Below are 143,790 nucleotides of genomic sequence, written 5' to 3' on the forward strand. Positions count from 1 at the left end.
TTCAGCCCATATGACATGCTGCAATTGTACAAATTCAGCTGCTGCTGCACGAGGCTGACAATCAGCCGGGATGCACGTGGCTCCATTCCACAAGCCCTGAGGGATCTGTCACCTCTCAGGTGCCAGGACGGCTCTGTCCCTGCTCACAGCCACCACATCACATCCAAGAAGGCCAGGCAGGTCTCTGCATCCTCTGCTGTCCACCTTCCTAGGGTGGCTCTGTCCATTGGGAAGTGTCTGGTCCAGGCTCCCAGAGCACCAGCCCATTTCCAGGCTCAGCCCAAGATGCCCTTAAAGGCAGGAACTGACCAAAGGGGCCCTGCCAGGGGTGCCCAGTGAGGGTTTGGCTGCACAGGGTCCATGCAAGAGCTGGCACAGGTGGAGCTGCCCCAGCGCCAGAGCCAGGGTGGCTGAACCACCTCCCAAACTCCCACCTCCTCATGCCACCCACGGGTCCCACATCCCCCCAAGGTCTGGCATCCCTGTGGCAGGGCTGGGTGCTGCTGCTGGTGCAGAGCTGTGTCTGTGCCAGGTGTGTGACACTCTGAGCCTGCAGGGCACCCTCAGACAGAGCAAACTGCAGCATAACTGATTAAAAATAATAACAAGATTCACACCCTTTGTTCTTGTCTCACTCAAAGAGGTTCCATTAGCCTCAGTTACACCAGCTCCAGGCAGGGAAGTCTGGGAAACCTCTCTGACCATTACTTGAAGTGTCACTGTGCACTCCTAGCACAGCCCTTGTCTCACCCCCACTTCTGCTCGGCTGCAAAGGGGCAGCGGAAGAAACTGGTGCTGCAAATAGCACCGCGGGAAGGAAGAGCCAATTCGCATCTCCTGCCAGCCTGGGGACGTTGGGGACAAACTCTCATACCTGCTCCCAGCAGCTCTGTTGGCTGCGAGCAGCTGACGGTGGAACCCGCCAGGTCGCAGCTCTCGCTGCTGCGGGGTGGGGTTTGCACAGCGGGGGTGATGCCAACTGCTTCAGAGAGCACCGAGAGCGCCTTTTGATCTGCTCAGGCACACGGGGCTCTGATCTGAGCTTCCCGCAGCCAGCCCAGCCAAGGACAGGAGTGCAGCACTTGCTCCCGACCCCTTCCCACTCTCCCAGCTCCTGTGGGGCGTCGCTGCTCTCGGTTTGACAGGAACTAGCGTTCTCCCAGCACGTTCTCCTGACTTTCACAATAATGTATTCAGCAGAACTGGATACACTTCAAACCAGCTATTATACCACAGTATGTTCCAACACAAATATATGCGGTGTAGAGAAGCAACAATTCTTCCGCTGCAGAAACCCCACATTTCCTACCCCGGACAGAGCAGCCACACCTTCACCACGGGAATTGATTAGAGAATAAATCTCATAAAAACTTAAGTGGGAAACCTCCCCACTTTGGAATCAGCTGCCCAGCACCACAACACACAAGGCCCCACCTGCCTCCATCCCAAGCGCACAAACTGTGCCCACGCTGCAGGCAAGGCACAAACATAATGCCTCTCCCTTCCAGATGGAATGCCAAGTAGGAAGTGGGAATTTTCCCTCTTCCCTCTGCCCCACAACAAAGAAAATGTAGCACAAATTGCAGTGAGTTTGCGGGGGCAAATGCGGATAGCTGGTGTTTGCTTTTGCAGGAGATGCTGGAGCGTGGGTGGCAGCTTCACCTCATCCCGGCTGCTGGCACAGAGTTAAAGCCTCTCCTGGGAAGAGGCACCGAGCAGACCCAAACTCCTTGGGCAGAGCTTCTCCTGCAGCACTGCCATGCCCAGCCCAGCGCAGCCTCAGCGCTCCTCAATGCCATCACAGCTCCCGGATGATTACAGCCAAAGGAATCCTCCTTACAGCGTCTAAACTTGCCATTTAAACCGGGAAATCTGCTGTGGCACAGCTGCAGGAGTCAGAATTAAATAGAGTGCTGGAGTGCGGGATGAGTCCGGGGAGGAAGGAAAGGAGGGATCCTTCATAATGGATCTGTGAACCGCAGGCTTCAATTCAATTTAGCAACCCATCAATCAAGCTGCGGGTGTCACAGCGAAGGGCCGGAGCCGGGACGGTTTCAGTAGAGGGCACTCAAGTCCCAGAAATCTGCATTTCCCAGGTATATTCCCTCTGATGTTTTAGGAGCCGACTTCGGCACATGAATCTCAGTAATGCGAGCACTGAGCCTCATAACCCAGATTGATTGTGCTTCTATTAGACTTGATGCATATAAATCTAAACAAAACACATGTGGATGGAGCTAATTCCAACGAACCAGTTTAGATAGTATTACAGAAATAAAGAAAAGCCTCTTTTTCTTCATTAGTATTGAAAAATGCTATAGCTATAGAAATGCTTATGTCTCTTTCTGCCAGGTTCATAGCTCTGCTGCTGCTCTAAAGCATTAGTCTGATTTGAAAGTGTCTTTTGTCAATCAGCATTTTCCTCTAGATATTAATAATCTCAACACTATTTTCCACTTTTGCAAGTGGTTCCCTTTCATATTCAAAAATAAGAAGTCTTAAATCAGTGTCTTGAGAACACCCATAAACCTACAGCTTTATTTGTAGGTGAGAGGACTGAAATTTTTATGTATATAAAACCCCCATAAGATGTACACAATTTTGAATCTGACCTGTGTAATACCTGGAGCTCTAAATACCACACATAGCCATAGTAAAAACAGCAACATGAAAAAATAACATCCAAATATCTTCTCAACAATCTCAAAATAACGAATCGACTTCTTCTCACTGGTACGCTATGTTCACAAGTTATAAATACACCAGAGTTTGCATTAATTGATACACTCTTAAATGATGAATTACCACATTAAAGCTATTTTCACAGCACTTATGAACTGGGCAAATATCTTGTATTTTTAGCATCTCTGTAACAAGTCGTCCAAAGCCAAAGTCCTTCTGCTACCTTTGATCGTCCTCAAGGCACAGCCAAAGATCCATGAAGAAAGTCCTGACTCAGCTTGGTATAAATCCTGCTCCCCACGCCCAGCATCCCACTGGGCAGCACTCACCTGTGCAGCAGCACTGAGCCAGAGCTCTGGGCCCATGAGGAGCTCTATCAACCTTCCAGGTTCTTCCTTCTTTTGTCCAGCTGTTCTGGCTGTGCTGTAATTGTCCATCACGACCTGGCTCTGGCTCCAGTGGAAGTCTGGCCTGGCAGCTGAAGGTCATTGCTCACAGGTCTGGGCCCAGGCAGCCCCTCCATTGGCATCAGGTGAAATTGAGTCTTTGTATGGGGCAAAAAAAAACCCCAAGCAGCAATGGTGCAATGCCTGAGATAAGTTTCCAAAATGCCCTCTTTGTAATCCTGCCACAGAGCAGCCCTGGGATCCCCTGGGTGCTGCCCAGAGAGAGGAGCATTGCGAAGTCACAGAGAGGGATGGGCTGGGGACAGTGTGGGAATACAAAGGGAGGGAGACACAGCCATGGTGGGCTGCTCTGCTGAATGCCTCGTGTTGCTTTGGGAAGGACAAGCCATGAAAGCCCACGAGCAGCCCTGGAGTGCTCCTCTGCTTGTGCCCAAGCTCGACTGCTGTAGTAATTTCTGGCCCAGGGCTGTTCCTGTCCTGCCCTCTCTGACCTACGCGCAGGAGATGAGGACTGTCCGTGACCCCACACCCATCTGCCACTAATCAAATAATTTAATAAAAAATAAACTATTTGTGCTGGCTCTGCGGTAGGATCCAGAGGCTGAAGCTGAGGCTGGAGCCTTATCAGTGCCTGGTACTGACAGAAAGGCAGGAAGCAGCATCCAAACTAACAGAATATTTCCTCACAGCTACAGTTTAATTTAAACACTCCACAAAATCAAACCTCTTCTCCATGTGCTGGAGTCTGCAAAGAGCAAAGAACAGCCACAGCTGAAACAGCCCTTTTTACCTGCTCCCTCCCAATAGCTTTGTGGGGCTTTTTTATCTGCAGGTGCAAAAAGTCACCAGGTTGTGACATTTAATTTTATAACAGGTTCACAGAAACAGCTGTCCTTCACTTAAGCAGCATTTAAAGAAATTTTCTTCCATGCCCTTTTGCTAAATCTTATCCATGTTGGTGTCAGGAGGGATAAAAATATCCTTAACACGATCCACTCTTTTCTGTAACCATCTTTGGTACAGGCAGGAAGGTTCTGGCTGGGAGCTGGAGCCTTGGCCCTGCCCACAGTCAACACCAACAACCCCCTCCTCCGAGACCGAGCTTGTGCGCAGCGCCTGGAAGAGGCTGAGCAGCCCCTCTGCCTCTGACTCCGTGCTGAGGTACGAGTAAGATGTCCCCCCTCCACCACGACACGGTGCTGAGACCCCAGGCCACGCTCAGCTGCACCTTCCCATCGCCCCAGCGAGGCACCAGACACACCACGGCCCAGGGAGGCACCGCAACATCGCTGGGAGGGGCTGGTCCTGCCCTGGGCGTGTAGCCAGAGACTCTTCCAGCTTTTCCTTACGATTCCGTGTTGATGACGGCTGTCACATTCCCTGGCCAATCCCCCACTGCTGCTGCTGTACCATCAGCCAGAGCCCAGACACCGCTGCAGTGGGCGCGCAGGGAATCCCCCGCGCGTCCACCTCCCTGCAGCGGTCCCGCACTCGCTGCCTGCTGGCAGAGGCGACACCCAGCAACTTCTCTTTGAGTTGTAGATCAATAATGACTTGCAGTGTTCCTCCTCCAGTCCACACAGCCCGGCTCCCGGAGGCTGTTCCGGGATGGGGCTCTGGAGCAGAGTGCAGGACGGCGGTCAGCGTTTCAGCATGCCGAGCTTGCTGCTGGGGAAAGCGACGGGCAAGGAAAATTAAACAGATGAGCCGATACAGAGTAATAGTATGTTTGTAAGAAAATTAAAGATTTGCTCTTCAGCTGTTCCAGGCTGGAGTTAGCAGACAGCTGGCAAATGGGAACGATTAGAAATGATAGAATAGATCAAATTATTTAAATGAGAAAAAAAGAAATTCACCCTAGCCTGGCCCAGCACGTTGACAAAGCAGCTCCCGGTCGGCGGCACGGGCAGCCCTTTGTCTCTGTCACCGAGGTCATTAAACTCCCGGCTGCGGAGCGCGGGCCGGGCGCCCGCCGCCGTAGCGCCGCCGCAGCGGCCCCGGCCCCGGCCCCGGCCCCGCCCGCCCCCGGGATGCCGGCCCCAGCCCCAAACCCCCCTGCCCGGCCTCTCCCGGTGCCCGCTGGCGGGGACACCGGCGCCCCCGGGGTCATAGGGAACCCCCGAGAGCTTGGGGGACACCGGGCACCCCGCGATCTGCGGGACAGGGGTCCGACGGGGGCAGAGGAAACAGGAGCACCCGGCGCTGCCGAGACCCCCGGGACCCCTGCGCCATCGCCCCCCGCTCCGCGGTGCCCGCCGAGGGTCCCCTTGGCATCCCGCCCCGCGCCCGCCGCCGGCGCTGCCCTCTTCCCGGGGGAGCGGGCGGGTGCCGGTGCGTGCCGGGGTGTCAGCGGTGTGTCAGTGTGTCGGGGTGTGTGTCGGGGTGTGTGTCAGGGGGTGTGAGCGTGTCAGTGTGTGCACGCTCCACTCCGGGGCTTTGCGCGAGCCGCGCATCAGCGGTAGGAGGGGACAGAGCCGCTCCTGGGGCGCACCGGCAGCCCCGGCTCCGCAGGTGCCGCCCGACCGGCACCGGCACCGCACGGCTCGGTCCGGAGCGGAAGGGCTCGGCTCGGCACGGCGCGGAAGGGAGCGGCCGGAGCTGTGGCTGCCGCGGGACGGGCCGGCGCGGCCGCTCTAAGATGTGCCATGAGCCGCCCGGCCCCGGCGCCGAGCGGCCGCTCCGCCTGAGCCCCGGGCAGCAGCCGCCCGCGTCCTCGCTGCCCCTGGGGCCGTAGGGCCGCGCCGGCCCGCGCCCTCCCTAACGATGCCCCATCTCTGGCCGGCGCTTCGCCGCGTCCTCTGGGAATACTGGGCAGCGCTCCTGGTCGGCGGCTTCTGGGGACAGAGCTCGCACGGGATGCCGCATGTCATCCGGATCGGTAAGGGCCGGCGGCGGCGGCGGGAGAACTTCGGGGCCGGGACGGAGAACGCGCTGCCCGGGGCCGGGGCGGGGGATGCGGTACCCGGGGCTGCGGGATGCGCTGTCCGATGCCGGGGCGGAGGCTTCTCCGGCGAAGGATGCCCTGGCCGGGGCTGGGGACGTTGTGCCTGGTGCCGGGGCGGAAGGTGCCGGCGGCGTGGCGAGGCGGGATCTGTGTCCCGGAACGGAGCGGGCAGCGCTCTCGGTGCGAGCAGCCGCCCCGGACGAGGAGGGTGCTGGGCACCTTGCGAAGAGCAGAGGAGAGTGCTGTCCCTCTGGAGAGCGGGGTGCTGATTCCCCGGGGAAGGGGAACGCTTTGCTCCCGGAGAGGACGAATGCTTTGCCTCTGGAGAGGGAGGATGCTGAGCCCCCAAAGACGGGGGATGCCGAGCACCCAGAGAGGGGGGATGATGATTCCCTGGAGAAGGAAGATTTTTGCTCACAGAGATGGGGGATGCCGAGTCCCTGGAGAGGGGGGATGCGGAGCTTGTGACGAGGAGGGCTGCGGTACCCGGTGCGAGGAGGGCTGTTGAGCCTGCGGCAATGGGGTGCTGTGCAGAGGTGCTTTGACCCAGGGCTGGATGTGCCCAGCACAAGGGACAGACAGCCCCGGGGGCCCCGCGGCACCGAGTCCCGCTGCCTGGAGGATGCCAGTGGGCTGGCTCCGTTGCAGCTGCTGCTGAGGACCAGGCGTGTTTCATTAAATTGCTGAGGTTCTGGGGAAAATTAATTTTTAATAATGTTACATAAAGTAATTGCACAGATAACATCCTGGGAATGAGTCTGCGATCTTTCTTTTTCTAATTAAACGAGATACTTGTTTTAATCGTGTCATGTAAAGAACGGTGCTGATTTCTGTTACATCCCATGCACTTTGCCATTGGTACACATTCCCAGGGATTTGCTGTCTGCCCACTAAAAATTACAAGGACAGGTTTACCTGCCTTTTGAGGGTTCAAATTTTAACTTAGAGAAACCAGTGAAAACTGAATAGATTTGTGAATAATTTTAACTGGGAATAAAAAAAGGGTCTTACTTATGCCAGTGCCACTGCACAGTAGCGATGTGAAAGCCAGAAAGAAAAATGCTGGTCCTGAGGGACAGGTGCTTTTTGAAGTGGAACACTGTCATCTCCAGCATGGTTTGAAGTGGCTGCATGGCCCAGATCATCTCATGGACAAGGGCTTGATTCCTGCAGGGTGAGCATCTGGTCTCCCCCAGACTTCTGTGAATGGGGCGCTCCAGGCAGATGTTATCCCGTGCACATTGTAGTGCCAGAAATATTGGTGGAAAAGGTTAATGGATCTGCCTCCGGGCCCGGGGCCCTGGCGGCTGGTGAACTTTCACCAGGGCCAAGCTGTTTAGTATGCTCAGCCTCCGCCTGGAACAGCTGGAAATGTTTTGTGCCACACAAACCCACTCCCAGGAAGGCTCCGTCGCTGCTGACGGGGCGCGCTGGGCTTCGCCAGTCCCACTGCAGGAGCGGGGAGGAGGCGTCCTGCTGTGAGACCCCCCCCTCCATTTGTCACCAGCCTGTCCCCACCGAGAGCACCGCAATGCTGTGGCGGAGTTTCCCTCCCCGGCAGGTCCCAGGGTTCAGATCGCCTTTGGGACCGTGAACCGTGTGCAGGAGGGGCTGTGGCAGCTGGGCTGCCGGGCTGGCAGCTCCTCCTGCTTTCGGCTTGGCAGCAGCGGGGCTGATTCTTGGTGGCCAGAGCTGGCTGCTGCCAGGCTGGCGCTCCGAGGAGGCAGCGAGGGGCAGCTGCAGCTGGGGCAGATGCTCGCGGGGAACGGGCTGAGGCCGCTGGGGCTGGCGGTGCTGAGACTCCAGGGAACACTCGCCTGGCTCATGGGGATATTCAGGCTCAGGAGTATCCCTGGGGGCTCTGGGGAGATGTTTAGTCTCGACTCTCAGTGCATCCGTTGTCCTGGATGGACATCTAGAAAATGGATTTTCTAGGCTCAAAGCAATTGCACAAAAGGACAGAGGAGATTTCAATGCAGAGGCTGCTGCCAGCCCTTCACGAAAGCACTTGGGTCTGCTGCAGCTCTGCTCCCCTTCACCGGGCAGAGAGGGAGAGATGGAGGCAAGGAGGGAGAGATGGAGGCAGGCAGGGAGGGATGGAGGCAAAGGAGGGAGAGATGGAGGCAGGCAGGGAGGGATGGAGGCAGGCAAGGAGGGATGGAGGCAGGCGGGCAGGAAGGGAGGAAGGGTTGCCCACTGCAGGAGCACAGCTGTGCCACTGCCAGCACTGCCGTGCCTTCCACAGGAACGGTCTCGCTTTACCTGCTGAGAAATCCCACAACAGTCAGCCCCTTATCGAGCCACCTTCTTGATCAGTAAAGTAAGAAACTTAAAAGATCAGAAAAAGGCTTTAATTGGGGCTGCAGGGAGATGTGTGTTTACCTTCTCTCTCAGCTAAAACTGGCATCATTTTGTGACCTCTTTTTCAGCCCACTGGAAAACTGCAGCTTCTTACCCTGCATTAATTTGTGCAAAGCTGCCCTGGCTTTCAAGTAATTATTTTAATTATTAGGTTATGCCAAGAAGTGCAGAACACTTAAGTAACTATTGGTTTAGCACTGAAAATCAAACCAGAGAGAAAGCAGGTAACTTCTCAAAGCTCTCTTTTTTTCCCTGTGAAACTGACTATTAAAATAAATACAGGGAGAGATATCTAAGAAAGGGAAGAAAAAGCCAAAAGCACTCTTTCTTTCACCAGCAAAATATAAATATTTAATCTGCACATCTAAACATAATCTATACATGCACCCGTACAAAGAAAATCTGTGCCTTGTTACAGGATGGGGTTTTTTTAAGCACGAGTTTGTATCTGAAGCTTATTCAACAGCTGCTCGGTTATTACGCAATCTGTTAAATATTTGAAAACGCCGTATCAGAAAACACCATCCGAGTGCTCAATTCAGCTCCGAGTTGCTCTAGAACAGAGGCAGAAAAGGGTGGTGGTGTGAGGAGCTGCCCGTGGTGGTGTGAGGAGCTGCCCGTATTTACCTCGGTGAGGGATCCTGCGCTGCTGCCCGCCCTCACTGCGGCTCAGCTCCGGCACATCACACCTGGCACCAAGAGCTGCACGGAGCAGCTGAGCATTTGCAATATCGTGCCCCTCACAGCTCAGAGGAGTGACAGCGAGGTGGTTATGGTACCGTGGAGAGCCCATTTTTCTAACCTTGCACTCAGATTAAAAAGCAGCAGTAGCACCCTTCAAGGCACAGACAGAGCCTGATGCCATTTTGTAGAGCTGATGGCACCGTCCCCAACAAAGCAGGGCGGCTTGACTGGCATGGGTGGTGCAGGTGGAGCAGGACTGGCGGCTCCAGTAGACCCGTTTTCTTGCTGAAGCATGATCAGGAATTCCTCCGAGTGTTTCTTTTGAGGGATGATGTGTTAGTGAGATGCACGTGCGGATCAGATGCCAATGGGTTGAGATCAGTAAATTGTGAAGAACAGCCCCCCCCCCGGCACTGGGCAGGCAGCATGAGCTGGATTTGGGGGTTCCTGGTTGGGTTTGCACTCAGGTGCTGCTGAGAAGGTGACACCACGCTGCCCTGCTGCCATCATTGCCCTCGGCCACCCCACTCCTGCCAGGAGTGCCCCTGATGTGCCCCCCGGTGTGGGCAAGGCGCCAGGCAGGGTCCCAGCCCGCCGTGCCCCTGGGTCACCCCAAGCCCAGCTGTGTGCCCCTCTGCAGGAAGAGTGTGCCAGGCCAGGGAATGGGTTCATTTTCTTTGCTGCGTTTTAAAAGGCATCACCCCCACATCTGGGTCCTCACTTTGGTGCCAGGTTTTTTACTAAGGTTCTTTTCCTGCTGATATTTGTGGCAATAATCCCACCTCAAGCATGTCTGACAGTCCCACTCCTGTATCTCTGAAGTCTCTGTGAGCAGGATCAGTCTCCAGCAAAGCTTTTAAACAAACAACCCTGCATGAGGAATTTATCGGATTTTATTTCTTGTAGTGTCTTTCTAAGCTGTGTTTGCATAGAGAAGGGGTCAGAGCATTGATTGTTTGTATGATTTGCAAGTAACACAGAAAATACAATCAAATTGGAATCTGTGTGAGAAAAAATATCATTGATTATTGTACACAAATACATAGAAAACAAATTCTGTGGATAATTATCCTGCTCTGTGTGATTGGCTTTTCTGAGGCTTATTATGCCTGTCAGGAATTTTATTTTGAAACCACCTTCCCACACTCTGCAAATGAAGTTGTATTTTTAAAAATAAAGCAGAAACAGGCTTTTCCAGGCTGAAAAGGCAGCACCCAAGGGCTGGGAGCTGCACATCCATAGGGGACATGAACGCTGGAGTGGGAGCCCTCAGCAAGGCAGCTCCAGGGTTTTTCTGCTCAGCTCGTGCCTGGTGACCAGCGTGGCCAGTGTTCTTTGGGGAGGCTGGCAGGGGATGCACCAGGGTGGTTTTAAATCCCTTATTGCCTTTGTAGTTTCTCCTGCATTCCCTTGGGCATTTCTGTGGCCGTGCACCCACTGCTCAAGCATTTCATGGTTGATAAAGTTATTTCAGGTCATGAGACACTTTGTGTGTCAGATAACACATTCTGGTAATTTCAGCAGGATAGGAGGGCGGCAGTGTAAATTGTTTGGTGGTAAATGAATTCTGAATACATTTGAATAACAATGTTAACTCTTTATCGCAGAATAGTCTAATTATTTGATCTTGGCATTCTCTCGAGAACTTCATCCAGGAAATTAAGATCAAACCACATAGCAGAAAAGAATAGACTCTCATTTATCACGAGGCAGGAGAGACACCAAAGCAGACAGCTCCATGCTGGGCTGCTGCCTCGGGGCACTTGGGCACCCTCGAGCTCGAGGCAGCAGGGTGTGGGCACAGCTTGAGGGGTGAACGAGCCTTGGTGGGCTGGGTGTGCATGGAGAGAGGTGGCTGCACATCTCCTGACACCGGGACACCGTGAGACACACCGGGACACACAGACACACTCTGGGACACCGTGAGACACACCAGGACACCCTGGCACTCACCAGGACACCGTGACTTACACTGGGACACACTGACACACACTGGGACACAGCAAGACACTCCGGGACACCCTGACACACCGTGGGACACACAGACACACACTGGGACACAGTGACACACACTGGGACACACTGACACATACCAGGATACAGTGACACTCACCAGGACACACTGACACACCCCGGGACACAGTGACACTCACCAGGACAACCTGACACACCCTGGGACACAGTGACACTCACCAGGACACCCTGACACACACTGGGACACCCTGACACACGTGCCTGTGGCATGGCACCTCCTCTCGTGCTGGTTTTCTCACCAGCAGGTGCAAATCCGCCTCTATGACCCTGATCTCTGCATTTCGGGCGTTTTTATTCATGAAACCAAGCAGAGGCTGATGCCGTGAGGAGGTTCCTGTAAAGCCTGCCCGGTGCAGCTCCGCACGGAGCGACACCAATCTCATTCTGTCTCCGGCAGAGCTGGCTACCTTTTTCCCCGGGCAATGAAGCGCTCCTTGGGTACAGAGCAGCACTTCCAGGCAATTCGCGCTCCTGAAGGAAACCCAGCTCCCCCGCCTGTCGCGATATGCCGCGATATCCCCAGCCGGGCCCCGCATCGGCAGAGGGCACTGCCCCGCCGCGGCTCCCGCACCCTCCTCCGGAGCTGTGCCGGCAGAGCTGCGATGCTGGAGCCTCTCGTGGAGGAGACACCGTGTCAAATCCGCCCGGCGCGGTGTTTGTAGCCAGCATTAAGCCTCCTAATCCAGAGTAATGTGCGTCTCCACCAGTTTCGCCATCTCCTTCCCCTCCTCTGGGCTGCAGCTTTACCGTGATGCTGCCTGGGCGGCTTTTCCCTGGGCACAGCAGAGGACGGGCGTGGAAGCCTCTGTGAAAGGCAGACAGCGAGTTGGAAGCACCAGAGACGTGGGTGGGGGGGGGGGGGGGGGGGGTAGAGAGGAACCGAGGGCTGAACGAGAGATTGAGAACTGCTCCACGGCAGGAATAGCTGTGGAACAGGAGCGCTGTGCCCCTCAGAGAATCCAGCTCGGTTTGCCAGGCGGGGATTGTCGCAGTATGGGCCGGTGTAGAGGGGATTTAAATGGGATGGGGATTTGTGCACTGATACATCGATTCGTGTTACCAACAGTGAAAACAGGGATGATGTGCTGCTATTTACCACTCGTAATAAAGAATAAAATAGATGCAGGTCCTTAGCACAAGCAAGAGCTCTTAAAGCAGGTGGAGGGCTCAGCTCATTGCTTTGTCATTGCTCCTGCACCAGCTTTTCTTTGTGGTTGCATTTGTTAACCCCTTCTGCCTCCTCTCACCCCCCCCTTTGCTGTGCTGCCCCTGGGGAACCCACAGCTTCACTGCTCAGGTTTGCACTGTGAGACTTTCACCCCACCAGCATTACCTGGGTCCTTGTGCTTTAAATCTGCAGCGAGACACTGAGCATGAATACACAAATACGGATGTGACTGCTCTGTTATTTCTGGCAGGGAAGATCATCAGAAAAACGTGGTTCAGCTGCAAACGGCTGAGAGCGTGGGGTACCCCTGCGTCAGAGGCAACCCCAGAGCTGCTCTGAGCTTCCCCCACACTGCTCAGCTCTGCAGCACTGGCAGGAAGAGAGCGAAGCAGACACCAGCCTTGGGCACCACACAGTATCTGTATTATTTAATACTTTAGTCCAGGAACCTCATTAAACTTCAGCTTTTTTTGCTGTGCCCCAGCACTCCCCTGTGGGGGGTCAGATTCAGAGAATTAAAATCAGAAGTGGGAAGTAGTAAGGGAACAACTGGCACATTCTGTATCAGCTCGTTGCGCCTGGGACATTCAGCACAGCAGTGTGACCTGGAAAGCAGCAGGAAGGACTGGGCTTCCAAAGGCATGGACCATGTGGGTAGGCTTGGAGAAGTTTTTAAGCAGACAAATAAACCAAAGGCACAAAACAAAGACTTAAAATTACATAAGTGTTCAGATCAATTCTTGAATTTGGGCCTTGCACTTTGCTCATTGCTCTGGAAACTGAGCACTGGAGATCCCGTCTAAGGGGTACCCAGCTCCCTGGGGATTGGAGCGCTCAGTGTTACACAAACTTTTGGGACAGATCCCAATTTATCCTTGGCACCTGCAAGCAGCAGCTTCAGGAGCACCAGCTGGGTGGAAATGGTGGTTCCTACCTCCAGTAAGGACTGGGATGAGGCCACTGACTGCCCTGGCAGAGGCCACTCCTTAGCTGGCAATGACATCTGTTGGCTATGGCACATCCTTCATGCCCACTGGGGACTTGGAGGTGAACAGATCAGATCTCTGAACTCACCAGCTCCCAGGTGAGTAGGAACCTACGTCATTCCTAAAATAACAGAGCTGGTACTGCAGAACCCAAACTTGATTAGAGCCGTGGAAGTGTACGGGGAAAGAACCAGCGTCGCCGTGGGCGGCTTCCCCCCACTCTAATGAATAGACGGCTGTCAGCTCGCACTTTTCTCCAGGGTGAAACAGTAAATAAAATCTGGTAGAACCCACAAATTTAGCTGAGTTACAGCTGTCTATGGGGACTGAAGTGTTAGACTTGTTGGTTAGTTTTGCAGTGAATTCAAAGTGCTCTGAGGGAGGTCACCGCAGTGATTTTAAATTCCACCCCCTGTGAGACACCATGCCTGCCTGGGTGCATGGGCTGAGGGGGCTTGTTCCTGGCTGCAGCAGAAGTTTTGTGTTGGGAACAGGGTGGATTTTGTTCTGAATGGAACAAACAGCCACAGCACCTGCTCAGCAGAGGAGACAAGGCTGGATGTCACAGAATCTCAGAATGCTTTGGGTTGGAAGTGACGTCAAAGCTCAGCTCATTCCACCACCCCTGCCACGGGCAAGGACACCTTCCACTGTCCCACTTGGTTGCTCCAAGCCCTGTCCAACCTGGCCTTGGACACTTCCAGGGATGGACATGATGTACCCCTTGGGCTCTGTCAGACCACCCTGCCCGCTGCTGGCACAAAGAACAACCCCTCAGCCATGCCAGGGAGGTTCCCTCCCTACGGGGCCTTGGGGCAGACACCAGTCCTTTAGCACGGCAGAACTCCAAGATGATATTCTTTTGTCGGATGTGCAGCAAAAGGTGCATCATGATTAACCTTAAAAGCTTAAGCTTTTTCTTTGCCTGTGCGAGACAGATTTATAATATTTTCCCTTTCTTTTTTAACACTGGATTCTTAGTGCAGACAGTGATTTATTGAACAATCAATTTCCTTATCTACGTAACACATTCAGGTGATCCATCAATGCCAGATAATCAATCCAGCTCGGGATTTTAAGTGTATATATGTATACTTGTATATATATTTTCCTCCTGTACTCTTGTCAGGCCAAGTAATGTCTCCCTTTCTTTGCTCCTTTCCCAGTGACTTCTGTTTATGGTGTGTAAAAGAAACCCCCCGACATTATATTACACCTTGTAAGTTTTACGGTACTTGAGAGGTTTATGTGCTATGAATGTAAAGGGCAATGCAATAACGCAAAGGGCAGTGAGACATTTTTAAGCGCAGAAGGATATACACAGAGCTGAGGAGATAAATCTGGGTGGATAATCGTCCCACTGTGTCTCTCCTATTTATGAGAGGAAAAGACATTCACTGCAAATCATGCTTCAGGTCACTCGTGCCCTGGTCTCTGCTCTGTGCTGAATTATTGGCTGCTTTAACTGCTCTTAATCTGCTTTGGGATCTCTGCCCTGGTATGGAGCCGTGTCTGGGCTCAGCAGAGGGGGCTCAGCCCAGGTGAGATGTGATTCCCCGTGGCTGGGGCGGTACATTGGTGCGGTGCAGCTCAAGGACTGGGGTACGTGCAATTTGATGTGTCTGTCCTCTGTGAGTTGGGAAAGGGCTGAGCTCGGGAATGAACCGTAGGAGGAAGTAAGAGGAGTCACAGCTGCCAAGTCTGGAGCTTATGGGTGGTTTAGCTGGGAAAGAGGAGCCTGGGTTCAGCCTCCCACAGTCTGGGTGTTTGGGCTGGGGTTTGGGCTGGGCAGGAAACTCTTCTGAGACTAGGTCTGGGAACTTCAGCAAACACTCTTCCTACAGGAGAGTGACTTCTTGGGGGCATTCAGATTTCTGAAACAATCAAGCCATGAATCCCTCTCAAATGTGAATATTCAGAATTCAGCATTTGCAATTAGCAGCAGAATTGGAGACAAAATGCCATTACTTTCAGAGGTCAAGATAAGTTGTATACAGAGGTCACTGTTCCATGTGCTTAATTCAAAATCCAATTTGTTTTTTGGGCTTACGATGGAAGAAACGCTGATGATTTTGTTATTGCCACATGTTAGGTACTTTCTGTGCAGAAAAAGATTTTGCCTTAATTACTTTCTGTTTTAACTGTCTGGCACAGAGATGGGATTTTCCTGATTTGAACCATCTCATCAAAAGTTGAGAACTTAACTGAGACTGAAAACCTCGTGGTGTGGCAGAGCCCCATGCAGTTCCCAGGAGTAGGAGCTGGTGGTTGGTGTCCTGCTTCCCATGGTGACAGCAGCTCTTCAGAATGTCCGTGGAATGGGAGGAGGGGAGAAGAAGCTGCAGGAGAACCCTCTGAATCCATGTCCCTCCCATCCAAACAGTGCAGAGCCCAGCACCTCCTGCAGCTCCAGGTGCCATTTGTTTCAGCAGTAATGCCATTACCATTTTAAGCTGAACCAGGGACCTGTAAAAAGGGTGTTCTTGGTTTAAATCTCTGGTCTATAAAATCTTAAGGACCTGCTCTTTCTTTATAGGGAAAGAAAACCATTTTCTTCCTCATTTTATGCACTTTTCTTCTTGTGAATTTTTATTTCTGCAAAAGCAGTTTTTGTCATCCTTGCTCAGACAAAATTCAAAGCGAGACCCTGGATGTTTTGCTTCAGGGTGGCATCTCAGCTTGGCTCATAATATCTGAATGGAAATAGGATCTGCAGTTTTCTTTCCTATTCATCTACATCCCAGCAAAAGCGTTGTCCAGAACGGGTGTTGCAAAATCCTAGATGAAGCTGATAATATTTTTTAAAATGTAGGGTTTGTCCTTGCACAGTTTACCAAATTTCCTTTATGTTAAAGTTGCAAATGAAGTGTTGAATACAAGAAATGCTCAGTCCTTTGAGCAGCTACCTTCTACCCTGTGGTGTATTCCAATAGTCAGAACTGACTTTGGATGTGTGCACATCTATTTATAAAGGATCAGTAAATAAAACAGTTAGAACCACCTTAACTTAATTTTCTTAGACATTAATGCAGTGGTTTCTACTTGGAGTGGTTTTCTTTTCTGCAGTGTAACTTCATCTATGAAATGTGGCAATTTCCATTGCTAGATCCATTCTCCCTCCATTGCTGAAGGGAGAGCAGTGGCACACAGCACCCAAAATCCAGCCTGAGCTGCAGATCCCCCTCTTTACACTTTGGATTTGCATTTACTTTAGCATTTTTCGGAGGCAATTCTCACCTAATTGACTGTCACTCCCTTTCCTTCTCTTACTCCAAGGATCTCTCACACACACACTTGGTGCCCCTGACACAGCCTCTCCCTCTTGTGACTTTCATCTCAGATGCTGAACTCCCCTCCTCATCCCCGGGGCTCTAAAGTGGAGGGAAGAGATGAACACAGCTGAAATCCTGAACAAGCTGTACTTCCTGGTATTTTAAGAAAATGCTGAATTTTAAGAAAATTCAGAGTTTCCTCAGCAGCTGGATGGGATTTTCACTTACCCACAGTGCTTGGGAACAGAACCCCCAGAATGTTCCTGGCTTCCTAAAGATCCTGTGAGGTGCCAGCAGCCTGGGTGACAGCACTGGTGACACTCTGAGCACCCACACTGACCCCACCACCACATGGACATGAGCTAAAGGGAAGTTTCCCCCCAGCCTGGTGACCATGGATATTTAGTGCTGGCCAGGACCTGGTCTCTATATTCTGTGTTATTAAGGTCATTCTATGTGGTTACACGACTCTTTGTGCTTTGTGAATGTTTGTGGGGAAACCAATTTCCATATGAATTATGGAAGTTGATACCAACAGGGCTGTAATTCGTAAATTGTTCTGACAGCAACATTTTGTAACAGAACACAGAGAAACCAGGGTAATAAAGCTTGCCATTAAGGGAGTGGACTTGTGAGTCCTAGAAAGAAATCTTGTCCAAGGATTATTTATGATCATTGCACACCAAAATGTGTTTTTGCATTTTTATTGCTGGCAAATTACTTGTAAACCCACCAGGGAGCTAATGATTTTTCCTCTGAGGCCATGCAACTTCGTTTTGGTTTATATATATCCATTTCTGCCACCAGTTAAACTGTCACTTTTGATCTAGATTAACAAGAATTATTTCAAAATGGCCTGGGTGTTAAAGGGTTAACTGTTCTTTGACTCCAGCTGACAAAATCTACAGGACAGTGATTCCAAAGGAGAATGGTGGTGCCTGGGCAGGTTTTCCCTGGATCACTGTGATGGTGCTAACCACCTCTAATGGGGACAACGGATTATTTATGTTCTTCTGCAGCTTCTCATTAATTTTTCAGAGCACTTGCTTGAAGAGTTCCGACTTCCTGGTTCCTTCATTAGTGTTACCTGCTCAACAGCGTGCAGCAGTGGAGGTGACACTTCTGAAAGGAGCATTTCTGCTTTACAGGGGAGAACAGGAGCAGGAAGCTCTGGACGAGAAGCTGGGAGCAGGGGCAAGGTTTTAGTGAGGTTTTATCCTCCCTAGCGGGGCTGGCTGGTGCAGGGGCTCAGTGGCCCGAGCCTGCTCAATGGCTCCCATCACCCAGGGCTGGTTGCCCGTGCTGAGCCACCCTGGAGCCCTCCAGGGCAGTGCAGCTGTCCCAGTCCCAGCACACGGTGGCTTTTCCAGCATCACTGAGGGATCCCTGTGCCAGAGCCTGCGGTGCAGCCATCGCTGCTCCTGCTCCCCCCCTGTCAGCCAGGCTGAGTCCAGCTATGCCCCCATTGTGTCCTGTCCCCCAAACGCCCCTTGTTGTGTCCTGTCCCCCAAATGCCACCGGGGCCTCTGTGCCACTTTACAGGACAGCAGCTTTTACCCACTCGCTCCTAGGGATGCTCCAGTCACTGACAGTGGGAACACCCCAGCTGCAGGGAGCAGCAGGGAGCTCAAGATCAGCCTTACAAAGGTTAAGGGAGCACTAAATTACTCCTTGCCATGGCTCACAGGGAGATGACACCGCTTTTTTTTGTGATGTTCAACCTTGGACAGACTTTCCTGGTTCAACAGAGGCAAGAGCTGCCTCCAGGGATCACTCAGTGGTGCCCACCCACTGTTGTCAGTCCAGCTGGCATCCCCTGGGCACAAGTAGCAAATGGATGGAGATGCTTGGGGTCATGGGACATTTGTACATTCATTACCAAAATCAGTAATGACTAATTGCATTTTTGATCGTAACAGAGTGTTTTGTTAGAGCCACATTTCCTTTATGGATTTTCAAAGCCTTATTTTTAAAGAAATTGGTTTTGATCTGTTGTTGGCTTCTGTTCTCCTCTATTACAGACTCCCTGCCTGGCTTTGAACAAATGACTTTGCTCTTCTGCGCCTTAATTCTGTACTTGTAAAATAGGGCTGAGCACACTACCAGCTCCTCTGGGCTGTGGGAATGGGAAGGGTTTAAAGCCTGCAGATGTCAGTAGCCGAGCTTGCCACACCCAGCAGGATCTTTGAGGCAGAACAAACAGATATGAGCAGGCACAACCCTATTACCAGTGAAATACTGAGATTATAACCTGGGACTCTCTGACTGGAGCAATTCTGGAAAAAAAAAAAAAAAGAGACTATCCTAAATACACTTAACTGCTTATTTAATGTAGATTTAAAAAGTTATTTATCGAAATTTAGCAACTGTTTACTCAATGCGGTACTGGAAAGCCTTTAAAACATACTCTTAATAATCCCTTTGTATTTAACTAATGTACAATAGCGTGTGCTATTACATTGCAATTACATCCTATTTGAGACACTTAATTAAAAGGGAGGCTGTAATGAGCTCCCAATTGTTTGGCTCCTCAGCCAGACCCACACGATGGAGGATTCTGCTTGTCAGCCAAGCATATCCTGGAATGGCACAATGGCAGCATGGAGCTGGTCCGTGTGGGGCTGGGTCTGTGTGGGGCTGGTCCATGTGGGGCTGGGTCTGAATGGGGCTGGGTCCATTTGGGGCTGGGTCCATGTGGGGCTGGGTCCATGTGGGACTGATCCATTTGGGGCTGGGTCTGAATGGGGCTGGGTCCATGTGGGGCTGGGTCCGTTTGGGGCTGGGTGTGTGGGGCTGGATCAGCAGGGTCATGACCCCACAGGGCTCTCAGGCCCTGGGGATTGCTCCCACTCCATATGGGATGGCTTCAATCTTCTCCTCCTCTCTGGGAGAGAGGTTGGACCATGGGTACTTTCTGCTTCTGGATTCCAGAGCTCCCTAGGGCTGGAATGTCACAGGTGGCCTTCAGAAGCAGCTGCCCACCCCAGCAGCTCTGGCTTCATCACTGCCATGGGGATCAGCAGCAGGGCCTCCCCTGCAGGAGCCACCTCCAGTTTTGGCCACAAGTTCTGATGTGGAAGGGCAGCCTTGGAAGGTGCACCAAGGCCAGAATGCTGCGTGATGTTCGTGGGAAGCTTAGAACCCTGCTCTGCCGCCTCCCTACTGGGTGCCTGAGCAGCACGTGGTGTGCCCTGCTCTGCCCTGGCCTCTCCCACAGCTGGGACCCACAAACCTGGCACACAGTGCCCTGCTGGTATGGTTACCCTGCCCCATGCCAGGCTGCCACGGACAGGCTCCGTGCAAGAGCTCTCAGACATCTGTCTGCAGCCAGCTGCTTGCCAATCCCACCAAGTGGCTGCTCTGCTTCTCTCAAGTAAAAAATAATAATCCAAGCCCCCCTTTAATTCAAGCCAGTTTGAAATCAGAATTGACAACAGCTTTGTGATCGCTCCATGGCGGGATATGAAGTTAATTTGTATAAGTGATTCTTTTCCTTTCAATTTATCAGCCTGAGATTCAAAACTGAGGAACACAGGGACCCCATGAGGCATGCCTGAATCTTTCAGGAGTGGAGCTTGTTGATTCAAGTGCTTAAATATAGCTCTTAATTGTGTGGCTGATCCTACAGTGCAGTGCAAGGAAGGCAGGATAAGAGATCCTTCTGCTCCCTGGGTCACTGTCCAGGCCCTCACTGCAGCCCCCCAGAGTGAACCAAACCCTTCTCCTACAGAGAACTGACAGAGCAAGTACAGAGGGATCTGTGTGCAGCAGCTCTTTGGGTTTTGCAGGGGATTTCGAGGTCAGCCCAGGTTTATGAGCTGCCCGTGAACCCAGTGCACAGTGTCTCATAAAAATCCCGTTTCCCCTTCTTGTTGGATTAAGTTTGTGGTTTTTTTTTTTTATTTAGAGATCGGGTAATTGAGAGGTGTTTTTCACCTCTCTACATTCTCTACAAATCCATTTCCCACACCCTCTCAGCTCTGCAGTTGTATTTTGTTTGCAGTCTAAATCTAATAAGAGGATCAACGGAGGTTTTGGCAGGGAATGGTCCCAGTCCTGGGAGTGGTGACTGATGCAGCCACACGTCAGAAATCCAGGACAGCAGCCCTTCCCTCCCAGGCATGGGCCAGAGAAGGTTGTTCCCTGGCATTTTGGTTAGGAAAGGAAGGATGCTTCAAAGTGAAAGGGAAACAGAAACCTCCAGGTGTTTTTTGTTGTTCCAACTGCTTTAAAATGATGTTTAGATTTCACGTATCAGCAATTACATGCACTTGGGTGGTATTTAATGCCAGCCACTGATGGATGCTCTATAATCCTATAGCGAGAGAGCACGTTTGTTTTCTGAGGCTAACTGCATACAATCTGTTATTGTGTGATGTTGAATACTTTGAGGGTTGGTGCCTTTCAGTGTTGAGCATAAAAGCCAGGCCTCCCTGACAATAACCTCCATTAATCAGGCTTCCCCAGTCCACAAGCCTTGGAGACTGCCACGTCTGCTTTGTATGCCAAAGCTTGCCAGGATTCCAGAGTGAAAAACCTCCCACCGATCTCCCGCTCTTTCATTTCTTCTTTTTTTGGTTTAGACAGGAAAATAGCCTCCCAGTTCGGCTCCCACTGCTTTAGCTGCATCTCCACACGTTTCTTTAAACTAACCGACAGCTTATGGTGGGAAGGAGAAGCAGCTGCAACTTGCTGGGAGAGGGGGAACTTCACTTCCAGAGGATTCAGATCCTTTTGTTTTCCACAAGAGCTGTTGAGTGCTCAGAGCTTTAAAAAATATGGGCACTCATTCAGGCTCCTGAAACGTGAATTCAGGGGAGAGGTGTTCTGCAGGCTCTCCAGAGAGCTGGAAGCAGGAATGAAGATCCCCCAGAGCCCCACTGGCTGCTGTGCTTGGCTACACTTCCACAAACTCCCATGGGAAATGGAATTTTGGTGCTTCAGGTCAAGTTTTCATCACTGTTGGAGTCCTCAGCTGTGCTGTTTGAGATGTCCCAAACATATCCTCATAGTCCCCAACTCCTCTGAGTGGATGGGAATGACAGAAGGAGAGAACACAGCCTTAAGCTGCACCAAGGGAAGTTTAGGTTAGACATTGGGAAAAAATTCTTCACTGAAAAAGTGATTGGGAAATAGAATGGCCTGCCCAGGGAGGGGGGGAGTCACTCAGGAGGTGGCACTCAGTGCCGTGGTTTAGCTGATGAGGGGGTGTTAAGTCATGGGTTGGGCTAGGTGATATTAAAGGTCTTTTCCAACCGAGTTAATTCTGTGATTCTGTGTGCAGGACCACTCCAAAGTGAGCCTGCTTTTATTGAGGTGCTGAAGTTTGCCAGGGCTTTCAGGGTGGAACCACTTCAGGGCAGGGCCGGGCCAGGCTGGGCAGCAGCCGTGCACTGCAGGGAACAGGAACTCTGGGCAGGAGGAGCATGGCCACGGGGCTGGGGAAGGAGGTGTCAGTCACCGGCTGAGAAAGGGGGTTTGAGGAGAGCAGAGGGTGCTCCAAACACCGTCCTTTTCCTCTGGGGCAGCTCCAGTGGGGACGTGCAGGGTCCCTGCTTGGCCAGTGCAGCACAGTCAAAGCCACTGTGGTCACCCAGTGGCCAGATTCCCTCAGGGCAGGACAGGCCGTGGGTTTGTGGTGCTCCTTGGAGAGAAGGGCCCTCCACAATGGTTTAAAGCATGTTGGAAAAAGCCAGAACATGCAAGAAAAGCCAACCAAACCTGGACTGCAGCTGGACACGTTGGTGTCGAGCAGTGTGTAGCCTTGACCTCATCCAAGCTGTATTTTCCTCCTGAAGTCAGTCCCTGCCTGTCCTTGAGGGGCAGTTTCTCAATGCAGAAAAGACTCCTCTGAGCTGCCAGCCAAAATAAACCTAATTGTTGCATTGTGTCTGAGCAACTCTGAAAGTTGCCAGTAACAGCTATCTCAGACCATCACAATCAACATAATTTTGGTCTTAATTGCTAAGTATTGCTGTAGAAAGATTGGTTGTCTTTCTGCTCCAAGTCCTCGCAGTTGCTCTCCCAGGTTTCAAGATGCAGTGAAAGTTTTTGGGTTGGTTTTTCTTTTTTTTTCTTCACACTACGTTTCAAATGCTTCATTGTCAAACTGGTTAAAAGCCCTTATTTATAAAACGTGTGCGTCTCTTTCAGCTTAACTGAAAAGGCATTAAAATAACTGCAGCTGTGGAAAGAATAATTACAGCGAGATTTTGTCAAGGACTCTCTTGTCTGATGTTGCCATCTGTGACATGGTGAATGCAAAGATCATTTGAAACATAGGCGGTTAATGTAGAGAATAATTTCAGAGCTTTCGATATTTATGGTAAATTATTTAAGTTTATTGTTTGGTTTTATGGCCTCATTATTATGTGTCGTAAGGATCTCTGCTTTTTGTGTTGTTCTGCACTTCGATTTCCACTTTGTGAAGAAAAGAACCCTGCAGTAAAAGTAACACTTCACACATTTCAGAAATGTTTCAAGGAGACATCATACTAATCAGATTATTTTCATGCATCTCAATATCATCCTTGATGCCTTTTAAAAAAAATCTGCAGAGAAAGATCTTCTTCTTGACCAGGTGTTAATAGTCAGTCCTTCAGGCATGGGCAGTGACAGGGGCTGGTAAACATCACAGCGTTGCATTAATTTTCTCTTGTCTCTTAGAATATTATTTCTGAAACTCCCTCTGAGAGGACATTGCTGCATGATTTCCTTCAACAACCCCTGACCGGCCAAATTAGGAACAGACTGTCGCACTGGAAATGAGTAATTGGCTGCCAGAGACACAGAAAAGGGGACTTGGCTTCCCCCAGACTGGCTGCTCTGTACATGGGGCTCGTGCTGGAGCCAAGTTCGTGTGCTAATTAATCAAATGAGGGCATGGCCAGGCTGTGGGGCAGCTCCTGTGTGGGCACTGCCAGGCTCCCCACGCTCCTCCTGCTCCAGCTGGGTGTGTCCCATGTCACCTGCATGTCCTGCCCCACAGCAGGATGGGGAAAGCACCCCTGTGCGTGTTTCCCTCACGTGCCCAGGGTGCAGCTCCTCTGCTTGGCTCTGAGCAAGGTGTGAGCAGCTGGCTCCAGGGAGGGTCACCCCAGGAGGAGACTGATGGGCTGAGGGTTGAGGCCTTTCTGGGACTACTTAAAAACAGAAGCCAGACAAAACTAAGAGAATAAAAAGCAGTTCTATTTATTGAAGGGCCTTCAGGTACATTTTGGGCAGACAAAGCCCCCCAGGGGCTGCACAAAAAATGGATATCAGGTCACAGGTTTGCACACTTTTATAAGTTTGGGCCATTTGCATATTAGGGGTTCATCTTCCAACTACAGCTTCAGCTAATGAAGTCATTTACCCCAAGTTTGCTCCCCACAACTCACTTTTGTTTCCATCTCTCAGGGCCTGAGGCAGTGATTGCCAGGCCTGGAGAGGAATTGTGTCTGCCCAAAATGGGGAAGCAGCAGCTCACACTGCATATGGAGTTTGGAGTTGTACACTAAAGAACTGCAGGATTACAAATGGAAAATAGAAAAGCTAAAATCCTGAGGCATCAGGGTCACCCTGGGTACAGCACCCACTGAGCTGTTCCTCGCTGTGGCTGCTTGCTGCAAACCCCTCCAGCCTTACTGTGTAGTCCAGGGGATGGTGCTGCTTACAGAGGAGGAGGTTTGCTCCTGCTGGGCAATTTCATGTGGCTCCATCTGAAAACCATCTATCAGCACTTTCCTTGGAGGTGCTACACAGCACATCCTCAGTGGCACTGTGAAGCACAGTTAAGTGCCTCCACCAGCTTTCCCTGCTCCTGCAGCACTTCCACAAGCCCAAGGATAGCTGAGACAGCCCAGCAGAAGTATTTTGTCTGGTGTGAACTTTTCAGTGGAATTGGGATTGTGTTTCTGGCAGCTGAGGGCTGCAGCTCTGCTGTGTGGTGGCAGTCCTGGGCAGCTGTTTTGGAGGACGTGGAACAGACCTTGGGAGGGATCAGGAGCCACCTGTCTGCCCCTGCAGAAGAGTCTCTTCCCACCAGCCAGCCTTCTGCACCGGCTGTGCGTGCCCTCTGCAGCTGCTCAACATCTGCATCTCTGTCTGGCTCTGTCCATGCTGAGGAGGCAGTGGCAGCACAGCCTGAACAGCCAGAACTGCTCCACCTTCTCCGTGGGGCACAGCTGCTCCAGCCAGGAGCTCTGCCCTGCAGATACGTGTTTGTCTCCAGGAGATGGTTGTGGGCAGTTCTGGAAACCATCTGAGGGAGCTGAAATGCTGCAGGAGGTGGGAGGGGAAGGTCAGGAGCCCGCAGTGTGCAGATGTGCAGCAGCAAGTGTGCAGCAGGCTGGGCTTAGTGCAGCCAGCAGGGCAGAGGTGGCAAATCCAGTTTTGCCACAGCCCACATGCTGTGGGTTTACTACAAGGAGAACTAAATTGGGAACAAATGTGAAGGTCAGGGATTAGGAGAGAAGAAACCAGGTAACATTTCTTTTCCTATCTATAATACAGCCCTGGGGCAATTCCCTCCTTGCCCTCAGCCATCCAGGGGCACAGGAATCCCTCAGGAGGTCCTCCTGAACCTCACTTCCCACCTCAGGCTGTACAGGAGGCTTTGCCACATTTAGCTCAATCTTTCACATTTCTGTACCTAAAATTAGACATTGTGCTCCATCCCTGCACTCCCGGAGTTCCCAGCTCTAGGGAGGTCGATGTGCAAACGTCTGCAAGCACATGAAGAAATATTTAAAGAACAACATTTGCAGACCCCTGGAAGCCAGACACTGCCAGGTGTTCATTTAGAGGAAAAGTAAGTTTGTGTACGCAGGTGGTTTATGTTAGTTAGTAAATTTTGGTAATTTGTCTATCCCTGGTAACTTGCTTTGCAAAACAATACAGCTTATTTTGGAAACAAATGAAACAAATGGATTCAGAACTGTGCAGCTGATGAAACACAGGCAGGACAAAGCAGTTCCCCACTAGGGACTTTCCCTTCCCTCTGAGCAGTGATGGTGTCTAAGCAGTAGCATGTCAGAGAGAGAGAGTTCCCTGTCCAGCTCAGCCCCAGGTGGAGCAGGAACCTGGACCTGCAGGGCTCTCACCAGGCTGGGGGGTGCCAAAAAACACCAGTGGGGACAGGAAAACACTGGAGCTCCAAGGCAGCCTCACATACTGACTGCAGGAGCATCATCTTTGGGATTCCTGATTCCTCAAACACTGACTGTTTTAGTGGTGGGAATGTAAAGGCCCCAGAAATCTCTCCATGCAGTGACGTGCTCATCCAATTGGATTTCTCTTGCTCTGCATTGTTCAGGACATGTGAGGTGAAAGCCTTCTCCCTCTGCAAGTAGTTCTTTGGACAGATAGACACAGAAGCCAGGAGTCAGCTATGGTTCCTCACCCTGAAAGGCTCTTTCCTGCAGCCTCACAGTTTGTGTATGTAAGAAAACCCCTGTGCAGCGTTTGCTTTGGCCCTGAGGATGTGCAGCAGGAGGGACAAGGGCGAATGCAGGCATCAGGTGAAGCACATGGTCACAAGGAACAAGCCTCTGTCCAGCTCCTGCATGTGGGAAACAAGGTCAGAACCTTTCCTACACCCTCATTTTGCACCCTAAGCTGAGGTTTGTTCACTGCCCATGAGGTAGCACTGGCTGGTTTTGACACGATGCTGTTGACAGCTCTGAGAGGCAAAGCCTCTCTCCAGGATCCCAGAGCCTGGCCCCACGGGTCTCTGCCAGCAGCATCGACTCCCTTTGTCCATATGTTTCTTTCCCCTGTGCATAAAGGCACAGATGGCCAAGCCCTGGACACAGGCAGCCGAGGTTTGTGAGGGCACGTGTGTGCTGGGTGTGAATGCACACTTGTCTGAGCACAGCCCGAGCCTGTGCTCACTGCTACCACTGCAGCAGGAGCTACCCAAAGTGCCAGACCTGCTGCTGACCCACAGGGAATTTTTCAGCTCAGTCCAGCTGCAGTGGAAGGTGTTTGCAGAAATCTCTGTGCATGTAGCCAAGACTTATCTCACTCACCGAGGTCCTTGGACCTGAGGGACAGGTATGAGGAAAAAGCTTCTGCTCTGCCATTCCTGGCCGTGCCTACACCAGGTCTGCTGACAACAACACTGAAGGAAGTTAAAGATTTCAGGTACTTCTGTTCTCTCTGAGTGTGATGTTGTAGTTTGACACAATGGGAGCTGGTAGGGCAATGGGATCTGACAGCTCTGAAACAGCCCCTGAAATACCAACTGGCCAAAGTGAAGCTCTACACCACATCCATATTCAATGGCACAGTGGAACAGGGAGGTGCAGGAGGACATTTGTGCCCCTCGTGGGCTCCCACTCTGCCCAAGGACATTTACAGCAAGAGCACAGGGGATGAGCAGGGCAGTGCTGCCAAAACCAGGCATGGGCACGGGACTGTGCCACCTCTGCCTCCCTGCCCCAGCTGTGGACAGAATTCCTAATGCCACACCACAGTCAGGGAATCCATGCTAGAAGAAACCGGGGCTGCTGGCCCAGTTACCACCAAAAACAGGCAGGAGAAACCATGCACTTGCTTGTAAGCAAAGAGTCCTCGTGCTCTTTGGTTTCTTTTCCTCTGGCTCTCATACTTGTTAACTCAAATTAACATTCATAATGCAGAAGCCATTGGAATATGCCTTCCAGACTCACAGACATTCCTGTTATGGTCAGGATTAATCACAAGGGATAATTAGAGTATTAAATGAAATAATTATAACATTATGACTCTAATAACAAAATTCATGGATATTAGCTTCCGAGAAAAGACAAATAGAGGAACCAGAGAAGTTTTGATGGATGCCTCTAGCTGCATTTTTTTACTTTGCATTTTTGGTTTAAAACTCCCAAACATCTTCCACAGTGAGACAACTTCCCATAATCTGAAAGGCCAAGGTGGAGTTGGAGCCATGGGTCTGGTGGCAAGAGGGGCTCCTGCAGAATGTCCACAATGTTTGCAGCTGCAAAAAGCATCCCAGGACTGGGGAGTGGGGAGCACCCTGACTGCCCCTGCACCAAAAAGCCCCAGAGCTGAGCGTCCTGCAGGGGAGACAGAGCTGCTGGAATGGTGGAGCTGGTACCTACAGAGTGATTTGCTTTTGTGGCAGTGCCAGTGCTCCTGCTCTGCTCTCTGGGTCCACCACCTCCTGCCAGCTAGGAAATGCCTGGCAGGTCTGGCTGCAGCCAGGTCTGAGCCCAGCCAGCTCAGATCTGTGGGACACCAGGCTCTGGCAGCAGCTCCTGGCCCCAGGCATTAGTTCCTCTGAGAAAATGGAGATTTTTTCTGCCTCGAGGATGTGATTATTGTATCTGACAGAGCCCTGAGTGCAGCCAGGCTTAGCTTGTCCTACAGGACAGCTGCTGTTCCCCAGGGATCCAAACCCTGGTGGTCAGGGCTCCTCAGAGCCCAGGAGGTTTCTGGGGCACTAATGTATGCTCAGTCTCTCTCCTATATTCAGTGTCGTGCTACAGAGGAATAAATGAATTCATTAAAGAATTATGCAATTGCAAATGTTTAAAAATACCAAGTACGTACATTTCTGGGAGCCTACACAGCCCTGTGAGGGGCTGGATGGGGATTGGCACATGTTCTCAGGGAAGGGAATGGAATGGAAAGTGCTGCTGGGAATGCAAGCTCGGCTGCTCAGTGCTCTGCACACACTCAGCACAGGCAGGGTACTAAAAATGCAATGAAATCTAAAATACACAGACTAAACAATTTCGTCTTTCCAACCAGCAATATTAATTCTAGATAATAAATTGGGATTTTTATCATATTATCCCTGGATGATTTAGAGTACAGCCAGATTTATATTAATATTGAATATTTCCCCTCTCAGGCAACAAAAGAGAGAGTTCCTTTTGGTACCTGGAAGCAGTTCCCACGATCTGAGGAAAGAATCGTCTCAGTGTGAACTACTAATATGCCATATTCCATATATAACCCGGTATCTGCACTTGCAGTCTGCATATTCTAGTTGAAGTTTTAGTGTCACTCAGCTCCAAAAAGAGACAAGACCTGGGGAGCAGTTGCCCATCTGAGCATGCTGCACATGCCTGGGCTGCCATGGGCCACACACCCCATGTCCCTGCACACCCCTGCAAGAGCCTGAGCTTTGGACTGAGTCCCCTGCCTGAGGAATACATTACACCACTTTAATTCCAGAATTTCCTTGTGATATTAAAAGATAAGATTTTTTTTTTTTTTCGGAGTTCTGACAAAGCAGTCAAAATCCAGTTGCAAATGCTCTGCTGTTTATTGATAGCTCCATAATACAGGCGAGGTAGGATGCCAGACAGCTGCATTTCCTGGCATTTAAAAAGAATTCACTGTAATGTATTGTAATGCATTAGCATAATAATTGGTAAGCATTCGCAGATGAATAGTTTACTGACTGATAGATTTTGTACAGAAACTGTGAAGGTTACATGGAGGGTGAAAACATTTCACTGTGTCAATGAACATACTTAATTTTTCTGGAAGTGCTATTTAAATTGTGCGGCGCTGGGACATTAGCATAACAAAGACACAAGGCGCGAGTTTGTGCCGTAACAGGGAACACTGCCCTGCCGGGCTCCGGCAGGTGACCCGGGAGAGATGGGGCCCGGAGTCCTCCCAAGCCCGGCCACCGGAACGGGCAGGGGCGCGCCTGGAGCTGCGGCTCCTCCGCTCCTTGCTCTTCTCCCTCCCTTCCCTGTCCCTTGTCCCAGCCCCTTCTCCCTCCCTTCCCTGCCCTTCTTCCTCCTGTCCCTGCAGTTCTCCCTCCTGTCCTTGCCCTCCTCCCACGGGTCCCTGCTCTTCCTCCTGTCTCTGCCCTCCTCCCTCCTGTCCCAGCCCTTCTCTCTCTCTTCCCTGCCCTTCTCCTTCCTTCCCTGCCCTTTTCCCTCCTGTCCTTGCCCTTCTCCCTCCTGCCCCATCCCTTGTCGCTCCTGTCCCTGGCACGGGCCAGCTCCCCCTGCTTGCTCTGCTCTCCCGAGTGAGAGGGTTTGGATCCTCTGGTTCGCTCCAAGTCTGATGAGCAAACTGAGGGAGCGGGGGGAGCTCAGCCTGGAGAAGAAGAGTCTCAGGGGGAAACTTCTGGCTCTCTAAAAGCCCCTGGCAGGAGAGTGGGGCCAGGTGGGATCAGCCTCCTCTCCCAGGGGACAAGGACAGGATGAAAAAACAGCCTCAAGCTTCTCCAGGTCAGAGTCAGGCTGGGCATCAGGAAGAATTTCTTCATGGAAAGGGTGATCAAGTGTTGGAAGGGGCTGCCCAGAGAGATTTGAAGTCCCCATCCCTGGAGGTGTCCAAGGAATGACTGGAGGTGGCACTCAGTGCTCAGGGCTGGGTGACAAGGTGGGGATTGGGCACATCTTGGACTTGATGCTCTCGGAGAGCTTTTCCAACCTCAGTGATTCTGGGATTCTGTACTGGTATGTGTCAGTGGGCTGGGCAGTGTTCTGTGCTTGGAGACAACCCATGGTCCTGACCCTGGGGGTCACCACAGCTCCTGTCCTGTGTCCCCAGAGCCACCAACTCTTTGTTCTCCAGAGCTGAACTGTGGAGCCTTAGAGCAAGGCAGCTGCAGGACCAAACTGAGCAGGCAAAGTGGGCAGCACCAGGAGGGTTTGGGCTCAGGAGAAGAGGAAAGATGCAGAGAAGCAGCATTTAAATATGCATGAAGTGCCATGTGTGTGTGTGTGTGTGTGTCTGGGCTGCTCCTGTCAGGACACAGGTACAGGGACCTGCTAATGGACAGAACCTCATCTCACACTGGGACATCTTGAAAGACATGTACTAACTCCCAAGTTTTCTCTGGGTATTCTGAGGTCTTGGGCATGAACAGACATCACCTCGGTCCCCTGGAGAAATGCACATTTCTGAATAATTCACAGCCTTTGGCTGCTGCCTCAGTCTCCTCCCTGTTGTACCACAGACTATCACAATTACCTCAGAGAAAACCAAAAAGCCAATTGGAAGGTACAGAACTGATTTTTTTTGGACATAAAGTTCATGGAAAGCATTTAAAATTAGATTTTCACTAGCCATTATATATGTTAATCCCACTGTCATCTAGAATAAATTGGTGAGAACAGATGTGAGGAGGAATGAGATATTCCAGCATGGGAGAAGACAAAGATTTCATCTCCACTGGCACCAGGCGGTGGGAGATCAGACACAGACAGACCTTGCCTGCTGGGGGATCCCAAACTGTTTTACCACAAAGTTAATGTTCATCTCCAGAACAGGAATATGGGATTTTCTTAAAATTAAAGGAGCTTTTTGTCCAGGTGATAAACCCAAAAAATCTTCTTCATCATAACCATCTGACCTGTAGTTTCTACCAGAAACAAACAGATTTTAAGTGTTTTAGGATTTCATCTGAAAGCCTAGTGGACAGGTACAGTTGCACAGGTACCTTATGAACTGTGGTACAGTTCAGTTAATTTCTTCCAGAAATGATGGAAGGACGAATCAAACATTATTTATAGGGATCTTTTATCTTAACATTTGTGATTTTCATTTCTCCTCCCTGGGAAGTTCCTGTGGCATAAGGGAGGAAGCTGCAAACAGGATTTGTACTTAACTTCAATATTTGTCATCAACAAGACGCCCTTCTGTAGATTTTTAAAACCACCTTAAACATGAAACTCATGGGGTATAAATAATGGATTAAGAAAATCTTGCTAGAGGTAAGAATATGCAATTGCTGGAAGAGGTTCCTTATTTAAGAACAGGAGTATTTAGGATTTTGGGGAAAGAAAGCCCCTGATGAGGAGTCCACAGACAGACAGACAGCTTCATCCCAACCAGACCCTTCCATGTCTTCCCTTGAAAAAGGCACATTAAACAATTAAACAACTCTTCCTCCTGGAATTTTAACTGTGAATCTTCTTCTTGATGAGCTGTACACAAACATGACCCGTTCGACTCCCTAACTGGAAATAAGGAAATGGAAATGCAGTTTATAGTAACAGATTTCTTCTGACTTTACAGCTGCAATGTGTTTCATTAACACTTCTGCAGCAATTTGCACTATTAGGGACACATTTGCTTCCAGCAAGACGAGGGAAAATGTCCTACAGTGGAGTGTAAGGATGGTGTCACCAGCCACTGCCTCCCACGGGCTGCAGTGGGCCTGGGGAGCCGGGGTTGGGATCTCTTGGCAGACACTGGCTCCCTCTGATGCCTCAGGATTTCAGCTTTTCTATTTTCCATCTATTTGTAACCCTGCAGTTCTTTAGTGCACAACTCCAAACTCCATATGCAGTGTGAGCTGCTGCTTCCCCATTTTGGGCAGACACAACAATTCCTCTCCAGGCCTGGCAATCAAGGACACCTCACTGCCTCAGGCCCTGAGAGATGGAAACAAAAGTGAGTTGAGGGGGAGCAAACTTGGGGTAAATGACTTCATTAGCTGAAGCTGTAATTGGAAGATGAACCCCCAATATGCAAATGGACCAAACTTATAAAAGTGTTAAAATCTGTGACCTGACATCCATTTTGGGTGTAGCCCCTTGGGCTGCCTGAAATGTACCTGAAGGCCCTTCAATAAATATAACTGCTTTTTATTCCCTTGATTTTGTCTGGCCTCTGTTTTTAGGTAGTCCCAATAAAGCATCACCAAACAGGGCGAGAACCCAACAAAACAGGCTCGACACATCCAGGCCTGGTGTGGGATGGGGGTGACAGTGGCTCCCACAGGCACACGCCTCAGCACAGAGTTATTCTCAGGCAGCGTTTCTAGAGGCTTGTCAATAATTATTCTGAGGGGAAATAAAGTTTTTCTCATTCTTTCTTCCACATTTCCTGTATCTGTAGTGTAACAACACTGTCATTCCTTCGTGTTTCTTAATAATTTCACTATATTCTTGATGTGAGGGAAGAAGAGAAAACAACTTCCCCGGAACATCCCAGAGGAGCATTACTCTGAGTCACATCTCTCACAAGAAACACTGTTGTGCTCTACCAAGGCAGAACCAGAGGAACTTCAGGCTCCTTGTGCTCAGTAATGATTTCCCAAGAGTTCAAAAAGCAGTAGAAACAGGCCGAGGAGCTTTTGGGCTGTTTGGGCTTTTTGGGCTTTGGGCTTTTGGCCTTGCTGCCTCAGCCCTGGCCCTGGCTGCAGCATTAAGTGATGCAAGACAAATAATTATACTTAATGCTGCACATCACATTTTAAAAGAAAGGGCATAATACTGTGAGATGATCTGTAACAGAAACAATCCCTTATTCCTGGATATAGCTTCCAGTGAAGGCATGAAATTTGCTCACCAGGAAGGGAACTGATGGAGGCAACTGGAGCTCTTCTCCAGTCTGGGTTTGCTGAGGCTCTGGGGGGAACTGGGGCGGGAGGTCTTGCAATTTGCTTGAGAACAGCTATAAAATGGCATTTTTTAGCTGAGGACTGGCTTTGGAAAAGGGCTTGATGGCAAATGGAACAAAAGCACATGGCCAAAGGGAGTCTGGGTGTGCTGGGTGGGAGTTCAAGATGTGTTAAGGGACTGCAACTTCAGAGGGAAAAACACATCCTGACACCAAAACACTCATTAAATTTTACTTCTGGCTCTTTAAAGGAAATCTATTATTTATTTCTGTTCAGATATATTTAATAATTAGCTGAAGAGAAAGCTAGCAGCAGATGGAGACATTCCTGGGGACAATTTGAGTGCTGAATGTTTCATGATGTACAAATGTAACTCGCAGCCCTTTGCTTCAGACAGAAGGGGGTTTGCAGGAAATGTGGGAGGTGGCAATATTTTTTTTTTTAATGCTGTGTGTTTAGCAAATAAATTGTACTTTATTAAAAACACAAATTTTTAAGTCTTCCTGAGGAGTGTGTTAAAATCCGTGTTAACATCTTCATGTTTTACACCAGATGAAAGCAGATCATTCCCGTGAATGAAAATGCTGCTAATCCCTGGGTAATGCAGACAAAATCCAGAGTGCAGCTGTGAGTGGGTTTGCCTATGACAGCAGCACTTCCTCCTCTCAGGAAATCCCTGCAATTTCAGGAGAGTTGGCACTTCTGCTAATTTTAAACTCGAAGCTCTTAATATTTTGTATTCAAATGAAGACCCCTGGTGGGGTGGTCTTTGCTCCAGGCTGGACTCATCATTCCTGCACATAAAATATAATTCCAGTATTTTTTTAATTAGAAGAGGGTGGACCTTGCACAATTAAGTCTCAGTAAAGATGTATGAATGGCCCCCAAACCTAGAAAAAAACCCACTATTTTCAGTCTATTGCTTCAGAGTTACTGAGGAATGATGTGAAGAGGGAGCTCAGCCTCCTGCAAACTCCCCCTTGCACTTTTTCATGAAAATACATGCTTTCTCCCTCGAAATTTAACAGACTTTCCTCCCTCCCCTGCAGCATTAAAAATCCCCTCAAATCCGAATTTTTAAAGTTTGAATTCTGTCAATATTTTAGACATACTTTGCCAAACCCACCGATGGTCTGTAACTGCAGAGGGTACAAACGCGCCAGGACCTCTGAGCCCTCCCAGAAGCACCACAGCTGGGAGAGGAGAGGAGAGCAGGGCTGGGGATGCTGGGCATTCCAGCAGGAGCTGTCTGTGCTGGGAGCAGGGTCTCTGGTCCCTGGCTGCAGACAGACTCCCTGGGTGGCACCAAAGCCTTAAAAATTTAGCTTATTTTTCAAATCCTCTCCTGCATTAGTGCATGATTCTTAACTCCATATAGAGTTCGTTACTGTCTTCACTTTTTCATCAGACAGAACAATCCCTCTAGGCCTGAGATCCACGGACACCCTACAGCCTCAGGCCCCCAAAAGTATAAGCAAAAGTGAATTGGAGCAAACTGGGGGTATTTGACTGCATTACCTGAAGCTGTAATTGGAGGATTAACCCTTCATATGTAAATGGACCAAATTTATATCTGTATGAAAAACTCGTGACCATTGTTCAACTTGGGTGTAGCCCCTTGGGGAGGCTTTGTCTGCCCTAAATGTACCTGAAGGCCCTTCATTAAATATATAAATATATAACTATATAAATATATATAAAAATTACATAAATATAAATATATAATATATAAAAATATATATTATATAATATATAAATTATATAAATCTATAAAACTATATAAATATATAATTATAAAAATATCTTGATATATGTATATAACAATATATCAGTATATCAATATCTACAGATATAAAAATATTTTTATATGTGATATAAATAAATATATAAAATTTAATATTTATTTAATATAAAATTTTTATATTATATATAAAATATATTTTTATACATTTATATATTTTATATAATTTATATTTTTTAATTTATAAAAATATATAAATTAATATATAAAAATATCCTCTTTTACTCCTTTAACTTTGTCTGGCCTCTGTTTCCAGGTAAGCCCCAAAAAAGCATCAGCACCATCCTTTCCCCACCTCATGGCAGCATTGGCTGGCCTGCCCAGGGCACAGCACTGCCATGTGCCACGCTGGCTGGGGATGAGTTGGTGCCCTCAGCACTGAGAACATCCCAGAATGTGGACACCGGGAAGTTGTATCGATGCTGGATGCTCTGCACAGCACACTTGGCTGCCCCCATATATACTGGGTAATAAATGCCCCCTTGGTAGGAGGAGATGGTATTTCATTGCAAAAGTAAAAAATAATAACGAGGGAAAGTGCTATCTCAGCTTGCTGCATAAACAGCTCAAATAAGCAATATGCAGGCATATCATTTGGAACCCAGATTAATAATTTCTGTTCTGAGTGGTGGTAGCTGGCCTGATTTATTGTGGTGATGGTGTTACGGCCTCAGACTTTATTGTCCTTTAAATTATACTGCAGTCTATACAGGAGGCAGACAGGGATCTAAATCAAGTGTTATTGCCTGTAAATTTGGAAACAAATAGTAGTTTTCCCCCCTTTAAATCACTGAGTTTGTGTGTTTTATAAGGTGAATGTTACGACTTTTTATGGGACCGAAGTTTTCGTTTCCCCACTTCCCTCTCCCAGAGCATGGAGCCCATCCTGGCCCTGGGGGATTCACAGCCACTGCAGCTCTGCCTCCTCTCCATTTCTCTGCAGGGCTCTGAGAGGGGCTCAGATCTGCACCTTTGGGCTTTCTGCTCAGGGAGGGGATTTTCATCCAGCCCAAAGCCCCGTGCCTATGGTGGGGTGGCCAGTAGCGTGTTCACTGCGGCTCTCCTGCTGGCAGGCGGCAGGGAACCATCCTCAGCACCCACGTACACAAATATCAACACTGATTTTGCAGAAAGCACACCCACTGTGGGTGGGTGGGTGGCACGATGGGCTCCAGGTGCCTGGGGATGGGGCAGCCCAGTCAGGAGGTAACTGGGAAGCAGCTGGGCGAAGCTGAGCCCCCTTGAGCTGTCGGACCATGTCACCCTTGCGCCAAGAATGACACAAGAACAGACGTGTGGGAACCCAGGACACCCCTCGGGCTGCCCTGGCTGTCTCGAGACCCTGGCAGGGGGCTTGGAGACCTTGGCACAAAGGTCTCATCAAAAACACCTGTGGCTTTGATTTTAGCCCGTGGAAAAAACTGCCAGCTCTGTATGAGGAATTACAAGCCACAAGGGTTTGAGTAGTGTGGTAGGTGAATTGACAAAGGGTGAAAAGGTAGAATTTTGGGGCTTTTTAGAATAGAGTTCAAGGGGACAAGATAGAGAGATTTAAGTGTGTCCTAACCTTCTTCTCCTCTTCTTACCCTCCATGTCTTAGTATGATGGTGACACTTTTCTATTGGTTTAAGGGAGAGACACACAGTCTAACATAAATAATAAACATTAGCACATTATTGTAAACATAGTACACGTAGTTTTTAATAGAAAATATAAACAATGCCCTAAAAAGCAAACAAAATGCCATAGACAGCTTGCTAAACAAAGCTCAACAAGTCAAAGAAGGAATGTTATAAATAAGAAAAAATAAACAATCTTAAGAAGCCGGCCCTACACATTCAAACTTCTTCTTTAACTACACAAGCTAAAACCCAAAAACTTTTACATTCTCGAAGTCACCTCAACACCCAGACCCCAAAACAGACGAGAGCCCGAATTGCAAGAGGAGAAAAAGAAGCTTTAATACAAAGGATTCTCCAGCTTATATAGACCGATGTGATACATTCTGCTTCATTGGCTAGTTAATAAAAACATCTTTCTCACACACTGTCCTTGAGAGGAACAGAAAAACAAAGTGGAAAACACCACCTGCAGATTGTTCAGACTAACAGGTTATCACATTCCTACAGCTCCCTAAAAATTCTCCCAAGCCACTGTGAGGAATGATTGCCGTTTCTCTCTCCCTGACCAGGCTGGCATCCACAGGACCACAATTCACTCACAGGCACTGCTGGCTGCTCGTGGTTTTGTCACCTCACACCTGGATGATGGATCAGACTGTTTCTGTGGTCCTGCTCTGTGCATTCACAGTGTCCCTGTCTGTTTGCTCCCTGGGAGCACGGAGCAGAGGCACAGGGAAAGGCAGGGACCCCCGTGGCAGAGCCACCACAGAGATGTCCCTACCTCCAGCCACAGGGACAGGGACAGCGAGAGGCTCTGACAGCAAAGGACCCTGTCCCAGAGGGGCTCTACAAACCCAGGCAAAAGGCAGCCATGGCTGTGAAGAGCTGCTGGGGCTGTAAATAGCTGAGAGAGAGAAAGGAGAGACAGGGAACGAGAGGGAGGGGGGGGAGCCTTGTGATGCAGATGGAGGGAAGAGTGGCTGGAGTGTGGTTACCAAGGGACAGCATATGGCACATCACAAATCCCTCCTTCTTCAGGCTTCCCAAAGCACAGCACGGCAGCTCTCAGTTCGGCACAGAGGGAACTGGGCAGATCCCTCCTCACTCATGCAGGGACTGAGGGCCCTCTGCTCTGTCCTACGTGGCAGGAGCCTTGGACAGCTACAGGAACAGGCAGGGCAGGGACACTCAGAGTCCCCAGCCTGTGGCTGGAGCCATGGACAGAGGATTCAGAGCATTTTCACACATCCGTTCTGGCTCTGATGCTGCTTGCAGACCTGGTGATGATGTATTGGCCTGGCCTCCTCTCAGGCAAGAAGAAAAATGGGGTAGGCAAAATGTTTCTGTATCTGCAGGCTTGGAACAAATCACTTCTATGTCACCTGAGCAGCTGTAGCCATTAGGGAATCCTGGTGGCCTGAAAGAGCTGCTAAAGGAAACCTTCCCGAGCTCCTGTGACACCTTGGTGGAGATGCTGGGTGTGACCATGGGCTGGCCTGAGTGTTGAGGACCCTGTGGCCATCCTGGAAGGTCACTGCCAGGCACTGGCACTGCTGGGGCAGGAGACAAGAGGGGAATCCTCCCTTTCCCAGTGCTCTGGTTTCATTTACAGATTTGTAGTAATGCCTCTCCTGTTCAGCACAGCATAAGCCATGTAAATAAATATGAGACAAGACTTTACTTTCACATCTGCTTATTTTAGTTGAGCAAAGGTCTGAGTTACACAGGGAATGAAATGGCCTTAAGCTGCAAAATCCCGCTCAGTGACCCTTCCTGATCTCTTCAGCGCTCAGTGCCCTCATGGAGGAGAAACTGTACCGTAACAAGTTAAGTTCCTGAGATTTCTCCTGGTATTCATTGCTGCTGCCATGCTTTCAGGCCATTCAGCAGCTTGCACCCATGCTGTGCTTTAGCTGAGAGGCAGCTCTGGGGAGCTGAGCAGCCCCCGTGAGCTGAGCCACATGCAGAGGCAGCACAGGCAGTTGGCCTACAGTTCCCTGTGTTCTGAAGTGGAGATCAGTACTCAAGAGCTGCAAGAAAGGTGTAAGATGCCACCTTTCCAAGGTGTCAGTGTCCTAAAAACAATGCTGAGAGGCCCCAGCCTTGGATGTGGCAGCCTGTGCCTCACCTCCCCTCATCTGCCTCTTTGTTCAGGCTCTCAGAACGACGACACAGAGGCTGTCAAGGCTGAACTTGAGATGACAGCCAAGTTTGGAGCCCCTGCTTTTTGAGTGGGTTCATAAATTCAGCATCACATGGTTTACTTTTTCCTTTTGAGATCTATAAAAAGCAGAGTGCATCGTGCCCAAGCAGGGCTTTGGCACCAGAATGGTGCCATTGTGAGAGCAATCTCCCCTGGCTCCTGTTTTTAAACACCCTCCTGGAGTCCCTCTGCCCACGTTCTGGTGAAAGCACTCCACAGCTTAACAGGTTTGACATTTTCATTTCTGTTTTCCTTGAAATCCTTAACATCATCTGATTGAGCATTACAGCCTGTTTGCATCCTGTTGCCTGTGAATATCTATCACAAGCCCTCACACTGGAAGCACGAGGCGTGATGCTGTGACAGAGATGTCCTGATGAAGTGAAAGATGGCAGATGAGCTGCTGCAGCCCCTCTCCAAGCTGTGCTCTCCTCACAGACCATTCTCTAGATCATTTGCTCTCTGGCTAATGGCTCCTGGCAGGTAGCACAAGAGCCTGTTTTTATTTCATGAGCGCTCCAAGGCTGCTGCCAGGGCTCCTGGGCTCTGCTCTGCCAGGAACACAACTTTGCACTTTTCTTCCATCAGCTGCTGCTGCAAGGGCATTACAGACCCTGTGCTGCTCAGTGTTACCCCTCAGCATCTCATTCGTGGGTACAAGCAGTCGTGGAGGGAAATGCAGGCTCATCTGGAGTTGTCAGGAGATGGAGCCCATGCCAGGCAGCCTCTCTGCTGGGAGCTCCTGACTAAAGAGCTGCTGTTCTGTTATTAATACCCCGCACATCTACATATTCAGGCATTAGCAACCTGCTCCTCAGAGCTCTTCCCTGGTCTTGTCCCACAGCTCTGGAACATGCTGTTCCACAAGAGCCTGTGGATGTAACAGACCCAGCTGTGGGGTGAGGGGAGCTCAGTGCCTCGTGCCACTGGAGGTGGCAGCCACAGCACTGCTCCTGCACCTCCCCAAACCAAAATCTGCCCACAGGGACTGCCAGGGTGGGGGCCAAAGCAGCACCCAGGTGCCTTCAGAGCTGCACCTTGTACCCCAGCCCTCACCTCCCCCACAAATCCTGTTCTGCTCCCCCTCTGCCCTCGGCTTCAGCAAATCCATCCCAGACAAAGCCAAGGCTACAGAGCTCCTGGCAAGCAAGAAGCTTTTCCAAGCCCCATTATGTGTTCAAAGGTGCTGGACATCAGAAGGACTGCATGTCCCTGTCATTGCATAGCAACGAATCCTGCCAAAATTATGATGATGATTGCCACAATTTCAGAGCTCTGGGTGTTCCCCCTGGAACAGCAGCACAGCAGAGGAGCAAACAGACCACACTGTGCCACCAAGGACAGGTCAGTGCTCCCTTCATGGGATGTCTGGTCTGTGTGCCAACACAACTGAGGGATCCATTCACCTTTGATCCCTGTTTGAACTTCTCATCTTGTGAGCAGAGATTCAGATCTGGCTGTTCTGCCAGCCTTTGCCCTGGTGGCACGCTGTGCCCTCAGCACAGGGGTTTGTACATGGGCAGCCCCAGCAGGGATGGCACCTCAACAGCTGCACTCCCTTTTTCTTCCATTTACTTGGGGGTCCAAAGCATGGCAGGGTTCAAAGGACCCCCAGTGTCACAGCAGCACGCTATCATCTCTGGGAGCATGATTATAGCCAGGACTGAAAATTGCACAAAATACCTCCCCAATGATGAAGATTGCAGGGAGACTGGAAAATTACCTTTTTCATTATGTCTTAAAAACACTGCAATCTCAGCCTGTGTCTGAGATTCCAGGAACTGGTGTGTTGTTCAGAACAGCACTGCTGGAGTGGGCTTGCAGAGAGCAAAGCAAATGGAGCCTTCTCTCAGCCAGGTACATCAGGACCCCTGTGACCGCTGTTTTTAAATCCCAATACTCTGAATTTTCCGTGGTTGTTGAAAGCTTTCTGCAGCTCCCACTAAATGGCAAGAAATGCTGGAGGGGGTTTAAAAGAGGAGAAATTGGAGCCCAATGCTTTTGCAGGCTCTCAGAGGTGTTCCACTGCCCTGGGCTAACCCAGGACTGGGGCTGGAGAGGACCCAGGAGAAAGGACTCCTCTGGAGACAGCACAGGGAAGAGTCTCACAGCAGGGTCTGTGTCCCCTTCAGGCTGCAGAGACCTGGGAATCCTGCAGAGTGGTGGGATCGTGCAGCAGTTCCTGCAGCAGTGCAGGTGAAAGGAATTCCCATTTGCAAAAACCATCTTGTGCCAAGTGGCAGGAGGACACACACTGAGGCGGGAGCACTGTGCTGCCAGCCCATGGGTGCTCCGTGCACTGTCCCTGTTCCCCTGAGTCAGGATCTGGCAGCAGCTCTGCCAGCTGTCTCTCCCCATCCACAGGTTGATGCCTCAGGATTTCAGCTTTTCTATTTTCCATCTATTTGTAACCCTGCAGTTCTTTAGTGTATAACTCCAAACTCCATATGCAGTGTGAGCTGCTGCTTCCCCATTTTGGGCAGACACAACAATTCCTCTCCAGGCCTGGCAATCAAGGACACCTCACTGCCTCAGGTCCTGAGAGATGGAAACAAAAGTGAGTTGTGGGCAGCAAACTTGGGGTAAATGACTTCATTAGCTGAAGCCGTAATTGGAAGATGAAACCCCAATATGCAAATGAACCAAACTTATAAAAGCATGAAAATCTGTGACCTGTGGTCCGAGTGTAGCCCCTGGGGGGCTTTGTCTGCCCTAAATGTACCTGAAGGCCCTTCAATAAATAGAACTGCTTTTTATTGCCTTAATTTTGTCTGGCCTCTGTTTTTAGGTAGCCCCAAAAAAGGCACCAAGGGCTGCCTGCTCCATGGGCACAGGGCAAATGTGGTCTGTGGGCTCTGTCCAGGCACAGGCAGAGCACGGAGGTGGGTTGATCAGACACCCTGAGCATGGACAGGGCTCAATCCCTGTCTGCCTAAAGGAAGAACCTGCTCAAAACTGTGTGGATAAGGTGCTTCAGAGCCACAGAGACAACGACTTCTTTGTGGCAGCCAAGGAGCATCTCTCTACCACCCTGAGCTGCATTTGGGCTCTGGGGTGAGGGATGGGGCACACCAGGAAAAGACTTTGCCTTCAGGGAATTGGAAACCTTCTTCCTTGCAGTGCAGCACCCAGATTCTCTCGTTTAAACATCACAGGGTCTCCAGGGGCTGAGGTGCAGCTCATCAAGCTGGGGAATCTTTCTAAGTAACTTCCTGGTCCTGCACAGCTGCTCACACAGCACTGGCAGCACAGCCCTGGCCAGCATCTCCCAGACACTGCAGCCCCCAGCCCCAGGAATGTACCAGAATATGGGGATAAATTTTATTCAGCAAATCAGAGAGGAAGAGAGCTTTGGCTGGGAGCCCACCCTGGCTCATGGCTGAATGGGAGCCAGCAATGAAATTAAAAGGCTGAAACAAACCACAAAAAGCATTGTCGAGGAAAAGGAAAAGTAGCAAATTGGTAACAATAATGATAAATGAGAAGTAAAAAACTGATAGGAAAATCTAAAGGCATCCTGATAGAATATCCATGGTCAACAAGGCACAGGAGAATAGGTGAAACCCTGTGAAACTCTATTGAACTGACAGGACATTATTAGGGGAATATGATGTAATTGTTGTTACCAGTGCAGTGGCAACCAGAAGAATATTCAAACAGATTTCTTGATCTTTACATGGAAAGAAAAGTGGCATCTAGTGCCACTGAGGGAAGCTGAAGTGCATTTCTCCCTGTGGGTATTGGAGAGAGAGCCCAGACTGTGGTTTTAAGGAGAAACTAAAAACCCAGCAGCTGCCCCGAGGCCTGGGAGATGGCCTGGAGCAGCTCTGGGTGCAAGGGCTGATTCCAACAAAATGCATAAGATCCAGGGAGCTCAAGGAGTTGAGAGAGAGTGGTGTGAGGGAGGGGAGAGCAGGAGGAACCCGTTAATGTAGGTTTGGCAGAGCTGACAGGAAAGTCAATTACCGCAGCATTTAGCAGTAGTGTAATGCTGCTGCACACATTTCCATGGAAAACAGTTGTCAAATAAATCTGACTTTGCTCTCTGATGAGGTTTGGGATTTGGGTGATACAGCCTCTCTTATCCAGTGCTGGAGTTCAGAGTTAGAATGAGCCTGGCGCAGGCGAGTGGCATAAATTAGTGTGAGGAGCTGTTTGGGAGGATGGGGAAAGGCACAGAAACTGGTGAGGTGCCTCTGGAGGGGCCTGCATGGCCGAGCCAGGGGTCTGAAGGGGCACATTGGCATTTCTTGTTTTCCTGTCTAATTTTAGGGGAAAAAAAAAAAAAAAAAATCACTGTACCACTATCTCCGAACCCTCCTTAGAAATGACATCACCTCAGAGCAGTCCAGGTGGAGGGCTCACACAATTCTGGGAGTAAGGGGTGATGTCTCTGGTTTCTAGAGTGGGAAGAAAGTGCCAGCATCACCCATGGCTTTGATCACCAGAACAATAAATTGTATTCTGGCAGAAAAGGCACCAAGGGCTATTTCTTCTCCACTTTATGTGGTTTAATCATTCTTCCCCCCACCCCAACCATTCCCATTGCTGGGAAGTAACACATCCTGTGTGTCCCTGCACCAAGAACTCCAAACAATGAGCCGTCTTTGGAGGACTGTGAACAAAACACAGCACATTTGTGAGGCACTTACTAGTGCTGCTATAGAAAGCACTTCCCATGAAGTGTGCTAGTGTGGCACAGCTGCTTGGGTCACCACTGGTGCTCCAGACACACTTCCTCTGCCTGAATCAATTTTTGGTGTCATTTTTAGCATGCAGTGAATCTTATTTCTTGCAACAGTATAACAGTAGGGCACTAAATAATCACATTAGGGGAGGTGAGAACAGACGCATCTTGTTTTTGAAAACATTATTTCCAATTGAATCAGCCCGGCGAATTCATGCTCAGATATTCTGTGCTGTAGGGACACTTAATAATAAAAGTTCCTTTCACTTGCTTTTCCGAGGCACAAATCTAATACATGACTGTCAAACTCTGGTCACTATTGAATTTATGCTGGCTTTTTTCCTGGCTATCAAAAGCAACAAAGTGGCCCAACTTGAGTAAATCATGGCTGTTCAGAGGAGCTGGAGTTTCCCTCTCAGCCAGCACAGCCATGCACATCTGCACATCATTTAGAAGGCTTCAGTTTGGTTTATAGAAATCAAACTCTGTCAGGCCAAGGACAAGAACCCAGGAGATGGTTGCTGCCCGATCTCCCAAGGGATGATGTCCTGGCTGGAGGCAGAATGACCAGGGGTGGCTCTGGGCTGGGCAGCACCGAGCGGGACCTGGCTCTGCTCACCACTGGGTTGCTGCTGGCTGGGACCAGTCTCAGGCCCTGCAGAGAGGGCAAAGTGGTTTTTCCTTCTGTCAGAATGAAGTAAACACCACCCCCCTGGCTGAAGGCACAAGTCTCAGACTAACAGGCATAAAAAGCCTCTTTTAGAAGAGTTTCTGAAGACGTGGCATTTGAATTTGGCATCTCCGATTAGTCCCGTGGCAGCTGAGCACCTGTGATTACGTGCTTTCATTAGATTTTTGTGTTAATTGAAAATGCTTTTGAAAGCCATGGAGTGCTGTTGTGCCGCAGCCCCAGTGACCTCAGCGAGGTCTGAAAAAAGGAGCTCTTTCCTTTGAAGCACCCAGGGAAGAGAAGTCTGGCGCCAAGATGCTCAGAAAATTTGTTCTATTATTATTTTAGAAGCAGAACAAACAGATTTGGCACCAGCAGCAGAGAGCCTGGCCTAGGTTAGTGTTTCTTGCCTGGGCTTTTTCCATTCCCACAGGATCCTGCACAGGCGTCTCCCAGCATTGCCAAATGCTGAGGGGCTCCAGGTACCCAGAGAGGCACTCAGTTCAGGACAAGTTCTCACTGGAGCTGAAAGGACTTTAGAAAGGAGATTTCCTCCCTCGTTTTCCCTGGCTGGAGAACTGCAGTGAGTCTAGCTTGCTGAGAGTGATTCAAGCCTGGGTTTTACCCTTTCAGACACCTGCATTTCCTTCTTATTTAGCTTGATCCATCCGAAAAGAACTCAACAAAGACATGGGGTTTCATGCAGAAATCATACAATTTTGCTCTGATGGGAGGCAAATACAGAGTAATTTGGGCTGAGTTTTCCTTTAAGTTTCTTTGGAAATGAATCCTGAAATGGCAAGGAGCATGAGGGAAATTGCTCCTCTGTATCCCTGGGAGCTGTAATTGCTGAGTACTGCAGAGCTCCACCAAATCCCCTTATTCAGGACACACTCTTGCAACACTGGCAGATGGGACAGGGCTGAGATTTGAGAATGTCACAAGCAGCACCGTGAGCAGGCAGGGGCTCTTTTCTATCCACCATGTGCATAACAACCCTAGTAGGCACAACATTTTCAAATATTCTCAATGTAAAACTCTTTTTTTTTTTTTTTAATGAATCTGCTTGCCGTGTATATGCTGTGCAGATAGATAAGGGATAATGTGTTCAACACAAGGTAATAATTCTTCATCATGTGAGCTCCTATATTCACAGACAAAGTGCAGCTGAGCAAATTAAGTCTAGGCAGGCCCCAGAAATACCTATTTGGTCATCCAGTAGAGCAGAGAACATGCACTGGGCAACTTCTGAAGAGTTCAGCCTTCTGTATGTCATGAGATGACAGGATCAGGGGTTGGTGACCAGTCCTTCAGCACATTTCCACGCTGTCCAGCACAAAACTGACTCTGAGTCAGCACAATAAAGTTTCTCCTTCCTTAAGATGAGCCTGTGGTAGATACCCACACGACTTCTCCAGGTCAAGGCTGTGGTGGGATCTACGTCTCTGATAGGGTTGGGAAGCAAAGCTCCTCTGGCCTTTGGTCTCTGCTGACTGCACTGTCCTGGGGCACAAGGTCACTCAAACACACCACACACAGCATACATCTGCAGGGCATTTTAAAGAATGCACTTTAAAAATGAAGACACAAAAGTGCCTGTAAATCTAAGACACCCCGCACCACAAACGTGTCGGTGGAGTTTGAGAACAGGCTCGACAAATAATGGAGCATCTGTTTGCAAAAAGCAGACAAAGGGAATAATCAGGCCTGCGCTTATTTTTATATCATAATTCACTGCTGGAGTGTGAGTGTCTGTGGCTGGACTCCTGATAAGCAGCAGCGAGGCAGGACGTGGTGACCAGCTGGTGCTGCTGGCACGGCTGCCTGCACTGCAGCAGGGCTGGAGCCTGGCAGGACGGAGGAGGACAGGAGGGGAAACCACAGCAATTCCATGGGAGAGGAGGGAAGGGGCAGGCACTGAGCCACAGCCCCAGAGCACAAATGGTGTCACTGTGGCACTCCATGGGTGGTGGTGGACCCCACACTGCTGCACCCCACACTGCTGTACACATGATGCCATGGTGATTTTTTGCCTTTTCTATTATACACCTTTGATTAATTTTAGTTACATGCCCTTAACATGCATATTTGTAATTCCTTAAGTCTAATAACATAGTCCTAATATTCTCTTAGGCCAGGAGACCATACATCATAAAGGCCTTGCAGCTGGAGGCTAGAAAGCCCTGTGCTGTCTTGAAAAACCAAGGTCCCCTCTAAAATACATCCCATAAACCAGGATTAGGCCCATCCAGGGAGGAATATTTGGAAATAGGAGGATGTCACACTATTCATTCAAGCCTCTCATTGAGGCATCTTCGTTAGATATGCTAATTTGCAAGGTCTATACAATTACATATGCAATCTATCATGTGCGTGCATTTCAGCACACTCCACCTTGGCAAAGTGGTGCACCATAAAGATCCTTATTAAATACTAAGATAAAAACCCTGTATCCCTTAACTGTGTCTGGCTCCTAATTTTAGGACCAAGGAAAAGGTACCACCCACACTGCTGTACCCCACACTGGGGCTGCTGTGCCAAGGCTCACAGCCCCTCCACACTGAGGGCACACAGGAAACCAAAGAGCCAGAAAAGCAAAGTACTGCCAGAGAGAAGAAAATCAACCCAAATGTAAGTGACGAGTGTTGTTTGAACAGGAAACAGTGTCTTGCTGAACTCTGCACATAAAATGAGTGGAGAGAGTGGAAAATGTCTGAAGCAATTTGCAGGAGTTTATTGAATCCCCACAGGGAGCTCCAGATGGTTTGTGTGGCCAGTGTGGCTTTTGTTGCTCATGCAAAAGCTGCCCTGAGTTTTTGGGAGCATTTGTGATGGCAACAGTGTTTGCTTTCCTCTCTCCCTCCCCGCACTGACAGGGGGATTCTCTCCCCACTGAAGGCCCAGAGGGGCCCCTCTGTCCTCCCCACTGTCACCACCAGCACTGGACAAGAGGGACATGTTGTCCCTGTGCAGCACATTGGTGTTCCTCCCCCTTTTCATGTTATTTGGGAGTTAGAGGCTATTCCTCAGACCTGCACTTCTGTTTTTTATGATGCTTAAAGATGGTTTTGTGGGCTCTGTAATGAGACAATCTGTTGTCATCAGGCTGTTCCAATGGGTTTGTAGGCACGATAATGCTCTGGCACAGCATTTCCCTGGGGGATGAGATCCGCAGGGCTGCTCCTGATTCCTGTTACAGCTTCCTGTGACAACACCAGGTACAAGCCTCCACCCTGTCCCCCACGAGTTTAAAGGCATCAGGTTTCAACCTACAAGATTCCCACACAGTCCTGTCAGGTACAGTACAGCTATCCTCTTCTGGTTTGGAGGCAAAACCAGTGACAGACTCCAAGTCAGAAATACTAATTATTAGAAAATGGGAAAAGAAACAAAATCCATGCAATAATACAAAAGGAAAACCACTGACAGAGTCAGAATGCAACCTGCCCAGCATGTTGGTAGCAGTCCAAATTCGATTGGCTGCAGCCCTCCTGGAGTGGCAGATGTGGTTCTGTTGGAGTAGTGATCCCGTAGAAGGGTGCAGTCTTCCTCTGAAGGTCCAGGGGAAAACCCCAGCTGTTACTCTGGGAATCCTGTGGAAAGGCTGAGTCTGGTCCCAAAAACCCAGATTATATCCAGGTAGGAATGCTTGGCTCCTCCCTCTGGGCGGAGCATCTCACGATGGGGTGTTACAGTTCTTATCAGCCATGCAGTGACATTCAATAGCCCGTTATCAGCAGATGTCTCCCCGGAGGGAAGATTGGTTGTAGAAGAGACAAGGAAAAACTGCCCACTGAACAGAAGACAACTGCCTTATGGATTGCAAATGGAGTACATCTTACCTTTCAATCTGGGACACATCCCCTGCAAACCCTTCCCTGGGCTCCACTTCTCTCCGCCTCAGGCTGGAGCACCAGAGCCAGGCTTTCAGCTGGAGGAGAGCAAACGGCTTCCAGGACCAGGGGAGGCAGCAGCTCTGGGGCAGCCTGTGACTTTGCAAACCACATCCAAGGCAGGGAGAAGCTCTGAATCAATTATACGTCCAAGCTATTCTTTCCTTCCAGTTTCTGATCAGCCCCCGCCATATGCTGTGCTCTCACTGCATTCTACCTAAAGTAGGAAGAAAAGTATTTGAGGTTTGGGTTTTTTTCAGTCATGCATTTTTAATTGGACTATAAATTCCACTTTGTTGTGTTCTAGAATGTTATTTTTATTTTCCAATAGAACTGTCTCTTCTTTGATGAGGGCAGAGATTTATTACCCCATTTCCAGCTTTATGTCTCCCCTTTGGTCTGTTTTTTAGCTGTTTCCTGGTTGTACAGACAATCCCTTTTTCCCATGTTTTTATAGTTGAATTTCCTCAAGCCCTTGTTTCTGCACTACTCATTAATACCCACTTCTTTTACTCAGTCTCTTCAGGATTCATCCTGGATCCATCCACAGACTTACATTTCCATTTTATATCTTCTTGAGGATGTCTCTGAGCTTTCCATAATTAGACAAGATATTGTCATTGAGAAGTATGATGTTACAGTGATTTTATGGCCATGTTTATGCTCTGTCCCCCTGCCCAAACCCTGCACAGAATTACTGAAAGGCCATTGCATGTGTTTATTTTTATACACCCATGGAGAACACCACATCACAACCTTCAGTCCAGCCTCTGGTTGTTGGTAGGTGAAGCCACAGCCTTTTGCCCAGAGCCCTGTCAGGAGGCTGAACGAGTAACTGCTGTCTTAACTGAGTTTGTGCAATGGAATGAAAATGGAGCCAAAGTTAATTTAAGCACAAATACCCTGTAACCTGCTAATTAAACCAACTCCCCGATGCCCTGCCCTAAAATACCTCCTCATTAATAGGCACGGGCAGCAGGGCAGCAGGGACACAAGTAGGACACAGCAGTGTCCTGGCAGAGGGCTCTCCTGGCTTGGACACTGCCAGCCCAGCATGGGGCAAGCGTGGAGACCTTGAGCACCTGTCCTGCACACCTGGAGAGCTGAACTGCCCTGGGCACAGCCCTGCCTGGCCCCCAAGAGCCACAGCAAACCCCAGCCAGGCTGTTCCAATGGGTTTGTAGGCACGATAATGCTCTGGTACAGCATTTCCCTGGGGGATGAGATCCACAGGGCTGCTCCTGACTCCTGTTACAGCTTCCTGTGACAACACCAGGTACAAGCCTCCACCCTGTCCCCCACGAGTTTAAAGGCATCAGGTTTAAACCTACAGGATGTTGGGTGTTGGCCACGCTACAGAAAAAATACAGCCCAGGGCTGCTCTGGTGTGGTGAGGTGACTCCAAGGGACAATTCAGGTTTTAATTCCAAGCCCTGCACTGCCCACGGGGCTCAGTTTCTGACCTTTCTGCACACAATTGCCGTGTTTATCTAAGCAAAGCCTTTTTTGCTTCTAAACTAAAGAACCAACCCATATCTTTCACTATTATTTCAGTCTATTTATACAAAGTGTAGCTCTGTGCAGACTTGAAAGGTCACAGGAAAACCCAGGGAGTGAATTGGCCCCATCAGTTCTAATACTGCTTTGACATTGGGAAGATTCCTTGTGTTAATCCAGGAAAAGGCACAGTTATTACTATCTGATTCCACTTCAAAAATGAAAATTTGCAGAAAGATTCAGAAGAGAGAAAAATCTCCCCCCTTCCTCTGGAAAAATGTTTCCATTGGGGGCGGGTGAGCAGCAGGAGGAGGAGAAAAGTTCAGAAAGGCATTTGTTTTTATCCCTTTAGCTCCACAGACAACCCCCATGTTCCTCTGTGACCTTTCACTTGCACTCGTCCTGCAGAGCCAGACCTTTGTGTATCTTTGTTTCAGCATTTCAAAGCAGGGATTATTTGAAGAACACCCAAGGAAAAAATAAGTTTCTAATATTCCTGCAATATACCCTGTAAGAATATGTTTCAAAATACACTTGAGCAAGATGAACAATCCCTGTTTTGATGAGTTCTGGGAGGGAAAGCTAAAAATAACATTATTAACAGTAAAATCTGTGAAGGACAGAGTAACACCTCAGCACACACGTGGCTGCACTGATGACCATGGCCCTTCCTCAGCTCACGGCCCATCACTGTGACTGCCCAAGCCCCTGAGCAGAGCCACCAGCCCATGGGGACATCTCTTGGCATCCCCAGCAGAGCCATGAGTGGGACAGGAGAGCCACAACATCCTCAGCAGCCAGAGCCATGTGTGTGACACAGGAGCTTTGGCAGCCTTGGCAGCCAAAGCCACCTGTCCCCAAACCCCCATGCTGCCAGGATGAGCTGTGAGTGCTGCCAGCCATCCCTCACTGAGGGACAAGGGAATGAGGGTGGATTCCCTCTGACCAACTCCAATATTCACATTTCCAGAGGATTCTATTGACCAGCTGCAGCTGCTAAAGAGATTAACCTGGCTGCCCCTGGGATTTGTGTCTGGATTACTCTGCTGGAGGAAATGAGGAACTGGGGGTTTCCTTAGGTGAGGGGAGAAGGGAAAGATGAAACTCAGGTCTGAAACCCATTCAGTTGTTTTAGCAGCCCATTAATGAATGAAGTTCAGAGCAGCTCTTGTGAGCAAAGGAAGCCCAGTTGGAATAAACACTTCCACATGCTAATCCAGTCAGGGTTTCTGTCTCCATCTCCAAGGGGACTGCAGGATCATTACTGCATTAAGGCTCAGCTAAACAAAGCACGAGGAACAGAAGTTGAAACTGTAGGATTTTTGATTTCATCAAGCCTGACATCTCTGAGATAACACATAATTTTCATCTCCATTTGAAAGCATTAATAAAAATTTGTTAGTTCAGCATGAATGCTTTGGGAAGAACCTCCCAACTCCACAAAACTGAGCAAAGAGCTCGAATGCACTGAAATGAACTCCTGTTTATTGGGATAGAAGCATTTTATTACTGAAGATAGGAAGGGATCACACCTGGAGCTCCAGCCAGCACTGGCTCCCTCATACCTGCCAGGAGAGAGAGGATCCACATCGAGCCAGGGTCACTGCTGATCTTGAGCAGAGCATCATCTTCCTGGTCCTTAATCCTACCATCTGCAAGCTCCAAAAGTCATATCCCTCCTCCCCTTGCCTTCTAGCTGGTGTCTGTTTCTTCTCTTTGCACTATAAAGCTGGAGGATTCTCTTTCTACTACAAACCCGAGCGAAGCACTAAGCTGGGTTATCCCCACTCATTGTCTGGTGAGACGTGACTGAGGTCAGGCCTTGAAGCATTTCCATAAACAGTACTTAAGAAGTGGAATAATTCACACCACGTTTCTTGCGAGTATTTGCCCAAGAGGGACCTGAGCAAAGCCTGGAGATCCACAGAGCTCCCTGCTCCGGGGAAGGCAAGGTCACCTCCATGGCTGGGGCACCCCTGTAGCTGCTGCTCACCCGCCCCAAAGACAAGGGCAGCAGTGAGGGGTGCAAGGACAGACCCCATCTCACTTCATGGTTAATTTCAGATCTTTTCTGCAGTGTTGCTACATTTCAGCAGCAAGGCCCACCACAGGAGCTGGAGCACCACCACTGATTCCCAGTGCTGCCTCATATATCCTCATTATTACTGATGCCTTTTTCGGGCTTACCTAAAAACAGAGGCCAGACAAAGTTAGAAAAATAAAAGCAGATATATTTAATGAAGGGCCTTCAGGTACACTAAGGGCAGACAAAGCCCCCTCCAGGGGCTGCACCCAAGATGGACAATGGTCACGAGTTTTTCAGACAAATACAAGTTTGGTCCATTTGCATATCAGAGGTTAATCCTCCAATTACAGCTTCAGGTAATGAAGTCAGATACTCCCAGTTTCCTCCCCCCACAATTCACTTTTGTTTATACTTCTCAGGGCCTGAGGCAGAGGGCATCCCTGGATCTCAGGCCCAGGAGGAATTGTTTTGTCTGACCAACATGTGAAGACAGTAGCTAACACTCTATATGAAGTTTACAGTTACACACTAATGCAGTACAGGATTTGAAAAATATAAAAGCTAAAATCCTAAGGTATCATAACAGCCCCAAGATGTTACCAGTGGATTTTAGCTAAGGGAATCCCACAAAGCAGGGGAACTGCACACACTCACCCTAAAAGAGTAGCTGAGGTCAATAGCAGCTGTAGGAGAGCACAGATCAGGGCAAGAGGATGCAACTTGAAAGCCCTGTGCCCCCTGTCCAGCCTCCTTGCTGGGATTTTACTGGGACTCACATGTTTGCAGCAGCTTAATTCTGAATATTGCAGAGGACAAGTGGCAGTGACCCGACACTTCATCTAATCAGATTCACGTGCTGCTGCCCAGCACAGTCCCACTTACTGCTGGGCCAGAAGATGCTAGAAGCATCTTTTCCAAATAGCCTTTAAATATATTACACGCCTCAAGAAGAAAGTGCTGCAGCAGGGGGTGTCTGCAGCATCCTCTCTGCATTTGCTTTCACATGGACAGCTCTACTTATTAATCTTGGTTTTTGTCATTTAACTCTGAAACTAAAGATATCACTCAAGTTCTGCAGCGGTTACCTGCAAAGGAGAGGAAATTCAGGGACGCTGTCCCCTACTCCAATCCATGGTCCAGGCACAGAGCAGTGACCCCCTCAGGGCTGTTCCCGGCTGCTCATCCCACACACAGAAGGAAGAGGAGGAGGATTGTTTTGCCCAACTTCGTGTGGTTTCCCCCCAGACAATCTGCTTACTGTACAGCCCTTGTGAGAAGAGGATGCCAGCTCGTCTTCACTGATTTATAAATAGGGTGGGAAATAGGAACCCTTCACTCCTCAGTTTTCCTGTCAGAAATCTCTTCCTTCAATATGCTTTTTAATTAAAGTCAAATTCAGCTCAACTGCATGCTCAGCTCCTTTTGCAGCTCCCACTCTCCAGTATCCCTTTTTCTCAAGCTTCTTCAAACCACTTTTCCATTGAATTCATGCTACTCCCAGTTTACAGCTCCCAGTTTACACCATTACAAAGGAGATACTGACACATCTAAAATGTAAGAAATGGCAGAAAAAAAATCTATTCCAGAAAAAAAAAATGAAGTTTCACTTCAATCAGTAGATCCATTAACCCTTCTAGAGACCTGCCTGCTCCCTGGAGCAGTTTGCTCATTGGTGCTAACGAGGCATGAGTTATTGCTCATGTTTATGATAGGTTGATGTATCCCATTAATTAGCTCTGCATGAATCAATGGAAGCAACTGAACACATAATCCTTGGTAATTCATAACACTGGAGCAGAGGAAACAGTGTCTTCAGCATTAAATAAACAGCGGTCATGATGATGAATCTCAGGATTCCACAAAACATCAGAGCTCTGGGGTTGGTGTGAGCAGTTCCAGGGTCAGGTCAGTGCTGAACTGCCCGTGGCACAGTGACATCCTCTGTCACGAGTGACAAAGGGCTGTGTGAAGCACTGCACAGTGACTAACACTCAGTTTTAACCAGATTTGGATCTCTTAATAAAGCCTTCGTCTTCCACCTCCTCTAGAATTGGAATGTTTTTCTAATTCCCCTTTTCTGATCTACCAACTAATAATTTACCCATTTTGATTTGTGGTTCATTGTGTTTAGTCATAATAATGAATATTCATCTTCATTAGCAGATACTTGGTTCAGTTCCTACTGAGACACTCAGCTCTGCCAGCGTGGCAGCTGGATCATTGGCAGTGGATCCCTCTGGCAGTGGGGTCACCAATAGTGGATTCCTCTGGCAGTGGGGTCACTGGCAGGGGATCCTTTTGGCAGTGGATTCCTCTGAGAGTGGGGTCACTGATAGTGGATTCCTCTGGCAGTGGGGTCATTGGCAGTGGATCCTTTTGGCAGTGGATGCCTCTGGGAGTGGATTCCTCTGGCAGTGGATCCCCGTGTCAGCGGGATCTCCCTTTGGAGCAATGGCCCCCAGTTCTGTAGGGACACGGTGCCCATGGCACTGACGCGGTGCACTTGGTGCTGATCCTGATGGCACTTGGTGCCCGTCACCTCCCTGGGGCAGGGTGCCCACAGCAGGTCCTGCCCTCCCCAGAGCTCAGCAGGGGCAGCTGGAGCCCCAGGTGGTGTTTGGGTGCAGTTCCCTCCCATGGCACGATCCCAAGCCCTTTTCCCAGGGGCAAAGCTCAGCACAGACAGGACCAGGACCCCGTTCTGCTGTGAGCACCCAGCTCTGCAAGGGCATGTGCCAAGCCCTGACCCCGGGCAAAGAGGCAGGAGCAGGATAAACCTGTGGCAGCAGCACTCTGCCCACAGAGAAGGATGAGTTGATGGAGCAGGCACAGATTATCCCAGGAATTTTCCCAGGGAAGGCTGTGAGAAGATCAGAGGAAAGAATGAGAAACAATTCTTGTCTCCACTTGCTGCACCTGCTGTTGCGCACATGTGGAATGTGCCGTGGAGATTTGTGTACCAAAGGGTGATTCCTTAACTGGGCACTGGATGGTGTTGGGATGGATTGACCAGTTAGGTCAAAGCTGGATGGGGCTGGCTGGAAGGGTTACTGAGTTTCTTAATGAGTATAATATAGTATAGATGATATAATAAAGCAGTTGATCAGCCTTCTGCAATCATGGAGTCAATGCTAATTATTACCCAGCTGGGGGCCTGTGGTGACATAAACCCATGGCCAGGGCAGGCTGGGAGCAGGCAGGGCACCCACCAGGGTGACAGGGACCCCTGGGCACCCTCCCTGAGCCCAGGGCAGTGACGTGCTCGGGCCACAGCACATCCCCATGCCAGCTGCTCCTCCGTGGGCAGCTGCTCCTCCTGGGACAAAATAGGTTTTAAAAAGCTGGTTTTGATCATTTAGGGAATGTGGAATTCCTCTGGAGCCGTGCTGCTGGGCAGGTCCAGCACGACCCTTTGCATCCCTTGTTCTGTGTGTGGCTGTTTGTAAACCAAGAGTACAGATGACAGGAAAATAATGAAAGCATTTTTCAGAGCAGATCCTTTTTTTTTTTTTTCTTTCATTCCCTGGAATAAAGTGCTGCTTTTAAGCCAGCAAATCTTTCAGCTGTAATTACCCTGGGCATTCAGAATTGAAAATTAAGAAATGGGGGGAAGTGTTAAAACAAAGGGAGGTAAAATAACCATTCATAAAATATATTGAAGATTGTAGGTTTCAAAAATGCCCTCCCCAGGAAGACTTTTCTGACCATAAAAGATTTCAGTAAAGACAGAGTGGGAAGGAATTTGTAAAAAATCGTGAGCTTTTATTCTCACAGATCCCAGTGTGGGTTCCTGTGCTACCCCCACCTCCTGTACCCAGCAAGTGCCACATCCTGGCAAAGCCTGGTTTTCCCCTCTGCTTAACAACACTAAAAAATTAAAATAGGAAGAGGAAAAGGCAACATTGGTCTCTGAATCTCCCAGTTACATCTCTGGCTGCCCCAAGCACCAGCAGCAGGGGCAGGTCAGTCCTGCAGAGCTCCACACTCCCTCTGCATCCCGCACTTCCTGGAGACCTGTTGAAATCTATTACAGACCTTTGACCTCTTCCTACAAAAAGGATTTTCTGAGGAAAGGAGAGGGGATTAAGCAGAAACAATTTTCCGAGGACACTCTGTGGGTTTTTTTTTCCCTTTCTCTGCTTTCTTTTAAACAGAAGATGCCAACAGCAAAGATCCTCACAAGGTTTTGGGACTGTCAGCTCCTGAATGGAATCCATTCCATCAGTCAAATTTAGCATCTATCAGGAGCAAATACTCAGCATGTGGCAAAAAAAAAATCTTGTAAAATGGAACTGTTAAATATTTAGGGCAGATGACAAACAATGTGTCATAATATTTGCAGAACTGCATTTGCCATTCAGTGCCTTGTCTTAGTCAAGGCCCCAATTTTTGGAAGCATCAATGCAAGAGTGAGAAACAAGTTGACTGTTGGTGTTTGGCTACACTGTGAATGGAAAACAGGATTTAATGTAGGTTTCTTAAGTCTAATATATGGTACATACCAGGTGGATATTAACATTTATTAGCTGTGTCTTAGCAATGAAAATTGGAGAAGGATTTAATTAACATGCAATAATTAGCATTTTAATTTAGCTTGGCAGGTCTGTGTGTGGCCAATGGGGTCTCCCTGTGCAGAGCTCAAAGGTTTGCAAAATCCAGTTTACCTGGAGGACATTTTTTTCCCCAAAAGAAGCAGGTCTGGTTTCCTGTATTCAGTTTACAGTGACTTTTCACAAATGAACCACTTGGACCCAGTTTGAACTGGGGTAAATGAAGAACATTCACCTGCTTGGTGAATGAAGAACATTCACCTGCTTGGTGGAAGCTCTGCTCCCCAAACTGGGGAGTGTGTCCAGCTCTCCAGCACATGGTAAAGAGAAATCCAAAGTATTTTATCACCCTGCAGCCTTTGTTAGAAGCCTGGTCAGTCCTGGCACGACGTGGGATTTATGTTTCAGTGTGGCCTCATTCCCTGCTCTGTACCTCACCCCGATGGACACCCCAGACCCCTCCACAGGGTAATAAAACCCCACAGAAAATACACTTCCAGCCATGCCACCTCAACCTGTATTACACATCTACGATAATTTGAAGCTTTCAAACCCTTTTTCCCCCTCCATAAATTACAGTGTATCACGTGCTCTCAGCTCAAAGCACTGCCATAAAAGTGACATTTGAGTGCGCCTGATTTATGCAGCCATCGGTGATTCCCAGGACACATCTGCTGAGTTTAGGCTGTTTCAGTGAGGTTTTGGGGAGGGGGGCAGGGATGGGCATGGGAGGACTGGTGGCACAGTCCAGTCCAGCTGCCCCTCCCTGGAAGTGGGGTGGCAGAGAGTGGAGGCCAGAATTGATACCATGGTTTAATTCTGGGCAGCTCACATACAAATCTGAACTGGCAAATAATCCCAGGGAGCCCAGATACCTGGTGAGGTGTCCCATAGTGGGAACAAGACAAGCACAAGTAGCCCAAAGCTGCCAGATCTCCCTTTTGCAGAGAAATACTGACTTAGAGCCTGTGGGAGCCTTTCCCAGCCGTTGTCGAGGGCAGTGGTGGGACTGGGTGTCACTGGGAGATCGGCCCCTAGGGGAGTTCTCAGGCTGCAACTCCACAGCCACTTTGGGAGATTTGCATTTCCTGTGAGCTGAATATTGGGTAAATTAAAAGTTTCATGGCATTTTCCTTGCCTTTATCTTGATGGGAATCTGTTCCTCTGAGATTATGATGCTGCTTTCTTTTTTTTTTTCAATTAATTGAGCCTGCTTAAAAAAAAGCAAAAAGCCCATTTCATTTTAATCATGTGTTATGCAAATTAGAAATTTAAATATCATTAAGAAATCTGTTGCTAACTTAATTTATTTCTGCTGTAGCACCACTGAAGGCTTTTGATCTCAGATTAGCGCTTTGATCCGCTCCCTTGGTCGGGGTTGCGCTCTGCCGCTGCGGTAAACGCTCTTCCTCAGATGTCAAACGTGCAACACCAGAACAGCTTGTTCAAAGCATGGCAGAGGAAATGCTGCCAATTAGGCCAAACGAGGAGGGTTTGCAAAGAGAAGTTTGTTTCTAGGAGCCACAGCCTGTTCTGTTGTGTCCTGGCCATGCCCTGGCCCGTGGGGACGAGCAGCGCCGGCGTCCAGCCAAGGAGGCAACAGGTCATCCCTAGGAGCAGTGACAAACCTTTCCAGACCTTCCCTATCTACTGTTCATTAAAAACACAACCTGCCATGTTCCATTAATTCCTCATTTAGTGCGAGTAAAGTGCTGATACATACATTTTAGCTCCAGTGGTTTTAATCAGTTAATTTAACCAGAAGCATTAATAATGTATTGCTTTGCCACTTGACTGCTCATCTGTTAAGCAGCTTATACATAGAAGAATGTCACCCCCTGTGACATGAAGTGCCTAATTCAGAGTAAATGAAATAGGATTTTGCATATTCAATAGAAAAATGAGAAAAGAAGGAGACACCGTCTCCTGGGAATGGATCAACCTGCTGTGATGGGATTTCTGTCCTGGCAGGCGGGAAATCCCTCCTTGTGGGACACACTCGCACTTTGTGTATCTGATTTTCTGGCTGAATTCATTTTCTTGGCATTACTCAGCAAGTACCTGGCTCTGCCTCCTGCTGCACCATGTGCTGGAATCAGGGACACTGGGAATGCATCTCTGTCCATCAGCTCCTCCGTGGGGTCCCAGGGAGACCCCCAGAGTGACCAGAGTGGGGGGCTGTGGCAGGGAGGTGACAGCAGGACTACTCCCACTCATGTTTGGCTGCATGATGCAGTGTCACAGCAGCTGAAATAGAAACATTCCTGGTCATGTTTGGGGACAGTGAGCTCCCGGACACTGGGGGGATCAGCCACGCTGCTGTGCCTGTCTCTCCTCTGAGCTCATGGGGGATTCAAGCTCCATGTCCTGCCTCTTCCCAAGGATATCTGGCAGCAAATCCAGTCAGGTGTGCTGGGGAGCTCAGGAACACCCAGACCCAAGCCCGGAGGGGCTGCGCTCAGCCCCTGCTTGGCTCCATTTCTCCGTAGGGTATCGTGGACAGAGGGAAAGCTCCTGGGTGGGCAGGTACATCATGGGCTCCTCAGCAAAAGCAGATGGAAATGCCTTGGACCTGAGAGCAGGGAAGCTGCCAGGGTGGGAGTAGCTCAGGGACAGGCTGGTGCCTTTTTAATTTGCACAAAAGAGACGCACGGCGAAGGCAGGCAGCGTGTGAGAGTAAGCGATCCAGACACACCGGCTCTGAGGTTAATCCTCTCCCCGCGTTCCAGGCAGATCCTGCTCCTGGGTTTTTAGCAATCAGCATCCAGAGCGAGGAGCTCCCGTGGGCAGGGCCAGCTCAGCCCCGAGCCGCCAAGCCCTGCGCAGGGGCTCTCTTGCGTGATGCGTGCTGATAAAGCCTGAAATTGCTTTGGATCCGTGGCTGTGCTGCATCACATTAAGCAGTGCCACGCTGAAGTGACAGGGCCAGTGCATGATCAGCAGCAGTTGAAGGGGACAGGGACTCAGATCCTGCCGCTCTGTCAAAACCCAGAACCCACTGACAGAACGCGGGAATTATTTTCAGCTCCTTCCCAGAAGGTTTGTTTCAATCCGTTTGCAAGTTGTGCTCACTGCCTTGGCGTGGAGCAGCTCCGTGGTCCTGCTGCAGGGCACAGCCCAGGATGCTGCCTCTGACACACGGGGCTGGATGGGAGCCTGTGGAGGGCTGGGGCAGGGATCCACTGCACCTCTCTGGCAGCAAGGGCTTCCTAGGAGTCATAAGGGTTCTGGAAGGGTGGGAGCCCCCTGTGCTGCTGGCACTGCTTTCCTCACTCATCAGTTTATAGGGTGGGATTGTTTCTGTTTAGGCGCCAGCTGGCATCAACACCAGACCTGGGGGGCTCTGCTCCGTGCCGGGCTGAGCACAGGACCAGCTCCTTGGAGCTCACTTATGGATCATTTCACTGTAGCAGCTCCTTGGGGGAAGGTGTAAGGAGAGATTTCTTGTTAATAAATCTGTCATTGCTTTCCCTTTTTGTTTTGCTGATATTTATTGCCTTCTGGATTTCCCTGCTCTCTCTGCATCCTTATTATTGCACCTGAGACTGCCACAGTCCCCCAGGATGGGCAGGCTCTGGGAGCTGAAGCCCCATTCCCAGCCTCAGCCTCGTGCTCCAGGGAACTTTCTTTCACTTCCCAGCAGTGTTATCTCATTTCTGTATATAATGCTGCTGTATAAACAGCAGCTCTCAGGGGACCTGGGCCATGACAGTGAGAATCTCCCCACTGGATTTGTCAGCCAAGCAGCAGTGTCAGGTTCTCCAAGCCTTCCCAGGGAGGTGTCTCTGTGAGGAAGATTCTCCATAGATTCTCCATTCTCTGCCTCAGGGACCTGGAGCAGCATCCTGCAGGAAAAGGCACTAAATTCTGTGTACCTGTCCTCACTGGCCCATTTGCTAATACTGGTCCCAAAAAAGAGTGATTTGTCCTCAGAAGAGGGCAAATCCCATGCCTCAGAAGGCAACAGCAAAAACATTTTATAACCTCAGAGGAAAAAAAAAACAAAAAAAAAACAAAAAAACAAACACAAAAACCACAGCTCTGGGCATGGACGGGCTGTGAGAGGGAACGGGAGCTCCCATGTCCCTGGGGAGCTCCGCTGGCTCCATCCTCGGTAAGAGTTGTCTCAAACCAGGTATTTCTTCCCGGATGTCACATGGCAAGAGGCTGTCAGAGCTGTCTAAATGTGTGAACAACACTGTCAGCGGGGGAGAGAAAAGTGTTATCAGAAATAGTTGTTCTTCAAAGCTAAATAACTCCATCATTTATAAGGAGTAGAAGATAAGAGATCACACCACACGCTGAGGGCTGCTGGAATTTTCTTTCTGAGAATGAAAGCTGTTTGTTTTGGTAAAGAGCAAAAGAGAGGAGAAATAAAATCCTAAAATACTTTGACTTTCTTGACTTAGCTCTTGACAAAGCTAAAAATAACTGCACTGGCACTGAGCCCATGCAGCCATGTCCTGGCGTCACTGGAGCAGTGGAAGAGGCTTCCCAGCACATTGTCCAGGGGTCATTGACCACTCCCAAGGTTTTCCAGCACCATCCCTGGGGACAGAAGAATGCAGTGCAGTTTTGCTGGATGCAGACAGACCTGGGCCTGTTCTGATTGCCATCAATGGGATTTTAGGTGTTCTGTGGCATGCAGGTTTTACCCTGAAGAGAGGCTCAAGTTCTGCTACTCCACATGAGAGCCTCTGTGGTTTTCAGCCAAACTTCCCCTTGTGCCAGGCCAGGCTCCTTCTGCCTGCCCGGCCCCACTACTGCTCCTCTGCTCTAGACCCAAAGGGAGTTTCAGGCATTTGCTCTGGGATCTCATTTCAGATTTTGAAAACTCCTCACCTTAGCAGCGATGTCGAGGTCATCAAATAAAATAACATAAAACAGTCAGACATTAAGCTGATTGTAATTAGTGTGTTTTCCCATACGCCGGCTGACATTCTCCAGAGAGCAATTAGTCTGCTTTAAGAGTAAAAGACAACTGAATAATTACTTAACCTGCCTGGGATTGATTTTAAAATCCAAGAAGTCAGATATAATAATGGATGACTTCATCAAAAAATATGTAAAATAAATGATAAGGGTTGGAAGCCTTCATCAACAGCTTGTGTGAGGCATCTCCTACAAGGCTGACTCCCAGTCCCAGCTTCCACTGCACCAAAGGCCCCCCAAACATGGCATAAAAAGAAGGTTTCCAGGGAAAAATATCTATTCAAACAAAGTCAACATGAATTGATAAACTTCAGCATGTGTTGAACAGCACCTGGTGCTGCAGGGGGGAGTCCTCGGGCTCTATTGACTGGTCAAGGAGCAGCACACATAAATCAGGCAGCAAATCCTCTCACAAACCTCAGGAGGATGTCACAAAGCATGACAGACCTTGTCACGGCTATCTTTTATCTCTCTGCCAAGCCACGGGACAGGAAGAAAGAAGGAATGAGAAGCTGAGACCTGCACAGACAGGAAAGAGTGGGAAAGGCCACGAGCACCACCGAGCATCCAGTGATCTCCAAGGCATGGGGACTAGCTCCCAAAATAGGGCAGAGGTTTAGAGAGGGGCAGCAACACTAAAGGAGCTTCAGTTCTGCTCTCTGAGGTGGGATTTGTTGATATGTGGTGTATAAAAGTGGAGACTTTTGTTGTGAGCTTTTCACACCCACTGACTCTCATCTCTGAGAGTGAGGCCAGGTGAGGTTTCTGCCCAAGGCCCAAGTGGGATCACTTGCAGAGTCCAGCCCTCAGCAGCAGATTGCTGCTCCTTCATCTCTCCTGCTGAGGCTTGCAGGGGACCCCTGGTGTCCCCCAGCCCGGCCATCAGCCAGCTGATGTCACATCCCTCATGCTCTCAATGCCACGAGCTGAGCGTCTCCATTTTGCTCAAATGGAAGAACTGCAACAATTATTTTCATAATTAGCTGGCTTTGCAAATTAATGCCAGTTATGCTGTGTAATCATGATGAAGATTATGCATTAATCAGCTGTTTCAAGCCAGTTATTAGGCTCTTTAAATAATGATGGGAATGAATGTCTCTGAAGGAGCGGCGCGCAGCCAAGAGGGTTGTGAGGATCCAACGGGGTGTGCCATGCACAGATCTGACATCAGGTGCTCCCAGTCTCACCAGTTTCTGAGCAAACACCAGGCTGGGGCAAGCCGTGGCTGCCCTCAGCACCTCAGGGAGATTCCCAGTGTCCCACAGTATTCCTGGTGTGTTCCCAGCAATGGGAAATACACAGAAACACATCCCTGCTGCCCGTCAGCTCTCTCATGGCCTGGGCCTGAGCTCAAGGTACTGGGTGGCTGCACAGAAAATTCTTTCCTGCCAAAGAGCCTATTATATCCAGCTGGATGTCTGGAACGGGAATTTCTTTAGGATCAAACCCCAGTAATCCACATTCCCAGCCCTTCTGTATTCTCTCATAATAAGACATGCTCCAACACAACTTTGAAAGTGCTGGGCTGGGAGAAAGCCTAATGCCAGCTAGTGGATAATCAAGGTAACATTTACCAGTTATCACTTCAGGACGATGCTAGAAAACAAAAAATCCCTGGCTAAAGAGTCTGGACAGTGAAGCTTTGAACATAGAGATGGGGTGAATCCCACACTCATTTTAGTTTTGTTTATTGTGTCTGATTTAATATTGCAGATGAACTTTCTTCTGCCCTAAGAAACTTAAATTGAGCTGCCAGCATATGCAAACTTTGATGTGGATGAATAATTTTCTTTGCACCAGTCAAAACCCAAATGTTTTGGCATAAACCAGTGAGAATGAGGCACGTGGACAATTCTGCTACACTCCTGCCTACGCTGCTCAGTGTTCTGGATTGAAAACCTGCCCATGAGTGACTGGCTGAAAATCACGTGAGACTGAAATGACACTCCAGAGTGAGCATTCAGCCTCTTTTTACTTTATTCTTCTGCCTATTACCAAAATTAGCACTGAATTCAGTGGTTTTTTTTCTAGCAGAGACATGCAGGAAACAGCTCAAATTTTTTCATGTCTATGAATGTAAATTAATTCCCACACTTGCTTCACAACTGGGGACATGGATGCACAAAGACTGCAGAGGAAGAGGAGGAAAGGGACTTGTCACAATCCAGGGGAGCAGAAAATCAGAGGCCTTTTGCAAGTCCTTCTGCTTCCTTGCTGAGAACATCTCCAGCCATCACTCCTGTGCTTCACCCAGTCTGTGGCTCTGGTCACATTCCTGAGAGGACACCCAGAGCACGGCCACCAGTGAAGTTGTCAGCTTGGCTCTGGCCCGACTGGAACTCCTGGCTAACTCTAAACTGCCACAGAACTATAGAAAATGTGCTCTGGCTGCTGGAGGAGGATTCATGGCATTGCCTGAAAGCCAGCAGGGCTGAGCAGACATCTGTTGTCTACAAGAAAATATTTGAGGACTATCTTAAATTGAAGAGGAAGGTTTTTCCTTCTGCTAATGAACCCTGAGACCATCTGTTACCAATTGTACTTGCTTATTTCGCTCATCCATTAATTATTTTGATTTTCTTTTGAATAAGATAGAGCAAGGTTTGTGTCTTTCTGTGGTTCTGTGAGGGGCTCAGGGTGGCTCCTGCGTCTCGGAGACAAGGACACATCATTACATAACCCATGCCTGCACCAAGTCACTCCAATTAGAGTGGCTGTCAGTGGGAACTGAGGACAAGACTCACAGACACAGAGCCAAGAAACCCAGCGATGCTGTGACATGAGCTTGTTGCCCTTGGGGAGGTGTAATGGCATTAACAACTTTTGAACACAGGAAAGCTGCATCTGAGATGTGCATTACTGAGCAGAGGAGCTGGAGGGTAGGCAAATCCAGAAGTCTCTGCTGGTCTGAATTAAAAACTTGGACAACTAAACATGAGGAACAATAAAAAAAAGGAGAAGGGGACTGAAAATGGCACTGAAAATAGTCAGCAGCAGCACTGTCCTGCCTGTCTCCTGTGCAAGGACCAGATGGGTGATGAGGCAGGAGGATTTCGAGAGGAGGGCACTGCCAGTTTTGTACCCAGTAACTCCTCAGAGGACAGACCATGGGCAATAAGCCTGTCCACTTCCCGTGGTCTGGTCCTAAAGTTTTATGGGAAGCCATGTATCTGACTTGTAACAATATTCCAAGACTTTAAACTACCTGTTACTGCCCCACAAAGCTGCCACCCTGAACATTCTCATAGACCAGAGTATAAGAAAAACCCAAGTCTTCACATCTTCATTTCAGTGCAGGACAGGTCCTCAAGCAAGCCCAGCTCTACCTGCAAACATTTGAAGAGTTTTCTCATCCTTGTTGCATGAATTTGTGAAACAAGCTGTGGCTCAAAGGTGGATTTTTTTTTTTGTCTTGCAGGAGGAATCTTTGAGTACGCAGATGGCCCCAACACACAGGTGATGAGTGCCGAGGAACAAGCCTTCCGATTCTCCGCCAACATCATTAACAGGAACAGAACTTTGCTGCCCAACACAACCCTAACCTATGACATCCAGAGGATACACTTCCACGACAGCTTTGAAGCAACTAAGAAAGGTAAGAGCAGAGCAAACTTCTGAGCAGCTTTGTGGCCATTTATTCAGCGTAAGAAAGGTCTGGTTTCCAGACCAGCAGCTTGTTCTGTCCTGCTCTCACCAGTGATCTGGATGAGAGCTCCTGCTGGAGCTGACCTTCTAGAGGCATTTTAACAACTACCTTTTTTCCCTCTGAAACCTCAGAAAACTCCTTTCAGGGTTTGCTCTAATCCTGAGCAAAGGTCTGGAGGCCGTACCTGTGTTTGTGTTGCTGCATCCCTGGCAGTGTTCACATCCATCGTGTGGACGTTCTGTTCTCTTAATAACAGTCACTTTTGATTACTGGATAAGAGCAGCACACTTGAATTGCTGAAGGGGAGGGACTGCACATCAAAGCCTGCGAGCTGGTGACCTGAGGGCCCGTGGAGTTTGATTCTGGCTGGGGAGAAAGGAAACCTGCTGCCTGAGCTGGCAGCTATTGGAGGGACATCAGCAGGAGGGATCTATCTGCTCCAGCCAGCCCAGTGACCCCCTGTCCCTTTTCAGATGGTTTTGTGGAGGAGGCTCCCTCAGAGGAGCCTGGCACTCCTCTGCACCTCTACCCGCCAGTCTATACCCACCTGGCATAAATCCTCCTCTCTCACTGTGCCCAGTCACTGCTGTAATTACCCAATATCAGTGCTGGGTCAGTGCTCACAAGTGTCTGGGCTGTGCCCATGGTTGTCCCATGCTTAGCCCCCCTAGGCTTTGCTGACATCCCTCCCTTCCCCCCCCCAGCCTGTGACCAGCTCGCTCTGGGGGTCGTTGCAATATTTGGACCTTCCCAAGGCTCCTGCACCAACGCTGTCCAGTCTATCTGCAACGCCCTGGAAGTCCCCCACATACAGCTCCGATGGAAGCATCACCCTTTGGATAACAAGGACACTTTCTATGTCAACCTGTATCCTGACTATGCTTCCCTGAGCCACGCCATCCTGGACCTGGTGCAGTATCTGAAATGGAGGTCAGCCACCGTGGTGTACGATGACAGCACAGGTGGGTGAAGGAGGGGCTCAGAGAAGGAATCCTGGAGATTTTCTCTCCTGGGTGTCTTTGGGAACTTTTCCAATGAACCCTTTAGAGAACCAAATGATGCCCCGGGCAGTGATGGGTTCCCAGGAGTTCTAGACAGTGCTGTGGGAGGCCCTGGGAGCTTTCTAAGCATTTCATTCACAAAGCTCTCAGCAAGTGGGGCTGTGAGCTGGCACAGGGTCATAGGGGGGTTCATTGACACAGGGTGACCATCTCAGCCTGGCTCTTTTGGCACTGTGGTGCCCCTCTGCAACAGAAAAGCCCCTGAACAGCTGCCATGGAGGGAGCAGTTCCCAGCTAAAACCAAAAGCAGTTCTGGTAAGTTTTTTTGTTTTCTGGATAATTCTGTAACACAGAGCTGGCAAAGTTCTTCATGTAAGGAAAGCTGTTGATGGTTAAACAAAGCAAAGCACTGCACAGCTCTAGATATAGACCCCCCCAAAAAAACAAAAGCCACATTGGATAGCCTGTCCAACCTAATTTCATGTAACCAAATGGTTTCTTTAGGGGAGGGCTGATGAGAACACAGTTTGACATTCCTGTTTTGCAAATGTGGGTCACAGTATGTTCCCTTCGTGGCATATTCTAATGTGTTTCTTCTGTGCAGAGGGACACGCTTATCTCTTCCCCCTTGCAATAGGCATCTGCTGAAATTCTCCTTGCAACATCAGATTCCAATAATTCCTGCTCAGCTGCATCCACCATGGCTCTTTGCCTTGTGCAGGAAACAGAAATGAATTCTGAGGGTAGTAGGAAGTTACGAGTTGTGATTAAGTGACCGTTACATCTACGCGACTCATAAATCCAAGCGCATATTCATTTTTTCCTTTTGCCGCTGTGCACGGTAAATATGCAGATTTTAATTTGTTGTGCAGCTGATTATCACATCCTGTCCTTTCTCAAGGGCACATCTGCTTAAGAAATTTTTTTGTGATCCCAGAGGTGTCTGAGGTTAGGACCAACCTGCTGTTCTCCCCTTCCTACCCAGTGCAGGGACCCCAGCCAGCTCTACTGGCTGCAGTGGTGGCAGGGAACAACGAGGAAAAGCCATTCTGTCCTAGAACAGCTCCTCCAGTTAATGGTTGACGTGTGGCCCCTTGGCTTTGATACCCTTTGGCAGTGGCCATTTGAAGGAGGGAAGGATGGAGGGAGGGAGGGAGGGAGGTCCTGATCTCGTTCCGTGGACAGCAGGGGAAGGCACTGAGCCGCTGTGGCCCATGGGGAAGGCAGACCTGTAACGCTGTGGGTTTGTCTCTGTGTGACACCTGAAGGCCTGATCCGGCTGCAGGAGCTCATCATGGCCCCGTCCCGCTACAACATCCGCCTGAAGATCCGCCAGCTCCCGCTGGACACCGACGACGCCCGGCCGCTGCTCAAGGAGATGAAGCGGGGCCGGGAATTCCGCATCATCTTCGACTGCAGCCACCTGATGGCAGCTCAGATCCTCAAGCAGGTGAGTGAGGGGCCAGCAGGAAAGCAAAGTGGCTGCCAAGGAGCCCATGGGTGTGGGGTGGCCGTAATGAAGAGTGGCCCTGCCCTGAGGTGCAGCTTTTCCTTGGGTCGCAATCCACAGCCACACTAAAAGCTACAGCCTGTCCATCCTTCAAGGACACTGCTGGATTTCTACAGAAAATGGCTTTTTCACTGAAAAGCTGGAAGTACCAAAAAGTGGCTGCGGGTGAGAACAAACAAATGTTACAGGAGGAGAAGGGGCTGTGCTGAATGCAGCACCAGGCCCAGGCTGGTGCTGGGCAATTCTGTGGCTCTCCCTGCAGCTGTACAGCCCCAGCCCTCTTCCCTCTTCCCTCTTCCCTCTTCCCTCTTCCCTCTTCCCCCTTCTCCTTTCATTCAAGCTCGCTCTCCCAGCCAGGAGGGACTGTATCCTCTGTCCCTTCCCCAGCAGCTTCTGCAATTCTTGGACTTTAAGCCAGATGTCAGTGATTTTCCATTCATTTGGGCTCCCTCCTTTCTTCCTCCACAAGTTCCTCCACTGGCATTCTTACTGCTCACCCCAGCTCCTCCTCATTCCTGAGTGCCTTTGGTTTCAGGCTCAATATGAGGCAGAGGAAAAGGCTCTCACAAAGACGCTAAAAACCAGCTGGTGGAAGTGTTGCTCCTATCAGCCCAGCACAACACCACCACACAGATTAAATAAATCCCCGAAGGGATGAGAAAGCAAGCACAAGGCAAAAGCCTTCTCCTGCAGCCTGCTTGATGCAAAATGAAGGGAAGTGCTCAGAGAACTTGGAAAGCCTGGGAGGGATTATTATGGGAAGCAATAGAAGGGGCTCATTGTCTCCTGCCAGTTATTTTCTTGTGCTGGTTGTGTTTGGTGCTGCTCACTTATTATGCAGTTTATTATAGTTTATTGTGCCATCTGCTCAGCTCATCACTGCTGGTGCAGAGTGAGGAAGATGGAGGAGAGGGGGGACTAGGGGAGACAAGTCTCTCTGAGTCCTTCTGGCTGGGTTTGTGTATGTGTCGGGGTTTTGTCAGGACCTGAAGCCATGGATTTCAGCTTAGCAATAAAAGACAGTGTGTTTTTACTCAGGGAAATGCTGATGTATTTTCAGAGTCTGGGAAGCTGCACAAACCCAAACCACAGCCTGACTGGTCTCTGCACGCCTGGCCACTCTGGTGTGTAACATCAGGCAGGTTCAGAGCAGTGCACCACAACCTGCAGGTCACCTGCATCTGCTGAAGACTAGGAGGTGTAGAAACCTCATATTTTCCTCACTTTTCTACCTGTAGCAAGAAATGCATGCCTAGAGGTGCCACTTTCATTTGTGAAACAGCTCTTTTCCACTGAAAAGCTAGGCAAAGCCATCTCCTGGAGGAGGGGAGTCTGCTTCAATCGCAGCAGCAGAACAATGCACAGAGCAAATAATGGGCTAAAAAAAGAAAAAAACATAACAGGGAGGAAGGCCCAGCATTCTGTTTATGCCAGAATCAGTAATATTCATATTTTATTGCTATTATGTGCCCTTTGTAACATTTTGGCCACTACACCTGTCAGCTCTGCAGACATGTGGCTGGACAGAGTCCCTGGAGTCTCTTGGCCCTGCTGCCACCCCCAAGGATGGCAACAAGGTTCTCACAAGACTTGTGCTAAAATTTCCACTCCTTGACACTGAATTTCATTGCACATCTTCAGAAAACACAGAAGGTTTGAGCACCTAGAGCCTGTGCTGGCTGAGCAGCTCTGACTGAGCAGTGCACACACCATTGTGTCAGTCAGGATCTTGCTCCCCAGAGATCTGAGGTTCCATGCTCCCACAGCACAGCACTGATCATCTGGGCAGTTTTTTTTAACTGGAGTAGTAAAAAAAGCCAAGGATTAGTAATCCATGAGTAACACCACATGAACCAGCAGTACTGTACAGATGAGATTGTCACCTACTGCTCCAGCCTGGGTCCCTTGGAGTGACCAGACATCAAACCATCCATTATTTTGCCCTCTTGGAAAACAAACAATTGTAGAAACCTATCAGAGAGTGAGTTCTGCTTGTGAGACTTTCCCATTCTACCCCAGATTCTCCGGCCTTCCTCAGTTTTGTTCCCCTGTGGTCACTCCAGGTGTGTTCCCAGGCTGTCCCGAGCAGCCGCTGTGCTCCGCAGGGCATAGCTGTGCCTGTCAGCTCTGACAGAGCTCCTGCTCTCATCCCGGCCACTGCCTGTGGCTTATCCACCAGGATGATCATTTATTCATTTCCCCACAAACCCAGATGCATCCTGCCCCAGGCTGCCAGTGCTGGGAAGCTGGGGCTTCCTTCTGACAGTGCGTCTGGGCTCTTCAGCTATGGCCAGAATGATCCAGCTGTAGAACATGAACTGGGATCTCATTATTGGCTCCACATTGGCTCCCCATCACTAGCTGGTGCTTCCCATACTGAGATGCCATTGTCTGCTTCAGCTCTTTGAGCCAGGGTGTGCAGGAGGGAGAGAGCTACACTGCAGCCCCCTGGACCCACTGACCCGGCAGGGACTGGGGGACAGGATGGTGAATGCAACAGGGACAGCCCCCAGACTTTCTAAAAGCTGCTTCCAGAGCAGGAAATCTGAGGTGAAATCACACTCTAGAATCACACTATCTAGGCTTGCAATTCAGATCCTTTCCTTTTCCCTTGTTTTTTGACATCTCCCTTCTTTTCAGACTGTCACTTCCTTCCTCGGAGGTAAATTCCGCCCTAGTAATTTTAGCAAAAACCAAGGGAAGCAAACGTTTCCTGGGGGGACTTGAAGTCATTTTCCCATCAGTGGGGATTTCAAAGTGCTCTTGCATGTGTTTTCTCCAGAAAACATGCTCACATAGTCGGCATCCCAGCCAAACCCACAGGAATCTTCCTGTCACCAGCCACCAGCTTCAAGGTGACCTTTCTCATAGACTGAAATGTGCTGCCCCCCATGTTGTGAAGGGTCTGGACCATCCAGCCAAGGCCCCTTCAGCCTGTGCTTGTCCTCTGAAAGAGCTTCCAGGACAGACTGTTCTCTCCAGTGCTCAGTTATGCAAATCCCAGCAATCTGCAGGAGCCATCCTGCTTGTCGGGGCTGGCAGGGAATCTCAAGCTGCACTGGCCAAGTGCCCTCAGGACTCTGATCCCCAAAAGCTGAGGGACAGGGGATATTCCCACTCCCCATCCTTGTGCCTACCCTGCACTGACCCACTTCTAAGCCAGGCCCTAAGTCAGGATCTGACTGTTGTGCTCAGGAAGGAGGGACAGAGGCAGGAGCTCCATGTACTCACTGCACAGGTGGGACTGAAGGGGGGAATGCAGAGCCCCAGAATTAAAATCAAAACCCTTTCAGCTGGCTTCTTAGCCACTACACAGATGTGTGACTATAAGAGCAGTCTATTTATGGTCAATCTGCACAGGTTTCTGTGAGGTTGCTCATGGTTTGGTATTGGAGAATATTTGGAATTTCCCACAGCTTTGCCAACAGAGCCTGTGGCCCTGGAAGATCCCGCACCCATGAGTGAAGTGCCACAGTGCCCTGGCATGCCCAGGGATACCCAGTGTCACCCAGAAATGCCACCAGCCCTCATGGGAGCTGGACACTGAGGCTTTGCCACAGTTTCAGAATAGTTTGAGGACCACAGCTCTGCTCAGATCAGCCCATGTGCCTCTTGCTGATGAGCCTGGCTTAACTGCTCCATGACCTCAATCCTGAATCCAAACCCGGTGTTTCTGGCTCTCTCCTGCCGCATTTACCTACGAGCTCTGAGTTTTATGTTGCATGGCTGTTGTTATGTCCTTGTATCTTTACTAACGCCTTTTCCCTACTCTCCTTAAGGCTATGGCAATGGGGATGATGACAGAATATTACCACTTCATCTTCACCACTCTGGTAAAGTATCTGTGCACACACCTCGTACCCACTGATGGGGGGTGGGATGTGAGGGGGCAGCTGGACAGGGAGGGTGGGATGGGTGTCTGATCCTGGTGTGCGCTGCACTGCTGGGGGTGGGAAATGCAAGGAAAGGGGAGACCTGGGACCCTGCCAGGAGGAGAGGGCAGGGCTGGACTTGGCTGCAGGTCGGGGCCAGACCCCAGTGAGCTGGCTCTAACTCCTCTGCTCTGCAGCACTGCAGGAACTCAGTTCCTCCTTCCCCTGCCCTTGGACAGTCCCTCCTTTGGAGTGCACAGACGTGGGTTCTGGTTTTATTTTCCCTCCCAGTCATTTTGATTTCAGTGTAGCTCCCCACACAGTGACAATGAGCACAGGGAGAGTGCAAGGCTGCAGGTTTTCGTGGGATCCTGATTCAGCAGGAGCTGGGGATGAGCACCCAGGACCCCCTCTGGAGCCAGAAGCAGCCCTGCTGTGGTCCAAGCTTCAGCCCTGCAGGTTTATTTTGCAGGAGGGGAGCTCAGCCTGACATTAACTCCCCTCTGTTAAACATGGGCCAGCCCTCTCTGACTCTGGGAGGCATTTGGCTTTCCTGGCAGGGTCACTTTTGTCTCCATTTAAGATGCTATTGTCGAGTCTACTGTTGAATTTTGTGTGATTTTGAAAATCCAATTTATCTTTTTGCCTTTAGGAAAGAAACAGACTAAACTAACCCTTAAAAACTACAAAATTTATTTTTCAAATGCAAAAGACATTTTAATTACCCCTGCTGCCATTATCTATTCCAGGCAGCTTTAAGCATTTCCCAGATAACCTCCTATTAATCAGCCCCAGCTGAGCCTGGAGTACATTTCATGTGTAGGTACAGCCTGGAGGTGGGAAAAGAGGAATTATAATAAATTAATAGATAAGCAATCACAATTAATGCCACTTTCCTGAAATAACAGTTATATCATGGGAAAGATATTTTAATCTGTCATTCCTTAAGGCAATGTTTTCCTAGCTTGCAATGCCTGTGCTTCAGCTTCCCCAGTACGAGACCCATGGGGTGCTAATGAATTAGTCTATTATGTTATACTGAATGTTTCTAAAAGGTCCCCAGTCAATACTGAGCACAGTGTATCAACACTTGGCATGAAATGCTTCAACATTTTGCTAGGCAGCACGACTACAGTTCACTGACTTCAGCATGAAGAGCCCCATCAGCCTTTTCCACCACAGGAGGAGGAGCAGGAGGAGGATCTCTGATGAGCACTGGTCTCTGTCACATCCAAACGTAAAACCCACATATTTTACATCCACAGCCCTTCTGGGAATATCTCCACCCTTGTGGGGGTGTCTCAGCAGTCTGTAAAATGGGGCTTTGCAGCCACAGCCAAGCCCTGCCAGATCCCAGGGCAGAGCTGTGGGGACACCTCGCCCACAGGCAGCAGAAGACAGGGATGTCCTTCCTGGACCACCTTTCCAGCTTCCCATTGAGGATGTGGGATCACTGAGGATCAGTCCTCAGCATTGCTGCCACCACCGAGGAGCCCAAGCTGGGCAAACTGGGGAAGGGGGAGAGCGTCACAGGAACACCGAGAGCAGAATTAAGGGTGGAGGGGAGAATTAATCTGCAGTACAGAAAATAATGAGTGAAAGGGAATGTAGATGAAGTGGAAAATAGAACCAGATGTTTCAATTTGTGGCTGTGCAGGAGCAGAAAATCCAGAAGAAACTGATCTGATGATTCCCATCCACACCTCCCCACGTCCTGACACTCAGCTGGTATTCTGAATTATCCTCTGATTCCAGGAGGTGATAAATCAGGCTGCAGCTGAGATTTAAAGTGGAACCAGGGAGGGACCTGATGGGAGGTTGGTTTCTATAGAAACTTGGTGAAAGGAAGGGTCGATGGGGAGCAACAGGGCAGGGACAGCACCCAAAATACCAGTGGGATCTGAGAGGTGGCCAGGGCTGGTGGTTTGACAGATGGGCAACAGAGACCATGGGGTCTGGAGCTCAGGGATCTGATTTGTCACACCCAGTCACATTCTGAGGGAGAAATCATCGGCTTTTGTAACCAAAAATTATTTCCTCACAACAATTTCTGGAATACAAACTGAAGTATCTGATTTAAAATGAATCATGAAAAAACAGACCCATTCCAGCAGGTCAGGCACAGAACTGCTGTGCCCCCTCCCAGCCAGAGATATGAGCACCTGTCTGAGGTCAAACCACTCTATTTGCCCTTAGCTCCCTTAAGTCATTTAAAAGTCAACACTGGCCTTGTTTCCACAGTGCCCTTTAACAGAACGTGTTGCAGGTTTGCACTTGCAATTTTTCAGGGTTAAAAAACAGCCCAAAAACCCAAGTCCCAACAGCCATTGTAGGGTGATTAATGATTTGGTCCCTGCTGCACCTGCAGGTTTGAGCACTGCATCCATCAGCAGTGAGGCCTGGGGCTGCAGAGGTCAGGGCCAGGCTTACAGAAAAGATGAAACCCCCCAAAGCTTATTAAAGCAAAACAGCCATAAGAACCCTCACTCCCCCACGGAGAATGATGTCTCAGTTGCTGGCATGTGCTGCTGCTCTGCTTTGCTTAGGGCAGCACATGTGGGACTTTGCCAGCCCCCTGTAGGAAGATGGGTGCTGCAGCTGGGTGGCCTCACAGTGTGGCTGTGTCCCACCAGCACAGCCCCAGCACACATCTCAGAACAGCCCCAGCAGAGCCCCAGCACACAGCACAGAACAGCTCCGGCACAGCCACAGCATCTCCTCCTGTATTGAAGCTCTTTTTGAGAAGCCCTTGTGAGAGCAGTGAATGTCACATATTCACCCCCACGCTCCATTGCAGACTTGTGGTGTTGCCTTTCCACCTCCCCACATTTAAACTGCCATGAAACCCTTGCAGAAATTGTCCAGGAGAAACGCTGATGAAATATCTCCCATCCAACAAATGGCTCACCCCTGACTGCCATCTCACCACACTCCCTCACTCACCCCTCAGATGAGCTGCTTGGCTTTGGGGAGCAGATCAGCTGCCACATGCTCATAATGTGCTGTCTGACCCCAAACTTGTTCCTGAGCACTGAAGCTGACATTAGACACATGGAGAGCCAAGAGCTGCACCACAGCAGTGCTCCCCCAGTGCCCCCCAGTAGCCCCAGTGCCCCTCGCTGCCTGCCAAGCGATGCTTGCAGGCTGGCAGCCAGCAGAGCTGAGCACTGCCTGGCCCTGGTTTTCACATCGTATAAAGGGCACCCTCATTCATTTGCAGACAGTGTAGGCTGGTTGGAATGTCAAGAAATGCGTCTTAGTTCCTCTTTCATAGTCTGCAAATTGGTGTTTTGCATTCAGAGTGACTCTGTCACTCGCAGCACCCTGTGGGCCTCAGCACTGCCAGCAAATCCTCTGTGGAAAGGCCCATGGGAGCTCCAGATACAGAAACTCTGCCTTGTCCCCCTGCCCTCAGTCACAAGTCTCTTTTTTCAGGGTCACAGGAAGTGACTCTGTTTTGCTCCCCACAATCCACTCTCTTTCATGCTGAGACCAAGTTCTTTGGCTCTTTGGTAGGAGTTCCCTTCTGCTGCGTGTGGGGGAACCTGCACATACGGCACCCAGATTCCACCAACACCTACAGCCTCTGCAAGCAGCGACTGACGGCAGCAGGCAGCACAATCCTCTGAATTCCTGAGGGATCTGTACTCCCTCCCACCTTCTGTGGGCTCTGCTGTCTCACTCCAAACACAGACACGAGCCGATGCAGAAAACTCAAACAAAACAAAGCTAAGCAAAATGTTTAAACCGGTTTCTCTCTTTTAAGGATCTTTATGCATTAGACCTAGAACCATATCGCTACTCCGGGGTGAACCTGACCGGCTTCCGGATCCTCAACGTGGAGAACCCACACGTGTCCTCCATCATTGAGAAGTGGTCCATGGAGAGGCTGCAGTCGGCGCCCAAGGCAGAGCTGGGGCTTCTGGATGGTGTGATGATGGTACGGGCAGTTCAAGCAGGGCACAGGGGTCTGGGAAGCAGGGCAGGGTGGCAAGGAAGGCAGGAACAGTCATTAAGGCCTAAATGTTACTTTTATTGGTTTTTGTGCAAGTAACAACTCATCCCAGGTATCTGCCCCTAGGTGCTTTCTTGCATTCTTTAACAGCTATCCCTCAAAGTCTGCGGTGAAGCCCACACCCCACTGCTGTGGTAACGCTCCTGCTCAGGCCCAGCTGCCAACAGATTTACCACCAGACAAGGCAGGTAGCCAGGACATGTCCCAGAGGGCTCCAGCTGTCCCCAAGAGCAGTGGGAGAGGATCCCAGGGCTGGGAGCAGAGCACACAGCCGGGCTGGACCAGGCTCTTTGCTGAGATTGAAGCAGGGGGAAAGTGCCAAAGCAATGGCCAGAGATGGGCTGAGCTGCAGCTTTGATGACTCCTTTTAGGGTCTGATGGCAGCTCTGCTCTGCTGGGTTACTGCTCGGAAGGTACAGCACCTGCTCGCCCATCTGTCTTCCCTGCCAGGCTGTCTCCGACCCCCGAACTGCTGACTGGCTCCCTCCTTCCCTCTCCTTTTAGATCTGCCAGAACCAAAGTGGCAAAGCCTCCCAGACTTTCACCTTGAAATGGCTCCTCAGATCCCTCCTGTTGTGTTTGTTGTTAGGAGAGAGACTCCCACTCTCCTGCCTCTCCCCAGGCTGCCCAGGCTGAGTCCCCCTGGGCCTGCAGCAGAGCTCAGTCCCCAGTGCTGCCTCTCCTCCCAGCCCCTCTTTGCTCTCTCAGAGGGATCCTGCCTTTGATTCCTCTTTGCCGGGTGTCTATGCACTGGGGCCCTGGACTCAGCTGGGCATTACAGTCTGTAATTCACCATGAAATTGCACGGACATATCCGTGCCTCGCCTTTCCTCCAGCCCCAAACTCACAAACCTGTCCCTGCTGTGGTCCATAGCCGCCCACGGATGCAGGTGGGGCTCCTGCTCTTCATGCTTGGTTGCTGAGGGAAGGGAAGGTCACAGGGATGGCTGCCAAGGCTGGGGGATTTTCTCCATGGCTACGTCCTGTGAGATCTTTGCTCAGTTATTTGCTGTATTATTTTGTTTTGTTGTGGTTTATTACGCTGCTGCGACACTCACATCTGTTTCGTGGCTCCGTGAAGCTAGCAAATAATGTATTTTCACTAGGAGGTCTTACCACATCAGAGTGAAAAGTAAATCCAATTCTCTTGATCAGTGTTTGGATGTAAGATAGGGCATCTCAAATTGAATCTAAAATCATCACATTATACAGGGGAAAAAAGTTCTCCCTAGTTCAGATCACTGAAATGCTAGAATATGCTACAAAGCCATGAGGTCCTGATTTTGGTGGCAGCTTGTGTCATTTTTGGAAAACTGTGTGCCCACAAACATCTCTGTTTCTTATTTTCCCATGTATAAAATAGTGTGGAAAATATGTTCTCGTAGTTTTTTTTTTTTACACTCAGACAAAACAGACTCAATAAGAAAATTCTGTTACTACCTTCCACATTTAGAAGTCCTTGCCTCCCTCTTTGACACCACAGCAGGAAATGTGCAAGAAACAACCCGAACAGTCGCTCACAGACAAACGACACTTCCAGAATCGCTGATTTTAGACAAAACCCCGAGCTTTCTGTCTAAACAACCAAGGAATGATCAGGGAACACAGACAGAGGAACCTTGGGGCTGGAGGGGGTAACTCGGAGTGGGTTCCACCTTTTCCTACGAGTCCCCACGGCCACCAACGCTGTCCCCCTTCCCTTTAGACAGACGCTGCCCTGTTGTACGACGCGGTGCACGTGGTGTCCGTGTGCTACCAGCGCGCGCCGCAGATGACCGTGAACTCCCTGCAGTGCCACCGCCACAAGGCCTGGAGGTTCGGCGGCCGCTTCATGAACTTCATAAAAGAGGTAAAAGCGTGGTTTTGTTGGACCATAAACATTCCCCGGGAGGAGCAGGTCCCCCGGGGTAGGTGGTGGAGGCTTGGCAGGTGCAGGGAAAACTCCCTGGACTGGGGGCTGTGCAACCCCTCGGTGCTCCCTCTGATGCCTTAGCATTTTAGCTTTTATATTTTTCATCTGTTTGTAATCCTGCAGTTCTTTAGTGTATAACTCCAAACTCCATATGCAGTGTGAGCTGCTGCTTCCCCATTTTGGGCAGACACAACAATTCCTCTCCAGGCCTGGCAATCAAGGACCCCTCATTGCCTCAGGCCCTAAGAGATAAAAACAAAAGTGAGTTGGGGGCAGCAAACTTGGGGTAAATGACTTCATTAGCTGAAGCATAACTGGAAGATGAACCCTCAATATGCAAATGAACCAAACTTATAGAAGTGTGAAAACTCGTCGTCATCCATTTTTTGGGTGTAGCCCCTTGTGTGTGGGGGGCTTCATCTGCCCAAAATTTACCTGAAGACCCTTCAACAAATATAACCCTTTTTATTCTCTTATTTTTGTATGGCCTCTGTTTTTAGGTAGCCCAAAAAGGCATCAGCACTGCAGCCCCGCGGGAGCTGCAGGGCTCAGCACGCAGCTGTGCTTGCTCCAGCTGGGCATGTCAAATATTCTGTGTTTTCCCCGGCTCCCGGGGGGCTCCGAGGGCTGCACGTCCCACAGGCAAACCACCTGCACGCCCAAATGAGCAAACACAAGCCTCCCCAGGACTCCAGGGTGGCAAGGCTGGGAGCAGGCTGTCACTGCTCCTCAGGAATTTATGAGGGAGAGCCAGGGGAGCATATTTACCGGGAGAAACGCCAGTTATTCCCCCTGAGAATACATTATGCCACCTTGATCACACTGGAATATTTCAAGCTCCCCCACACATAAAGGAAACACGTTTCCCAGTCTGCAGCCTGCACGGAGCTGCTCAGGGGAGAGATCCTGAGGCTCAGCTCCCGGCTGCTGGGATGTGATTGCTGAGCGGGAGCCCGGCATTCCTGTGGGAGCATCCTCCTCAGGACAATGCTGCAGCACATCCAGCACTGTCCCCAGGCATTGGACACCTCGCTGTCCCCCAGCTCCTGCTCTGCTGGCACAGAGCACCTGGCACTGGGGATTCTATCACATCCTAAATCAGAGAGATTCATTCTAGGGCTGCTGCAAAGTGAACAGTGGGAAAGAAATCGAAGTACAGGAGTTTTTTGTGGAATTGAATCGAGGCATCTTTACCCCAAGCTCCTGCTCCTCGTCCCGGTCAGACCAGGCTGTTCAGGACCTCAGTCAGCCAAGCACTGAAAAATTTCTAGGAATGTCCCCAGTCCCAGTGAGCACCTGCCCCGTCCTTATGCTGCCAAAAACTGAAGCGGGGCACCAGCAGCACATGGCCCCAGACTCCTGTGCCTGTTTCCAACCTCAGATCTTGCTTGCATGAACACATTTCGGCCTCTTCTGCTCCACTTTCCCTCTGGAAGGACAGAGGGAATCATTCCCGACATTTAAGCTTCCACACACCTTGGAAGCACCAGCAGACTGGTGCACACAAAGGGATTTCTCCTGGCTGGAGCAGTCCCAGAGCCAGCTCCCTGCAGCCGGCGTTGATCAGCACTACAAGGATGAACGCAGCTCACAAGGATGCCGTGATAAATGCACGTCGTTTTCTACTGAGTCATCACGTCCTGCAACAGCTGGTGAGCACAAAAGGTGCGAACAGAAATTGTAGCAAGGACTGCAAGAAGAGTTAAGGAAATCTCCAGCTCCGTCTGCAGTCTGAGCAGCAACTGAGGGATTATTAATTAATCAGGCTCTTTAGGGAGAAAGAACCAGCATAAGGACTAATTAAAAGAACATACAGTGGAGGGCAAAAGATTATTTATGATACCGAGTAACAGCCCTGCTACTTTTTCTCCCTTCCACAGGCCCAATGGGAAGGATTAACGGGACGCATTGTCTTTAATAAAACCAGTGGTTTACGGACAGATTTTGATTTGGATATCATCAGTCTCAAAGAAGACGGCCTTGAAAAGGTAGGCAGGGTTTGTTTTATCTGCGTGTGGCTGAGGATAACGCTGGTGCTCAGCAACAGAGAAATGGTTGGTGCTGTATTGATTCCAGGTTTCTGGGGTTTATATAAAAGGATATTCACTTGGTGGGATTTCTCAGATCCTTTTCCATGCTCAACCATGACTCACTCGCCCTGAAGCCAGTGCGTGGGATTACAGATTGCAGAAGTGCTTGTGGCACTTTCCTGGGATAGTGGAGGCAAAAGAAACTTTCTAAGCATCCATTAACCCCTCCCTGCCCTAAGCAGGCAGGAATGACACCTGTCCCACTCCCTCTTGCTGGCCTTGCTCACAAACCCTCAGCTCTTCTCTGAGGAGACCACAGCACTGGAGATCAACGTCTGGAGTCATTTCCCACAGTGAAATTGCCCAAGGCTGGGAACGGCCCCAGTTTATTACAGCCTGAATTTGCAGGACGATGCACTGGGTATTTTGTTTATTGTCTAAGGGACAATAAGGAAAAAAGAGAAGTGTGGCCTTGCCTGCCTGACTGGGGGTGTCATGGGGGTCGAGAGCATGAAGGCTGCAGCCTTGTGTCTTCCAAATTAGTGCAGATCTCCTCCTGGCACAGTAAAACCATGCTGATGTGCAAATCTGATCCCAGGTGTGCCTGGGGACTTAATTTCCTTCTCTTCAATTACTTAAAAAAAAACAAACTTAAAATAAAAAGGCAACATGCACAGTCTTAAAGCCCTTAGAATGCATGTTTCAAGGTGAGATCAGCTGATGACAAACAGAGCAGCGAGCGGCTGGAGCACAGGGAGCTGTGACTTCCAAGAAATTCCATGGTTCTGACTACTCCATGAGCAGCTCTGTGTCCCTGTTCTGCTACAGGTGTCTATCACCTGTACAGGAGGAATTTGGCAGGGCAGCAAGGCCCTTTCTAGAGCAGAGTCTGCTTTCCGACAGGTACCAGGTGCCCGTGGCAGCCGGGCACGGTGCTGGCTCTGTCCCTCTGGGCAGGGTGACAGGTTCTGAGCCCGTTGGTTCTGTCCCTCTGGGCAGTGTGACAGGTTCCGAGCCCACAGGACACCTGGCTGGCAGCAGGGAGGGATTTCAACTACCTGTGCATGGCCCGAGAGCACAGGGGACTTGTCCAGGGAATTAATCACTCGGCACAGGGAGGCAGCCCCAGGGCTGGAGGCAGCCGTGGATCAATCCTCTGTTTGGAGGGGATGGATCAATCCTCCATTTGGAGGGGGTGGATCCTGCAGCAGGAGGCTCCCGTGCCACATTCCCCTTCCTCACTGGTTAGTTTTTCTGGGATTTAAAATGAATGGCAGCCACACTTCCCCACCACAGCAGCAGCTCGGTGCCTCAGGTAACACAGCTCAAGGTCACCACAGCCCTCTCCTGCTGGGGAGCTTTTGGGGTCAAATACGGAATAAAGGAAACGTTTTAAGTCAACCCAGTGACCTTCAGTCTCGCTGGTAGAGAAAGGAGGGAGGACAGAGATGGGGAAGATGCCGGTGCCTCACAAGAACTGAGCAGCAGCTGACCTTTGAAGCCTTATTTTTTTACAAAATATTTTGTTTATAGAGCCTAACCCAAAAATAACAACACCTCTTTTTGAAGTCCAGCAGCACCGATGCACTGCTGGAGAGCTGTGTTGGGCAGATAACAGAAAACATGCCAGCCTTTTGTACCACATGAATCCAAATGTTTAAGCACAGCCACAGAATCACCTGTCAAAGCAACACCCCTCAGGTGTGCTGAGCAGAGCTGGCACCAGCTGGAGTTATTGCAGTTCTCTGTCACATCAAGCCCACTGGAAGCTGCCAAACCTCGACGTGTCCCCTGCACACCCCATCAACTTTTGTCTCCAGTAATTCAGAGATTTCACAGTTCCCACCATTATTTTTCTGAAAGCTTCGTGTCAGCTCCAGAGGGGTTTTAAAGTATCGATGTCAAATCTCTGTTGAAGCCGGAGTTCTGTCAATAGTTAATCTGAACTAACAAAACACCAAACTACAAACAAATCCCAGCCGGATTGTGCTTTATGTATCACAGCTTATGTTTGTTGAGCTTTAGGATTGAAGCCCTGATCCTCATACCTCCTGGATGTTCCAGGGATTACAGGAGTATTACCAAATCCTAATTACATATAGTTTGACTATCTGACTCACACAGTTCTCTTAAAGGACTTTTTCCTTTTTCTTCCTTTTTTAATATTTTAAACTGATTAATTCAGTCTTAAGTGCCATGCATTTAATTTTCTTAAAGAAAACGTAGCAAGGCAGAAATTATTTGGGCTGCAGTGCAGCAAACTGGAGCCTCTCAGACTTGCTTTTTTCCCATCCACAATAATAATAATTTTTGACATTGCAGCTGTTGTGTGATCCAAGGCAGAGATGGGGGATCGCTTCAGTTTTACCTGAAATATTTAAAACCTTTCACAAAGTTCATGGAAACTCTTCTAGAATTTATGACAATTTTTTTTGCCAGGCAGCATTGCTCATTACGAAGTCTCTTTTTGGGGATGCAGTAAAACCAAGTTCTCCCCTTGGACTGCTGAAGAGGCTGAAGAATCTTAAAAACAGCAATAAATAAAAGATGGGAAGCTGCTGGCTCCCTGGTGGATTGAGCTGGCTGCCTTTGGCTTCTCTCTGAGTCCCACCTTGCAGTTTGACCCTACAGATGGATCATTCTGTTCCCATTTCCAGGTGGGGTTTGTTTTTTTCTCTCTGCCAGGCTGGCTCCGTGGCCACCCTGCTCCATTTGCTGGCAGCACTCCCATATTCCTCCAGCTTTTCTGACATTTTATCTCACTGTCACAGTCCTTTAGCCACTCCTGCCTTCAAAGTTTGTCCCAAAGCCTCCCCTGCACCGTGGAGATCAGGTTAACAGGCTTAGGCTCGCCCAGATGACTTCCTTAAACAGAGACATGTTTTGCCATTTGTGGATCAATAGACTTCATTGAAGTCAAATAATTTATTAAATTTGACAGCTTGAGAAAACAGAACACCTTAAATAGAGCTGATGTGCCTGTGCCACCCTCTCTTCCAGGTTTGCAGCCAGGACTGAGCCCCCTCCCCCCCCCCTCCCCATTACAGGGATTTCCCAAAGGGGGCCCAGGGCCCTGCAAAAGATGTGTTAGAAAGCTCCAGCTGATTTGCCACGGCACAGAGAATGGCCCCTACCAGGGATCTGCAGAGCTGGTCGAGCCATTTTTAATCCTCCCCACCAAAGCAAATTGGTGAGGAAATGGAAAAGAAAGAAAATGGACTCAGATTTGTGGTTATTTTTCTTTAGCTGTGCTTTATCCTTGCCCAGATTTGACTCTTTAGTGTGGTTTGATTGCTGCTCTATGCAGTGCCTTTGCAAATTGTTCATTCATTCAGCCCCTAAATTCCAGTCCACTGTCTTCATCCACTGCAGCAGCACAGGGACTGTGGAACATGTGCCACATGTGCCACTGGACTGGCCTGCAGCTGAAGGGTTAATTCATGGCAGTTCCAGTTTTGCCGCTGTTTGCTGCAGACAAAAGAAGAAAGTTCCCTTTTCCGGGCCAGTGGGATGCTGTGAGGAATGCAAGGTAGGGATTAAGGAATGCAGGTAGGGATTGAGGAATTGGACATGGGGGCTCACTGCGTTGCTTTGCTTCCTTTCAGGTTGGAGCATGGAGCCCTTCTGATGGTTTGAACATCACGGAAATCTCCAAAGGACGAGGGCCCAACGTCACGGACTCGCTGAGCAACAGATCTCTGATTGTCACCACGGTGCTGGTAGGAGACTGCCAGCCTGTCATTGTCCTCCCCACGGGCCCCAGGGTATCCCAGGGATATCCAAAGTCTCTGAAAGCTCACAGCTCCCCAGTGCAGGTCTGCTGGAAGAGGCCCTGCACGTGGCCAGGGCTCAGGGGGCACCCATGTCCCTGCACAGAGGTGACCTGCAACATCCCCGATGCCACCACCCCTGAGCAGCTGCCAGCCCCCGTGTGGTGGCCAGCGAGGCTGGCACAGGCCAGTGGGAACCACAGGTGCTGGTCCTGGCCGAGCTCCTCCTCTTCAGCTGCCTAGCCCTGCTCCTGTCCCCCCGGGTGCTTCTCCTGCCCAGGAAGCTGCTGCTCGTCCTGCCTGAGCTCTTCTGCTTCCTCTGCCCAGCCAGGTCCCTGTCCCTTGTCCCTTCCTGCATGCTGGAGGGATGGGCAGAGAACTCTGCCTGTTGATCTCTGCATGCCAAAGGGCACAGGAGACTTGCACGTGCTGAGCCCCAGGACAGCCTCATGACACTCTGCTGAGCCCCAGGACAGCCCTGTGACACTCTGCTGAACCTCAGGACAGCTCTGTGACACTGTGCTGAACCCCAGGACAGCCCTGTGACACCCTGTTGAGCCCCAGGACAGCTCTATGACACTGTACTCAGCCCCAGGACAGCTCTGTGACACTCTGCTGAACCTCAGGACAGATCTGTGACACTCTGCTGAACCCCAGGACAGCCCTGTGACACCCTGCTGAGCCCCAGGAGAGCCCCAGCAAGGGCTTAGCAGGGTGGAAGCAGAACATAAGCCAAAGACAGATGCTGCAGCAGCTCTCCTTACAAATCAGCCACTCCTCCTAACGAACTTCCCATCCACCACATGACATTTTTTCCCATTAAACATTTCCATGGCTGTGGAATTGTCTGGGTCCAGGCCATGGTTCCCACCATACCTCAGAGGCCACGGCATAATGCAAAACGATGGAACCAGGAGGGGACTGTCAGCCATCTGCCTTTGACAGGCTCATTTCCATCTCAAGCTCTGCGAGCACGTAGGAATTACATAAGGCACGGGGTGATATCAGTTCCCATTGATTGTGCCACTCCCTGGGCCTGCACACGTGCCACAGGGTTCCCACCTTGGAACCAGGGCTGTCCTGGATCCCCGTGCCCAGGGAAGGAGGGAATGTGCTCAGACCCGAGTTCTGCAGTAATTGCACTGCATATGCTGGAGTCTGAAACATAAAATACAACCCTAGATGTTATTTGCATTTGCAACACCCCTTTGTAGTTCTGCACTGCTGTAAACGACAAGAGAAGAGCCATAGGAGGAGCCTTTAAAAGAAAAAGCATGAAAGGCTATTTTTCCCCCTTTTGCTCATATTGCAGGGACTTGTTGGAAGAGAAATATTACCCTAGCAGCCAGTGCTGCTCTCCCCAAGCAATATGGGAACTGTGAAGTTATGAAATTGAGGGCACCTTCACTGAGAAATCGATTAGCAAACTGAGAGAGCTTGTGAATTGGATGTCTGGCTATTTTCAGTAATAAATTGTGAAATAGTCCGTGAATAAGTGGTTCACAGAGTTCAGAATTACCCCCTAGGAAATGTTTGAGACCTGGAGATACATTACTGAAGCGAGTGGCGTCCTAATGTTCAGTGCTTCGGCTGTTAAATATGTATGTAATCCCTACAGCGCTTCCCAAAATTAATAGTGCTTTATGGCTGCTCTGGAGCCGGCGTATTTATATCGAGATCCATAGATTCAGCTGATTCACAAACAAAGCACTAATTCCAGAGCAGAAAGCCGAGGAGGCGGCGGGGGAGCGCAGGATTGAGCCGAGCTGTGCGTGCCAAGCTAAACTCCATGGGCGTGATGTGATCAGCTGGGCTTTAGAACTCTGCAAATGGGGCTCCGTGTCCTGCCACGTCCCCTCCTGACCCTGCTGCTGGGCCAAAGGAGCACCCCCTGCCCCTCTGTGGGAGCACAGAGCCCCAGGGCAGAGCTGGGGCTGGCAGGTGGGCAGAGACAAGCACCAGCAGCCTCCACAGCCCCACCTGAGCCCCCTCCTCAGAGCACCCCACCAAACTAGGCACTGTGACAGGGATCTAATGAGGGCTTCAGACCTGCCCTCCCACCTCTTCAAGCCCCCTGTGACTGGGCAAAATCACAGAGGGCCAGCACAATGCGTAGCCCTCCCTCACCCTCCCTCGCTGGCCACCCCACAGCAAGGACAACAGCCCTGCAGACACCCCCAGTTTGAGCCAGGGACTCGCTGGAGGTACCTCACCTCCTCTTGCCTTCCAGCTCTTGCCTGCTGCCCACCACCTTTTCCATTTCCATCTGTCCTCCACACGTTTTTCCCTCAGGCTCCCCAGTGTTCCTCGTCCTGGGTGGCTGCTCAAGCCTGAGAGTCACCAAAGGATGCTGGACTTCTCTGTGTGACCTCACCTGCCAGCCCCTGCTCGAGGGGAGGGATCCACAGGTCACTGCTTTAGCTCCTGTCCCCTGTGCTGGAGCTCAGCTCTGCTATGGGTCACACACCCCCAGCTCTCCCAGGCAGCCCGAAGTGCAGCACACAGCACAAAGTTTCCCTGGGCAGTAGCAGGGCAGTGTCCATCAGGTAGTGCCAGCACAGAGGAATGCCAGTGAGCTCAGTGGGGAGGTTTTGGGGAGGCCCCACCTCCCTCACCCTGAATTTCACCCACCAGCCCCCTGCTCGCTGTGGTGAATGGCAGGTACCGCGTGCAGGGCGCGGGGGTGAGTTTGTCCTCCCCCTCTTTTACTGTTTCTAACACTTCATTTTCAGAGCATGAAATGGTTATTTTTCTCCCTGAAATCCTACCAAATGGAAAACAGTTGGCTGCTCAGAAGAGACAAAATTAAATTTTGTGGGGTAAACAAGGTTGCTAATTAGCTGATGTGCCTTGCAAAGTTAATTTATTCCCAACATGTCACAGTGCCAGCCCTGCCTGGAGAGCCGGTGCCTGGCGGCTGGGGCTGACCTGCAGAGGTGGCCTTGCCTCCAGCTGACCCTGAACTGGGACTTTTTGCTTTCCCTGTGCAGGAGGAGCCCTTTGTCATGTTCCGTAAGTCCGACACGGCCCTGTTCGGGAATGACCGCTTCGAGGGCTACTGCATCGACCTCCTGAAGGAGCTGGCCATCATCCTGGGCTTCTCCTACGAGATCCGCCTGGTGGAGGACGGCAAATACGGGGCACAGGATGAGAAGGGGCAGTGGAATGGCATGATCAAGGAGCTCATCGACCACGTGAGTGAGCCTGTGGGTGGCTGCCAAGGGTTGGCTGTGCCAGGCTGTGCCCAGGCTGTCCCTGGAGCTGTCCCTGGGCTGGCTCTCTGGGGTGGGGCAGGTGCCATTTCTCACTGGCCTGGAATACCCACAGCGAGCTCCTGACCCCACCTGGCTCCTTGTCACACGGGTTGTCAGAAGAATATCCCTGTGTCTGGCTCTTCCAAATATTAATTTGAATTCCTGAAAAGGGCTGTTCTCCCAGCACAGAGATGGGCTCTGTGGCTCCAGGACAGCCTGTCCCACAGTGGGCGTGTGGAGAGGGCAGAGGATTCCCTGGGCCCGGGGCACACGGGCCGTCCTGGGCTGGCACCATGAGCTGCTCTCATCCCCAAGGACAAACACGGGCAAGGGCACAGCGCCAATGCAGCCTGGGGACCCCAGGTATGTCCCAGCCCAGAGGAGATATCCAGACTGCGGGAGCAGGTGTGCACTGGACAGTTTCATTTTTTATTTTCTATAAGAACAACTTATTTTCTAAAATCTCCTGGGACACGGAGCTCCCTCTGCCACACAGCAGCTGTGCTTCTCCTTCCATGGCCACTTCCAGAAGCCCATTAAGCCCCAGGGAACCTGTGGCAGCAGCAGCTTTGCTCCCGCAGCCGCCAAAGCGTCACCGCGTCTGAAACCGCCGCTCGCGGCCAGAGGTTGCTCAGTTTCCTAATTAGATATCTTGCCTCCAGCACATCCTGTGATCCCAAGGGCCCAGTTATGGAGGTGAGGAAAGCTGATGTTTTTATGAATATCTGATTCCCAGAGAAGGCCTCTGGAAGAAAAGCTAAGGACAAAATAAATCCCTGCTCTCTGCAGCACGGGCAGCAGTGCAGGCAGTGCAGAGCGCTCTCCTCCTGAGTACCCTGCTCAAGTGGGGCAGCCCTTGACCACCTCCAGGTCCTGGCTACATTCTGAATCCACAGCCTAAGCAGCAGAGACACAGAAAAAATCGCCTGTAGAGCTGTGATGCTCTTACCATTCATGGGAGAAGAATGAGTTTGCTGGGTGAGTCACTGGGGTGTGTGGAGAGTCAAGCACTGGCTGGGACTCATGAGTGGCTCAGGAGCTGGGCTGGGCTTCCAGATCTGCCTTCTCTGCCCTAAATGACATTGAACAAGGTGCTTCTGTGCACTGCTTCCTCCATCTGTAAAATGCAGATGATAATGATTACGTCCCCGTATAGGGACAAAGTGACAATGAGTTTGTGACAAGCGCTGCAGCCCTTGGCTGGCCTGGCCCAGGGAGCAGGAGAGCAGCAAGGGCAGGCAAGGACAGCCCTGGGGAGCAGGACTCCATCTCAGGGGGGAGCTCTGCAAACCTGCCTTGGTGCTTTTCCTTCTGGAAAACTCCGTGCAGCTCAAAACACTGATTTTAGAGCCTCTTACACAACTTGCTGAGGCAGGCGAGTGGCAGTGTCCCAGCGGAAGCTCTGCTGCTCCGAGTGATGTGTGTGACACAGATCAGAGCTGACACCGAGTGGCAGCTGTGCCCCTTGGCAGAGCCCCCCGGGACACAGCTCCTCTGCCCGGCCCCACTGCTGGGAGCAGCCTCTGGAGCTCCCTCCCTGCTGGGAATGGGCTCTGGAGCTCTCTCACTGCTGGGAGCAGCCTCTGGAGCTCCCTCCCTGCTGGGAATGGGCTCTGGAGCTCTCTCACTGCTGGGAGCAGCCTCTGGAGCTCCCTCCCTGCTGGGAATGGGCTCTGGAGCTCTCACTGCACTACAGGGCTCACAAGGAGCAAATCCCTCCCAAGGAAATAGAAGCCAGACAGTCACTCAGCCCAAACCATGCCACTTCCAGTGTTCTGCAAGATACCACAAGGCTCTCAGGAGGTTTCAGGCATTCCCAAAGCCGTGGTCAGCTAACTGAGATAGATAAGAAGGAGGTTTGAGGAGCAATCTCATTAAATAACACAAAATTCATGGTCAAACCTGCATTGTAGTACTTCTTGGGTAACTATCTAAAAAGCAAATCAACACACAGCAGCAGGGAAGGACCAAACCTGCTCTTCTTTCAAGTAGTGTTCTGAGATGCAGTTCTGTGCTCTGTGCTGCATGGCTGAGCATGTGCCTGCAGGGACACTGCCCAGGCCCCACATGAAGCCATTAGTTCCTTTATCTGCATGTCATTGCTTTTTATAGCAGTGTTTGTGTAAAGCCTTCGAAAGTGAAATTGCAGCCAGATGGGCCCTCCCTCAGCAGCATCTTCCCCTGGTGTGGGGAAAGGCACAACCCATGGACACTGCAACAGGCCAGATCAAGCTTATATCACACCCAGGAGGAGATCAGCATTCAAATCAAGTTGTAGTGATGAAAACAGGGCTGCCCACATCCAGAGTTTGATATCTGAGCTGGCTTTCCTCTGTGTTCAGCGTCTCCTTCTCATAAACAAATTGGAATCATTCAGGTGGGAGCATAAAGCAGGTAGGATTTTGTGAGGTCCAAATACCCAGATCAGGATTAATTCAGTGCAGAAAGTCATTGCATTGCTGAAGACCCACTTAGCCCCCTGGACTGCTGTGACACAGGTGGGCTGAGCTGGTATGAGCTCCCTGAATGACCTGTGCAGAGCAGGGGGTATTCCTGGGGTGCGGTGAGAGGCTAAAATGGTGATTATTGTTGCTCAGAGGGCCTGGGAGCTGTGAAAGCAGCAGATTCTGCATACCAGGGATCAGCCAACTCAGCCTGAGCTGAAGCTGAAATTTGGAGAGGAGGAGATGGGCAAAGCAAGGGGCACCTGTCCCCTGGGGTGGCCTTCACTGGGCTGGAGATGCCCCTCAGAGGAGCTGGGTGGGGGTGGCCTGGGTAGGTGCATGACAGCAGTGTCTGGGGGACAAAGGTGCTGCCACCAAAGGGGTAAATCCCCAAAAGTTGGCACCCCAAAGGTAAATCACGTGCTGGGACAGGTGTTTACACAGTGAGCACTCTGGGCTTGATGCAGTCACGAATGCTCCCCCTCTGCTCTCTCTGATCCAGACGTGCCTGGCCACAGGCAGGGATGCCTCGGGCTATGATCCTTTGTAAAATCCCTGTGTTTCTAGTCTGGCCTTAAGCATAAACAGGAAAAGCAACAGCAATCAGAGCAGCCACAGCACGACCCTGTGTCCGACAGGTCCCCAGTAGCAGGTGCAGAGACAACAGCCTCACGCAGCTGAACGCAACAGCCCTGCCCCGCTGCCTTTCATCTGCTGCTCATCCTCAGCACAAAAAGTCCCTGTTTTGAGGAGTTCAGTTCATTCCCTGGAGAAGTAACCTCAGTCTATTGCTTATTGTCACTCCTCTGGCCATTCCTGCAGAGGAGCCTTGATCAGAAGGGCCATGAGAGCTGAACTCAGGTATTCAGGAGGTCTGGGGAGCCCAGGTGATGCACAGAAGCTCCTGAGCCCTTTATTCACAACAAACAGGGAACCTGACAACTGGCAAACCTCCTCCTTTCAGCAACAGTGAACTGCTATTGATGTTTATTCATAGAAATTATTACTGATACAAGCAAAGCTCCACTGCACACTGTGGCCCATCCGTTCTGATTTATAAATTCCAGTTGTCTGGCAAAGCAGTGCCTGCAAATCTTCCCTATTGTTTGTGGGCAGAATCCCATAAAACCAGCAGAATGAGTTGTTCTGGACATTTTGCACAAACTTGTTCACAAATAAAACTTGTCTTCTGCTGCAACAGTGCACATCACATTGCCATTCCATCTGAAACTTCAGGTGGGAGTAAAAGAGATGTGGCAAGTACTGGGGTTTCTAATGGAAATCCTTGCCAATGGTAACTGTAGGGGACTTGTAATATCCATCCTTAGGGACAATTCCTGATTTAACAATTGCACAATAAGTGGGCATTTTCTGACAGTAAATTCTGGCAGAAACACATATTGCACCACACTGCCAGCTCCCCATTAACGCTCCTGCACTGGTGGATGTTTTATCTCACGTGTCATGAACTGGGGCCAGGGATAGGGGCAAGCAATTTATTTAGATGAAGTGTCCTCCACCTCTTGTTTAGACAGTGCAGGACCTCAGTGTTGGGGATAAGATGGAAATAAACCAGAAGAGCTTTTGCTTTTGTGCTCAGATCACTATTGGGTGGATTTGTGACTGGGTCATACTCAGGGATCCAGGTGAAGGATGTGTGTATTGGGAGCCCCAGGTTCTCTGTGTGCTCAGCAGGTGTCCCTGCCCCTTGCTGGCTGGTTCACCTGCCAGGAATCCATAGGATAGGGCTTGTTTCTTCACCAGAATCCTCCAGCAGTGCCATTCTCACCAGAATCCTTCAGCCTTCACATCCTCCAGGTACAATTAATGGCAGTTCCAACTCTGGAGATCTTCCTTAAAGTGAAGATTATAAAAGCCCCGACAGGACCTCATGGCCCTCATTCCTCCCCTTCAGCTCACAGCTGGGCTTATCCTGATGACATCTGTTCTTAATTCACCCCTGAATTCAATGGATATTGAATAAATCCATTGACAAAAATGATGTCTAAATTAGGGCTGAGATTGCAGGAGCAGCCGTTCAGAGCTGGACTCACGGTTTGCACTGACCTTGCTCTCCTTGAGCATCCCTGCTCCCAGCGAGTGCTTCCCTGCCCCTGGGCAGGCGCTGGGCTCTCACAGAGCACTCCCGAGCTGCCCCAGCAGCAGCCCCTCCTCTCTGAGCCCTGAGCTGCAGCAGAGCCCGGCTGCCTCAGCTGTGCCTGCCCCCCTCATCCCCCACGCCCCAGGACAGCCGGGGCTGCTCTGCTGCAGGGAAAGGTGCAGGGAGCTGCAGGGGTGAGCCCAGCACACCCCGGGGACAGGGAGCAGGAGCAGGGCACAGCAGCCAAGCAAGGGGAGTAGGAAGCAGAGACAGGGCCCAAGGCAGAAGCCCCAGTGCTGGCAGTGGCAAGAGAGACAGAGGGATGACAGTGCCAGACCTGGGTAACAATTAAATCAGTAAAACATACACACTATTTCTGTCTCTCAGGCAACACACACATGATTAGTTTATGTAAATACCTAACGCAGACTGGCAAAATAAGCACAGAGGCAGCTTATTTTCCTGAATAAATATTTATCTTGGTGCTTATGCTGTTGGTGGGCTCCTCCATGACAAGCCACTGCCTGCAGGTTGGCTCTGGCTGAGGTTGGGCACTGCAGGATTCCCAACCTGACCATGGCTGCACAAGAATTGTCCTGACCCACAGGCCACATCTCCCTGATAAGTGAGAACTTGGAGATAAGACTTGGCATGTTCTGATGAAAGCCAAATATCTCTGCAGCAAATACGATCATCCCTGTGCTGAACGCCCGGTGAACTCACAGCTGTTCCAGCCAAGTGAAACGCTGGAACTGGGTGAATGAGGAGATCCAAACCCTTGGAGGTGTGTTGGAGAAGTGTCTGCATTTGATGTGTAGCTGCCTTGGCAGAATTCATCTTTTTGGCCTCAGTTCAGCAGAACACTTAAGAACGGGCACAAGACTTGGAAGACGTGTGAGCTCCAGTAAAACAGAGGTGCAGGCTTAAGTGGTTTTGCTGGACAAGGGTCTTTAAGCCACTGGCACTTGCTCTAGTTCCTCATCTTTAATAAAACCCACCTGACTGCAACAGCACAAGAGCCAGGGCTGAGTAAAGGAAGCAGCCAGAGTCTGGTAATTGACTGCCCAGTTTGGAATGTCAGAGCACAACAAATCAAAGCTTCACCCTTGGTGGGTTTGATTTAGATCCTCTCTGTCAGCAAACCCTTAATTAGAGGCCACCTTCAGAAAAATCTGCATTGATAAAAAGGATATGGAAGTGCAGCCCTGTGCTGCCTCTAATTGTCAGGACACACCCCAGCCCAGGCTCCGGAATCTGTGCTGCTCTGTCCTGCCTGAATGTGACATTCCCTGCAAGGACACAGGGCTGGGAGCACATCACAGGAGCTGCTGGAGCCACACAGTAAAATTTTATTTCTGCACTAAAAGCAGTTGGATCTCTGGGTATCCATGCAGATTTCTCTCTTTTCATTTTCTGTGGCAAAGCACAAACTCCAGGCTGCTCTTTAGCTCACTGTATCATTCTGACAATTTTGGCCCAGGATCCTTCAGCCTGGCCATTGCCAGCAAGCTCTGACCACAGAACATTTGCTCCCTCCTTCAGAAAAACCCGTAGCCAAATCCTTCAACATCTTCCTTGCCTTTCCCTGGTGAGTCAGGACACCCACACAGAAGTGATGGAGGAGGGAAAATGCTGCATTTCTTTTGCCATTTTGCCTTGTGACTGTGCAGAGCACTAAGCCAAAATTTCCAGGTGTGCTGTAAGGTGGTGGGAGCAGCCAAGCTCCAAACCTGCCAGGATGGTCCCCAGGATGCAGAACATCCCCAGCTCAGGCTAGGCAGCCACCAATGCCACTTCCAACCCCCTTCAGCTTCTGTCCATGTCACCACAACCACAGCTGGCACAATGGGCTCATTGGGAAAATATTGTTCCCATTTGCCACAGGTTTTGACAAACGCCAGTGACTGAAACAAGCTCTTCCTGTACCAGGATGATATAAAAATGTATTTCCATTTGGAAAGTGAGAAGGAAAGGAAATCAACCAGGGCGCAGCTGGAGAGCCACGCTAGAACAGAAACACAACACATGTAAATGTTCAAAAGCTCATGTAGAGACTCTTCCTATTGTAAAAGACCCAGATTCCTCTATTTATAAATATTGGACTGACTTTCATCACAGATTGGCAAGGTCAAATGAAACCTTTAGTACAACCTTTACCCCCAGCACAGGTCAGGGATCTGCTCTGGTTCCTACAGTGAGCCCCCAGTTCCTGCTGAAGCAAAGTATATTCCAGCCAGTATTGATTTAAAGTCCATGAATAATGACGAATCTACTGTATCTCTAGGTAATTATCACTCGTGGGTAATTTAGAATGTTAATTTTCAGAACCAGATGTTAAATAAATCTTGCCCGGGCTCCTGGCATGGGGAGAGGTTCTGCTCAACTTCAGAGCTGTAATTTATGTGTCTATGTTTCCTTGGAAGTTCACAATCTCAAAGAATGATTTGCAAAGCTCAGGCAAGGAGGGTGATACTGAGGAAACCTTGGACGTGTTTACTTGTGGCTTTTAAGAACCTGGATGAACGTTTAGTGAGAGGAACGAACACAGCTCTTAACCAACAGAAAGAGAGTGTATGTGGTCACTCGTTGAATTAACACCAAATTAGTAAATCACAGAAACAATAGAAACAACCACAAGTCATACAACCTGTCAGGATAAAGAGTATGCTCAGCTGAAATTCTTCACGGAGCTCAGACTACTCCAGCAGGATGGGCTGAGGAGTCCATCATTAAACCGTGTTTCCTCAGAGGGTGTCACCTCCACACCTCCCTCCCTGCCGCCCGCAGGCACCGAGCATTCCTGCCTGAGACGGAGCCTCTCAAGTCCTATCATGAAATGACTGAGGGAAAAGAAATTGAACCCTTTACCTCACGCTGCCACACTATAGCTCCCTGCAGCTCCATCCACACCCTCCTCTCCTCCTGCATCAGCGTGAAAGGCAGGACAACAACAAATGAAAGGAAGGACGACAATAACAACAACAACAAACCGCTGCTGCTAACAGCAGGGTCTGCACGCAGCCTACTCGCTGGTATAGAGTCTCGTGGTGAGGAGCAAGCAAGACACCGCTCACTGACACTTCAGAACTCTGTAAAATCTGGTTTTTCTGACCATTTCAGAAGAGCTCGTGGCATCGGGGCAGAAGCTGCAGAGGCTGTAACACCTCCATTTGGTCGTGCTGTGTTTTACAGTGAACATTATACCCCCAACACCTGTATTTCACAGCAAACACTGTACCCCCAACATCTGTATTTCACAGCAAACACTGTACCCCCAACATCTGTATTTCACAGCAAATGTGTACCACATGTGCAACAGCAGGGGGGAACCCCAGGGCTGCTCTTTGGGGGTTTTTGGCCTGTTTCTGCTGTGTGAGAGCTGTGGTGTCTCCAAGGGGATGGAATTTGTAACTCCTCCTTTCTCCCTGCCTGTGTCCCCTCCCTCTGTGCTGTTTGCAGAAAGCCGACCTGGCCGTGGCTCCTCTGACCATCACTCACGTCAGGGAGAAAGCCATCGACTTCTCCAAGCCCTTCATGACCCTGGGGGTCAGCATCCTGTACAGGAAGCCCAACGGGACCAACCCCAGCGTGTTCTCCTTCCTCAACCCTCTCTCTCCTGACATCTGGATGTACATCCTCCTCGCCTACCTGGGGGTCAGCTGTGTGCTCTTTGTCATAGCCAGGTAAGGGATCCCTGCTGGGAGCTGCAGCACCAAACCCTTGTCACCCCTGAGATCCCCTCTGCTCCATCGCCATGGGCTGGCTGCTCGCTTTCACACACTCACAGTATGAAAGAATTTTAAGATTCCAGAAGTTTTGCAGCCTTTCCATCTCGTCAGCACCTCCTGGTGTATGAAGAGAAGTCTCTCTGTATCATTGTCCATTCACGCTCACTGCTCACACCCTTCCCAGCCTCTGCTGGGACCTGAGCTCCCATCTCTCCCACCCATTTCCCACTTCTGTCTCTGATCCCTCCACCAGTAAAGCTCACACAAACCCTTCCCTATATCAAAAGAATGGAGAAGCCGTTGCTGCAGATCAGACAATGTGTCTGTTTACAAAATTAATATGCATCTAATTAGCATGTTTAAATCCTCTATGTTTAAAAGTAGAATTTGCATACATTTGCATGACTTGTTAATTCCACAGGGCCTTTGATGAGACACAGTCCAGGGTTGCTCTCAATCCATGATCCCACCTTTTCAAATCAAAACAAAGCACCTTCCCCCTCCTTCAGGCAGGTGCCCTCCATGACCACACACAGCCCTCAATGGAATATTTTGCATAAACACCATGTCCAGGAAAGACTCCTCAGCCCACTCTATAGTGTGATGCTCATTTCTCATTATTTCCAGTTGAATTTATACCACTGGGGGTTTCAGAACCCTCCCTGTTTTGGTCTGGGAGTCCATGCAGACACTCTTCCCCAAGGTCTGCTGTGCTACACCTTCCTGGCAGCATCCATCAGAAACCTTCCTCCCTCATCCACTGACCTGAAAGAGTCAAAGGAAAGATCAGATACAGAGCTGGAGCAAGCAGACTCCATTAACCCTGATGGTACAACAAATCTACAATTTTCAGCATCCCTCAGTCCAGGGAGGCATTTAGAGCAGATTTCCTGCATTTACTCTGTCATATCCTAATTGCACAGAGCAGCAGAGTGAGCTGGGCATGAGTGCTGTGAGCACCTGCAATGCTCACATCAGGAGCTCGTTTTTTTCCCAGTTCGTAATGGCCAGATCCAGCCCAGATTGTCCAGACCCCACTTTCAAAGCATGTTAAATGTGCAAATTGTATCTGCACGTGAAAATCTGCAGAAAGGCTGAAGGAAATGCTGGGACAGGCCCTGATGTGAAAGTCCCTCAGTCACCACTTTGCACAAACAGGGATTACTTGGCTTTGGATTTTGGCTGATGTTGAGGGATGAAAACCTGAAGAACTGTGTCTTTGTCTCGAGTTTTATTCTGAAATGACCCTCAGCATCTCACTCCATCACATCAATTATGATGTGATAGAACAATTTTTCCCTATCAGGCTATGTTTTGGACTAAATTCAACACATAAAATATTGCAATTACTGTTTCTTTTTCACGTTTTGCTCCTGACATTTCTTCTGTCATCCTATTCTTTCAAACAACACCAAGTACTCAGGGTAATTAAAATTCTGCAGGAATGGTCTTTTAACACATAGAGATGGAAGGCAAGAGATTTCACAGGGAAAATATTTATTGCATTCAGAAGTAATGGAAACAATATCTGCTTTTGACCCCATGCAAGGCCTCTGAAATCCAATTCTCAGAAGAAAACCACAATCAAAGTAGAAAATCCTTCATTCAGAGACATGATTCTTCTGAACTAGGCACCAGAGCCCTCTGCTCATGCCCATAACCATAGGTCAATGCCACTTAAAACAGACTCAGGAACTATTTAGAGGCAGGCAAAGGATGGATTTGGTCCATCTGTCATTTTAATCAGCCTTTCTTCGCTATTGATGGAGGCCCTGCTCCCAGCCAGCCCCCAGAGAGCCATCAGCACTGGCTGTCCCCACGGCTCCGTGGGTGCTGTGTCTGGAGGCTCTGGTGCCAGGCTGGCACCTTTCCTCGGGCTCACACAGCCTCCAAATTACACCAAACCCCTCTGGCTGCGTGGCAGGGTGGGTGGGTTTAATCTTCATCCTAATTGCAGCGAGGTCTGGGATGTCCATTGAAAATTTCTCTGGAGACGCAATTTACACTCAGAAGTACTTTGTGTTACGTCTTTTAAACTTCAAAACACTTCGATTTCCCACCCAAAAAGCTGAAAGAGACAGGAGAATGATCCTAGTTTTTGATGAAATATTTCTCAGAGCCCACGGTGCATGTGAGGATGAGGGAAGCCAGCCACAGAGAATCCTGAGTTCCCCCACTGATTTGAGCTCTGGCTCTGCAGGGTCAATGAGCTCCTGTCCCTCCTTCCTTCATTACCTCTTGCTTCCACTAATGGTTTCTCTGCTCAGGCACTGGAGGCTGTTGCTGCTTTGCAGATTTCTGAATATTTCTCTGTCATTTGAGCTGCACCAGTAGGTTTTCGCTCAGACCTTGAAGTTCTCCAGCGTGTCATCTTGCCAGGCTCATTGATCTTACCCATTCCCTTTCCTTTTCATAGTCTTTCATTGTCAGCCTAAGAAAGTTTTAATCTAATTCCTGAACTCTGGCTTTATCCGACAGAAAGGACCAAGACACCATCCTTTATGCACCTCTGGTGTCAATCCATAGCAAGTTCCAAGGAATAAGCAGCACGTAAAGCCAGGTCTGAGTTCAGCCTGGTTCTTGTTTCCTTGCTGATTTCCTCTGATTTAGAGAGCAGAGGAGGGTGAGCAGCAAGGACAGCCCAACCATTACCTGGATGAACAAGCAGCAATGTCAGGACGCAGCCTGAGCAGGACCTGTGGTTCCACATCCCAAACCCAGCCCAGGGAACAGTCCCTGCCGCGGGAAGGTGAGATAAACCAGGGAGGAACGGAGAGCTCATTGGACTGTACCTTGAAGGTGGAAAACAGAAGCAAAAAGTGGCACAGCTGTGCCCAGGGTAATCCTTTCTAAAGCCACAAGAGCTTTGGGCTGTGCCTTGTCCATCCTCAGGGATGGTTTTCCCTCAGACATGCTTGGGGCTGCTCCGGTCGCGTGCCAGGACCACGGCTCTGCACTGACACATGCCCAGGGCAGGTTCCAGTGCCAGGAGGTTCCTGGCAGAGAGCTGGGGCCCTTCTCCAAACAAATCCAACTGTCTGAGCGAGGCCACCCCTGGAATTGAGCCATGAACCCTCTCCTTGGGTGGTGGCGCATCTGGTGGAGAATTACAGAGGGAAACATCTCCTGATAGAGGCTGTGGGCTGGGCTTTGAGAAGGGGCTGTTGTGAATCTCCAGGGATTCCAGAAGGAAGCGGAGATGATAATTAATGCCTGGTTCAAAAGCAATTATACCAATTATGTTTTTAATTTAATCTCTGCAAAATTTGGGACTCTCAGAAAATGTAAATAAACAGCTCTAAAAATATTAACATCTCTCCTGTTTAGCATCCTCCCCAGATCCTGGCTAAACGAGCTCATTCCCAGCAGTGCTTTCCTGCCAATCTTGGGCAGAATTTGCAGAGATATTCCTAGGAAATTCCCTCAGCCTTGCTCAGGAACTGCAGGGCTATCCATGGAAATTCATCCCCACAGGGAGTAAGTTTCTGCCACTACCCACCACAGGGCCAAGTGACATCCACAATCCACAGCAATCCACAGCGAACTGCCACCACATTCCAGCGTTCTGCCAGTGCCCTGACTGGGCCAAACCCCTGCTTGTCAGGATGGTGGAAGGCTCTGCTTCTCAGTGACCTAAATCCCACCCTGATTCCCATGTGCATTGGTGGGAGAATCTCCTGAAATACCAGTTTGTCCCTGCTGTTGCTGCAGAATGACCAAGGCTTCTCCTTAGTCAATCAAAAATGCCATTTTTTCACACGTTTTTGAACTGTTACATACAAGAGGTTACATGTCTGGACCTCATCCCATCCCATCCCATCCCATCCCACCATCACGTGCTCTAGGTGCTGTTGTAGGACACAGTAGTGAAAAGATGATCCAAAGTGACCAAAGGCTCTGGCGAAGCCACCTGAGACACCTCAGGAGGACTTGGCTTCCCAGGTCACTGCTCTCCAGAATGCAGGACACGGATGTACAGCTGTGTGGGTGACTTGGGCTGAATTTGCTTTTTTCTCTGTAAAGCTGTGCACCAGAGGGTCAGCAGCCCCTGCACAGCAGCACCAGAGGCATTGAGACTCCTTTTTTCCAATTCCTTTAGAGTTTTGTCCTGCCACATCCCAACTAATTGACGCCATAAGATTTTGGCCTTTATATTTTTCAAATCCTGTGCTGCATCAGTGCATAACTCCATATAAAGTCTTAGTTAACTGTCTTCACATTTTGGTCAGACAAAACAATCACTTTAGGCCTGAGATCCAAGGAAACCCTACTGCCTCAGGCCCTGGAAAGTATAAACAAAAGTGAAACAGGGGGAGCAAACTGGGGGTATTTGATGTCATTACCTGAAGCTGTAATTGGAGGATTAACCCCTGACATGTAAATGGACCAAACTTAGATCTGTCAGAAAAACTCGTGACCATTGTCCAGCTTGGGTGTAGCCTCTGGGAAGCTTTGACTGCCTAGGGTGCATTTATTGAAGGCTTTTAATAAATACCTACTCTTATTCTCTTAATCTTGACTAGCCTCTGTTCTAGGGGGCCACTCCAAGGCACCCTGACGAGCTCTGGTTTCCCTGTGTGCTGCAGGTTCAGCCCATACGAGTGGTACGACGCCCACCCCTGCAACCCGGGCTCAGACATCGTGGAGAACAACTTCACCCTCTTGAACAGCTTCTGGTTCGGGATGGGGGCGCTGATGCAGCAAGGTAGGGGGGCACCCACCTGCTCTTAGGGCTTTTTAAATTGAAAATTTGTTTTGGATGCAACCTCGCAGCACCTCATGGCCCCTGCAGCTCCAAGGAGGAGCACTGCCTTCATCTCCCTCAGCTGCTTCATTCCCCCACATCCCACAGACTCTACAAATTCCTATTTCTGTTAATTCAAACCATTTGTTCAGTTTAAGGTCTTTGATCTGGCTCTCTCCTGTTCTAAATCAACTTTTCCAGCAGACAGGGTGCCTTGCCCTGTGCTCCATCCCCACTTTTCCCCTCCCCTGGTGATTCTGAGCAGTGTGAGATGCCCTGAAGCTCCCCCAGCCTGGGCAAAGGGGAGGAGCTGCCCGGGGAGCCTGTGCCCAGCAGCCCCTCAGGAGAGCTGTCAGTGGCACTGGTGAGAGCCACCACGGTCACAGGGACCTCAGGAATGGGATAGGGATGGGATTACATCCCTGTGTGTGAATGGAATAGAGAGATGCAGTGAATAGAATAAATCTGTTCAGAAGGCAGCAGGGGGGGAGCTTGGGAGCAGCTCTGAATAAGGAACGAAATTCATCTGCGATCTAATTGCAGAAAATCCAGGAATAGAAATAAGTGGAAAATGTCAAACATTTGTCACACTTTAATTTACCATGTATCAGTGGGTATATCCAGAGAGCAAAAGAAGCACAGCCTTGGCTCAGTGGCAGGCACAGAGCTCCGCTCTGAGCTCCACTGCTGCCTGTAATAGAGATTCCTCCTGGATCTCAGCTGCCCTCATGGACAGTGACAGTTCCCAGCAAGAGGGTTTAGCAGGATGAATCATCCCTCTTATCAGATGCTGATAAATGAAAAGAGCTATATTCTTTTTAACTCAATTCTGCATCTGAGAAGAAAAATATTTCAAAGCCAGACTGATGTCACAGCATCCAATGCATCAAAGGGCCGGAGATGGAAGAGGGAAGAAGCAGGATCTTGAGGAGAACCAAAGCACCCTCAATATCCAGGACTCCTCCTCTTCCTGGTGTCTCCTTGCTGCACTCTGAAGGGAGTAAAACTACACCCCATGCTCTGCTTTGATGCCACACTGCCTAAAATTGCTTTGCAATGCCCAATTTTTGTTGTACTTTCCAGGCTGATAAATCCTCTGAGCACAGCTGTTTCAAACCCAAAGCTCTTGCCTGGCTTTAAAAGGTGTTTTGGGTGATTACAAAAATAGCATAACCTATTTAGCCCTTCATGTCTGCTCAATAAAAGTCATTCCAGACCCACTACACCTTTTATGCTGTAACGTCTCCTGCTTCCCCACTTCTGACTGGCATTTAAAGCCCTGGACCCTGATAGTTCTTTTCTCTTGGTGTTTGATTTTTTTTTTTTAAACCTTGTCTATTTGAACACATTCCCCAGAGTGAGTCTTTTGAAAATAATCTGTTTAAAAGCAAAGCCCTTTTTAAATGGCAGAACAAAACACTCATAAAAGCTCATAAATAGCTTGCTATTTAAATCTCATAAAAGCAGCCCAGTTAATTACTTCAGTTTGGATGTTTCCTGTAAATTGGGCACTGTACCCAAGGTCAATAATCAAGGAAGAGGGTTTTTCTGCAAATGCTACAAAAACCCTACTGATGTCCTCGCATGCAAGATGTCTGGATAATTTGCCTCAAATCCAGTTGGTTTTAATTGCATAGCTGTAACAGTTTTGACAGTGAAACCTGATCTCATATATATATATATATGTATGTATATAAAATGTACATATATATAGTAAAAATGTGTTGAACCCCAGATGTGGGAAGAAATGCTGATGTCTGGCTCCAGATCAGAAGGCTGAAGGATAGCATTATTAAAACTATACTATATTACATTAATATACTATTTAAAGAGATACTGTCCCATTCTACATACTCACTTCTTACTCACCTCTCTAACTAACTCAAACTGTGACTCTGCTGAGAGCCCAGCACAGCTGGATCCCACTGGTCACTGAGCCCAAACAACCTTCACCAGAATCCAGCCCAGCAATCCCTGCAGGTGAACAAGCTCCACACCACATTCCACATGGGGAGAACAAAGGGACAGAGATAAAGATTGTTTTCTCTTCTTCTCTCTGTGCTTCTCCTGAGAGACAGAATTATGTCCCTGTGTCCAGAGAATGTGACTGTCACACATATGGATACATAAATTGGGTTCTCTCCCTCTCTTGCCTCTCCCCTCCTTCCCCTCTCCCACCCCAGGCTCGGAGCTGATGCCCAAAGCCCTGTCTACACGGATCATTGGTGGCATATGGTGGTTCTTCACCCTAATTATCATCTCGTCCTACACGGCCAACCTTGCGGCCTTCCTGACGGTGGAGAGGATGGAATCCCCCATCGACTCGGCAGATGACTTGGCAAAGCAGACAAAAATAGAGTATGGAGCAGTGAAGGATGGAGCTACCATGACCTTCTTCAAGGTGAGACCAGGCAGAGGCTTTCTACCTTCCAGGCAGAGATGCCAACGGGAGCCAGGACAAAGATCCAAAGACAGAAATCCTCCCAGGCTGCCCCTGCTGCTCCTTCTTTCAGTCTCACATCTTGTCCAGACTGAGACTGTCACTCACCCGAGTCCCACCAAGGTTAAATCCTCCTCCTTGTAGTTGACTGATGTCACAGGTACAAAATTAAACTGATTTTACACTTTTGCAGGCTCTACCCAATATTGGCTCAGACACCCAAAAATGTAGCATGTGCCCAAGTGCAGCTTGTATTAAAGCCCTGCAGGAAAATCTTACATTCTCTAAAGCCCCTTCCCAATTTCCACATCTGACCCATCCAGGTTCTTCCTTGCCTCTGCCAGCACAGCCCCATGGAGCCCCCAGGCTGATGCAGCCAGCCTTCAGGGACAGAGGAGAGCCCAAATGAAGCCCACAGCTGGACAGATGCTGCAAAGTGCCCTCCCTGACCTGTATTTTTTGCAGCTGAAATATCTTTCTTGTCCTTCAGGTATTCATATCAATGTAATCCAGTTTTATTAACCTCTGAGATCCAGGGCAAGGTAATAGTACCAGTGCATCACAATCCAATTGCATTAATTTTGTCTATTTAAAGCATAATTAAATTCAGAAGTCAGTCAGATTCCACCATAGCCTCAAAAACAGAAAGAAACGGAGAGATGTAAAATGACCTTTAAAACTACTGCTGGCCTGTAAAAACCCAGTCTGAAAAGAGAGAGAATAAAGGGATAGAAATGAGGGGTGATTAAGGAATTATCACCCTGGCAAGGAAAGAGGCCTAAAGGAAGATCCCAGGCTTTGGCTCGGGAGTGGGAGCTGGCTCCCCCACACCTCCGGCTCCTTCCCCCTCCACCACCCTAATGCAGAAGGAAATACATGTGACTAGTACAGTTCAGGCTTTACCAAGCAGTTTGTGCCTGGTGCTGCAAGATTTGAGCAGGCACAGGGTGATGGCAGCTTGACGAGGCCTCAGTGGTTTAATTGGCAAGACTCATTAAAGGAAGCCAATATGCTGGATTTTAATAATAGAGGGAGCATTGTTCCCATGCAACTTCTCTTGGCTCTGATCTGGCTGAGAAGCCACTGTCCTCCCTGGATCTGTGTCCTGACTGACAGGCAGCAGCAGAGGTTGATAAAGAGCCACAGAGGGGGTGGTTTGATCTCTAACAATTCTGGGAATGCCCAGTTTACCTCCTGCCACGGAGCTGGTCTATGCAGTTCTGTCCATGGCACAGGCAGATGTGTGGTGGTGTCTTCCAAAGCCATATAACCCTGGCAGAGGCAGCAGGGAAAGGCAGGCTGTAACTGTGTGCTTTAACTGCGCTTTCCAATACGAGTTTTATATGGGAATAAAAGGAAACTGTCTCTTTTAACAATCATCAGGACACAGCATATTTATTGCTTCATATCATTATCCATCAGAATCGTACTTCAGGCTTCTAACGGCCTTGGCATGGTTTATTGATGCAGCGTATTTTCCTTTTCCTTTTTATTATCACTGTTGTATGGAGATGAATTCTCAGGAATGTCCCTTCTGTCAAGCATTTCCATTACTGGAGCAGTGGGAGCTCCCACGTGGAATGCTCTGCTCACTTGTCCTTCCTGTGCAGAGGGACATGGGAGAGACAGGGTTTCTCCCAGCTCCAACAAGGTCCTTGTTCTCAGCTGGGTAATTCCTGTGGTGGTTTTGCTTCAGCTGCTCTGTCAGTGCCACCTCCATGGGGACACCTGTCACAGCACGGAGCTCCAGGTGTCAGCTGAGGATCCACCCTCCCTCAGATGGGTGGCACTGCAAGAACAGCACCTGGCTTCCCTCCCTGCCTCTGCCCTGCTCCAGGGGGCTCCAGCAGAGACAGCCCCCACCAGCCAGGGCTCCTGAAGCACTCCTGCACATCCAGAGCCCGAGCACTCCTGCAGCTCTGAACACACTGTCACTGCTGGGACAAAAGGCTGATGGCAGCACACCAGTGAGGATCTCACCTGCTCTGTGGATTACCTATATATTTCGTATATTTAGCTATACTTGGCCCAGATTGCTGCCTGGCTCTTTGTGTGGCTGCTCCCCAAATTCCTTCCCCTCACAGCAGGGTCTCGCTCCTTCATTTCTCCCTGTTAAATCAGCTGCAAGCTGCACACACCAACCTGAGCACCCCTGGGCCCTGCAGCCCCTGTGTCGGGGCCCATCCTGGTCCATGCTGGATCCCCCCAGCAGTGCAGGAGGAGAGCACCACCCTGATCTTGGGGAGCAATGCACAACGGGAGGAAGAGGAAGGCGGACACCTTGCATGCTGTTCCATGAGATGGTTCCCAAAGCACTGACCTGTGCTCAGGCTGCCTGAGAGCTTGTGCAGAGCTCACCAGGGACACTGCAGAAGGTCCCAATGGAACCAAGACACCTCTGGGACAGCCACACAGCGAGGGATGCTGCTCCCACAAAATCCGGCCCCATGCAGCCAAGCAAACCAAGAGTGGGAAGAAGAGAGAGCTTTACCAACCATATTGGCACATTCTGACTTCATGAAAAGAACTTTTCAGAAGCTGTTTACTCCCTGGCAATGCAGATTGAGTTACAGGAATAAACATGGATCAGTTAATTAGGAACAGCATCTAGAGTTCATTAGAACCCATAAATCCTTCCCATCCTGCAGAGGATGATGCCTCTCTGAATGGAAGGCCAGGTCTCATGTGCAGTTTGGAGTCTGGCTGTGAGTGTGTGTATGTGTGTACAAAGATACCCACACAGAAATGTTAAATCCTCAAGACTAAGTATCTTCAGTTGGTGGAAATCAATTTATTTTTTCATACAGGCTGGAATTGAAAATCTTAAGCCTGAAAGTTCCTTTCTTGCCAATTTGGCTGATAAAAAAGCGTATATGTCTTGGCAAGATGCCTCGTAGGGGCTCCTCTAAACGATTCCATTAATTGATTTGGGTGACTGGCCCTGCAGAACTGCTTATTAAAGGTGGCTTCTGAGCTGTGACTCTGAAGAATGAACTCGGAGGCGTTCTCGGCGTCGCTGCGATCGCTGCGTTCGGAGGGGCTGGCACTCTGCTTTCACACACACATCTCATTTAGCACTAACACGGGGTGATTAAGATGCAGAGCACAGCAGACCAGATTCTGGTGTTATTTATCCTGAATAAATCAAGGAGAAGCTCCACTCGTGTGAGCAGGAGTGAGACTCGACCCCGCCGTGTGAGGCACGGCTGCAGCACCAGCCCTTGATAATTAGCAATATCTCCATCATTCCCAACATCTCGGAGCTCCTGACACGGGAACTTCTCTGCCAGGAAGAAGCCAGTGTCAGATCATTTATCTTAATGCTTCAGAGCACCCAAGCAGCTCCTCCTCATCTACCTTTGGCAGCAAAGTTGTCACTGAGGGGGACCTGGGGACACTCCAGAGAATGTGGGGGTACAGGAGGGTTCCCTTTACCCACAACCAAGTGAGATATGCTTCTTTTAAGAAGCCCATAAAAGTAAATGGTGAATCTCTTGAGAAGAAATTAGCACCCAGCCACAGCACAACAACTAGCAGATCAGAGCAGTAACTAACCCCAGTTTTTAAAGTGAAACTATGGTAAAATCAGGGGTCTAGCAAAATAAAATGTACACACAAATAAAGAACACAGAAAAAACATCAGCAAAATAAACAAATTTAAGGCATTCTTTATTACTAAATCACTACTAAGATGGTTTTGCATATTTCTATGGTGCAGTCCTGGCTGACGATATCCAAATTCCCATCAATAAGCAATGCTTTTGCAGTGTGGCCACAGTATCTGAGAGGAGGAAGGGGAGAAATTAACTTTTCCTTCAACTACAAAACATGTTCTGTGGCTTAATTGGGTGTGAGCTGGAGCAGGGACACTCCTGCCCTCGCTGCTCCTGCAATTTAGGATTGATGACCAACGTCGCTCTCATAGCTGCTTCTGGGTTTGTAGCAAACCATCAGCCTGTAAGGGCTGTGCTGGGAATTACAGCTGGGGGATTTTCCTTTGGAAAAGTAGTTTGTTCATCAGGTTTTAGAGCCTGAGACTGCCCTGACCAGGGCTGGGTGTGAGCTGCTCTGGCCTGCCCTCCCTCCTCGAGGGACCCCCCAGCTCCCCTTCCCTGGGTCTCAGCCCTGAGCCTGGATCTCTGTCCCAGCTCTCATTAGGCACAAGTGAGCAGTGACAGCAGCTCCATCCTCCTGGCCAGCCCTTTCCCAGGTGTGCCCCAGCTGGAGGAGTGCTCGACCCCTGGCAGGGCCAGAGCTGGGCTCAAAGCAGCACAGCCAGAACTGACAAATCTGGGCTCTTCCTGGCATCCCAAACACAATTAAGTCCTTTCAAGCTGGGCAGGAGCCGTGATTTAAGAGAAGAAGAGAAAAGTGGTTTTTCTCTTCCAGGGAGCCCTGTCTCGTGTAATTTCAGTTGCCTGAAGAGGTCCAGTGCCTCATGCAAGTCCCATTTGCTTCACTAAATGCAGCCTATTGATTTTTTGCCAGTTTATTTTGCTCTGTGCTCTAAACTGGGAGAACACTGATGTTAAAAGCTCTGTGTCAACACTCAAGGAGCATTAAATGCAGAAAGAGGAAGAGAGGGAGAGCCAAGGAACCCAGAGGCCTCTGATGTGAACTATATAAATGTTAAACAAGTCCTTATCAGCTAGCCGAGCACAGGATTCATTTCAATTACCCATTGTAATGTACAGATATTTAATAATCCTTTTGGAGGCTACATTTCTTGCTGCTCTTTGAGGTTTGATAGATGCCACAAATCTACCTTACAGGCACTGGTCCAGATTTTCAAGCGAGGGAGATTATCCTGCCTCTTGTATGAAGTTTGCTCCAGCACATCCACTGCTGAGCATTCATCAAGTGGATTATAACGAGCACGAGCTTTAATGGAAAAGAAATGAATTCCTGGGTATTTCAGTCAGGAGAAGGGGCCCACAGGGTTAAAGGCAGGGGAACAGCCTTTGTTTGAACACCACTGCACTGCCCAGCTTTGGGGTGATGAGCTTTTGTTTAACTTTTGCTAAACACGCTGGAATAAAGGAGGTGGATGGGCAAAGCATTTGGAATACGAAGCATTACAAGGGACTTTCAGCTACCTCACCATTATTTATTACAGTTGTATCAGAAGAACCTATACTGGCACATTTTGGGTGATACTGAACAAATGATGGGGAGCTGTGGCAGCAGCAGTTGGGCTGGGCTTGGGCTCCATCTCCTGCTTTCTCATGGAAGGACAGACCTGTGGAGAGATAAACGACGGCTAAAATCACAGCTCTGCAGCAGCGACTCCTCGTGCAGCAGCTGCTGAGATGCCACCCTTATTCCAGACACAGCACAGGGACTTATCTGCCCTCTGACTTATCAGCCAGCTCCAGGCTCGCTGAGGAGCACAGCAGAGGAAGAGGTTTGGCTCTTATGAAATAAGAAGGCAAAAACAGATCTAGGAAAAACATGAAATGGGGCAGAAAATAAGAACAGTGCATAAAGAACTGGCAGCAGTGGAACACAAGCCTCAAAATCCAAGTGTTGTCCCAGGGCTGGTCTGAGGGAGAAGCACTGACCCACAGGAGCACTGGGCCCAGCAAAGGGGCAAGAGGACACTGCTCTGCCTGTCTAGGAAATCTTCCTAAACTAAAGCCAGTTCTGACCAGCAGTCTGACACCACCAGAAGGTGTCTCTGCCCATGGCAGGGGGGAACAGGATGAGCTTCAAGGTCTTTCCCAACCCAAACCAGTCTGGGATTCTGAGATTCTGTGACTTTCGTTATGACTGACAGAGACAACTCTACGAGCAAAGGTGCTCCTAGATAAATGGTACTTTTCAAATGTTATGGCAAGACGTAAAATAACCATATTTCTTCTCACTCAACACATTTTCTAGAAGAAAAAAAAACATTCACATGAATAGCAAGCTAGAAAACATATTCCTTCCTTTGCAACAGAATGTCTGCTGATAGTGAAAGAATATCCATGTTTATTTTTAGCCGTAAGACAATCTTCTTGAATATCTCTGTGCTTCTGTTTACGTGGGTACGTTAAATCTGTTTGGCAGTTGCACATATCTCAGAGGAGACTCGTTTCCTTGCCATGCTTGAGGAAAGACAAAAATATCATAGAGTGTGTGTAGAGAAAACCATGTCCTCCAAAACTCTCTGTTCTTTCAGCATGCAGAAACATTACAGGGTAAACAAATCCTGGTTAGGAAGTGAACACATTTAAGCAGGTCTTAAAATGGTCTGGGAGTCAAGGGGGCCTGCAGGGCTTTGGGCAGGTTCATTCTACCTCAGGACCTGAAGCACATGCACAGAGGGGTGTTTGCCACAACCTTTGTCTCTCTTTAAGGCAACATAAATCCAAACAATGTTGGGCAGTAAAGGCATTTATGACAAATTCAAATTAATGGTTGCTCCATTGTGTGATCTGTTCTCAACTATTACTATTATTATTTACTGAAAAGATACCAGCTTTCAGCAAATGGAGAATTCATTCTTATTTTGGGGCTGGGGGTGGGGGGGTATCATTTTTCCAGAAATCCAAAATCTCCACGTTTGAAAAAATGTGGGCTTTCATGAGCAGCAAACCCACGGCACTGGTTAAGAACAACGAGGAGGGGATCCAGCGAACGCTGACGGCCGATTACGCGCTGCTGATGGAGTCCACCACCATCGAGTACATCACCCAGAGGAACTGCAACCTCACCCAGATCGGGGGGCTCATCGACACCAAAGGCTACGGCATCGGGACGCCCATGGGTAAGTGACAGTTCTGCAGGTACCCCGAGGGGGGCTGCTCACCACAAACACAACACAGGTGATGAAGGTAATCCACTCCCAGCAGCGAATTTCCAAATACCAAACTTAGCACTGTCTGCCCCTTGAAGAGAGGTCTGAACTGCGCGGCTTAACACAGACACCTTCCCTGCTTGGTGGGATTTTTGTGCCACTTTCCCTCTGTGTGTAACGGTGTCCCCACCCCCAGGGTCGCCGTACAGGGACAAGATCACCATCGCCATCCTGCAGCTCCAGGAGGAGGACAAGCTCCACGTCATGAAGGAGAAGTGGTGGCGGGGGAATGGCTGCCCTGAGGATGAGAACAAGGAGGCCAGTGCTCTGGGCATCCAGAACATCGGAGGGATCTTCATCGTCCTGGCAGCAGGCCTGGTGCTGTCCGTCTTTGTGGCCATGGTGGAGTTCATCTACAAGCTGCGCAAAACGGCGGAGCGCGAGCAGGTACTGACTGATTCTCCCTGATTCTCTGCCTCCCCTTAGCCCAGCCGTGGAGGGCTTTGCACACTGACCCCAGAGACAGGCAGGGAGGGGGCAGAGGGATCCAGCCTGGCACCCCTAAAACGCCATCCCCAGAGGCTCACTGGTGTGTCCCTCTGACAGCCTCCACTCGGGGGAAAGGCACGTCTGCTCTGATCAGAGTCGTCTGCTGCTGCAGCAGCCACACCAGGATACATTGGTAGGGTAGTTTAGAGCAAGCTGACAAATAAATCATTAAAGTATAGACAAAACTCCCTAGGAGGGGCCTTTCTCAGCTGTTACATGCTCTTGAAATCACCTTGCACATTCCAGGTGTGACCATCCATGCCTTTTCCCCAGTCCCATTCAAAGAGGAACAAGTCAGGGCTCACCAGGAAGCCTCACACTGTCTTATCAACTCCTCCACACTCACAGACACAGCCCATCAGTGGCTGATCAGTATTCAGGAAACAACAGAACTGCTTTTATGTCCTTCCTTTGCCATGGGTGTCCCGGTGCAGTAAGTGGAACGTGCACTTTTGTGCATGACCAGAAATCAAAGCGAGCTGCCCTCATGATGGACTAGACAGAGAAAGGAAAGCTGCCCAGTAGCAGGAGGGTCCGACTTGTCTGAGCCCCTGGCAGGGATCACACAGCACCAGACCTCCGGCAGCCACCTCCAGCTCTGCCTCTGTGCAGGAGTGAGCATGTCACAGGCACAGTCCTTGCCAAGGGAGAAGGGTCAGCCAGGTGCCCACACAGCCCCACAGAGCACAGCCAATGCCTGAACAGCCCTAAACCTTGTCCTCATCCTCCACTGAGCCCTTCCAGCCCCCTGCTCCCCCCGGGGGAGCAGAACACTGCAGCAGTAACGGAGCGTTTTGTCCCTGATGCCTTGGAGTGGCTCCCTAGAACACAGGCTAGGCAAGATCAGGAGAATAAAAGTGGGTATTTATTGAAGGCCTTCAACAGATACACCTTGGGCAGTCAGAAGCCTCCAAGGGGCTACACACAAAATGGACAGTGGCCGTGAGTTTTTCAGACAGATATAAGTTTGGTTCATTTACATATCACGGGTTAATCCCCCAATTACAGCTTCAGGTAATTAAGTCATTTGTTCCCCCTCAACTCACTTTTGTTTATATTTTTTGGGACCTGAGACAGTGAGGTGCCCTTGATTCCCAGGCCTAGAGAGGAATTGTTTTACCTGAATAAAACGGGAGAACAGTGGCTGACAGGCTATGGAGCTTTACAGTCAAATTGCAGGATTACAAATAAATGAAAAATGTAAGAGCTGAAATGCTAAGGCATCATCCCCGCTGTCCCCAGCGCTCCTTCTGCAGCGCCATGGCCGACGAGATCCGGCTGTCGCTCACCTGCCAGCGCCGGGTCAAGCACAAGCCCCAGCCCCCCGTGATGGTGAAGACGGACGCCGTGATCAACATGCACACCTTCAACGACCGACGGCTGCCCGGCAAGGACAACATGACCTGCAACACTGGATTGGCACCTGTGTTTCCCTAGGGAATGGCAGTGTGGGGGGGTGGGAGGGAAGGAATTGCGGCAGACACAGCTGGATGCACCCTTAACTAGGGAAGAATGGATTAAAAAACAAGAAAAAAAAAAAAAAAAGAAAAGAAAAAAAAAGCCTGGTTTGTTCATTTCAAGAACAAGGCCTTTGCAACCCAGCTGCATCCATCACCGCAGAGGAGCCAGAACTTCCAAGCACGGACAGTAACGCGGGTCTTGGGGCTTTTTGCGTTTGTTTTGTTACTTTTCATTCCTATTTTTTTCAATGCTTCGATCCTCCAGGCCTCATGGAGTCCAACCACCACCCAGGAGTCTGATGTTTACACACTGCAAACACGCGGAGGTGAAGCAGAATTGAGCCAACCCCGAGCGGGTGAGGAGGAGCCCCGAGCGTGGCTCCATCAGCACGGCAATAAACAGGAACACTGGGTCAGGTGTGAGCACCTGATCCCCACCGACACACAGAGCACATTTTGGATACACTGTCCAGGAAAGGGAGAGGCACCTGGGAAGCACCAGGATGGTCGAGGCTGTGCCTGCCCTAGAGCAGCTCGCGGTGGCCCTCAGCTCGCGGCTGTGCTGGCCGCAGCCACCCGGAGCGGGACAGCCACGTGGGAGCGTGGTGGCAGAAGGTGACACTCGTTCCTCAGCAGATCCGGGGCAGCCGACTGGGAAGGGGAAGGTGAGCCTGAAACGTACCCAAGCTCCGGGCCAGGGAGGGCACCGCGTGGCACGCACAGGACCTTCTGCAGCTCCGAGTGACAGCACCCACAGTCCTCGTGCCAAGCTCCAGCACAGGGTGACACCGTGATCTCCAGGTCCTCAGCTCTGTCTCTGCTCTTCCTGCAAAGCTCAGCCTCTCCTGCAGAGAAGCATGGGAAGCAACCACGTCCACAGGCTCCAGCAGCAGGAGGAGCAGAGCTGCTTCCAAGAGCCAAAAGCACCGATTTCCATGAAATTCAGCAGTGCTGAACTGCAGCTCCACACTGGGAGGGGACTGCGGGCCTGGTTTAGGACTAAGTGCTCTCCGTGGCATCAAGGACCTGAAAGATGAATCTCAGCCAGGGCTGACCTGGGAGAAGCAGAGCCAAGCCTGGGATGCCTCCTGCTCTGACCACGAACTGCCACCCCTCAGGCAGCCTCTCCATGGGATTTAAGCAAACATACACTAAAATGTTTTTAGGAAATCTTCCACGAATTGTCTTCTTAATTTCAGGTTGCTTAACCCAGAAGGTCGGTCCTGCAGGTGAATTTAGGCAGAATTACCAAAGATCCCTCTGCTGACCTAAGGTAACACTCAAGTTATTTCCCTCAGCTCCATCCCTGCCAGGGGACCTGCAGGCAGCCAGTGGGATTCATTCACAAAATTAAACAAATGGAAATTCCTCTGCCCACCGTAACCCAGAATGTCACACATGTGATGCAAAGGTGCTTAAAAGCTCTGGTTTAACCACTGGTGGTGTAGGAAACAGCAACACCCTTCCCCTGCAGGGATAAGAGGGACAGTGACCCTGCAGGACCTCACCTCCGTGGAGGGCAGGCGGGGCAGGGATGGAGCAGCCGCTGCCCGAGCCCTGCACCCAGCTCTGGGCCATGGGAGCAGCGGGTGCTGAGGCCACCACAGCCCTCCCGAGCTGCACAGCCATTCTGGAAAGTTTATCCTCGCCCAAAAGAGCAAACCTGACTGTAGCTGATTTGGGATTTTCCCCCACCTGCTCCTCTCCGTGCTCAGTCGGGAAGGTTGTCTCGAGCTGAGCAGAATTAGCAGACTAGCTCAAGGGGGAAGAGCTGCTCCCCCCACCCATCATGGAACACAGTTTGTCCTTATTTTGCTTTTTTCATGATGTAAAGAAACAACAGAGTGACCCCAAGCAAAACCAGGTGATTTGTCATACTTTGACTCAAGTAAAGATATGCAAAGAATTTACATTCATTTTCACCTTTTCACAAAAACCATGAAAAATTAGGGATGAATGTTGACAATGCAATGGGCATCAGATTCTTAATAGTTTGCTGCACAAATACCTTGAGCAGAGGACAAACTGAAGTGTGGGGCAGCTTCCCAAAGCTAATGACATGCTTTCTGTATTCCTTTGCAAATCCTTAGGCTTGTCAGAGTAGTAGATTTTATGTTTTCCTTGCGGATTTCTAAGCTCTAAAAAAAAAAAGAAAAAGCAGAGATGCAAACAAAGCCTGAAACTGGCTTTAAATGTCCAGAGAGTAAAATACCACAGAAATCAGCATTCATTTTGCTTCTTGGCAGATTTTTTTAAAAAATAAATAAATATTGCTAATACCACAAACCCCATTTATTTATTGACACCAGCCTGATTTGATTTTACTCACAAATGTGACAGGTGAGCATCTGGAATTACTGGTGTACTGCCAGCCAGATTAAATCCTGCAGATGAACCTTTTCCTTCCATCCCTACACCCCTAAATCAGCCACGAACTGCAGCCAAATTCCTGCATCTACATGATGGCTTTGTGTTGAAGTTGTGATCACTGGAAGGCTTGACATCCAACAAGGGGATGTTCTGCAGCGCCCAAAAAGCGCAGAGGAGCTGCTGGGCCCCCAGCCTGGTGCAGACCCTTCCCCCTGGCCCCCGCTCACTGTGACCTGAGGGGACGGGCACGATCTCAGCCCCAGCCTTCCTGCGGGACCGGGGGCAGCTCACCCAGGAGAGCTCCGGAGCCTCTCCCGTGTGCTCCTGGTGCCGGAGCCCAAAGCCATGTGTGTTCATGCCAGAGGAGGAGCAGCCAGCCCAGTGCCTCACAGCCACGTCTTGGGAGGCTTGGGAAGGGACAGACCCGATGACAAAGCCTCAAAGCCTTCTGTGAGCGCGTCCGTGACCTGGCTGGGACTAGCGGCAACTCACGTCTGAAATCATCTGACTTCCAACGCTGTTCCTTTGTCACTTGGGCAGAGGGACTGGAAAACTGAGGAGGAAATACAGAAAAAGCAGGTTTGGGTTATTAAACTGTATCTAAAACTGTTGTCACCTCGGCTCACCATCCCCTTATCACTTGCTTTTTCCCTCCAACTCTCCCGTGAGACAGAGCAGGGACAGCCAGCAGCTTCCCTGGGGTGGATTTTCTGTTTGGAGTCAACCAACAGCACGTGTCAGGTGTGATGTCGAGGGGACAGACCCACAGAGAGATGGAATATGCAAAGGGGAACCAGCTCCAGCTCTGGGCACCCACTGCTCCACCTCGGTGCTGGCAGCAGGACTCGGCTGGGTGCCAGCACAGCTCTCCGGGAAGGTCACAGCAAAGGGACATCGTGGGTGCTGGTGGCTTCACCCAGTGTTCACCCCAGCACCCAGTGACCGTGGGGTACGAGTCCCCAGAGTGCTCGGGGCTGGCAGGGCGTGGGTTATTCCCAGGCATTGGCATCGTGAGCCCTCTGCTCTGTACCTTACTTTGACATGTTTCTCAAAAAAAAGAAAAAAAATAAAAAGTAAAACAAAAAAAAAAATAGAAAAGAGTGGGAAAAAGGAAAAAATAGTCTCCGTGACATTCAGGGGATTTTCCTTTGTGGACATGCAGAATTTCTATGAATATAGTTTTTTGTAAACATTTTGTAACAATTTTGGTTTCATAGTAACTGTGTTACTTGCTGATCATTCTAGGCTGATGTAAATACAATTTCCAAAAAATAAAAAAAAATAAAAAATTCTGATTATTTTCCTTTTTAAGACACTGTGATATATCAAAGTGCACAGTTTGCTGTATGAAGTAATATGGTTTTAAATTTTAAATAAATAATTTCTAGAAAATAATGATGTTTATGCCTGTTTATACCAAACATCTCCCTTCCTTCTATCTCAGATTCTGTCCCAGACTCCCACTGTTTAACAACATCCCAACTTTATCAGCCATAAAGCCAGTGATGATAAAACCAGTTCCCAGCTGAACCCAAACACCTGGGAAATGCTGCTGGTGCTGCTCACCAAGGCGGTCGTCGCACGTTTGGGGCAGTGGTGATGGTCTCAGGAGAGGAAGGGAAGGTCCCAGTTTTGACCAGAGGGAGGGAAGAGACAATGAGGCTCAGACAGGGCAGTTCTCCCTGCCCTCACAGCTTGATATCAGACAGGGAATTAAGCCTGGACATTCCATGAAGAGCCATCCACAGGAGCTCTCTCCCATCGTGGTTTGCCTGGAAGCTGCCTCAGCTTTTCATCACAGAGAGGTGCCAGAGCCCGAGAGCCCCGACAAGGCCGTGAGGTTCATAAAGGCTCTGTTTGCCTCTTCCCTTCCATGTAAGTCAAAAATCTTATTAGCCTGATAAAAGCTGAGGGCACCCTAAAGGCCAGCGTTTGTTAGCCTAAATCTTTATGGCTCTGCTTTGTTACGGAGGCAGGGAGGAAACCTCTGCGGTTTCTGGGATGGAAGCAGCCAGAGCAGTTGGAGCTGTGCCCTTCCTGCAGAGATAAAACAAACCCCAAAAGGGGAGGCACAGCCCCGGCAGCGGCTCTGCGCTTCAGTGGCACAGCCCACCCTGCACACTGAGAAATAAAGACAATTCCTTCCCATTTTAAGTATTTTTAAGGGTCACCCTCAAAAATCTTTCACATCTCTATTTGCCTGAGCCCCCAGAAAAGCAAAGCTTTGACGCTGGTGCTGAGGGGGATCAGCAGAGCCAAGCCCAGCCTCACTTTTACGCTCTGAACCCTAATCAATATGCAAAGAACATAGCAAAAAAAAGAGGAAGGAAAAAAGGTAAAAGCACGGATGCCTTTGCAAAGCTGCTTCTGCATCGCTTAGCATGAGAGACCTTCCCAGGGAACAAAATCCCTCCCCACGTGCCGAGGGAACGGGCGCTCCCAGCTGCGAGGACAGCAGGGGCAGGACGGGGCAGCGCCGGCTGACCCCGCATGACAAACCTCCGGCTGCGCCAGGAATACCAGGAATTGTCAACATAAATCGTTATCAGCATTAACGCGAGGCAGCAATTAACCTTGTCAGTCAGCAGCTCACCCTTTACCGACTGTGACCCACCGCCTGGAAGCTGCCAATCACCTCCGAATGAATAATGAATGAGACAACAGATTTCACTCATAAAACAGCAGTTCCCTTCCCTTTAAGCACCAATTAATCCCTCTGGGCAAAATATGGAGAAAATCAGGAAATGGCGAGAGGTGTCTGCCCACCCTCCCACCTCCCAGTCCCAGCCATGCACCTTCAGACATTTTAGATTTGCAGCTCAGCAGAGAATAATTTTTAACCTGGATTTCTTCCAGCAAAATCCCATTTCAAAGCAGTAATTGTACATCTGTGAGCAGGTGTTTTGCTGACCCTGGATGTCTGATACGCCCCTGTGCCCTCTCACAGGCAGCTGACATGGGCCACCACGACCCCTCTGTGCACTCTTGCTCTCTATGAGCACCAAGTCCTTCCTTCTCCCCAAATCAAACCAGATAAAATCTCTGCCACTCGGGGAGGACTCAGGCAAGTTTGGACCTGAATGTTTTCACAGGTAAAATACACTTTATTTCCTTAATGGAAATTTGGGGATGGAACAGAGGGAATGATGGCAGCAGGAAATCCATTGTCTCCTCTAGTGCCTGCCAGAGTGGGTTGGGCAGGACAGTTCCTGCACAGTATAAAAACTGTGTTTGCATCACTCTTACAAGGCCCAAACAACCATGGAAATGTGGAGCAGCACCTGCATATAATAACTTTCCATTTAATAACACCCTTGTCTGTCCAGCATCAGGATCTTCCTGGGATTTTCACAAGTGGCATTATCTCATCCCAACCCAGCTTACTGAGCATGACAGGTTGATCCCAGCTCATGCCACCTCCATCTCTGGCTCCACAGATGAGAAATTGGAGTGACTTGTAGCACAACCAGGAGCTGTGGAGCCTCCTCCAGAGACCCCTCCTTTATTCCCCCTTCCAGAATGGGAACAGGGTCAGCTGGGCCCTGCAGAGCCAGGGGGTGATGCCAGTGAGAAGTGAAGCCCAACAGAAAGGTGAATAGCACAAAAAAGAAACCTGCCCTGAGCCTCCAGACACACAGCCTGGATCCAAACTGGATCGTGACATTTGGAAGAATTTGGTGACATTTCCCGTCAAGAATTTCTGTGCAACTTCAGCATCTGATATTTTCCAGCAGAAACTGAACCATGGGGCTGGAGTTGTGCACTGATTTTATGGTTTTAGCTAGAAAAAACAGAGCCTATGGTTTAGACAAAGCAGAAAACACCAAAAGACTGAAACACTTTGTCCTACACAGAGGGACAAGGAAAGGGAGGAGAGCAGGAGCCTGGTCCATCAGGAGAAGGGCCCCATCAGCTCAGGACTGTGCTGGGAACATCCCGGGGATGCAGCTGCACTGGGTGACAGGGACAGGCTCTCTGCGGGCTCTGCACGCCCCAGGAGCTGCTCCTCTGCCAGAGCTGGACAGCACCAGCAGCTCCACACACGTGGCTCCGGCTTTCCCTGGGAACCCCAGACATCAAGAGCATTAAAAACACTAAAAGTGTGTCATCCTGCCCCAAACCAAGAACTGCCTTCCTGTCACAGCCCCACGAGCTGCTCATGGGGAGATGGGGCAGGGGAGAGCTGCAGGGATGGGTCAGGAGCAGAGCAGGAGCAGCTCAGCCGGAGGCGTCGGTGCTCAGGGACATTGCAGAGCTGAGAGCTCTGAGCAATCTGCAGGGGCAGACAAGGTGCTGACACCTTTTATTTTAAGTAGTATCGATGGTGCTATTTAGCACACTCTGAGCACGCTGAAAGCATCAGCTTAGTAAACAAGAACTCTTTTGGCAGCGCTGAGGTGACATATGGGCTCTGGATATAATGTGCCTTGAAATGGTTGTCGTAAATTAGCGAAGTGACGGTGACACAGGTAACACCTCGGAGCCTGCACGGGCTGAGGGGAGGAGCGGGTCTGTAAAGATTTCTTTTCATGGGCTTGAAAGGGAGGCAGGAGGAACCAGAGCACAATCCTTGGCAGAAGGGAAAAGGGCACCATTAGAGGAGGGAAGGGGGCATGCAGCAGAGCACAGGGTTGGAGAATCACTGCAGAAAACACTAAAACGCGCTGCAGAAAGATTTCAGGCACAGACTATTCCAGTCTCTCAGGCTTTTTACCCTTCAGCATTAGTTGTCTTATTTTCATCCTCCCCTGCTGCCCAGAATCTCTCTCCCTGTTCTCCATGCATGCTGTGTGCTCACATAATGGCTTTTTTTCCATTAATGTGTTTATCTTGCTCCCCGTGCTTTGCTGGATGCACCATTTGCTGTTTCGTTATAGCAAAGTGTCTGCAGCACCTCGGGAGCCAGTTTTGCTGGGGGAAGTTGAGGCTGGTACTGACACTGGGTCACTGAAGGGTCGTGAGCCATGGAAATTGGCACCATTTTTACAGTTCCCTAGGACAGCACAAGGAAATGTAGTTCCCAGCACCCCAGGACCTACAGCCCAAACCACAGCACCTCGGGGAGGGTGACCTGCCTGGCAGCACTCACCTGTCCCCTCTCAGGAGCTGAAACAGGCAAGCCCTGAGCCAGGAAAAAGCCAAATGCTCTCATTTGAACAAAGGGGAAAAGTTTTCACTTGGAGATGTTGTGGAAAGGGAATGAGATTTATTCCATGTATTTCAGGAATACTGCTCTCCCTTTCTGTGGTCTTGCTAAAACAAATCAGAGAGACATAATTGAAGTGTTTAAGAAGCATCTGTCATTATTAAAACAAAGTTGCTTTGCAATTTTACTATTTCATTGCAGTTTCATTATCTCATGCAAATGAGCTGCTCTTCCCCTCTGTGGCGGGGCTGGAGGGAGAGGAGCCCCAGTGAGGGAATTTATTACCAGTTCTCACTCTTGAGATTATCAATTGCAAATGAAGGAGCATAAATACATCTTCTGTAGCTGCTTATGCCACATTAAGGAATGTGCTCCAAGCTAATGGCTTTGCCACTCTTGTCTCCTCAGACAGGAGCAGAGCACGGGGACACACACGGCTCCTTTGGCTCACAGCAGCATTGGAGGGGCTGGAGGAGCCAGGGGCTGCTCAGCAGGTCGTTCCTACAACACTAATCCCAATCCATCCTGCAGATCGTGCAGCTACCATAGGTAATACAAGTGGGATAGTTTGTCTTTTAGCAGGAATTCTGGTTCCCTGATGGTCAGCAACATAACCACCCCTCCAGCCCTGCTCACACTTCAGGCTATGTCTGTCCATACACACCTGTCTAATTCCCAGTTTCCCTTGCTGAACCAGTGCTTCCATGGCACAGAACTCTACCCCCAAACCTCCCTGAAGCTGTCCCTGGGTGGGGAGAGACTCCCAAGCCCATGGAGCAAACCTGTGGGGAGCTCCTGGAGCAGAAAGAGGCCCTGCTCCCCTCCTGCCTGGACATCCAGTGGCAGGGTCCCTGTGTGTGGGGGGCTGGCAGAGTCCAGCAGCTCTGGCCAGGACTCCTCGGACCCCCGAGCCCCTGGGATCATCACTCAGCCTGCTGCTGGGCTGAGCAGCCCTGGGGAAGCTGGAACAAAGAGGGGTGGCTGCTGCAGGCTTTGCCCCACACAAGAGCACCATCACCCACTGTATGGATCCTTCACCAGGTTCAGCACGGATCCTTCAGCACTGGATCCTTCACCAGGTTCAGCACGGATCCTTCAGCACTGGATCTTTCACCAGGTTCAGCACGGCTTAGCCACCACCCACACTCACCCCTACAAACCACTACTTGTCATTCCCCAGCCTCCCCTGGGAGAACCAGGTGGGGAACAGCCTCTGAGGTGCTTCACAAGCCATTACAGGTGCTCCTGTTGCTGTCACCACAGCTCTGGCAGGGCCTGACTCCAGCAATCCCCACGGAACACCAGCAAAGGGACAATTACTGAGTGGCCTGGCACAGATGTGCAGCAGAACGCTGTCACCAGTGCCACCAGCGCGGGTTTGGCCAGGCTGCCATGGCCCAGGACCCTCGGGCACTAAGGGGGTGCCAGGCTGTCCTTGTCCCCAGCATGGCTGTGGGGTCCCCCCATGTGCACAGGTCTCCACCAATGCTGCAAGTGCATTTTCTTCTGAGCATTTCCATCAGAGAGAAATGTGGCTGATCCCGTGCAATGCAAGGCTGGCAGCCTGCACTCAGCCATCCATCAGGAGTGGGTAATTGATGCTATCAAGGGCCAGTTTATTCCAATCCACGCAGCTCTCGGCACATCGGCATTCACCGCAGGCCGCTCCCCTGCCAGAGGGGGAGAAAACGTTATTATCTAGACAAACCCCTAATTCCAACAAATTCGATTACCCAGGCAAATGGAAATAACACAAACAAAACCGTCTGAGGTTCTGAGGGCTGAACCACTAGCTTGTGGGCTCAGATACTTATTTCCAACAGGATTTACAGCACACGGTGGTCTGGGTTAGGGGCAGTTTGGATAGAGCTGACTTTGGCACCTGCTCACCCAAACATAAGCCCTAATTATCCTAAAGCCTGTGCTCCAAACGCTCCTCAGAGGACCTGTCCCTTCCAGACTGGATGTATGAGGTTTTCCTCTCACTCTCATCTCTTCCAGCTCAGCTGCAAATACAGGGCTGTTCTGTGGGTCCAATTGCACCAGCTGGGACCTAAAGAACCATTAAAATGATCATGAATGTTAAATACGAGATTTGGAAACCTTTTGGGTTTATTCTCACTCCTTTGGGGCTTTTTTTCCCAGGAGATGCTGATCACCAGAAAGACCCTGTAAACAAATGCAATCCTGAATGTTTTCCACCACAGCGTGACTGAGGTGGATGCTACAGAACAGTCACAGAAAATAAAGCTGGAATTTTTATTCCCCTGAAAGTCGAGGTCTGATGAGACAGTCTGGACCAGCTCACCAATGGACACAGGCCAGGTGAACTTCTGTAGACAAGGACAAGAACTGAAATTTCAATTTTCACACCCAAGCAAGCAGTCAGGGCACTCCTATGAATTGAGCTCTCGAGCAAGGATGATGGATGAAGTAAACAACAGAGCTGCATGGAAAGGGCAATGTTCTTGCTTGGGGAGGAATCGCTTTCATTACAAACCCTCCAAAGGAAATTTAAAAACAATCTCAAATTGTATAGATTTTCTCCAAATGTAGTAGTGAGAGAAGTGCCACTTTCCCTGGCAGGGCTGTGGGGACCCACAGCTCAGTCTCTCAATGCAATCTCCTATCCCAAAAAGACACAAATCCCACAGGAAACCGTGGAACAGCATTCCTGCCAGCCAGCAGGACTCAGCACACTGCCTCTGCCCTCTGGCTTTCCCTGCACTCGCCAGTTTCATCCCCAGGCTCCCTGTGTGAGCTCCTGCAATCTCAGCTATCGATCCCAGCCCTCCCAGCCTTTAAGCAGGATCATCTGGAAATGCCCAGTTTATGTTCCACACCGGGATATGCACAAAGTCCCTCCTGGGGCAGTGGCAGTGCTCTAATGAGCCCATCAATAAACCAGAGCAGCTGCTCTGAAAGAATTCAGCTGTTCCAAGATGGAAAAGTTCATTAAGTTTATTGCATGAAATGCTGGACAGGGTTTAGACAGAGGATCACTGCCAGATTATATAAACTCCCAAAGACGTGCCAAATGAAGGAAGTGGAGGCAGGACAGGGAGTTTCAAACCATCATTACCCCCAGAGGGAAGGGAACATCCATTTACCTCCAGTTGCTACCAAGAAGCAACAAGTTTGATGAGATTTGTGGAGCCAGCGCTGCTATTCTTTGGCTGGGGTAGGAGAATGGAGCTTTGAGAGGAGAAGGGCTGGAGTAAAGACTTCTTAAAAGGTCACCTGTGTGGGCAAAGGGACCCCAGAGAGCAGCCTCACAGGGACCATGGCTCTGAAAGTGTTCAGAGAAAAATTTGAACCTGGAGTTCATTTGCCATATGACATGAAAATACACGAAGTAAAGCAGGACTAGAAAACCAACATACAGTTACCTCATACCATGGGGATATCAATTAATTACTGACTGCTTTGGTAACTGGGAAGTTTGAAATGTGATGATTTAACAAGGCACACAAAAGGCTTAAATGTTCTCAAGGCATCGATGAGGGAAAGTTCTACTTCATCTGCTCATAAAGATGAGAAACCATACAGAGGATTAATTAGCAGCAATTAGGAATTAATGAGTTCCTCTGCTAATGCTTCAGGAAAGGAACACGTGCATTTAAAGGATCTCAGCCCATAGCTGGGTTGGAACAACCCAAACCACTGTCCCAGGAATAATTCCCATGATCTGCATCAATGCCTCAATCCTTCAGCAGACCAGTGAAGCAGGAGACACGCTGAGAGATGCTCGATTAAATAAAAAACAAGTGGAAAACTCAGTGGGGAAAGTTGATGCACATTCCAAGGTTGGAGACAGAGCCCAGCACAGAGCTGACCCAGCAGTGGGGAGGACCCAGACACCCCAAAATGGATCTGGCCTGGAGCAGGAGCTCAGCATGGACTGGACAGTGTCTGTCACCCCTCCAGCCTCACTGAGGCATGGGTGGCAATTCCTAGAGACCACCTGCTCCCTGAAATCTGGCATCCCAGGGAATAGGGAGCAGTGAGGCAAGAGAGCACTTGGGGCAAGGAAGAGGAGGAGAAGGAGGAAGAGGGTAAAAAGGAGGAGAGTGCAGAGGAGATTGTTCCAGCCACTGAGGCACATCATCCATCTGCAGGAGCAGAGAAGCAGGAGGGGCTGCAGGGATCCAAGCAGCTGCAGGGAGGTACCTGAGCACACAAAGCTGCCCCAGCAGCTGCTCAATGATGGCATAAAGGCAGGAAAAAGGGGGAAAAAAAACCCCAGCCTTAAAATGCCTCAAAATAGTCCTATTTTTAGGAAAAGCTGAGCACTCGCCCTTGGAGCTGCCTGCCTGGCGATGCTGGTGGCTGGGCACTCAGACCACCGGGGGTTTCAGCTCCAGAACAGCCCTTCCTGTGCTGGGAACCCTGCACTGGCAGCTCCAGCTCCAGCACCACTGCAGGCACAGGCTGGGCATTCTCAGCAACTACTTTTTATAACTAGCAAGATTCATCCACGGGGTAAAGATTCCCATCAAAAGTAATAAATAAAAATCAAGCTTACATCTTATCAAAAAATTCTTTTCTTTCCGCTCTGGGCCTGTAAATTCCCACAAAGCCAAGAAAAGAGAGAGCAATTTTTAAATGCTGCTCTGGCAATAAAATCCTGATCTCTCGCAAATGGAATTCGGAACACACAACATGGGGCTATACATTATCCTGCCCAAAAACTCCCTCAGGGGAAATGAGGTTATCAAAATTTGGAAAACCTAATGCAAACGCTGATCCTTCTCCAGTGCAAATGAACACCACGGCAGGTATTGGAATGGTATTTTCCTCTGCTGGAAGGAGGTTGGTTGAACTTGCTGAAATAGCCCCATCGCCTCTGATTTTTCATTCCTGCTGCAGGTGCTCCCCAGCACTCAGCACTTATTTATGGAAAGGTTCTTTCCATGCCGTGCTGCCCTTCCCATTACAATACAGATTACTGCAGAGTTCACGGGCAAGGTTCACAGAAACACTCGAGTTAAATTTGAAAATAATTCATAATACTGCAGGGGATTGGGAAGGATAATCCAAAACCTGGAGAATTGCAAATGAAATTCCCTCTCAAGAAGGATGTGATTTCAGGAGCGTGGCGGGGAGGCCACATGGCAGCGTGGGGATGCCCTGGGTCCACATCCATGCAGGATGAGCTGGCACTGCATGGGCAGGATGCTCTCAAGAGCCACAGCCAGTCCAGGCAACCCTGCAAAGTGACTGATGCCTTGAGAAGGCTGGCCTAGAACAGAGACAGACAGAGCTAAAGAATAAAGAAAAAGGGATTTATTAAAATATATAAACTCAATGGATCCACCTTGGGCAGCACAAGAGCCCAGCCAGGGCTGCACCCAAGATGAACCAAAATGGTCACAAAATGGACAACCAGTCACGGAGTCTCTCACTTCTATAAGTTCTGCTCCATTTGCATATTGGAGTTAATTGTCCAATTATATCTTTAGGTTATGAAGTCCCATCATTCTTGTTTTTCTCTCTTCGGCCCACATTGTTTCTGCTCTTGGGCCTGAGATTTGGATAATTTGTCCTTGGTGCCCAGCTGGAGAAGGAATTGTTTTGTCTCCCTGCTCTGTGCAGAGAGCTCAGCATCCCCTAATATGAAGCTCAGACCTACACACTAAAGCAGCACAGAATCTGAAAAATATAAAAGCTAAAACCTGAGGCATCGTGACAACTTAATAAATTTTAGAGTTAGAATAAAGAATTATACTTCTGCAGGTTTTTATCTGGTTTCCCACTGGAGGCTGGCCTTGGTCTGACCAGAGTCTCTCCAGAGGACACCCAAGCCCTGTCATGTATCATCACTCCTGCCTCTGCCCATGCAGGGGCTGACCCTCCTCATTTCCACGTCTCCAGTGGCTGCCAGGACCACATCAGGACTGTCCTTACCCAGCTGTATTTTCAGTTCGGGTCTGCTTTGCTTCTCCCTGCTCAGATGTCTGCTGGGAATGCCATGTCTCTCTCCGGGGTGCCACAGCAGACTGACACAGCCCGGGAGTGTTTATGTTCATCAGCCAAGACACGATTTCACCACATTCAGCAGGAGGAAACTCAGAGAAACGCAAAGGAATGAGCAGAACCCGAGCTGTAATTCAAGAAGGAGATGTCACCTCACTACCCAGCCAGGGGCACCCAGGGTTTCACTGTCAGGGGCTGCTGGATTTGTGCTAAATCACTCAGAACCTCCCTGAGCTCTGCCTTGTGCAAAGGGAAAGACCCAGCAATCAATCAGAAGTGCTTATTCTCGGATAATTGTCATGGAGATCATCAGTTATAAGACACTCAAATGATTTTTCTTTTTCCTCTAAAAAATGCTGAGGAGAAAATTTGAGAGTACTGGAAACACTAGAAAAATGAGAAAGGATGAAAAATACTTATCAAAGGAAATTATTCAAGCCTTGTGTTCTGCAGCAAAAGGAGACCCAGGAATTGTCTGATATGATATTTCTCGACTGAAACATTATCAGGATAGGCTCAAAGACTGATTTCAGCATTAAGCCTGTCTGGATTTAATCAGAGAAAACTGAGAACCCCCCATAAACAGGTTCCTATAAGCAAAGGGGTTCAGTAACTCCTCCACCCTCAGGAATGACTCATTTTGTAGATTGACTTGTCAACAGTTTGTAACTCAAACAAAAACCTGGAGAGTATTTCCCTTCCCTTCCCCAGAACCTCGTGAAAGAGATTTTATAGACATACTAAATATCTGCTTTAAATTATTATGAAGTGCAGTAAAGCACCATAAAACCATCAGTCACCAGCGGGAAATGAACTAAATTAAAGCTGGTTACGATTTACAGTCCAAGTTCCTGTCCAGCTGCTTAGGGTTTGTTGTATCCCAAAATAAACTGTGGAGGAAAGCCAAATTTCAGGTGGAAGAGAAGGAATACCAGTAGCACCGATTTCTTGAGCAACAGAAACAGCACAAGGGAGTCCCCATGATAGTGCCAGGGTAAAAAAATGCAGATGAGGGAGGGCTTTAAGGATCCTGATTAAAAGTCAGTCCATTCCTAAACCTTTCTTGAATTTATTTTAGCCAGGAAACGTACATAGATTTTTTTTTTTTTTTAGGAGCCCCACGAAAACACTCATAAAAATCTGTGCTTCAGAGGAAATTAATAGCAAATTACATTTGTCAGGTTTTACTTCTTCTTGTTCACAATTAGCAAGGCCTCATGTTAGCCCTAAAATGTGGAATGATTTCTTCTGGGATCGCACGAGACATGTGAAACTTTTGGAATATCAATCCAATTCCTGCCTTCCTGAGACTTTAAATTAATCACACTGATTACAGCTTTATTTACTCACCAAGGCCTGCTTAGTCCCTCCTTTGTTGCTGTAAAAAGCTTGTTACTCTCTTTAATTGAGCTGCTTTAGTAAACCACAAGCATTCACACTAATTATTTTCCTTGATGAGAGTGGAGTTCCTAATTAGTAAAGCTCCCCGAAATCTGTCATCTGACAAGGAACATTACAGTGGCACGTGGGACAGTTCTGGGGTAGGAGACACGGAGCAGATGGTGGAGAAGGGAACGAGGAGCCAGCCCAGAGCTACATGGAACCAGGAACAAGAACTCCACCAAACCCTGCATTTTCAGGATACACAAATGTGAATGTTAATGTATTTATAGTCTCCAAATGAAAGATTAATTTGATAAAGTGTTTCGTGTACATCAAAATTATTTAATCACTCACGTTGCTTTGTTGAAGACATTTGCCTTTTAAATTTAAATTTAGAGTAAAAACTTTTTCAATTAACATTTTTTATTTCAATGAGCTACTTTTGAGCTAATTTATCCCAATACAATTCTAATGTAGCATTAAAAGAAAAATCAGAAACATTTGTTTTAACTAACAGAAAGTAAACTGCCATTTGGTCAAAAAGTCTGGGTTGTCATTTGGGCTAGAAATAAGTGGTTTCGGTGGAACATTCCAAGTGGATACACACAGTTTTTTAAGTTCAACCAGTAAAATAGAAACACTTATTTGCATGAAAATAATTGTGTTAAAAACAGATTTAACAGGCATCTGTTTCCTGTTGGACATCCCACAGCCCAAGAAGGAGATAGTGGGCAGACAGAAAGACATCAGGAAGAAGCCTGGGCTTGGAACCCTCATCAATGCGGCAGCACAAAAAGACTCCTTGGTTGTTTGCAAATCAAACTGGTAACAACTAAATCCGGGGAGCAGAGGGAGGGTGCACTGGGGTCTGACAGCGATACAGGCAGGGCAAGAGTTAGGAGCTCTGGGCATTCCTGGATTTCTCACCCAGGTGCAGACTCAGCCCAGTCCTGTTTAACTCAGGAGAACAGGCAAGTTCCCAGTTCGCAGCGACTCGGAGGCACTGTCAGGAGCTGTAAATACGTTGTACTTGCTTGTTCACATTATTGGTGTGTTTATTCTTCTTCCTGGCAGTTACACGGGGGTTGGGTCAGTCAGAGTGCTCTAAGTGCTTGGTGAATGGGATAAAACAGCCTCTGTCCCTAGTCACATGCATAAAATACCAATATCTCATCTTTAGCTGAACACATTAGCCAGGTCTCTCCCAGAATGGATCTGCTAACCAGATTAGATGCCATTTGAAATCTCTGGAGAGCACTCCTAAATACATTATGGGATTTGCATAACAACAGCCAGTTTAAGTAGCACACAGAAGGAACAGATGATGATCCACAAAACAAATCTGCATGTCTGAAAACTCCCTGCTCGCTGGCGTTCATCCTGCACAGCATCACCCTCGGTGTGTGCTCATCCTGCACGACGCCATCCCACATCCCAGCAAGCCTAAAGCATCTGACTTCCTCTCAGTGGTGTAACAATAATCTTAAATAATGTCTCTTCCGGATTAATCAGCAGGGCTGGGAGCCCACACCTCGTCTGCACAACCCAGGCTGACACCACGAGCATGTGCAGTGTTTGGTGGTGGACAAGGAGGTGGGACCCAGCAGCACGACACACTGCCCTGTGTTGATGGAGAGGGCAGGGGTGCAGGCAGCAGCAGAACAGCACAGCTGGTGGGTGACTCTGAAGGGCTTTTGGAGGACCCCAGGACAGTTGACATGGTCAGGCTGTGACAGACTGGAGACTCAGGAGGAACTCATCATGCCCTGAGATGTGTCAGCTCCGTTCTGCATCTTCTCTCAGTGTGGAATGTTTTTAAGACACTTATGGAAGATTCATTTTGTTGGTCCAGAGAACGCTGTGATTCCCTGACAGTCACTTAAATAAGCCTTATGCTGGTTCTGGAGGCACACCCTGAGCGTTCTGCCATGGACAAGGGCCAAGGTGCAGAAGGTCCTGAGCCAGCAGCTGGTCCCAGCACATAGCAGAGGGTGAGCAGCAGAGCTGGGCACAGGCACAGCTGGAAAATGCACGGGGAAACAAGGCTCAGGCATGAAACAGTGCCCAAGGGGCCCAGAGCAGCAGCTCAGGTGTGCCAGGCTGAGAATGAGCAGAATTTGAACAGAGCTGGGGAAAGTGTCCCCGATTTTATCTGACTGCCACTCAGTTCCATAAACGCTACAATTATCCCCTCATCCTAAGGTACAGCCTTCTTTTCAAGGATAATCCCACTAGAAAAGACAGTTTCACTGTGACAAATGACCATTTGCATGCAATTACACATCTGCCCTTTTCCAGATGTGGATGGAAAATTATACACTCAGCTCAGGGACACAGCTGGGTGCCATCTCCAGCCCCACGTCCTCTAGGACTAACAAAAGCTGTGAAGAGTGAGGCTTTGATAGCTCAGCACATCCCACAAAGAGGTTCAGGTCGTGCCTACAGCCGGGAACATTTAAATGAGATGAGTCCCGTTTCAGCACTCGGCTGCCTAAGTGGAGAGTTGCTATTTTGGGTAGAGCCAGAGGAGTCCCTGGTGTACTGAGAGCTTTAAGAGGGCTGTGGTGACGGGCAGTTCTAACGAAGCCTCAGCTGCAGAGCTCTTTACACAGATGTTTCACCCACACAGAGAGCTGCAGGCTCCACATCAGGACCTTCTGATGGATCCATGCCCAATTATTATGCCAATTATGCCAAATGTTCTTCAGCTTTCCTCTGACCAGCGCTAATGGACCCACTTACAGCTACACATAAAAATTGGCCAGCATTAAATTGGAAAAAATATTCCTTTATGCTTTTATGGGTGGGGGCAGAGCTGGGCTGGAATAGCAGAGGGACAAAAGGAGCAGCAGGACTCGGATTGGCAGAGCATAAAGGAATGAAATGTGAGAACACTGCAACAGCCACACTTGAAGTGACTATCAAATCGTGTTTACCAGGAAAATTGTGCAAGGGCTCCGGAACGCCCTTCCCCAACAAGCACCCACGCAGCGCTGCAGGCAAACAAAGCAGAGACAGAAAACAGATGGAGAAATCAGCAATGAAAGGGAACGTTTCCATCTCCCCTCCCAGTCTGAATAAGCACGTACAGGGCCACGGTTCTTTGTGCCAAACAGCCCAAACCGAAGCTAACGCCTGCTAGTGCTCTCTGTGGTTATTCTAACGCTGCCTCGGGCTAGAACAGCGAGCAGAGTTGTTGGATGACGTGGGATGCATTCACAGCCCTCTGCGGGAAGGTTCCTGCTGGCAGCTTGGATCTCACTGCTCACAGGTATTTGCACTCACGTCCAGGGCTGGCGTGGAAAACACCACATCCACCCACACGTCACGGTCCAGAGCGCAGGCCGCTGGCTGAATCTTTACTTTTCTTTCTCTGAATTTTGCTTGGGATCTTCTTTGTGAATATTTTGTTCAGTTCTGATTTGACATAAACTGGTTCATTGTTTTCTGTTCCACCTCTCTTTCTCCCCTCACCTGGGCACAGGGGCTCTGCCATTCTCTTTCTGGTGCTGCACTCCTTTGCATCCAACCCTTTGCTCTTGCACAGTGTTCTGAAGTTTCACATTTCCCTGCTTCCTCCTCATTCACATGACTGGAACACTTCCACAACAGTATGTCAAAATCTAAAAAATCATCAGGATTTTGTGCACGTTGTTCCTCTAGTGCCGGGCCCAAAGGGGCTGAGTCTGTACCAGCCCCTGCAGGAGCTGTAATGGTGAGGAAAGAGGCTTCTAAAGAGAAAGTGCTTGTTCTGACAGTGCTTTAGACAACTGCCTCCTGCCAAATAATCCCACGTTGTTTTCCTCAAGTGCTTTTAAAACTGAAATAGCATTGAGTTAGAAAGCTCACAAATGGTATTTGAGACGTAAAGGGATGGAAATTAGCAGCTGATATGAATTTCCTGTGAGCAGTTCACAAAATCAGGTTTGACAGAACTTCTAATTCATAAGTGTGTTCATGAACATTTCAGCTGCCAGGTCATGTCACAGCAGAGAAATAGGAATGCAGCAGGGTTTGAAAGGAGCCAACTTCTGTTCAGGAGTCAGGGCAAGTGCTATAAGCAGCCAGAGCTGAGTGAATAATGAATCATTTACTTGGGAACTGTCAGTTCGCTTTCTTCTCCAAATTGTCCTGGCTTCCTCCAGTTTATTCCTTACCAGAATAACGTGTGTGATGAAGTATCAGCTGTAATTCACTGGAGAGCAGTCCCCTGACATCACAAACAGCTGCAGTTGGGTCCAGAGGCCATGAGATCCATCATGTCTCTGGCTAAATGAGCACAACCTCGTGGACCTTGGTTTCAAGCCCAGGAGTCATCTCCTGCTCTGGGTGGGAGTAGGATCTCACTCACTGGACCCCTCATCACATCTCTGGAGCCCAAACCCCAGGGGCAGGGGGAGCAGAGGAACACAATGAGCCACCTCCTCAAAAAGCCAATTCACCACCACTGTCCCATTCATGGGAATCACAGAATCCCAGAATCACTGAGGTCAGAAAACACCTGCAGGATCATCAAGTCCAACCCGTGCCCCATGCCCACCTTGTCACTCAGACCACAGCACTGAGTGCCATGTCCAGTCATTCCTTGGACACCTCCAGGGATGGGGACCCCAAACCGCCCTGGGCAGCCCCTTCCAATGCCTGACCTCCCTTTCTGTGAAGAAATGCTGGTGCCCCCAGTGGAAGTGCTCCACCAGATCCACCCTTGGTCCAGCTCTCGACCACAGCTCGGAGCCCAGAGGAGCTGAGCCATGGCAGCTGACCTGCCATTAACAGCAAAAGCTTTCTCCCACCACTGCTGCTGTGCCTGAGGTGCTCACTGATCTGATCACTTTATTAGCATCTCCAGGTGCCCTAGGAGTGCAATGTAGAATTCCACCCCATGTATTTATAGCTGGCTAATCACAGCTTAATTACCAAGGCTCAGCAGGCTCCTGTAGGAACACGGAGGCTGAGGCAGTTCCACCAGGAAACTTTTTATGAGATAAGCAGAAGCATCGAATTATTCAAGATGTGTGAGAAAAACCTATTTAGTGTTAATTGGGACAATTACCTTTTTCCCTCATTTGCATGTGTCATGAATATTAAAACCATGATAAAAAGAAACCCCTGTCACTGGCTAACTGCTGCCCAAAGACATGGGCTGTGGGGAGGAGGGGACAGTGCCAGGCTGAGGGGAGGGCAGAGGGGCAGCCTGGCCTTACTGCAGCTGCCAGCAGCCTGCAGCAGCCTCAGGACATCACTGCAGGGCAGGTGAAAGGAAAAACTCATGAGAACAAAAAGTCCAGGGAGAAGCAGCAGCACTCACAACACACTGGGGATGTTGACAGGACCAGAAGGTCTCTACTGGAGCAACTGGTCTAGTGGAAGGGGGTTAGAATAAGATGGACTTTAAGGTCCTTTCCAACCCAAACCAGAGAGAATTCTATGATTCTCTCCTGTGCATCTTCCAACCCAACCCACCCTTCTAACCCAACCCAAACCAGAGAGAATTCTGTGATTCTCTCCTGTGCATCTTCTGTGCCAGATGGAGCTCCATGAGCTCCAGCAGCTCACACAGAAATGGACAGATGCTTTGAGAAGCTGCTGCTCCTTGAGTTGCAGCCCTGCCTGGTGACTGCCCCGTGCACCAGTGACAGGCTCATCCCCTGAAATTCAGCTCCCCGTTCCCTGCACAGCCCCAGTGACCCGTTCTGGGTTAGCAGCCCTGTCTGTTGGGGTGCAGAGGAACAGGAGCCACTCCCAGCCCTCACCTGCTAGCAGAGCTGGGCTGCTTCCCCACTACTACTCAGCCAGGAACCCCCTCCCCACAGAAGCAGGCAGCTCCTGCACTTGCAAGAACTTGGCTGACATTCGGCAGATATTAAGTTCTGTTAAGCCAAACATCAAGCTGTATTGACCCAGAGTTAAATATTGACAGAGGTGATGCCTGCACGATCCCACTGGCTGCGGCAAGACTTCAGGGAAAACTCTTTATCAGCTTCTGTGAGCCCTCAGATGCTGGAGTTTGCACATGTGATTGGACTGAGCAATGCCTGCCTGACCTTCAAGGAGCGGTGCAGAGCAGGATTTCCTAATTCCTTCTGACTTTCAAGCAAAGAACCCTGCAATATTAGTTTCTTCTCACTGATGGTGATTACTGTTGCTGCTGGAAACACAGCTGGGTTACTCCAGTAACCCCAACCTCAGGCCTTTCCAGAAAGGGTGGAAAATATCAGTGTTTTCCAAATTACTTGACTACATTCTAGAAAGAACTTCACCTGCAGATAATTGCATTCAATGACATGGAAACAAATCATAAATAGGACAGGTATTTAAACAGTTTAAAAAGCCTCATTTATAAGCCTCAGTGATGTTTCTAAAAACAGCTCTTACAAAATGAGAAAGGGAAAGGACACATGTGAAACACTGCCACAGGTTGTCCAGAAAACTTATGGATGTCACACCCCTTGGGCATCCCTGCTCCCCATCCCTGTTCCAGGCCAGGTTGGATGGGCTTAGAACAGCCTGGTCTAGTGGAAAATGTCTCTGCCTGTGGCATCTGTGATTCTACTAAATTCACTCCCATGAACCCATGAACTAAGGTCTCACAGCATCACAGATTGGCTTGGGTTGGAAGACACCTTAGAGCCTGTCTTGTTCCATCTTGTTCCATCCCCTGCCATGGGCAGGGACACCTTCCACTGTCCCAGGTCCATCCAAGCCCTGTCCAGCCTGGCCTTGGGCACTTCCAGGGATCCAGGGGCAGCCACAGCTGCTCTGGGCACCCTGTGCCAGGGCCTGCCCACCCTGCCAGGGAACAATTCCTGCCCAGGATCCCATCTAACCCTGCCATGTGGCAGTGGGAAGCCATTCCCCCTGTTCTGTCACAGCCTCTGTCAGCTCCCCCAGGGCAAGGTGGGGCTCGTGGGGCTCTGGGCTGCAGACCAGCCCACCCCAGTGCCCCCCACCCCTGCCATAACTCACTGCTACTAAAGAATCATAACAGAGCTATTTACAGCAGCCATTAAATAAGACAATATTTCAGCATTGATTTTGTGTCCTTCTCACTAGTGCACACAGCTTTTGATAACTCAAACCTTATGGATTTTTCTATAAACAAAAAATTATCCCCTGCAGCAGGCGGGAGTGTTGGCTGGTTACAGCAGGGACAGGCCCTGGCCCCGGGGCTCGATGGGGCAGCACAGACACAACTCCTGCACTTGGGGCTTCTCTGTCTGGCCATTAACAAGAAGCCAGAAAAGGAAGTTTGAGAATCAGCAATGATACAGTGCGACCTCTGCCGACTTTTCAGCTGCCCGTGAAACACTCTTTGTTTACTTTATTTATTTCTATTTTTTTTTTTTTACAAGAGAATGCAGTGACAGGACAAGGGGGCATGGCTTCACACTGCCAGAGGGCAGGCTTAGATGGGATATTAGGGAGAAATTCTTCCCTGTGAGGGTGGGGAGGCCCTGGCACAGGTTACCCAGAGAAGCTGTGACTGCCCCATCCCTGGAAATGTTCCAAGCCAGGTTCACAGGGCTTGGAGCAACCTGGGCTAGTGGAAGGTGTCCCTGCCATGAACAAAACGAGCTGTAAAGTCCTTCCAACCCAAGCCATTCCATGATTCTGTGGTTCTGTGAAGTTCTAACTCTACACAGCAGACAGCAGCTCAGTGTCCAAGGGCCCAGGCATTCCAAGGGGCTCTGTTTGGGCAGGAAGAGCCCGTGGATGAAGAAGTAAGCAAAATTTCCTTTAATGGGAAATGTCCTACCTCCCTCCATCCCTCCCCTGCTGTGAGCCACGATGTGCCAACACCTATTTCCACAGTGTGCAAGGGTTGCAGGAGCCTTGTTCTGACTTCCTACACAAAACACCCTGGGAGTCCCCACAAATGCACAACCAGAGCATGAAAAAGGGGTTGCAAAATCAAAAACTCAAGTACAGCCAAGGCAGGGGAGGCTGTGGTTTGTAGGGGGTCTCTGGGGCTCAGCTTTGCCATGACTCCATGTGGTCACAGCCCAGAAGAATGGCAGGCAATCTGAAGGCACCCCACAACCCCTCTGCACCACCCCACAACCCCCCAGCTTTTTGCTGCATTACACCAAGAACGCACATGAGAAAATGCCCTTTTCTGTGCCTAGCTGGAGTCTGCCTGTTTTAATCACCTGAGCTCCTGAACAGCATCATTCACTCACTTCAGGGGGGGCAGAAAGCAGCTCCCAGTCCATGGGCACTGGTGCAGGAAATTAAGACGAATTCAGTGGCTGCACACAGGGAGCGGGAAGAAAATTATACAGCTTGGTCTCATCTCATGTGTCCGTGGAATATTAAATAAATAAAGAAATCAGAACACACACACCCTCCAGCCAGAAGTGTTAGAGAAACCCTCAATGCACAGAGCGAGGGGAAGATTGGCAGGAGGGGCAGCAATTTTGTTATGCTGGCAGTTATCCTTCCCTCTCTCCCCAAAGGCAGCATTTCCTAACCTCCTGGGACCTTTTATGTCTCACTCACAGTAAATCAGAGGCTCTGAGGGGTGACTGAAGCGTGTCCAGCCCTGCAGGACCCTCAGCATTCAAGGATGTCCCCCCACCATGGGGCTGGCAGCAGAGCTGAGACACCAACAATGCACGTACAGCACTGAGCTCTGGCCTGTTAATGTTCCTGTTTGGGTGTTTGCAAACTGGTTTGGGTTTTTGGCTGGCTGGCTTGGATCACAAATCCCTGACTGTGACAGGAATGATTGCTGAAAGAACAGTGAGATAAAATTAATAAAACAATAGTAAATTATAAAGCAGCCTTGCTGGGTGATTTTATAAAGACAAAGGGGTCAGGGAATTGATTGTGCTGGTCACAGTAAATATTTTTCTGGGTGATTACATTTGTGTACTGAATTTATTCCAAAATAAAAATGATGGGTGTTTTTAGCAAAGAAACCAGCTCATGAATCAGTCACTGAACAAACAAACATTTAAACCCACTCAGACTTCCCGTTCCTTAACAAGGCCAAGTACAGGCAATACAGGCTTCTACAGCCCCCTAAATTCAGTGCCAGTTTGTCTGGTTCTTTGTCATTTTGTGTTAGTCCAATGCCATCAGAAGGAGCTCCAGGAGAAGCAGGACTTAGCTGCAGCAGCTCCCTATTTCAGGCAGCTGGGAAGGAAGGTTTCACACCAGCTCACTCCCAGGAAACCTCTCCAGAGAAGCAAAAGTCACCCCCAATTTCAGCTGCACTCTTGATGGAAATAATACAAATTTCCTTTTCAACATGGAGAGGAATCTGGGAAACTGCTCAGAGATCTGCAAGACCTGTGCAGCACTTGGATTAGTAGCTCATACTTTTGTGAAAGGATTAGCAGGATTGCACTGAGCTAGAGGTTAAGATGAAAATAAATCTGCATTTCTAAGATGCACAATGCAAAGTGCATGATGCACATCCCGCAGCTTCCCAGCTCCTTCCATCAGACCTGTGCTTCAAGCAGTGTAAAACATCAGGGATTACCTCCATCAGGGCCTTGTTCCAACAATACAGAGCTCTCAAGATTACAGATTTCAATCTTCACAGCACTGTGGGCTTCAGGAAACAAAGGGATCCAGCCCAGACAGCATCAGCTGGAAAAGCTCTTCTCTGATCTCTCTCTGTGGAGCCCAGTCCTTGCCTGCTGTGACCATACACAGTGAAAACCTCCCAAAACCCGCCCTGACCAAAGCCCTTTGCAGCAGCAGTGGCACATGTGACACGATGCTGTTCCTCCTGCTCACACCCATATGCAAACCCAGCAAAGTGTATAAATAAATAGCTGGTGTCACACGATTTATCTCCATTTGTCAGGAGTGACAGGATAACTCACTCGTGACTCCCCTGCTCCATCCTCTCCTCATTCATGAAGATTGATGCTCCTACAGATATTCCCCATCATGGATTTTTATAGCCTGCAGGATGCAGGAGTTCCGTGTTTGCTGGGGCTCTGGCAGCTGCTGGGCACTCAGGGCAGCCACAGGAGCAGCACCCACAGGGTCCCGTGCACCTCTCAGGGCTTGCTTTATTTTCCCTCTGCATTACAGTGGTTTTGTCCTACAGATCAGCACGTGTTCTCCATCCTGCTGTCCAGCCTGCCTGATCAGGGGCTGGGATAGAACTGTCAGGGTGCTGAGGGCAGGGCAGAACTCTCAGGGATGCCAAAAGCAGGGCAGAAGTGGCAGGGATTGCTGAGGACAGGGCAGGCAGGTTCCACACAGAGCTCCCTGCCTCCTGTCCCAGCCAGGGGCACAAACTCTGTCCCAGACCCCATTTAACACACACAACTTCACTGGATCAAGGCCAGAAGAGCCAGCATTCCCAACGTGTTCCCAATGTGTTCCAAATGTGTTCCCAATGTGTTCCCAACATGTTCCTCAGCTGTCCTGGCTCTGCAGGCTGCAGGGTCTCACCCTGTGCCTGCTTGGTCCAGTGGGTTTGGAAATTACTCACAAAAGCTCCTCATTTCAAGCACAGCCAGTGGTAAGGAAGCACATTGATGGCCTGACCATATCCCCGGGGCTTTCTTGCCCAGAGCTGTGATTGTCAGGAATGGAATGAACAACCAGCCTGACCTAACACACACCTGTGAACAACACAGGGTGGCACAAGGGGCACAGCACCTTCCCCAGCCCCACAGGGGCTCCGGGGGCTCTGAATGACACCAGGCACCCCTGATTTCCCCCAGGGCTCAGTGCCAGCTGGGAGCACGGAGTTCCAGCACTGCTACCTGGCAAGAAACATTTGAAACTCCCTGGAGAACAGAATGATCTTAAGGCTGGCATAAAGGATAATGACAAGATTACAACTCACGTAGTGAAAATAATAATGAATTAAGGTGATGGTATTTCCCAATCTTATTTCCAGCCTGAATAAATTGAATTGGTGCCAATTTCTTTTCCTGCTGTTGGGCTGGTAGATGGGATTCTGCTAGGGATGGAGAGTGCTGCCTGCAGCTCTGAAAGGGGACAAGGTGGCAATATTTATATTACTAAGTTGGATACAGGATCCTTGGAAATATAAATAAACCAAGAGTTCAAATGTCAGTGTTGTAAATACCACCAGGAAACTCACCTAAATATTGATTTATTCATTACATTGTAAAAACTAACAAACAGAACTTTCTTTCTCTCCCCTGTAAATTTTCTCTGAGCTTTAAAACATGGCATCATCTCTTATTGTGTTGGTTTTTTTTTAAGGAGATAAATATATTTAATGCCACATAAATAGGGATTGCACAACCATCTGGCTCTTGCCAGGCCTGGTTCCTGAGCTGCTCCCACTGCTGAATCTGGAATTTTACCCAGTCTCTGTTTCACCTTCACCCTCATTCTCAATATTTTCGATTCAGATTTTCTCTATTGCTAGATCTGTACATACAGCACCCTCAATCTTTTTTGGAGATGATGGATTTGGATGACAGTGATGGGTACAAAGTCAGGACAATTCCTTCCAAGGGAAAACCAGGACTGGGAAAACTCGCATTTCCAACAAGATTGCTGGAACCTAGGTAACAAACATCCCAACTGCAAATGCTGGGTGTTAATTTGGCACTGAGGATTGATGGACATTAACCCAGCCTGAAGAAGTGCTGTGAGCAGCTGGAGCTGCTACCCTGAGCTGGCTCACCCAGGCCTGGCTTCACACTCCTCTAACAGCAGCAAAATGTCCTACAGCTAGTTTTATTAAAGACCACTGTGGACTAATTCAGAATCAATCCTAAACCCATGTAAACTGAACAGATGATAATTATTGATTTATCTTTACTACAAACTTGGAGACACACATTTCCACCCCAAAAAATTACATCCCAGTGATGCCTTTTTTGGGCTTACCTAATACAGAGGCCAGACAAAATTAAGGCAATAAAAAGCAGTTACATTTATTGAAGGGCCTTCAGAGACATTTCAGGCAGACAAAGCCCCCCAGGGGCTGCACCCAAAATGGACAATGGGTCACGGGTTTTCATACTTTTATAAGTTTGGGCCATTTGCATATTGGGGGTTCATCTTCCAATTACAGCTTCAGCTAATGAAGTCATTTACCCCAAGTTTGCTCCCCACAACTCACTTTTGTTTCCATCTCTCAGGGCCTGAGGCAGTGAGGTGTCCTTGATTGCCAGGCCTGGAGAGGAATTGCTGTGTCTGCCCAAAATGGGGAAGCAGCAGCTCACACTGCATATGAAGTTTGGAGTTCTGCACTAAAGAACAACAGGATTACAAGTTTATGAAAAATAGAAAAGCTGAAATCCTGAGGCATCACCAGGACACGGGGTCATGTGTGGGTAAATTTCAGCATGAACCCTCAGGAACTGTGGGCATGATGAGCTATCAGATCTCTCTCAGTGCCACAGACAACTGCCTCAAATTGTGTATTTCTCCAGTCCTGGGCCAGGGATTCAACCCAAGCCTCCACACCCGGGATGTCAAGGAGGATACGCTGCTCCCCCGAGCCCCCACGCAGCTCCCCTCACACGGTCTGAGCTGTGATTCTTTTGCAAATGACATAATTCTCTGAACAACGGTATAATAACATTGTTCTTTATTGCCAACAGCCACCCACAAATGGAAAAGACCTTGAGCTGTGAGAGGTGGGAGGCAGTGAGAGCTCCCTCCTAAAGAAAATAAGGCATTTAGCTTATAAATATAAAATGATCAAATAAAGCAATTAGTGCAGAATTGCACATATAGAGAGTGATTCACCTCTAATTGGGTTGTTCTCAAAGCAAATTAACTTTGAAATGAGGAATGTTAAAAAGATTTAAAAAAAATATGGAATCCTAATTACTGCAGGAGAAGGAGCTGGGGGAAGTTGAGCCCCAGAGCAGCACAAAAGAGCAAGGAAACGGCAGCACAAGGCTCACACCTTCAGTGCTTTCTGGTTAAACACAAGGTGACCAGAGGGCTGGAGCATCCCTGCCAGGAGGAAAGGCTGAGGGAGTTGGGATTGCTCAGCCTGGAGAGGAGAAGCTTTGGAGTGACCTGGCTGTGGCCTTGTGAGCTCCGCGTGGCTGAGGGGAGCGCAGGAAACATGGAGAGAGTGTTTGCAAGGCCTGGAGCGCCAGGACAAGGGGCAGTGGCTTCCCACTGCCGGAGGGCAGCCTTAGATGGGATCCTGGGGTGAAATTCTTCCCTGGGAGGGTGGGCAGGCCCTGGCACAGGGTGCCCAGAGCAGCTGTGGCTGCCCCTGGGTCCCTGGCAGTGCCCAAGGCCAGGCTGGACAGGGCTTGGAGCACCTGGGACAGTGGGAGGTGTCCCTGCCATGGCAGGGTGTGGCGCTGGATGATTTTTAAGGTGCCTTTCAACCCAAACCATTCCACGGTTCCACAGTTTTGTGAAGGACTCAAAAGCAGCAGCTACTTCTTCCTCCATGTGCCTCGCTCCCAGCCCTGGCCTAAAGCAATTCCTGGAGCACAGTTTTCAGTTTTGAGCCGGACACCTGTGGGTGCCCTGTGGGGTCCCTGCGATGTGCCAACCCCAGCAGTGCCCCCAGAGCGGCCCCTGGCCCCGGGTGGCCCAGGACAGCCCCTCAGTGGGCACCAGGAGGGGGGCACAGCTGAGCTACAGCACAGAACAGGGCTGAGGCCCCAGATCCCAGCTCACCCCCAGCCCCACATCCATTCATGTTCCCCAGCACCAGTGCCAGGTATTGGATGTGATCCAATCCACACCTGCAGCAATTCTGCTCCTTGACTGCTCCGATTGCAGTTTGTACCTCTGCTTGCTGCTGAAATTACGTTGCCTACGGCCCTCTATTGATGGACTGGTGAGGTAATTAAAAAGGAGGCTTTTCAGAAAAATCCTGTCTAAACATTGGGAGAAAAAATCCATATGAATACTCTTTCAGCTCGGAGAAGGACAGAGGAGAACATCCTCACAGTTACAATGATGTTCTAAAAAAAATCTATTAAACTGGGTAGTGCCACATATCTGATGTATTATGAATGTATTAATATGGAATTGGTTTTTTATAAATATTAATAAGAGCTAACATCTAAAGAAGAAGCCTGGGACTTACATTCTTAATTAATCCAAAATTCACATCACCTCTAAAAATACATATGCATTTCTTTATGCTAGACCAATGCCTAGGAGAAGACAGTTGTAAAAACACCCACCAGAAATGAAGACACAGAGACTCCCCCCTGATTCCTTCAGGCCCTGTCTTAGTTTTTGCCATGGTCCAAAGGAGCATCATGCTCCAAGGAGAGAGACAGGCATGTTTGGCTCTGGGGAAAAATGATTCTCAGGTGAGAAGAGGACAATTACTCTGCTTTTGTTTTAATCATTGTCCCAATTCCTGTTTCATTCCTTCCACTGAAGCTTTCTTCAGGTAGCTCATCCCCTAATGAAGATTGGGGAAGTTTCAAATCTCTCTTTTCACATAATTTCCAGACATAAAACATTTTCCTGCCAGTTGAATGCTGGCCATTGTCTAGAATTTGTGCTCATTTCTCAAGGATGCTTTTAAATACCTCGTGAGGATGAGTTGCTCTGGATAATGCAGAAGCCTAAGCACAATGGCAAAAATTCCACTTTTAGTCACCAGCTGCAGTTTAGAATTCTTCAGCTCAGAAGAGCTGTTCCCATTAAATCGGGGCACGGCTTCACGTGGATATTTTATACTCTCTTTAAAATGGGATGATGTGGGCTTAACTCGGCTCAGTTGGGACCAAAAAATAAAAAGGCACTTGGTGTGTGACCAAAAGTGGAGCATCCTGCCTTCAGTGCACTGTTTTGGAGCAGCTCAACCTGACAAAGGGCTCTGGGCATTCTCCAGAACATTCCCTTAGACCCTCTGCTAACCAGCAAATACAGCAATTAAAAATAACACTATCGAAAAAATTTTGCTCTGCAGAGAATTTATGGGCATGAAACAGGTTATTTTTTCCACTAACACAAAATTGTAGCAGATGAAAGAAGACAGAAGGGCTAAATATTATAGATTAGAGGTTTATCAGCATTTATTAAACTCTCTGAGCCTTGGCTGCACACAGCTCAGCTGCTCAGGCCTAGGACTCCAAAACTGCAGCCTCTGACCACACTGACCCACAAGGAATTTCCCTGTCATTAACATAAATCCAGTGTGGGCACCTGAGAAGAAATAATAACTTCTTTGTGTCATTATTAAAGGGATTACAGAGACACTATTATTGCACTGTGTTTTACTGCTAAATGATTTTAAGACTGGCCTTATAGATCTTTCCCCATTAATCAATAAGATAAAATACTAATTACAACAGGAAGGGGTTTGAGTGAAAGTGGAGCTGTTCTTGGAGGAAAAGCAACGTGTTAAATTATGGGCTGTTCATGGAGAGCAAATACGCTGGGAAAGCTTTAATCTGAATTATGTCACTTTACTCACACTTTATACAGCCCTGGAGTTACATAGAGGATACTCCAACAGCAGCTGCTTTCTCAAAGGTTTGGTACCTCATGCTTTTCATACCCACACATAGATTTTTATATTATTTCTGTGAACAGACAGCACACAAAGAACTTGAATTTATCAACTTCCTATCGCAATACGTGCAAGCATTGCACAGCTTTATCCCTGCATCCCTGCACCACCCCAACAACCACCATCGTTCAGCAGCTCCTGGTTCATGGGAATCCTGAGCAGCAACACAAAGGAGTCACATCTAATCAAGATTTAAATGTTAAAAGTTATTAAACCACTGTATAAGTAAATTTAATACAAACTGAACACAGCAGAATGAAACCTTTTTTTTTTTTTTTTTCTTTTTTTTTTTTCTTATTTGGCCGGCTGCTAAATTTCTAGATACGTTTTATTTCAGGCAAATGCAGGATTTGGTGTTTAAAAATTAAATTCTCCCCCTGCGTGAGTCAGTGCCTCGTTAACGGGTGACCTACTTCGCCGGCAGCCCCGCATTGTTTCGCTCTCCGCTCCCCATTGATCACATTTTTGCTGCAAGCACAATCTTCAAGACCTTCCTCCTGGGTTCACATTTAACTCATCTCCTGCATTTTTCACGGGTTATTCTAAAAGGCACTTTCACGCTCTCACCCCACACAGAAACTGATGCCTTTTAGATGCCAATTGAAACGTTCTCCCCGTGCTGTCCCCGTCCTATTATGCCTAATCCAGTCCCTTGTTAGAAGTGCATTCAAAGCCATTTATGAGGCAGGAATACATAAAGATCAGTTCATCAAACCGGATGCTTGGAATTTACAGACACTTAAACATTGTACTTTCTATCAAAACCTGTCACATAATTAAACATGCACATCTGAGGGGGAACGAGCTCCATGGCAGCGCTTTAATTCTTTATCTCCACAAATCCTGGCACTTCCTGAGCACTTGAAGGTGCATTTGCCTTCATATCAGATTGCCCATATCAAACAAGGCAACGAGGAGAGCTGGAGGAACTGGGGGAAAAATCCTCGTAACAAGCTTTCCCCCCAGCCAGCCAGAGCATCAGCACCAGGGAATAATCCTGTATGGGAATATTCCCCCCTGGATAGAGAGCCTGGACTCGGTATGGGGTGGGGGATGTTCACACTAAAACACTAATTAAAAAAAAAAAAAAAAAAAAAAAAAAAAAAAAAAGGACAAAAAAACAACTAAATTCCTTTTAATACCTGTTTGGCTTCTTTACAAAAACTTCAACGGTGAGAATATTCTGAAAGCAAATAAACACAACCCAGGAACCACCAAATCTCCATTCTTCCAGGAACTGCCCCATCCCTAGGAGGGTTCAAATTAACTGGTTGGAGGGGGCTGTCAGCAACCTGTTCTAGTGAAAGTTGTCCCTGCCCACATCAGGGGGGTGGAATGACATGATCTTTAATTTCCTTCCAACCCAGGCCATTCCACAATTCAGTGATTCCACTGGATGTCCAGCTTTTCACTCTTTCAGGAGGTCAGGAACAGGGTAGGACTCCACATCCCCACTGAGACTGCCTGAGATTGAGCTGGGAGATAAAACCTGTTGGTGTTTGCAATTCCTACTGTAACTTCAAAGAGGTCACTTCACTCCAGTGATCCTGCAGTGAAGAGGGATGTGTTGCTTTCTGTTTTACTCCACCAACAGTCCCTTAGTAAAGTCTATTGACAAATGAGACTCGGAACATTTCCTTGAGATTCCACTGAAAACCGTTCCTGGTGATCTTTCTGAGCCACAATTAGGGTGAAGGCTGGCACTGCAGCCATCACGGGGCCATTCCATCTGCTAAATGCCACTTTCTTAAATTTTTCTAATGACCTTTTTATGTCTTTCTACCTTTCTGTCCTTGGTATTTCAACAAGATGCCCAGAGTCTCTTAGGAGAAAAGAGAACTGAATACTTATTCTGTAGCACTTCAGAGAACTGGTCTGCAGAACCCCTCACCTCTACACCTCTGGAGACAGAGCTAAATGTCACCAAGGAATCTCTCATCTCTTGAGGCAAATTAAACAGAGGTTGCACATTTGACAGCTGCCATTCAAACTTCCAAGGGATCTTTTCTCTCCAACTTCATCTGACAGTTTTTACTCTGCTGAGCTCCCCACAGGTCAGTGCCACCCACTGCTGCGGCACCAACAGGCTTGGAGAGGAAAGGTCCCAAATCCTAAAAGAATGTCACAGTCATGCCAGAGGCAGGACTGAGGGAAGGACACCCTGGACCTGCTGCTGCCCAGTTCATCAGGTCACAGGTGCCGATTCTTGTGCAAAATTCCGTTTCCGTTACCACACAATAAGTTTCGCTTCTCTTAAATGTTCATTTCCAAAAAAATCTCTTTCCAAAGCCACTGTAAAACCCATCCTTTTAATTGCTATTAACAATTTCCTAACTTTGCAGGCGTTAAAACCGTTGTTTAATTCTTACTGAGCTCTTTTTCCTTCTTTTTTTGCATGGAGTGATTGCAAGGCAGAACAAGAAACACCCTCTCCCCCACTGAATACGTCCTGTTCACTCTGAACTGTGCCTGCTCTTGCCAAAGGAAGTTACTTCACACGTAAAGCCCTTGAAATTCAGGAAGCTCAGCCCCAAGGGGTGACACGGTGGGCTTTTTCCTGCTTGAATTTGTACAAGACAGCACCAAGAACATGAGCTCCTCCTGCAAAACCAAGGAGGCAGCTTCATCTCCTGCCCACATTTACTCTGGAACAGAAGTTACACTTAGCACCTGATGGGCACTAATTGATAGGGCCTTGCTCTCCTGCCTTCTGTCATTAGGAATTATCCATGTCCTGAATAAAGTGATTGAATTTGCCATGCTCTGTCACACTTCTGCAACACATCTTCATCTTTTTTGCATTCATTTCCAAAAATTAATTTAAAGAAAAATGATGAAACAGAGCTCATACCACATTCCTCGTTTCCTTTCTGTATGTCCTTACAGATCTGTTGAAATAATACCAGCAGAGGTTTTTAACCAGCTGGTTGGAAGCACCTCTGAAAAGGTAATGCCCACTGAAGATGTTAAGTGATGTGAATGAGGCTGGAAGCTGCAGGAGAATTTTCTCTGGGCTCTGTGCTCGTCCTTGAAAACAATTTCTGTTAGGGACATTCTGTGCCTGCTGGTATACAAACCAAATTCATATATTTGCAAATGATGCAAAGGTTTCTTCTGGTGATTGCTCCATCCTAGGAGTGTCCTTGGCAATCTCCCCTTGCAGAATATATAGCTCAGCCTGCAAGTGCCAGGGTGACAAAGCTGGAGCTCGCACTAATGTGGCAGATCAATCACTTGACTGAAAGATACACAGACACAGAAAAGGTGGTTTATATCTGTCATATTCAAGGGTAAACTTGCAGCACTTGAGAAGACTGCTCAGATAACTCTGCACAGCAGACAGTGTTGCTGGCCTCGGTGTCTAATCAAAAGAAAAATATGTTGTCTTTTTAACAATACCAACAGTTTTGAGAGTCCTCAGAGCAGTTAACCCATGGGCAGTGATCAAAGACACTTGAGAACTAACTCAG

General features: G+C 49.3%; 1 protein-coding gene across 1 annotated transcript; it reads left to right on the plus strand.

The window, feature by feature from the left end:
• The first annotated feature begins 5,704 nt into the window (after positions 1-5,704).
• On the plus strand, positions 5,705-109,959 carry GRIK3 (glutamate ionotropic receptor kainate type subunit 3). The gene is made up of 16 exons (XM_053998621.1): positions 5,705-5,967; positions 64,144-64,320; positions 65,076-65,333; positions 66,641-66,822; positions 70,662-70,715; positions 74,521-74,694; positions 76,475-76,618; positions 78,562-78,669; positions 82,317-82,430; positions 85,472-85,675; positions 93,740-93,963; positions 98,595-98,713; positions 100,936-101,153; positions 107,721-107,943; positions 108,170-108,420; positions 109,765-109,959. The coding sequence occupies exons 1-16, from the start codon at positions 5,853-5,855 to the stop codon at positions 109,957-109,959; spliced, it is 2,760 nt and encodes a 919-aa protein (XP_053854596.1). The 5' UTR covers positions 5,705-5,852.
• The last annotated feature ends 33,831 nt before the right edge of the window (positions 109,960-143,790 follow it).

The sequence above is a fragment of the Vidua macroura genome, chromosome 25 (genome assembly GCF_024509145.1).
Source record: "Vidua macroura isolate BioBank_ID:100142 chromosome 25, ASM2450914v1, whole genome shotgun sequence".
In the NCBI taxonomy this organism is placed as follows: domain Eukaryota; kingdom Metazoa; phylum Chordata; class Aves; order Passeriformes; family Viduidae; genus Vidua; species Vidua macroura.

Coding starts and splice junctions, on each gene's coding strand:
- GRIK3 (XM_053998621.1), top strand. CDS start 5,853: ATGCCCCATCTCTGGCCGGCGCTTCGCCGCGTCCTCTGGGAATACTGG. Junction 82,431..85,471: donor TGATTGTCACCACGGTGCTG/GTAGGAGACTGC, acceptor TTCCCTGTGCAG/GAGGAGCCCTTTGTCATGTT. Junction 107,944..108,169: donor CGGCATCGGGACGCCCATGG/GTAAGTGACAGT, acceptor CCCCACCCCCAG/GGTCGCCGTACAGGGACAAG.